At 38.5% G+C, this 114,423-nt stretch overlaps 2 protein-coding genes and 1 pseudogene across 2 annotated transcripts; 2 read left to right on the forward strand and 1 right to left on the reverse strand.

The window, feature by feature from the left end:
* Positions 1-1,023: 1,023 nt before the first annotated feature.
* On the forward strand, positions 1,024-56,875 carry LOC139730835 (uncharacterized). The gene is made up of 8 exons (XM_071641708.1): positions 1,024-1,253; positions 26,406-26,467; positions 34,268-34,498; positions 46,702-46,919; positions 47,321-47,474; positions 54,180-54,294; positions 55,052-55,122; positions 55,830-56,875. The coding sequence occupies exons 1-8, from the start codon at positions 1,024-1,026 to the stop codon at positions 56,873-56,875; spliced, it is 2,127 nt and encodes a 708-aa protein (XP_071497809.1).
* Positions 56,876-70,064: 13,189 nt separating this feature from the next.
* On the forward strand, positions 70,065-71,144 carry LOC139730836 (uncharacterized; annotated as a pseudogene).
* Positions 71,145-76,919: 5,775 nt separating this feature from the next.
* LOC139730837 (uncharacterized) lies at positions 76,920-81,218 on the reverse strand. The gene is made up of 3 exons (XM_071641709.1): positions 81,161-81,218; positions 77,644-77,925; positions 76,920-76,936 (listed from the first exon to the last, which is right to left on the reverse strand). Exons 1-3 carry the CDS (start codon positions 81,216-81,218, stop codon positions 76,920-76,922), a joined length of 357 nt encoding a protein of 118 aa, XP_071497810.1.
* Between the last annotated feature and the right edge of the window lie 33,205 nt (positions 81,219-114,423).

Raw genomic sequence — 114,423 nt, forward strand, 5'->3', positions numbered from 1 at the left:
TAAAACCACTTTAAGAAGTGCATCGTCATTTTAAACTCTGGAGAGGGATGACCCTTAAAGTCATAGAAAGTAATAATCATGTATCAACTCGTGTTTTTTATCTGTATACTCTAGAGGCTGACTTCTGTTAAGGGAAAAATCATCTAAAGAAACAAATTTGTTAAGTCCCAGCTGGATTATTGATTCAGGAGAAAATATTTTCATCTCTAACTTTTCTCAACCAGTGAAATACACACTCTCCAAGATCAGCCTTGAGGAATTTAGAGCATTAATTCTGACCTTTTCATCTTGATCGCCCGATAAATCGTCCGTCAGAGTATCGATCCATTTTTGTAACAGTCGGTGATTTGTATTCCCCCAATGCGGGCGCAAAACGAAAAAGTGTGTGACGCGCTCATCCAGCAGAGACGGAAGTTGACATGCGATGACTCAGGATCACTCAACCAGCTTGTACGCGTTCGAATGCAGCAACGATGACTAGCCAGTTGGGGACAGCGAATTGAGCCCTTCGTTTACTGCAAGAGAATATTCGGAATAGACCTAAACCGCGGATCGCTCCAAACACCAGCAAGTTTCCACAGGAAAGTACCTTAATGACCGTCGTGCTACTCAGTTGATCTTGGAACGGACAGCCAGAATCTTACATACGATTGTCTGTGATAGAAATAAGAATTTCCGAGCAAGATGTCATGTCTTCAGTCTTGCGAAGCTTTCTCCAGGGCCCATAAATGTTTCGTGGAATGGATAGGATAGCCATAAAGTACCAGGGTAAAGATTCAACACGCGCGCTTCAAACAAAGAGAGGTACATCGGTACGCACCTGTCGTCTGCTTCAACAACATATTACTTGCAACCATTGCCGAAACGGAGGTATTACTACAAAGGAAACAAAGGGGTTGTTTACAGCTTTTTACGGATTTCGTATCCTTAGTTCTTATCACATAATGTGATGATACTATAGCCAAGAGGAATATATCGAAATTCTTCCAAGCCCTCAACATTTGTTCTCTTGATTTCGTTGCCATGGCGAGAACTCGCAACCAAAGCTTTGCTAATCCGGAGTGGTCGGTGAGGTGGCTATTTCTCCTGTGGATTTATACGTGCTATCTCCTGCAGGAAGCTGTGTTTGCTACCCGGTCAACTTCCCCGTTTCGCCAGCGAGGCAGAGGAAAGGTCTACGACAGGCAGCTGACTGTAGGGGGATCAGCCAGGGATTGCACAAAGCCACAGGTCGTTCCAAGCCGTACTCCCAGGTGAGTCCACAACAGCACCTCGTCATTGGATGTTCCAAATCACCCGTTACAGAAGCAAAAATTAATTCAGATAAGACATCGCATACCAACAATAGAAACAGCAATAAGAAAAAAAATTACACGAAAGGCCACTCATCATAATATACAGAGAAATAATCAAGGGACCTAGCTAATTACATCGTCTTGAAAGTTGATGAGGACGGTCAGTCCCTCTGTGTATTATAGTCTGACTTGACACTAACCAAAGGTTGCCGCTGTGGTGAGAAACCCGGGGGAGTTCTGTTCATTTTGTAGATTGGTCTAGACATGTAGGCAGAATCCCCCTGTGACATTTTCGAGGTTGCAACCTAACCTAGGACCGTCGATATCCCACAAGCGGATAACGAAGGGCTAATGATTTCAACGTGTCTATTTGTCACTGATGCTAAGATTACTCACTAATGAGAAAAATTAAGGCCCAAACGAGATGAAACAGTCTACACCAGGCCTTAAATTAGACGTTGCTTTGCATCAGACAGTTTTTTGTAACATTTTCCAACGAAATTATTTGCGTCATTTGTAGCTGTTTTAATTAATGATATCGAAAACATCACAATATTGTGATACAGGTTGTGTGTACATGTACAGTGTTGTTATGATGAGCTTGAAATTTCCATGGGTAAACAAAGTGTGGAAAATTTGAGAAGTTTGGAAGATTTTGAAATGACCTCTTTAAATTACCCGTAATCACAGGTTAAAAAGATTATTCAGTATTCTAGTTGTTTTTACTCCTCATTCTGTTGTTTTTAAGCTTCTGGAGAAATGATTGCAGACAAACATAGAAAGGAATTCCCTGGGTTATTGACGCGCGATACACTTGCTTACTTACACAATGATGATAATAATACAGTATAACCAATTTCTAAAAGCTCACGCCTTAATACTTTTGTTACGGGTGAACATACGTTACATTTTGAAAGAAGAGAAACATGACCAATAACCTTTTTTTTATGACTGTACCGTTAGTATAGTATTGAGCACTTATATCGTTCAGGTTCAAGTTGATTTATTTCATTTCCAACAAACAAATAATAAGGAATACAATGAAATGTTCGTATATACAGATGTCAGGAAATCAGTACAACAATGCGATGAACATAATAACATGTAATAAAGACACAGGAAAATTATCCACAAAGATACAAATAAATGTTATATCATTATGGTAAAGGCAGAAACAAAATATGCTGGTAATGTCGTAAAGCAAGGCAGCGATTTCTGCCATTGACACTGAGTTCTTTGATATGTATTTATGAAAAGAAACAAACAGACTTGTAATTGTGAAAGGTTCTGCCACATTATTTTGTGAGTTGTCTGTTAAAGGTGTGTACATATCAATATACATTGTAGGTCTTGTTGTACTATAGAAAATACAATAGTTACTTTTCACCCACGACACCTATGGAATCTGCTACTTTGGATTTGATGATTATTGCCTTCTCCAGACAGTTGTCTTTATTTCATGACATATGTCTAGATTTATGACATTCCTTTTCTCGGAACCTCAATTTTTCGTCTTATGTTTAGCAGCCTTTACATAGCAGAGCCTATTTTCACCATGCACTTTCCCCTCTTAGGAAAGAGCGGGTAGTAATAATAATCATTGACAATGTCATGCACGGTAATCTTCTAGAAACTAACAACCAATCAATCTAGTTCAGTTTGTTCCAGGGAATTTGAAAATATACCAGAAATTATTTGTAAAAATGTGAACATTCTTGATAGAGTATCCAAAATAAGTGTGATTAGATATGTTAAGGTTACGAGAAGGCCAACGCACGCTCCAAACCAGCTCGAGAGATCTACCGCGGAGAAAGAGGGGGACGGGGGAGAGAGAGAGGGAGGGAGTTAAGTCTGTCGGTTATAAGTGGCACCGCTTTGCTCTCGTTCTAATTATATCGGGCATAATGATCTTCGTGTGCATCAGAGGGGCGAGAATAACCTTCAACTCTTTCGGGAATAATGGTCTCCCGTGGTTCCTTCCGTCTGCAATAAACGCACTGCAATGGCGCACGCCTGCACGAAGGTTACGTTAAGGAGTGGTACCTTCGACCATGGAGCTCTTCCCCCCCCCCCCCCTCCCTCACTTTCCCTCTCTCCATTCCATCTCTAATTTTCTCTCTACCTCTCTCGTAGTGTTACACCACTACACCTGATAGTATAGTGTAGCTCTATTTTCGGCTCAGACCATGTCATCGACACGCTGGGCGCCATGTTTTTCTCTTCCCTACCTAGTCTCTAGCACAAAACCCTGATCATCTAGTCAACCATTCACACTGTGATTCTCACACTCTACATCAATCTTAGACACTAATATCATAAGAGCTGGTATACCACGGGTCAGGAACCTGCAGTCCCTATCCACACTTTCCCACTTTGCCTATTAGGCATGTCATCTATACAAGTTCGTCAGACCTGGAGAATCGAGGAGAAAGCCATAACTTCTATACGTAATCAATAACTGATGACCACCCTGCATTCAAATTTGGAATATATTTTGAGGTGATCATTGTTGCCATCATTCCAATCCACGCATTCCCATTAACCAAAACCATCTTAAAATCTTTTGAATGTCTTGCATTTATCATCACAGCTAATTATTCTCTTTTCTTCATTAGACTGACATGGAATTGATCACTGACAACTGCAATTTTCGTTGATAAAAACGTCATTCAGTTTCATTTGGCGAAGAAAGCGTTCTTTGCTAGTGGTGTTATAGATTTTCTTGGTTTTCATGGACTGAACTTTCTTTCAACTCTTACTTCCTCTCCGTCTCTATAGATTTATTTCTCTACATTGGCTATAAGGCTGTGTCATTTTTTTTTTGTCTTGTGCGAAGCCTACTCAAGGGTTTCCATCCCAAGTGTCCTGCTAAGTTTATGAAAAATCTAGTCACATCTAATCACCATTTCGCCGTCTTGCAGTTTTAAGAGTGTATGTGTGAGTTGCTGAGCCGATGACGCATAACGTTCAAAAGGGCAACGAGGATTTTTGTTCTTTCTTCTCAAGATCCTATATGCTGCCACTCCGCTTACATGCCTTAAGTGATGCCAGTCAAAATAAATCAGGTTTGTAGTCTCAAACTACCTGTTGCTTTCCTGCCCCTTCCCCCTTTCACTTCCCCCTTCTGAGTTTCGAAGCCTGCACCAGGTTAAAATTGGGGGCAGACTTTCTCACTTTCTAAAACGAGATGAATGCATTGCCTTGTACACTAGGGCCATTATCAAAGTATATTTCATGCTACCAATTGTCCTCGTATGTTGTCATATTGTGTTATACTTGGTTCGCAATTATGCGTTGATAAACAAATTAAGAATCAATCCTTAAAAAAATGATAATAAATCTGTTGCAAAAAATGATTTAAACAGTGTATGTTTGTGTGTGTGTGTGTGTGTGTGTGTGTGTGTGAGGAGCAGTGAAGAAAGAACTGGATTTCTGTCAAGATATAAATATATTAGGACTGAACGAAAATGTACAGATATATTGAAAACTATGAATGTGTAGTATGAAATCAACTCCCATAGGGTATTATCAAAGAATTCTCTATTTTTGGGCAGTGTCACGACAACGTGCTCCTTCAACGTGTTAAAGTTTAACACGAAACGACATGTGTTTTTTCCAGTTTTTTCATGACACCCCTTTTCAACCGCGTGCGAATATATACACTATCGGATATACTTTTGATAGCTTCCCCACTTCCCTTCTAAGTTACAACACTTTTTACTTTAGGACAGTTAAGTAACTTTCTTAATTGTTTAAGACACCACTTGGACAGATTCTTACGGTGTGAAATTTGGAAGCGGCACTTGGCTCTTTAACTTAACAGTTGTTCCTTGGTAGCTCCCCGTGTCATTTGCCACCCCACCTGTTGAACAAACTATCAGGTGATACATGCGGGTACACCACGTGACTGTTCAATTCTCTGTGCCAAAGTTCTATCACGTCGTGGCAGATCTAAAGGAATTCTTTGTTTATGTTGAGTATTAGATGTCTTCTTATGATTATAGTTGACAGATGCGTCATAAAAACGTAAGGTTCAATAGTGCACTTTGCATTATGACGTCACTTGTATCCATTGTTCATGTATATTACAGCTACGTTCCATGCAAGACATGCATATCAAGAGCAGCAATCTTCAATGCAGGCATTATTTTAGTTCACACATGTTGCGTGAGCAACTCATTGAGTGCCCTAGTCATCGTGGTATGCATGTGATCACTTGAAGTTGATACATCCAAGCAAACTGTTGCTTTCCTCACAAAGTGTCTAATCGTCCCGGCCCTTAAACAAATATTGACTGTTGTGTCATGCAGGTAAGACTTCAATGCCTTCACTTATTAGGGGGCCTACACAGTATTTTCTCTTATTACAATGCTGTAATGATTTTGCGTAATTATGTATATCTAAAGGTCTTACTGCCGTTGTATTTTTGTTTCTTGAAAATGAAATAAATGGAATGAAAAATCAAAATCGTCAAGCCACAGTATCGTTGTACAAGCATGCTGACAAATTAGCAATGATCACTACATATACTTGTGAGAATCTGCTCTCGTCAACGATTATCGCTCTCAGCCTAATTACAGCAGACGATATTTCTGTAATGGTTTGTCCTGTCTCTGATGTTAATTGTCTCGCTTTACATCCTGCATATAGAGCTATAGATCCATCAACTCGAAAAGGCTCTTCCTCATATCGGCAACGCAATTGCCTAATACTTTCAGGCAGTGATAGGTGAAAAACCACCTGTTTGGCGGATTCTCAAGAGATGCGCTCACGTATATAATTATGAGAATTAAGATATATGCAGTCTTGGATGTTTTACCTGACAACTCCACCCAGACGCTTTGTTTCCATTGGTCGCATGCAGCGTTTGTTTGTTTGTTTGTTTGTTTGTTTGTTTGTGCTCTTGTTTTCCCTCTTTATCCCTTGACGCCACTGTGTACTTGCTTGATCTATGCCGGACATAGTGGAGGGTTGTCAAAGATACCACCTCTTGAAATTGTGGGTAATATTTGCACAATATTATGTAATTTATCTATAATCATATTCTGATTCTACAACGTTCAAATATTATTCATCTACCGGAAGCGTGTGAATCCATTCCGATGTTGCAGGTACATCAGCTATTTGCTATAATTCTCCTCGCGATAACTGGGGTTGAATCACCTGTTCTAAAAGTGATACAGGAGGTTAAATACAAGTTAATGAACCAGCTGTCGTGACACTCTGTGAAAAGGAAACAAAAAACAAACACACGATTATTTCAGGTTCATAAATAATTGAATGTTTCCGGGTGCAAGTTACTTTTTCTTACGTAACGAGGTATTTCGTATCATACATCACAAAGCACGCGAAAGCTATCTGTGGTAGATCGGAAATGATTACGTAGCAAAAGATGATAATAGCGAGCTGTAGATCTGCGACGTAAGTGCTATTAAAGACGACGCAGCCTCCCCGGGTCGAACAATGGAAACAGCTGTCTCACGCATGTACAGAACACTATTATTTGCCTAATTAGCGTCGTCTTAGCGTTCACCTCGCAGATGTAAAGCTCATTGACACGCGGGTTCACTTGAGCTGTTTCGAAAAGGTGAACAACGATGTATACTTCCCTTTAGCTTCACATGTCATTGCCGATTTTTGCTCTACAAAAGATACATATGCACATATGCATGAAATGTTTAAACCACGGCTGTGACAACACGATTTCACTTGGGTAACGACAAAAATAAGAAATATTAGCCAAAATGGTACGCCGACAGTAATACAATCTGAGATATCTTAGGTAATGTTTCATAATCGATTATCGGTAATCGACAAATCGGGCCATAGCAGCATCTATCGATAACACATGGAAGAGTAAATCATATGCAGCTCGTTGGAAAATATGACGACTGGGGGGCATGTACAATCATGATTTTTATGTCATACCTACCCACTACTGAAGGGGGATCGCTCTTCAGGTATAAAAGTCAATCGACATTATTTCAAAGTTTATCTCAAAATGTTCCAGATCAACTCGATGTCCTGGCAAATCACGTCAGGGGGAAAAGTTTACGGTAGACCCTTTCGATGCGCGGTGCAAGCAAGTTCCAAATATGGAAGATAAATACTAAGCCATTCTGAGAACTGTGTTTTGAGAACTGTGTTATAGCTACGTTTTGAATCGACTCGTATTTTATAGAAGTATTACTGCGTGTTCAACATTTTTGGCAGCAGTCTTGTCCTAGTCTTTGTTATCAACCTTTCACTCACGGTCAGATGTCACTTCAAACTTAGTTTCTATTGATGAAAAATGACATGCCTAAAGCCCCATTGACGTAAGCAATGTTTGTTATTTTCTTACGACGAATTAGATTTTTTCCATCAGCGCACGAAAGAAACTGAGAATTCATCGAGCATGTAAGAGAGGGTAGTTAGCTGCCGTAACACGCCGCACAGGTGGTCTCACCTAACACTAAGCCCTGGATAAGACATGCATCCTTCCACGCAATATAAGTTCTTCGCCAATTCGACGTTGACAGGGTGCATTAAGTGCGCCAAAGGCTAGAAGTGGAGTGGTAAGCAATCCCAATCCCGTACAAAGTTTCTAACATGCACCAATGCATTTAAGAGACAAGGATCGTTACGAGTTGAAAGGTTACCAGTCTGTTAAATTCAGTTGGGTGGGAAGAGCCAAGGGCGAAGCGGACTATTGCTAATACATGCCAAAAAAAAAGTCAGTACAGTAGCATGGGCATATCACGCGTTATTGCTCTTGGATGTACGTTACATTCCTTGGGTAAAATGATCAAAAATTTCGCCTGGAGTCTGTATGCTACTAAACTCGACAACGCGCACCGCTGTTGACGTTATCCAAAAATCGATCGCAGAATCTTTATTCACTGCGGGTTGACGCCATATTTCCCTAGCGGCAGGGGTGGGGCGTAATCCTTCACCTCTCAGGGTCCTCATAACTGAAACAAAAAGTAATAATAGCTGAATTTTTATACAGTGGGATACATAAATCGTTAGTTTTCATTCGTCTTCATGTACCATCAAATGTAAGTGATGATGGTAGTTTCCATGAACCGAAACGATAAAACGGAAGTAGTGAATGACACGATGTTGAACAGCATAAATTATTGCTTGGCCCTGAGCCGACGAGATACACAAACCAAGGTTTACGTTAAAATGATACTGTAACGCACAGGACTGTTAACTAGGAATACAAACGCCGTTGAACGCTTGTTCATGTGTGTGTGTGGGGGGGGGGGGGATGGGGAGGGATGAACGGGGAGAGCTCAGAGACGGCTTTACTGCTCCTAGTTGGGTCAAGGAGCAACGACGGGGGGGGGGGGGGATCTGATATGGGCAGAACCCCTCCCCCCCCCCCCCCCCCCCCATCCTGAGTTTCAATTGGTTTGGAAAATACTTTTCTCCCTCTTATCAAATAATATTTTTCTTTCTTTGAGTCATAATTTGGGTGCGTGTGCGTGTTTGTGTGTTTGTGCGTGTGTGTGTGTGTGGAGGGAGGGGTACGGGTGGGGGGGGGGGCAGCCCATGGCCAATACCAGATGACATGAGAAGTATACATAGGCCTATATATATATATATATATATATATATATATATATATACATATGTATATATATATAAATGAAGAAATAAACTGGTAATGCATTTTTGGCCAATAAAGAATGAGTTTATTCGACTCGAATTTTCAGCGGCCTCCGCCTTCTTCAGGAGTCTTGACAACATGGACTCGATTGTCAAGACTCCTGAAAAAGGCGGAGGCCGCTGAAAATTCTAGTCGAATAAACTCATTCTTTATTGGCAAAAAAATGCATTACCAGTTTGTTTCTTCATTTCTTCGTGGAGCCAATACGTGAATTCTCAACATGTTTATATATATATATATATATATATATATATATAGAGAGAGAGAGAGAGAGAGAGAGAGAGAGAGAGAAAGAGAGGGAGAGAGAGCGAGCGAGTAAGTAGCCCACTTGTTGGTGCCATAACATCAAAAATAGAACAGAATTCAAGTTCATGCTCTCAATATACCAACAGTTTATTTTGACACAAATTTTCGGGTGACTCGCCCTTTCTCAAGTGTTTACACTTGAGAAAGGGCGAGTCGCCCGAAAATCGCCTGAAATATGTGAGTCAAAATAAACAGTTGATATTAACAGCATTAACTTGAGTTTTGTTCAATATATAATAATGTATAAATGTATGTGTGTTTTTTTTTCTTATACATGGTATCAGTATGATTTGCAAAAAAAAAAGCACACTCACAAAATATATTGTACTGTATGTAAAAAAAAAAATGATTTAGCAGTACAAGAGAGAAGAATACAGCCGCTTATTTTTGTTCATATTAATTTCATTGTTAACATGGACTTGATATTGAATGAAATTCAAATAAAGGATATCATAAAACAAAGTGTGTGTGTGTGTGTGTGTGTTAATGATCTCAGCTCATTTTTGTAGCCCTACTTATATAATTGTATCACACTTCGTAGTGTGTCTTCAAACACAGCTGTCGTGTGATTTTTTAGGTATTCTACAAAACAATCTAAAGAATAATCCGAATCCCATACTAGTGATTACTTATGGTCGTTTTGATCTCTCTATATACACAGAAAGGTGTTGTTCGATGCCCGTGCACATTAGATACCATTATAATATGGAAGTAGCATGTAAGCGCCTGTGCTTATAAGGATCTAATTAAAGATGGTGATAACTTTTAATCTATTTCTGTTAAAGATCCCACACTGATATGCAAATGAAGGCGGTTATCTTTCCCCTTTTGCCGTGTTGTTGATCGTTGACATTGGCAGCTATAGTTAAAAACATGGCCTTCAAAATGTGACTAATCGCACAAACAATCAAGAGGCGCGATGGCACTCAGAACATAGCGTGTGTTACCGCCTCCAACTTTCACACCATCATTCATGGCGATTGAACAGTTATTTTTAAGTTGGAACTCCATTACTGAAACCTTCTTTGAACTTTATACGAAAACTATGGCTTAAAGGTAGGAATTATGTTATAATGCTAATCAGTTATTAATGTTTGTGTAGTTGTACACTATACCCCGCATGTAGAAGGAGCTTTACGGTATACAACCAGGAAAAGAAATTATCATTGCCATATGAATTTCGAAAGAAAGTAATATTCTATATACTTCGAAGTATTTCCTGACTTCTCCTCCCTTGTCTAGGACTTGCATAGAGATAAAAAGACAGAGAATCATGAAGGATCTAACGATATTCCTGTTTTATGTGACCAAACACACACACACACACACACACACACACACACACACACACACACACACACACACTCTCACACACACACACACACCAAACCACATACACTTCAGCTTTTCAAGTACGATAATAATGCCCATTATATAGATCATGTATTAAATTACAACGGTCAGGCACGCATTGCTAGAAGCCCGAGAAGTTTGCGTCTCGTTGTCAGCAGATGTTTAATGATTGCCAACGTACAAGGCTAATTAGTAGCCACTATCATGATTAGAATATCCGCTTTATACACAGCCAATTATTACGGGCACTCTCTCCGAAGGTGTTTCGTGTCTGTTATAATATGTTTCAGTTTGGATCGAAACACCTGTAAACGCTCCCCATCTCTCCGGGCTGTTAATCCTATGACGCCACAGAGATCAAGTGCCCTTTCCGGTCAATGCGCCGCACTATCCGCTCTTGGTCATCAGAGCAGAGTGGACAACAGCCGGTACACTCTAGCCTCTGGTCATTCTGCAGAAGAAATCAACTTTTCTCCATCTCTATCTCTATGATATCGATCAATCTGTCATTTAAGTTCTCTTCCTCCCTTACTGGAGCTATTCACCCACCGCTCTCTTGTTATCATAGCTCATGCCAATAATAATAATAATAATAATAATAATAATAATAATGATAATAATAATAATAATAATAATAATAATAATAATAATGATAATAATAATAATAATAATAATAATAATAATAATAATGATAAAAATGGGATTGATTGATGACATTCGTAGTCATCATAACCAAAACATGACATTACTCATGACGTTTAATAAAAAAAAAAACCACCTGTCAGATTTGACGTTCGTAAGTAAAAATAGTTTTCAGCCCAGACTTGATTGCTTTAGTCCTCTTTTCAGCTGCAATCGTCGGCACAAACCATAAATGTTCTCCCTTCTCATTGTTTATTTCTTGTCAGTGAATATAATTAAACCATTTACATTATCTGGGCCTACAGTGCGAGCATGTATAGGCCTTACGATGTAAGCAGCTCACTAAAACTGTCTAGATAACGATAGGAGTTGAACTTTCGTCGAATGAACTCTATACCTTGTAACCACGCACATCAACAAGTAAAACTTCATGCAACTCGTCACTTTGGTGGTTATCACGGCGACAATTCAAATAGTGTTTGTGTATGAAAATAAATCGTCATTGAATTCAATGAAATTGTCGGAATATATATAATAAGCGATCTATCAAAGCCATAAGGTGTATGACATAATATAAGTAAAACACCTTTTGAGTGGTACCCAGTGAAAGCAAATATTCCTGCACAAACTCCGTCCCTGTACATGACACTTCAGCCTAATTCATCTAAACTACTATTTGTTGAGAATGTAGTCGTGAAATAAATGTTGAGTTCTTGCCAGCGGCAGCTCCATTACCTCTAATCTACACAGACTATTATACATTCGTGAGAGCAAGCTGTAATCATGCCTAAAGCTCATTCCTTGTCACGTGCAGACCTTTAAAAACAAGTAAACTGCCAAAAAAAAATATTCATGTCGCAAACCTTATTGCGTTATATTCCTATAGTGTCACCGGAGTCTCCTCTATCAACCACTTTCTTCTTCAAGCAAATTAACCTGACGCATCTAAACTAAGATGGCAGACCAGTGCGACCACACATAAACGGGATCAACGTATTTATATACTGGAGTAATATACACTTGCCACAATTTCCGAATGACAGCACCCTTTTAATTCCCTCCTTTTCTCAAGCCTATACTGCATGTCTTATCTCTCTGTCCTTATTGTTTGACTACGTTTGATCATGGAGCTGTAGCTCCATGGTTTGACTACATGCTCCGTCATTTGATCTCTACTTTTGACTCTCTTGTGCAATATGTGATTATTCAACATGCCATGTGAAGCATCTATCTTATGAATTACAAAATAAAACTAATTAGAATATTTTTTATGCGTCAAAATATTTATAATAGCAACACGTATCGCGATGACCACGCAAATAGACGAATAATGATGATAATGATTTTACTCTACTACTGCTACTTCTATACTCTACTACTACTACTATACTATAACAATAATGATGATGATAATAATAATAATAATAATAATAATGATAATAATAATAATAATAATGATGATAATAATAATAATAATGATAATAATAATAATAATAATAATGATAATAATGATAATAATAATAATAATAATAATGATAATAATAATAATAATAATGATAATAATAATAATAATGATAATAATGATAATAATAATGATAATAATGATAATAATAATAATAATAATAATGATAATAATAATAATAATAATGATAATAATAATAATAATAATGATAATAATAATAATAATAATGATAAAGATAATAATAATAATAATAATGATAATAATAATGATAATAATGATAATAATAATAATAATAATAATGATAATAATAATAATAATAATGATAATAATAATAATAATAATGATAATAATAATAATAATAATGATAATAATAATAATAATAATGATAATAATGATAATAATAATAATAATAATAATGATAATAATAATGATAATAATAATAATAATAATAATGATAATAATAATAATGATAATAATAATGATAATAATAATAATAATAATAATGATAATAACCTATCAATCTATAAAGTGAAAAATCACAAATATACTCGTATTCTTCTGCGCTGCAAGAACTCCTAATATGCTTGACAATGGAAATGATAAGATGTGTCTTATTCTAAATAATGCTTCCCAGTTGGGGATTTCCTGATTTCTACAATTTGGGCGCTGTTGCACAAGCAAGCAAAATATTAATACTAGTAAACCTAATTTAGACTGACTTCCTGTTTTCACAAGCTGTTGATTCATTTCATTCTGGTTCCTATGCATAAATTATTGCTCTTGATTTCATTAATAGAAGTGAGAAATAGACTAAGGAGAACCAAAGGTCGATGTTGATGTCAATTTCATTTCATTTTAATTCATTTCACTTCACTTCATTTCAGTTCAGTTCACTTTATTTCATTTTATTTCATTTATTCATTTCCAACAAAGTATACAGCATAATATTTGCCAACACACAGCTATACAAAATCTAATAAGATGCTCGTCTATTATGATAAGGGAATAATGTCTCGGTCTCAATCGTCATCGTCATTCTATCTGTTATCTTGATTGCATTCTTCTCGAGTTTTTGATTTTTGATTTTTGATTTTGTTTTATTTTATTTTATTTTTGAATTTCTTTTTTCATACATAAATGAAATACAAACTCAATTGAAAGAACTAACTGAGCACGGTGTATTTTGAATCTGACAGTTAAAACAGATAAATGATTAATTCAAATATCCAACTTTCTTTTCTAACACTATTCAAAATGAAAACAAACGGGCATTATTTTATGCATATATTTATGCAAACATAGGATCCCTTATATCAGTCTTTCAAAGACAAATTAAACAACTCTTTATGTAACAGAAATACTGGAGACCATCATCATAAGCAAACGCTTGACGAGGACAATGGCCTCAAAAATAATTGTCTAAACAATGCGACATAGTATAAGAATATAATATTCAAGTCACCACTCACTGAGTGGCGACAAAGAGAGAGAGAGGGGGGGGGGGAGAATGAGGGGGAAAAAGAAGAAAAAAAGTGCAGCGGTGCATTGTGCAAAATGTGAAGTGTTTGCGTGGAAATGAGTTGTGAATATGCAGCTATGTGTCAATGTTCATGTTTGTTGTGTACGTTCAGTTCGGAGCCCTTTCCACAGAAAAGTGACATAAACAACATATAAATAGCAACATGCTCTAATATTCGGGCACATATTGAGTTAACATTATATCTTTAAACTGTCTTTTAAATGAATGAATAGATCTACATTGTTTAAGATTATCGGGTAAAAAGAAATCCAAGTATCAGGACCATGATGTTTTAAGGATTTTTGTGCTAAAACAATTCTTGGGTTTTCAAGATGATAATCAGATGAAAGGGCGAGTTGGGTAAGAATGTAAGTGTATATTTTGAAGAAATATAACGACTCATTTTGATCGTTCGGATCGCAAAAATAATTTAGGCCTCCGATGGAAACTATTATAGTCTTGGCGTTACGTAAGTCTAGTCTTGGCGATAAGAAGAAAATCTTGCTTTAGAGATAGTAACGATGATTGGCACTCCTCGATGTGATTTGCTCAGGAAGGTGACAAGTTTGAATCATGTTATCTTTCCATCCCAATTTCCGACTGCCGAGTGGAGTTCTGGAACTTAATACGACGCGGTACCTACTGCCGATTCATAGGGGAAATGATTAAAGCGTCGGCGTTTATGTGTATGAGTGTCTGTTATGTTTATGTGTCTCTTTCTGTCTCGTCCGTGGCGGAGTTTATAAGTCTGTGAGTGTATATCTTTGTGTCTATATGTCAATATCAATGTCTATGCGTGCATCCATGTCAGTGAGTGTGTGTTTGTGCTTGTGTGTGTGTGTCTGTGTGTATGTGTGTCCGTATCAGTGTCTGTGTTTGTGTTTGTGCTTGAGTTGATAATAGTACTTTCAGCATCTTTGCGTTGGTGTCTCTGTGCATGTGTGTGTGATTATGTCAGTGTATGTTCATATACATGAGTTTGCATTACGGAGGTGCTGCACAAGGAGATCTTCATCTGCGTGTGGGATTTTAGTGTAAAAGAAAGACAGATTTTATCCACGACTATACTCAACGCAACCCTTAAGACATTGAAGTCAATACGCTCACTCAAGGCATAATCATCATTATATTCCTAATTTGCAAACAAACTCGGGGAATGCTAGAGATCACGAATGACAGCACTACTTTGACAGCTTGAGCAGTCACAATACTGGGAGAACCACTTTACGGAAATGGTCCCAATTTTCACTAACATTCTTACTTTGATATGACGTCATTTTCAAAATATCTGTCGGTTTGGTCAAACAAAAGAGAAACAAAATTCCCTTGATTTAACCATTAATCTACTTTCCATGATACTGACGTTATGTATGTTAGTAAAGACGGTATTTAAGAACATGAAAAAGAACCGAATGTCATTAAGAGTTTCATGGGAGCCTGAGTATATATAATGATAATAGTAATGATAATGATAATAATGAATAGAAAATTATAATACGGAGGTTTTGTAGCCTTAACAACGCCATTGATTGCGTCTCTATGCACTTTAGAGACGAAAAATAAAAAGACAGAAAGACGCTGTTAATTGCAAATTTTTGACATAAAAATATTGCTTCCATTACGGTTTTAAACTTCGTGGATGGCAGAATCCAAAGAAAAGGGAAAGTGTGAGCAAAAGAACACACTCTCTCTCTCTCTCTCAAAAAAAAAAACTTGCTTTGAATAACAGAATGAATCAAAATATCTTTCTGAGCCGATCTCAGCTTGAGAGCGGGTACATACTTCACTTAAAGACTCACTGAGATATTCTGGAGCCATTGAATGGGGACAGTGCATACATGGTAAGTCAGAAGTAGTACTTTGAACATTATGCTCACAGGTGAGAGATCGGTGTTGACATCGATTGCCGCCACTCCCATCCCATCTCCTCCTTCTCGTCAAAAGTAGACCGTGCTGATACATAAGTGGATCGGAAGTAAAGTGCGGATGATACCCTAAATCTCAGACGACTGAAACTCCGGATTTCTTGCGCAAGTATCCGACAGAAAAATTATATCATATTTGAAACATCCATGTCTCCCTTTATTTCCTGCTGTAACTTGATCGATGCAAGAATCATGTGAGACTATTTTTTTTTCTTCCAGCATAAATTTGAGATGACCCATTTCTCTCTCACGTTAAACGTTCAGATTCGCAGGATATAACGGATCTTTTATAGATTCCCTCCACTCAGTGTTGAAGCATATTACACCACCGAACTCTTGCGCTAAATGTTTTCGTGTATGTCATTGTCGAAAAGGTGTATCAGAAGAGATTTAGACTTGGTACAACCTAATTTCAAGAAATACATCTTCCATATAGCGATGAACTAATATATTTCATATATAGGTCTGTGGATCGTTCATTAATTGATTATAAATGTTTAATGTTATTAAAAAAAAAATGTTACATCGTGACCAACAGTTGAATGTTGTGAAATGTTCGCCATTTGTGGATACTTGTAAGCCTCATTATTTTTCGGGGCATGAACTTTTGTCTCTAAAAGGACATTTTTTTATGTAAAAATAAGGCGTAAACAGATATCAACAGTAGATTTGGGTCATGTTGAATATACATTGTCACCTGCGGTGTATGAGCAATTAGAAAATAAACGCCTTGTCATAATGAAATGCAATGAGAACATTAATGATTTTTCGGTGCTAATGTGCTGAAAAAGAGCCCCCCCCCCCTCAAAAAAAAAAGAAAAGAAAAGAAAAGAAAGAAAGGTACACGGACGGTGTAATACATAACAGTAACGAAGTAATGGAAAAATGTTAATTCTCATTGACAACATAAAAAGCGCTTAAATAGGTAAAATAATTATGACTTATTTTTCAAAATAAAGTGTCTCACAATCACATTGCAGATCATATTCGGCGAAAATTCAGCGTGAAGATTAGACTTAGAATCATATACAGAAAGTAATGATGGTTACAGCCTTTAAATACACCGGGAGGAAAAATCCATCATGTTGCTCCGAAATGGGACAGGTTCAAGGGCAGAATCTTTAAGGTTTGATAAATTTAGAGGCTTCTTCCCCAATTGATGATAAACAAGGTTACAGTTTTGGCCACGTGGATTGTCTTCTACAGTATATAGCGTTATTTTGTACGCGCTGATGCTACAGACATCGGCACAGTGTGTTTGCGTGGGATTTGAATACGAGCGGACAGGTGTATATTGTGCTGCGTCTGTGTTCGTCTTCAGTAGAAAAACACTTTATTGAAGATGAGTGATAGACTGAAAAAACGGTTACGGATTTTGCACATTCTTTACGTGAGATCCATAAGTGCGATAATTTTGTACTCACGTGAACATCAGGTGCCTGTCAATCTGCTAGTTGTATGTAACGAGAAGTGATGTATCGGCATTCTGATGTAGTGATAATGATTATAAATTCTTATGTACGTGGTATTTTCATTAAATCAGATATTAAGTGGTCAATCAAACCATACACTCATTGACACTACTGTTTAGTTGTTCAATCAACAGACCTCTTTGACAGTTGAACAGCTTGTCTACATAGACAACTCGTTGTATGATTGGAATGAAATGTGATACTTCAAGGGACAAACGTAAGTAAAACAGTTTTAACTCGCTTGTCGAAAAACAAAGAAAAACAATCATCAGTTACTAAAGATGTTCTCGCTTTAAGTCAGAGTGATGTCGAGAAGAGCAAGAGTTCATCAGTTCACCCCGCTTTGTGCGCCTTGCCTGTGTTGTTGGACGCCAGGTTTTCTCTTTCGGCGATGGGGAGTAGGTGCTGACAGCGGTCAGGAAGAGGGAAATCTGCCGAGTACGCTGGCGGGATTAGTCATACCGCTAAAAAGTGACCATAAGAATCAACGTATTAAATATATGCCGCCATCTTAATGTCTTTCCGTGTGTATACATACTATGATGAGTTCTCCTTTATTTCTGTTTTTCCAACTCTTTCCCCTTAATCTCTTCTCTCTCATTCTCTCTATAATCTCTCCATCTCTTTGCATGTATAGTTTAATTCAATTCAAATTTTATTTCATTTTTCGAAAAGAACATGGACATTTCACTTTCCTTGGTAACAGAGAATAAGGTTGCATAAGCAAAACAAAGTAAAGTGAGAAGAATATAAATGTGGAACCTTGTAATAATAATACGTTGTCATGAGAACTGAAGTGATAGAGACGAAGTAACAATACGCAAATGTCGATAAACGGAGGGACCTATTAAAAAGACAAAGCTTGTCTTCTTCTATAATTATCTCTCCCAACTTCTTTTTTCCACATCTATATTACCAAGGCTCAAACGTGTACCTGTCTTATATCTCGTTCCTAAGATAATTTTGTCTCGTTTCTGATCTGTTGCACGTCCTCCTCCTGTTCCCCTAATTCTTCCATAGTCCCACACATTCACACTCTGTCCTATGTGCTTTCTGTTCTGTCATTTGAGTCAATATATATATATATATATATATATATATATATATATATATATATATAGTAGTACAATATATATTCGCACTGTCATCTCTGACGAAGGGGGAGGACCCCCGAAAATTCAGATTTTTAATTAAGATCAATATTGGCATTTAATGCATTCCTCTATTGTGACATTATTATTGCTTTATATATATATATATATATATATATATATATATACGTATATATATATATATATATATATATACATATGTATATATATACGTATCATAATTATATTATTTCATCATATTCTCTCTTTATTCGTTTTTTCCGTTATTTTTTTTTCTACTCTGCTAACTTTAGCACATACTCACATAAACACACACACACCGTCATAGACACGCAATTCATCATGGTGTCATGCTTTCATAACTTGTCATGTTGGAAATGACAATAAAAGACAATTTCAGGTAATTCACATTTCAGAAAGAAGAAGAAGAATGACGAATTCCACTAACCCTTAAAAACTTGACCTTTAGGCTCCAAACCTCCTCGGGATAATGTGTGTGCTCTTCTTTATCTTCTCGTGACATCCGTTCTCCATACACTAATCTCATACAGAGATCAGTCCTGTGCCAATTATGGTTCGACGAGTCACACAGGAATGTTACTCTCTGTATGCATACAATGTGATTCAACGAGTTTACCTATGTGTGGAGGGGGGTACTCATTAGTTAGGTCGGAGCCTCCTTACAGGGAATTACATTTCCGGTTAAACTAACAGCTCGTTATTCCGAAGATTCGTTATTCCGAAGGTTCGTTATTCCGAATTTCATTTTCGGATTAACAAATCTTCAGAATAACGAAACCTCCGAATAACGCCACAAATGTTCGGATTAACGAACCCTTTTTCATTTTTGGATTAACGAACCTCTAGGTATAGGAAATTTGTGTGTTTCGGATTAACGAACCTTCGGAATAACGAACCTTCGGAATAACGAACAGCACCCACATTTCCGTCACATTCTCGCACAGACATTAACAAAAGCAGTGAAAGCCAGGTGGGTGCATGGAGAACAGTATTTTTTTTTCCTTGTTTAAGAATTTAAGTCACCGTCATAAAACAAACTTTTATGTACAGGACCAACAAGATGACTACTAGTAAACGGGATGTGAAACTGTTCGAATCTCGTGAAGACGGTAGCAATATTAAAGGTGCTGTTTACTATTGGGAGCAGTGATTTAAAAATGTCTGAGTTATCACATTTGATGCATATGTAGGTCAGTTGTATCACAGAACGACCTACCATATAAAAATTTCGCAATAAAGCCTACAATAAAAGGAGATATCATTATTTTTTCTCAATAAAACATAACTCTAGACGATTTAGTCTAGAAATAATTTCATTATAACTATTGTTCACATTTTAATTTTTGTATATCTACGATACTTAACATTGATTATGCTGATATGAATTTTTATATCGGATGTTTCTATCCCTAACTCACATTTAACAACTATTTTGAAGCACTAAAGCTGGGTTTTTGTTTCATCTGCAAATGATAGGTAATACCTTTAAGTTTTCAGTATTACAAACAAATGCACTGTGCATTTCACATTAAATTGAGGAGAACTTCGTTCAACATATAGACCCATGCTGTGCCTGAGTTTCTCGCATTTTTTTTTCATAGATAGGCAAATTGGCAGGTGTTGCAATGGTGTGTATCTTTTTTTTACATGATTTTATATTTTGTTTGTAAAAACTTTACAAAGTTTGGCACCATGGAAACGTATGAGGAATATATTCACTATGCTCCTCTTACCTGATGACGATGTGACTGGTGATCTCGTGCGTGAATAGAGTGGTGTATCGGTCAGTCGTGTTGATGGATTAAGTCATATTTTTCAGTCTAAACGTGCATTTGCATTGTTGCGAGTATTGAAGGATAGGTAGTCGAAATTCTTGTAATTCAATTACTGAACTCTTCCCGGCGTTTGCAGAAATTCCATGCAGAATATGGATTCCATAGTGACAAACTATTTTGATGATCAAAAATAGAACTAATCAGTCACAACTTATTAGTTCGGAGGGGATTCTTTGTCGTAATTCAGTCATCGGAATACCTGGGTTGGAATTAAGGGGAAGGTCGGTCTGCTTAATACAAGATACACTGTTCGGTGCAATATTGAAAACATCCGCTTTCTGCGCGGAAGATAAACCATTTCTTTACGAGCATGTCTGCGTATTATACCATGCAGCTTTATGTTAGTGCAATGTTTATGGTTGTCATAGCGCTTCGAGATGGCCTTGCCTCTGAGAGTAATATAGGTTAGATTATTATTACGTAACGACCGGCGTCTGTTGGTTTAGGTACGAATGACATTTTTAAGAATCCTGTTTCATGTTCCATATATGTTTTGATAGGTTTTAATCGTTCTGTAATTCTAAAAACGTTTTTTTTTTTTCGTGTGGTTTCGTTAACGATACAGTAGTATTTATAGAGTTTGATCTATTAATACTTTTCATGAAAAGTCATAATTTCATTTATAGAATCTGTTCCATCACTGCGTCTTTCTTAATAAAAGCTTCAAATCTCGGGAATTAAATCTTCAAAGATATATCATCGGGCACTTTTTTATGATTTATCACGTCAACTCCCAGTCAATAAAACACACACACAAACACACACACAGAAAAAATGAAAATAAGTCCTGTTTTCACCATGAGGTGTATATAGTCAGAAATAAAAGATCATGGATTTGGCTGTTTATCGGTCGGAAACACATCACAAGCCTGTGGTCAACAACTTGATTATGTGTCACTTTTTTGTTATTTTTTATGGGATGATAAACTGATTATGTAAGTTAAACGAAAACAAAACGCTTGGATATGAGGAAGCGGATTACAAAAAATAAAAAATAAAAGAGGAAAAATTACGGGGAATTTATCCAAAGAAATCAGTTTTATTAGCAAGATAAGATGAGAGCTCTTCAGGTTCCTAATTCCCGCTAATATCAAAGAACGTGTTTGCGAAAGGGAAAAGTGGCATTGATGATAAATCAAAAGTATCGTGATGCAGGATGGAGCAGAGAATGTTAATTCCGCTGTTTTCGTACAGGGAAGGAAAAGAGGATTGGAGAAATTGACTAAGTGCAAAGATGATGTCGCTTTCTTGGAAAGAAGTAAGGATGTCAAGAATAAGATGACGACGAACAAAGAAGAAGAACGCGAAAAAAATAAGAATAAAAGAACAAGAATTTGAAGAAGAGTATGAGGAACAAAACAAAATGCACATTTGTTGAATAACATCTTCAATGAATGAGATAAGAATTTTATATGTATCATATTCACATATTAGTTCGTATTTAAGGGCCGCTTTACCTCTATTTGATGATTCCTCCAGGCCAAGAATCTGCTATGCTACAAAAAAAAAAGTATAAGGAAAGCTAAAGGAAAGGAAAAAGAGAGGACAAATAGGACGAATGGAGAAGAAGGAGGAAAAAAGGATTAAAAGGAGCAATGATGAAAGTTAAGAAGAAGAAGAAGTTGGAGGAGGAGGAAAGGATAACACAGTGACAGAGAAGTAACAAAAAGAAAAGGGATAGAAGGAAAGAAAACCCCAAAACAATGATAAAGAAGATTTACAGGGAGAAGATGATGATAATGACGATTAAGGTGATGATGACAGCGAAAAGGAAAAGATGAGAAAAGAAGAGGGAGAGACGTCTTTGGGGATGTATCACCTGTGATTTTAATTCGATCATCTTCCCAGGCAGACGGATAGGGTATCGAATAACTGGCCACGGGCGAATAGGTTTGAGGCCGTAGTGACCCCTAGGGAAAGAGGGGGAAAGTGGGAAAATTTGACCTTAACCTTCCCTTCACCATTCCATGTACTTGCATTAGAATTTGCTGATGGATGCCACCATAGTCCTACAACACCATAGTATATATTATCTACAATGAAAAAAAAAATGGTTGACCATTCCGAAGCTCTTCATTTTTTTTTTCTGATTTCTATGGGAAGCACTTCAACCTTGGTAGACAAGTGAGGACTGTAAAGCGATGGTCATAGTGGTCATATATTTTGAATCACAATCCAAATTTGTACCTCGACGGCATCTACAGCAGATGTGGAATTGGGATTAAAACGTTTTTGTTTGGTTAATTACAATTGAATCAGTCTCTAGCGAAGAATTTTGGTGTTGATGCTTGTAAAATGTCACAGTGGTTAAAAAAAAGGTCATTAAAGAGTGTACATATACTGGTTATGGCGATAGCATCTTCACCCTTTTCAAAAGGAAACATTGGTTAATCGTTAATTCATGAAAGTGGAATTGTCATATTCGATTTATTGATAGAGAGGAGTCATTCAGGGTCTTTCTTGTACCGATTTAATCAGATATCTATGAAGATCTTGGCAACCTCTCAGACAGTATTTTTAAAGGAAAAATGTTATCCATAGAGCGATCTTTAAAAGATTACACATGAAAAATAAAGCCAGACTTTTGGAGACGATATGTGAAATCCTTTGCAAAATTAACTGAATGCTGAATTAGAAGTCTACTGATTTTAAAAAAATTTCCCAAAACATTCATGGCCTTTAAGGACGTGAAAATAAGCAAGAACTGTTCATAAAAAGCTTTCAAGTTTAGGGAACAGACAAAGTAATGGAGAGAGAGAAGGCCTTTAAGGATGAGGAAGACAAAGGAATAGGGAGGGGCGGTTAGTGACGAAAGAAAGCTCGATCAGATAAGTGGCCTCTGTCCAACATAATGCTGTCGGAGGACGTTTGCTAACACACCTCTTGTTCCAAGTCAACTCGTCCACATGAAGAAAAACGAATGGCAGAATTCCAAGTTTCAGTTTCGATGAAGAAATTCCGTCGGAAGGCGTGAGCAATTTCATCGCAAAGAAAGGAATCTTCTCACAATCAGCAGGGCATAGCGGTACACAAAGCTTTCAATTCCTCCTTGGAAGTCTTTAATGTGGGCCAAAATATCCAAGGGCATCTAGATTCAGACTTCAGCATAATTTAACTTTTAAACAAAAACAATGTTGATACAACATTCCTTCTCCTGATAAAGAAACTCATTATTTCGATAGAGGACACGTATATACCTTGAACCTTTTTTGTTTACATCATTTCATCACCGTCGAAGCGAACTAGATTTTGGAGTAGAATTTCATGTAAAGGGGCATTCCTGACGATTTGTTTTCACATAATGTATCCTGAATCGATAGTGCCATGTATACTAGAGTTATGGAATTCATTGTGGTCCTTGAGCAGATAAACTAATATTCTTAAGAACCCAAAACGTAATACACTGAACAAGGATGAAGGCATGGGAGGCTCACAATATTCCAGTAATGAAGCAATGTCATTCCATTACAATACCACTTGCTTAACAAGTTCATCTGTGTAGAATTCATGCATCCTTTCTTTGTTGTTGTTGTTGTTGTTCTGCTTCCCTGATCACCTCATCATGCATTCTTTTGTGAAGCTGCTACGTCATCATCCTCGTTCAATGTGCTTTGTTATGAATTTTGAAAACATTCTTATTCCTCATCACGATCACTGTAAATTCTTAAACTCTGTTCCGGTACCCAGGGAGGTGGGAATAATAACCAATTTAGAGGTCTAAAAATTTAGAAATCTACAAGGTTAGTCATCTTATGAGGTCTCCTTTAAAAGCAATGCTCTTGGTGCATCGTGTAATTTCCATCTGACTGTTGTCTGACAACGCATTTCTCCACGTCTCATGAAAATTAATTCTTACCGGTATCTTTTTTTTTTCTCTTTTTTTTTCTTTCTTTTCTTTCTTTAATTTGACAGCCGCTGAAACTTGACTCGCATAGGTTGTGGGTAATTAACGGAGGGGGTTACCGTACCGTGATGGCAAAGGGAAGCGTTGTAAATTGAGAGGATATCCGAATCGCCTGTAATTCGGATTACAGAAATCCGGTCTCAATTAGACTTTGTTTATGTATAGGGGAAAGGCTGGGGTGTTTCATTCATAGCGTTGTTTTGTCATGCTCGTTTCATTTCTTTTGTGTGTGTACATGTTTTTTTTTTTCTTTTCTGTATTTCCAGTTTCCGAAATGAGATTAATGCATTAGTTTAAAATAGGAGCATAAAGACATAGTTTAAACAGCTTAATCATCCTAGGATATAATTATGAAAATTAACCTATATATTGATGACTAATATTGCTGAAATTATATTGCCTATCAAGGTGCCAAGTGATAAACACTGCAAAAAAAATGAGCTTGATTCTTACCACAAAAAAACAAAAAAAAAAATCTGGGGAATGTATACAATATATGATGTTTTTGTACACAAAACAAACTTTAAAGTAGGCCTTATTGACCGTGGTAATCATCATTACAATGTATTTTAAACATATCTGCTACCAATTATACTTCCATTTCTACCAGTGAATCAGTTACATTCTAACCTGCTACACTGTTACGCCAAGCTTTATAAATTTCTACAACGTTTGACCATTTTGACCATGTTGTTTCTTCTTATTCTTCTAAATCTCATATTAGTGTTTCCGCAGTTGTTTGAACTCCCTTACTACTGCTATTACTAATATCAATATTACTCTATATAGGCCTACCTTTATCGCGCTGCTGCTGCTAAGACAACTTTCATTCCCTTCGTTAGTGCTTGAAATCGATTTGTGTTCATAACCGTCCGTAAATAACTCAAGCTCTATTAATTGCACACAATCGAAGCGGTTATGTCAATATTGTTAATCATGATAATTCATTAATGTCCCGGCACCATCTATGCTGTTTAGCATGCAGATGCATGGCGTGTATTATAAGTGCATTATTAGTTATCTGTTGTTTGTTATTTTTCACTCTAAATTTGTTATTCTCACTATAAATTCCCTTTTTATTTCAATCTGATATATGCACTGAGTGGTATTTTTCCGCGATCACTTGCCTCAATAGCCTCTGCATCCAACCACATGAACCGCCACGCAAAATATAATGTCCATACTGTCATATTATGAACAGATTTTGAACCGTTCACTGTGCTACTATATGTTATAAATATGGATGACTCCTTAGATCTTTTGTCATATTTGTTGTCCTTACTGTTGTTTGTTTGTCGCTGTTCTGTTGTTTGAGACTTACTTGTGAGAGCTCAGTGTGGTATCTGGTGCGGTTATTTGACCCAATAGCCTGCGTGTCCAACCACAGAAACCACCGGTCAAATGTTGAAACACCTGTTATGATTATCGTCAACTGATTTTGAAATGTGCTGAAATCTTTTGCTGACATCATGATTAAACACTCATCGTATGCTGTAGTCATCTGTCCTTCGAATAAGTGGCGAAAAGTATAGCCACACACTTTTACTTCTCTAAAGTGAACATTTATTTTGTGTGTTATCTTGCGTAATTATATCGTGGGTCACATTATTTCCGTTTGGGAAATACCGTCAGATTTATCATTTCCCCTACGCGTATTGATGATATTTCAAAACATTTCTCTTTTATTAGAAATAGATCAATAAAGACAAGCGACAAATGATTATGATGATATTTGATGTTAACAATCACTATGATACAAAGATTCATTTGCAATGACTCGTATATTGAGGGATCAGATTTAAACTGTCTCGGTTTGAAGAAAGTATGTATACGAAGGAGAAATGTATGCTAGCTTATTCAGCAAATATTGACATGATGAACCACTTTCTTCTTCCTCTGCAGTCGGGAAGGCATGTACACTTGCTGCGAGGGATGGAAACTGGACAAAAACGCCTGCACCCCTGGTAAGTTGACATTTAGCCTAACGTCTTTTATATTTGCGAAAGAGCTTCGCATCTTCCCCAATCTGTTTCAAATTTGAATTGTTTTGTCGCAGTTTTTTTTTTTCTTCTTCTGCAGACTATCCTGTAGGGTATATCACTCACCAATCATATTACGAGACTCAAATGACGTGAAGTCGACTTGCATTGTGTGAAAAGGCCGTGCTGATTTTGTATACACTATATTTTTCCCAGCCATCTAAACCTGGTATGACCTCTACCTAATCGACGATTCAAATTCGATTCAACTAACATGGATAAGGAGTTGGCTAAGCGTTACTCGGCAGTTCATAATAGAGGTATACAGCTTCACAATTGCAGACCACCTATATAGAAGAGGGCGTCGAATCGCAAACGATGCGACGCGCTTAAAACGCATTGTACGTCTTGATACGGAAGAGGCCCTCACCGACAGATTCAGAGGAACGGCACCTTTGGGATGATGTTCGGGATTCCGAAGTGATATTCGTTATTTCGAAACACACAAACTTTGTAAACATAGATGTTCGTTAATCAGAAAATGAGGTTCGTCGATCCGGACGTTAGCAGTGGCGTTATTCCAAAGGCTCGTAAGTCCGAAACTGAAATCAGGTGCGTTATTCCAAAGGTTTGCTAATCTGAAAAAGAAAAAGGATGCGTAATAACGAATCTTATTTCGTTTTCTGACTAACGAATCTTCAGAATAACGACACGTTTTTTATTTAACGAATTAACGAACTTTCAGAATTACGAGTGTAATTTTTTTTTTCGGAATAACAAACCTGAATTACGAACCTTCGGAATAATAAACCTTCGGAATAACAAACCTGCGGAATTACGAACCTTCGGAATAACGAACCTTCGGAATTAGAACCATCGGATTTAGAACCATCGGAATAACGAACTATAATTCACCTCTGCACAAATCCAGGAAGAACACTCCGAACACGTCAGGATCTCTTATGTGTACTGGGCATTTAGAATTCTCTTTGGTAGGAGCATTCATTCAAACCCGTCAACTCCTGAGAAATTTTCCTGAAGAAACTTTGTCGTCACTAAATTGATGCCACCTCTTAATTTTTACTGCATACCATGTAGTGGAAAAAACTTAGATGGAACTGACTGAATTCATTAAGTGTTCACAGAATCAGAAAAGGAATTTACACAAATTTCCAACTTTTGAGAGAATGAAAACAGAACTTTAAATTTCCAAATTGTGTTACCAAGTTAAAGAATCAGCTCTTGATTAACGCAGTTAAGAAGCTTCTTGAGGTTCCTCAACGACACAAACAATATTACCGATAAACAACAAAAGCTCGAGCGAATGATAATTCTTTTTCTTAAACTTATGAAACGCTAACAATGCATAATGACAATCAGAAAAAAAAAAAGTACTAGTGCAGCACAAAACTACTGAAATGAGGTTTCTAGGTTTTGGTGTGTATAGTAGTAAGAGTATAATTGTCCATGCATACAGAGCTAAGACTCGCTCGTTCATATTCCACTGCTTTTTAATTCACAAAAGAGACCACAAAATCACTATAGATTTCGCCCAGGGTAATACAGAAGGAGTTAGAAGAGGGTAAAACTGGGAAAAAAAGGAAGACAGTGAAGAGAAATAGAAATTAAGAAACGAAGGAATGTGATGAAATCAATGATGATGATGATGGTGGTGGTGGTGGTGGTAATGATGATGATGATGATGATGATGATTATGATGCTGATGATGATAATGAAGAAAATGGAATATAGAAGAACGAGATCAGGAAGCAGATAAGCTGTTTTCGTTTGATATCACTCCCGTGCAGAGCTGCTTCTCATCATGTGTATACCGTGACAAAGAAGTTATTTTCATAGCTAGCAAAGCTGAGTGACTCCGTAGAGTTGCCACCTTAAATCGATGGGATTTGAGAACGAAAAACAGTTCAGAAAAAAAGTCAAAATCATCATAGTCACTGCTGAAGGTCACTGACAAGTGACCTTGTAATCTTTCCAGTAGTGACTCAATCAGAGATTAACAACTGCTGGTGAGGATCTTTCCTGTGTCATAAGTAAAGTCTATTCGATATGTTTACCAACTCGTTTATCCCCTCGATTTTTTCCCCCGAACCCGCTAATGCTTGCCTCTGAAAATCAGTGCTTCTCGAGATAACTGAAGAAGATACTGCGTCTGGTGCGTGGAGGAATTGCATTCCGCTGACGAGTGACTGCCCCGAGAGCTTAAGGGAGCAGTGACGCAGCGCTTCGGGTGAAACGCGAGTGGAACGCCGCACAATTTGGGGAGAAAAACAGTTACTGGGCTTCGTACTCGTTAATCAGCACTTTGGAAGTTTTCTGGAGTTTTATCAGTAGAGGTTTGTCAAGATGCGACAGCACCATCTTCAGACTGAACATGAGAAACATTAAATTCTCCCTGCTCTCCAATCTCTGTAAAGCGAAAGGAGAGATGCTGTTAGGGAAGTTAGGAAGAAAGAGTGCAAAGGGAAGAGAAAGAGGCGAAAAGGAGAAGGGAGAGAGTAGGTATACGGTGTCGGGCTGTAGCAGAACTCGGGAGAAATGCAAGGTGTCGGATTGAATTTGGGGGCTCACAGATCAGTAGCGATAGCCATCAAGGGCCTGTAATGCATTTAGATATATCAAGTGCAGGGGGACTCCGCCGCAGGGGTTATGCCTCGTTGCATCACTTCACGCTGAGTGACGATAACTCCCCAAGTGTTGAACTTTCTCACATGGAAAGCTCAAGAGAACGTATATCACTTACAACCATACATCGGTTATGGCGGTGGTCAGTGAACATCACATCACAACGGTTGATGAAAAGTAGGGCAGATTCCACTTTGAATGACAAGATTTCATGCAGTCATTAAAGCCGTGATATGCACGATTAAAAAAAAAGTACCAAGAAGCATGATATAAATCGCAAATAGTATTGAAAGCATGTATAATGCCAAAATGAAGGGTTAAATTCTCCATAAAGCAGAGCTTCATGCTAGCACTTTTATTGCACTTAATCTGTTTCTTACAGTCCAAACAGACATCGCTTAGATATTTTATTACGTAATCCACTGAAAGAGAATTGAAATTTAAAATGCAGAAAGAGTACATCACGAGATGAAGTTATTTGTTTCACGACGCAAACTTTTCGTGCCTGTGTCCCTTTATGAAACTATGATCTGCGATCTTTGTCTGAAATTAGAATTCAGGCTAGTCCAACTAACAAAATATATGTATATTTCGGCACTAAATGGCCTTCATACGAGAAGTTAGAATTAACGGGGAATAGTGTACCTCATACAGAACCAATGTAATCGGTATGTAGAAGAAGAAAAGTCCATGAATCTTATTTTGAAGGGACCGACAATGTTTTAGAGTCATGTTATTGCTCTGAGATTATTTGCCACAAGGCCTCGTAAGTTTTGGCAAATTTGTATTCATCAGAGCGATACTGAGAGTGAGAGTATCAGAGCGAGCTGCTGCAAACGCATGAATTGTCACAGCTTTCAGTGATGATAAATTGACGATAATTCTTCATTCGTTTAATCATCTAAGGTGTCAAAACCAACGCCTGATCTCGAATGGTGACGCCATGTGACAAAGCACACCCGTGATGTTTCAATGGGGCTTGGCGCTCTTGTTAAAACCTTCGTCATCTTTCTTATCTAGCCTGCAGGGCTAGACGTGCATTCTCTTTGCAATATCAACCACGTTGCTCCGTTGAAGAGAAGTCTCAACTTCGTTGTCCTCGATCTCTTACCCTTCTCCGTTCTCGCAGGGCTCCTAAATCTGGGATAAGCGCAAAAGGATGCTTGCTGTCAAGGGTTCACATAGCACTGCTCGGTAGCACGGGAACCCTCCTACACTTAAAGCAACATGACTCACCCGTCTCAGCGGCACACACGAAATAAAAACAAAACAAAACAAGACAGAAAACAAAAACAGCACGAAAACGTTCATAGGCGGACCCTTTCCCCACGCTTGCTCCCGGTGCGTCCGATTTCGTGTGTGGATAAGTGACGTTTTGGTTGCTTGGCAGAAAAGAGGCGTCTCCATGGCAACCGACGATGCACCTGTTTCATGAGGAAACAAGAGAAGAAGAAAAAAAGAAGCGGTGATTGGTCTGAGGAATTACAGAGGGATTAATAGACATAACTGTGGTAATATTCGTGTTAGCTGTTGTGTTTGACAGAGTCAGGACTATTATAGAGTACGAACAAGAAGCATGGAAAAATGAGCTCGCAAAAATGTGATTAAACTTTGACACCATTATTGTATTTTAAGTAAAAGCTGTTTATTTTAAAGTAACAAAGAGAGTAAAGGCGTACTTCTCAATCTTTTATTTTAATCATAATCAAGGGCCTGATGTGCCGTGACACGATATGGCTTCTGACATCAGACAAATGAAAACGTACCAAAAGATTCTGCCCCTCGACCACGAAACTGAGTAATATTTTCTTGCATACAGATGTGTGAAGTGAAAGAAATCCTGCATGCCTACGAAACGCACATATTCATCAAGGTACTAATCACTTTTGATATCTTAGCAGGTGGTACCTGTTTCGTTTTATAATCGGAGCGGATTGATCTTTCCAGCATTTGCTTTGATCATTGCTGAAGGATTATTCACAGGCTTTACTCACCTATTTTACCCTCCCAACGTGCGCGGTTTTTGATCAGATGACGTGATGCTCTGACCACAAAGATGTGTGGACGTGATCTCAGAGTCAAACAAAGATAGTCAGAGGGAAGGCAAATGCAGTTGTTATGCTTTTTTTATTATCGTATAGATTTGCTTAGATGTATAAAGGGAAAGATAGACATGAAAAGGCAAGGATACAGCAGAAACAACAAGTCTGTAGAAGTAGCATGTCATTTTTTATTCTTTCCAGCAACAAAGAGTGAGGAATGTGTACACGACATGATCTTTCATAAACTAAAGAAAAAATGTAAACCTGCGCATAGTATTACTTCATCGCTAAAAAAGAGAGTACCATTTTGTTTAGATACTATATTATCTATATATAGTAAACATAGCATACTATATTATATATGTATATATGTATATATAATATATATATATGTATATATATATTTATATATATATCGTATATCGTAGATATTTGCTTACAATATATATACATATATATATATATATATATATATATATATATATATATATATGTATACATGTAATATTGTGATGCTTCGAGCCTCTGTCAAGTGACAGATGACATTACCCCTTTGACACGTTTGCCGACTGTAGAATAAGACAAAATGAAATATATTGTTCTTGCTGCGAAAGACAAACACTGAATCGTAGACATCCGTTTTAACCCATTGACTTTGCGTGAAGTTTATCGCTTATCGAGATGTGTGATAATTCTCAGACGAGAAAAATAGCGTTGAAACTATTTTTAGTAAAATTGAATACACGCACACGCATATATGTATATAAATATATATATATACATATATATATATATATATATATATATATATATATATATATATATATAAACTGATAAATCAAGCTGAGGAAAATCAATCTCCCTCCATTTCTGTCATTCTTCCTTTCTTACGTGTATTTAGTCATGACATTTTTTTGCGATAAGGACCATGTGTATGATACACATCCATTGTGGTCAATATCTGTGCGAGAAAAATTAGCATTGTGTTAGCCGTGTCATTGAGAAGCGACAAACTATTAAACATCGTTTTAAAATAGCAATGAGTCCCATGCACCTGCAGATGTTTGATTTCAAATTGAAAGTGTATGTGGTTAAAAACGTGACTCTGTTGTTATTTTAGGGTTCCTTCCATTCATCTCTGCAGTTTTTGTCTGACTGTTTTGTTGATAGTCGTCAGAAGCCAAGAGCTTTTTAAGTAGTCAATAACTCTTTTATGTTCAACAAGCGAAGTCCCTTTTCATGTTTCGCTTAGATATCATTCTTACTGTTAACGATTACAAAGATTGTCATAGAAAAGGAGATCAATATCAGCCCCCAAACACACACACACACACACACACACACACACACACACACACACGCACACACACATACACACACACATCCTCACACGCACATACACACACACACATCCTCACACACACACATACACACATACACACAAGCAAACCTTCGACCATGGATCGTTAAAAAAAAAGAAAGACATAAGGATAATTCACTTCAATTACTGGACGAAAAGCAAGAGATGAATGTCATCCCACAACATTAGCATATCAATCAGAGCAATTATATAGAAGTAACATGCACAGTGTAGGCCTAACTATAGCAATGAAAAAGTCATTGCTGCCGATAGCAAAAGACACACGATAGTGTTTTCATGATGTAAAATGAATATAAAATCGCCATATGATATACTTAGGTATAGCGTATAGCTGTCTTTAACGGCGTCCCCTTTCAAATAAATATCAATGCGTGGTGAGCAAGAGTTTCAATCGAGTAGGATTATATTCGAGAGACAATGTATTTATACAGAAGGACACAGACAGACAGACAGACAGACAGACAGACAGACAGACAGAAACAGACAGACAGACAGACAGACAGGGGGCGGACCATGAGATTATTTGGGCAATCGGGGGATGGGCAGACAGTCGTGTGCCAAGGGGGAAGCGGCATAGGCACTCTCCAAGATAAAAGATGTCGGTGTCGGTGCCGCTGGCGGAGAATCTGCATGAAACCATAACGATCTGATTAACGCGGGAAATGCACGATTTAACGCCGCAGTTGTTGCAGTTGTAGATCCGAGATGCGCTTTGCTGTCAATCACCGGGGACTCGGAACAGGCAGCTCTTTCTTTCTCTCTCTCTCTCTCTCTCTTTAAACACAGCATCTGTGAGTACAACGTACCGCAACGTGTGTGAGCAAGTTTTGAAAAAGCAGATTGATTTTGTGATGTCACTTTTGTACCTTTATACCCTCGAGATGACATCCGCCGTAGCCGTGTTGTCACGTTGAATTCACAGGGCATGGATTGATCAATGTGACATAAACATGCATGCAGACGACATCCAGTGTAACCAGAACTGCACGCAGTGCGTGGCTTTTTTTGTGTGTGTCAAAGCCGCTACACGATCGTCGTGACGTGACATGACGTCATAATTCCCACCTTAAGACCGATGACAACCTTGGATCTGCATCCGTTCAATGCATTTGATTTGGGGGATTTTTAATTTCAGAATCAGCGTAAAAGAAAATAGAAAAATGTATGATCGGTGGTCAAGGTTGAAGCTTTATGCAGGTTTACTCATTCATGACATTAAATAGCCAGAGTTTCAAAATAATATAATCTCAAAGGATGAAGAACGAAAAATACGATCCCAGGGTTACATCAGTAGGAATTACGATTAATATTTCATTTTTTTTTTCATTTATTCATTTTCATTTTAACAAAGAATGTATTAAGTGTGTAAATAGCATATCATGTCAAGAAAGCAATTTACGTATTATATCAAAATTATAAACAAATGTGATGCTTAAAAGCATGATTTACCATTTGCAGATGAAACAAAAACCCAGCATTAGTGCTTTAAAATAGTTCTAATATGTGAGTTAGGGATAAAAACAGCCACTGTAAAAATTTGAATCCGTATAGTCGATGTTAAGTATTGTTAAATACACAAAATGTGAACAATAGTTAATTTGGATGATGGTGCCAAAAGTTATTGAGGATTTCAGCCGGGTATTTGAAATAAACTTGTACAATTATAATGTTCATCTTTAAATCTATAATTGGGACCGTATTCCATCCATCCTTCTCTAGATCCTGAATGCTTCACGCATACTCTTGGGAAAGACTACCAGGGTTTTGCCAATAAGACCACCGGCGGTAGGAGCTGCGTGTCGTGGAGCAGCCCCGCCCTTATCCCTTACCTCAACGATTCCATGTCCGTCGGTCCGGCGATTCGTCACACCCTAAACACTGGTGGTCGCAACTGCCGCAATCCGTGGTTGGATCGTGACGTAGGCAAGCCGCGAAAGTCATGCAACATTGGTAAGTCATATTCATGATTCAACATCCAACCTCTTCAAATCCTCCCTGTATTTCTGAGTTTTCCAATATCAACAAAATTACAAATAATTTGAGGCTGGTAAAATATATGTGCAGTACTAAATCCTACAGCAAATAATCCACCAATTCGCCGTGGAGGAATGAAAATGGTTGCGCGATATTCGCTCTTTATTCTTTTATGATATAATTTCTATCTTCCGAAGACACAATAGTCATCGTCAAGTAAGCAAACATGAGAGTTAAGTCGAATGATGTGAAATGTTCATTTGATCGCAAGGCGTCAAACGCCCTATACAGCTTCTTCCATTGATCAATAAAGTAATGCAATATTAAGAAAAAACCCACACATACACAAACAGCCCAATCACTGCCAATGTACATACAAATGAACACAAAATGACAAAGACAATTTGCTTCCCATGTTGGCCATTATAGAACAAGTCATAAGTCAATAATTCAACTATCAGAGAGATTGTGTTACTGGTTATAAAGTAATTTACGCAGTTTTCAACATGATTAGAAGTGTGAAAGTGAACTATGGTGCCTATCCTTCTTGGAGAGAAATCCTTAAAGCTTTTATCAAAAACAAAAACAAAAACAGAATGAGTCTTCAGGATTCATAACTCGAAGCCAATTTTTCAGTCTTCAATCTTTAACTCTCTTTTTCTTTCTCTTTCTCATGCAATGTGATCAAATTTCTGTTCGACTGCAAGTCAAGAAAAGAGGAAGACTTATTTGACACTTGAAAAGACATCTGATGAGATAACAAATGTAAATGTCAGGGTAAGATTCTATTCTGATTAAAGCCAAATGAATTTGATAATTATCAACAGGAAACTGGAAGGTGCAATAAGAATTCATAAAAGAAGAAGAAATAATAGAAAAACTTGTGTGCCATAAAGAATCTCTACAATCAGCCTATAGACATTTTTACACTGCACTAGTAAACCCGTCGATAAATTACAACAAAATGTATTTTCAAAAAAGCTTGGTGACATTTCGTAGATTGGCAAAAGAGCCACAATCTGTATATTAAAGTCAATACACAGTGTTCCCTTGCACGATACACATTGCCTTCGAATCAAGGCTCCCATTGATGTTGTCGGCGATTGATTGACAAGGTTGTGATTTCTTGGCATCGTCAATGGTTTTTACGTCAGATTTGGCCTAGATTCATCGGATCGAATAAATCAGATTCTTGGAAAACACTATCGCAGTGATCCACCCCGCTTGAAAGTTCCAGCCGGAACGAGATTTTGACGTCACAGAATATTGTGACGTCATCTGCAACTGTCAAGTGCATTCAGCGTTGTGGGTTTGCGAAGCAGTGGGTTGTGGTAAGTTTCATCATGGCGATAACCGCTACGTAGTATGTGGGAGCCCCTACTAGTGAATCGACTCATATGTAAGTTGAAGAGGGGGCAGTAGAGGTATAGACTCACCGTTATTTCAGATCACAACACATGTGGCAGCAATGACGTAGATCTTGAGGTCAATTTGCTTTAAAAAAATGAAATTAGAATTCAAAATCTACTTTTTCCAGGATCATTCATCGCTGCTTTAGCGGCCGATATTTGAAATTTAGAAATTAACACTGTCTAGAAGAAAATTTGAAAGACATATGAAAGGTTGCAATTGGACGGGTTTGGAAACGATTGACATTAAAATTTTGGAAGAGGGTGAAAAAAAATATCTGTACTTCGAGGGTCTCTTTAAGTAATTTATAGTGATATAAACTCAAGACTGATGCAAGGCGAGATTAACCAGGACATAACAATCGGCAACCAATATGTACACAATGACTAAACTTTTTTTGAGGTTGTGGACCAACAAGATGATTATGGAAAAGGGGTGTTGTCTTGATGTCAAAAGTCGAAAAGATACCACATGCATTAATGCCAGTGCCATACAGATTAGTCTTACATCGGCACGTTTCAAGCCATCACGTTTTGGTAGGCGAAGTGCAGTCACAATGTAGATAGTCGTATTGTATATTTTTCCCCGAAAATTATTGCCATGTCGCACTCAGATTATGATAAGAAAAATGAAAGAGAAGAGTTAAGTGTCATAATTTCTTGCGTTGAGAAACGTACTTTAATTACATACGAAATTACGGCTATAAGTGACGGATGGATTAGTCGCATTATAGGGGATATGAATTTGCTGACGTGGCACACAATGTGCATGTTGCCATAAAGTTCACTTGCAGTATCCAGTGTTGATGATGACTTTATCAAAATAGTGCAATTAGTCATGGTATGATGAAACCGCAAGACTTCCGAATTCATAGTGCGACATAATCGAATCCTATGATTAGCGGTGATTATGACCGGAATTATCATCCCTATTTTGAGAGAGTTAACAGTATGGCACTGTGTTGTTACAGGGCCAGTTACCTTAAAATAACTGCGCCTGTGGTCGAGGGAGGTAAACACGACGGAAACAGTGTTCCCTTCTCAAACTCCATCACAACTCATCCCACCACTGGAGACTTAAAGATGACATTTCCGATTTTATGTTCTGTCCGTCGTTCTATAAAAGTCCACGAGCTTTGAAAGTCTGAACATTAAAAAAAAAAAAATCGGTCAGCCCTGCGTATATAATATGCCCAGCATGCATTATTTTGAATCCATCCAGCACCACTCGAAAATGTTTCCCCAGACTTGTCCTTCCTGTTTGGCGGACTTTTCCAATTAGCTAGACAGAGGCGATCCCATGAGATTTTCATGGACATGCACGATTGTGGCGATGAATGCCGAAATATCCTTAAGCTGCGTCATCCTTTCACGACCCGATATATATATATATATATTTCTATTTTCTAGGTCTAACCCATCTTTAAAACTCCATCACTCCCCATCCCAGCCTCCACTTACCCCTTACCACTCCACTCCACCCCTCCTCCACCTCCCTGAAAATGGAAAAAAAATCTTCCTTGAACTTCCCGTCAGGAAATCATTCTCAAAATGTGGTGAATTAATCATAATTCGCCGTACCAAAAATAGACGGGTGGCATCCACACATGTGCGCCATACTGAGAGAGGAAGGATAAAGAACCAGGAGGGGAAGATGTTTCCTCAGAAGAAAGACCTTCGGTGAGACCCACTTTATTGAGTGACTATACCTCCCATGGGTGTTCCCTTTCTTTCATGTTTTTTTTTTTCTACCTGCGAATATGGCTGCATCATATCAATATCGCATAATCGACGCGCGGGCGAGGAATGACGCAGAGTTACATAATGCGGAAGCTGAGCTCAGCGGGCGCGCGTTCGACCACCGGTTCACGTGGTCAGACGCGCTGACAAATGATGTCTTGTCCAGGAAGTTTGAATATCATCGCACCGTATTAAGTGACAGTTTTTCCTTCCCTATATTTAGAACCACTCCTCCTGTTCCTTCTTCCATTGCTATTTCTGTTATATTTTTCTTCATCATCTCTCCATTCGTTATCCTCGTCACCGTCTTCGTCTACAACTATATGTCGTCATCTACTGTTGCTTCTTTCCCTCTGCTCCTCCATGGTTTCTTCTTCCTTCAGGCTCCTTCTCCCTCTCTCTCTCTCTCTTGCATTTCTTGTATCATTATGATATTATACTTCTTGGCCCTATTTCTGTTTGATCTGCATTTCTATTTCATTCGTTTTGATTTCATTTCCCTTGTCGTTTAGAGTTTCGTCATCTATCAAGTTAGTTTGTAATGTAAAATATATGTTTTCTTTTCCAACATGATTAGTTTGGACGTTGAATTCCATTGGTAATAAGGCAAACTCGTCTTCTCTTATCAAAAAAACACAAACAAGCACGCGATGTATTTGTATTCATGAAAACATATCACTATGTCTATTTCTATCTATCTATCTGCCTATTTCTATTTCTATCTTTCTATTTATCTCTTTCTCTGTCCATTCATCCATCTATCTTTATCTATCTATCAATCAATCTATCTATCTGTTTATCAATCTATCTATCTGTCTGTCTCTCTATCTATCTATACTATCTATCTATACCCATAGATATTAATACATAGACACATATGTTATGTGGTCGCCACATCACATCTTGTCGTCGCCTGAAACACAAAGCTCCCAGTCTTTGTCTTCTCGATCTGGAGACATGTTCACATGCACGTGCTTTGAGAAAGTGGACTGTATAACACGTATAACGCTGTCGACCGCAACAGCTGACAGAAAAACAAGTCTGAGATTGAGCTCCTACTGGTCCATTTGTTTGTAATAACCATAACAGCAAAGACTACGTATTGTCATATGTTTGCTAACCACAACACAAGCTGTAAATAACTCTCTCCTTTTGTTGTTTTCTATTTAGTCCCTTCTACAAAATATGTATACAATGAAATCAATATCGCTCACAATCATCACTTTCAGATAACACACTAAAATGCATAAGTGCTTATACCAGCTCTACCACTTCCTATTCTATCAAAACGTTGTCGACCTTTGCGAAAGACACATCAAGAAATGCGTTAACTGAAGAAAGTAAATACGACGGTTTTAAAAGGAACTATAGAAGACACCACTGTTCACACTTGACAGCGCATGTCGTCTTCGAAGGTGTATGAACATGTCGTCGGTCTCGAAGTTGTCTCAAACACTCAGGCTCGAATTCACAAATGAAACCATGGTTTGAACCATGGACAAAAACCATGGAGCGCCAAGTGTCGCATGGAATATTTCGTTATGAAATCAGTCATTTCGTCGATGAGATGATTATTTTGTAACGAAATGACAACATTTTGTAACTAAATGAACATTTCGTCCACGAAATGATAATTTCGTTAACGAAACGGTCATTATTTTTGTCGACGAAATGACCAATTTCGTAACGAAATGTTCCGTGCGACACTTTGCGCTCCATGGTTTTTGTCCATGGTTCAAACCATGGTTTCATTTGTGAATTCGGGCCTAAGTGTTTGAGACAATTTCGAGACCGACGACATGTTCATACACCTTCAAAGACGACATGCGCTGTCAAGTGTGAACAGTAGTGTCTTCTATAGTTCTATATAGTTCCATAGTTCTATGGCTTAAGTGGCAAGTTAACGCCTTTATCATTCTCACCCAACGAGGTGTCCCTTAAAACATAAGGATTGGAAGCAAATCTTCACACACAGACAAAGACACACGCATTCACACACACATGCTCACACACCCACACATACACAGACACAAATTCACTCTTCTGTCTTGCTGTTTTCGTGATGATGGAGATTCCAGGTATTTTCACTTCCTTTTTTATAACATAAAGAGATTAAACGAAAGAAACCATAGTTGGTCAGGATTGCAATACTGTTCACCTGACTGCGTGTAAAATTGTTGCATGTGTTAGAATCCCACTCTGAACGTTGGCTTACATTCTCTACCTTTTGTTTGAATTCTTCGTAGTTGTTGAGTTTTTAGTGTTATGGTGTCAATTTCGGGTACTAAGGACTGAACTGTTTCCCGTGAATATAATGTTTTATTGAATAATGTTTACATATCTTATGACGATGACTCAAATTATCAATTGCAGGTTGAATATGCAAGAATGAGGAAACCATATACTTGGTTCAATCACATCAAGTGGTTGTCCAGCACTGTGAAATTAAAATAGCTGTATGGAAAGCGAAAGGAACTCTCCAACGGATCTCGGATAGTAAGACCAGAACGCTACCAGAATCTCGTTCCGTTTGGAAATGTCGTTACTATTCCCGATACTGCTAGTTCTTGATTGTATTAAGGGTTTGTAAGGTGTTGTCATGTGGCTTAGCAGTCAAATTATCATCTAATTAACTTCATCAAGTGAGAATACATCAAATGATATCAAAAATTGAGAAAAGGAGGACTGGTCACGAAATGATCAATGGCGCTCTTTCCGTGGACTGTTGCTTCCTTTCTCTTGACATACGATAGTGAGATTATCATCTGTCACTGATAAGAGATACGAGTATGCACCAATGAATAACAGTATGACCGCTGTAAACTGAGCCACCTTCCTTCCTTGACAGCTATACACAGTCTCACCAAGAGTTCAACTTAGTGAAAAAAGGCTTGTCGTCTAACCCCGAGGTTAGGCCTTAGGGCTTGTCGTCTGAACGTAACTGTCTTCTTCGTGCAGTCACTTGTTTCGTTTGCCGATATGAGATAAACAAAATGGGAGGATAGATTTGGAGAGATAGTATATAAGATGCAGTGTACGTGATATCCAGGGATTTCAAAAGCTGGCAAGCGAAAATACGTTAGCTCGTTCTGGCCTCGGTGTGATGAACTTCTTTCAAGCAGTCTTAAGACATTTTCTCCTTCCTTTCATTCAAGTCTCATATTCGTCACGAAATGAGACTCATTAAATGCCTATGAACTCTTTCTTCGTTTCTTCCTTCTTTGCAACAACTTCAGCCACACCTTAGCTCCTTCCGTTCTTTCTTCACACAAGGTATACCAGCCAGCTTTACTGTAGCTGACATCAATGGTATACCACTATGCATAAACAACAACTTGATGGCATTGTCATATAGCATGAACATTATTAACACCGTCATTATCATAGTTATTGTAATAAGCATTGCCATGCTACGGTCATCTGTATTGTTGTGCCTCAAAAATATCTTTGTCATCGTGAGGATTACTCTCTTTATAAGTCAGTCGTAATCACGACCAGCATCCGTACACCTGTTGGATAAACTTTCTCAATCTTTCTTCAGTAATGCCGATCTCCGAAGACCTTTCGGCTGACAATGATCGTTTCTCGTTTACTGTTCATGCTATCGGAAGAAAAAAGCCCGTTATACTTCGCTGATCATAGGGTGCTCGGGCATCGTTGGGTGTGTTCGGCTCCCGAAGGTAGATTCAGACCGTGACGCGGGATTCACACTATAAAACACTCTTACCCACATAGCAATGTTGGAGCCACGCATGCTTGCGTTTATCGAGTGTTGTAATGTTTAAGTCGAATGTAACATCGGGCGGATTCAGTGTAATATACCAGTCTGCAGGGAGATAGATGGGAGACTGCGAATGATTTCCATCAAAATTGTAATTTCGACTGAAGCCCTTAATACGCGAATTTCCCCTGATATTCAGACAACTTTATTGGACTCCATGAAGCAAGTCGTTAAAATGTCACATTTCATGTTATGTGCCTCGTTTTTGTGTTTTGTATCTCAAAATGTGCGATTGTGATCTTCCAAATTGGGAGTGTTATAGGAAAGAACGTGACTACTATATTACAATAATGCTTTGTCAGACTCAAGGGAATGGAGATTAGCAACGCGGCGTTGCTATAGTTACAGGAAGAAAAGAGAAAAGAAAAGACTCTGAAAATCAAGGAAGTCACATAAAGGTAGAACTAAATTAAGATTTTCTTTCGTGAGCTATGACACCCACGTTCTTATTTAGTGCAGGAAACTAAAGACATTTCATCCCCTTGGTTTACGCTAGGGCAAAGGAAGTGTCTGAATTCTCTCGTAGCAATCCAACCAGTTTACTTCCGAGGTCACGCGTTCAATCGATAACAATTCCCCCGGTCTTGTTTCTTTAACCCCCAGCTTCAATCCCCGTGTTAATGAATATTATGGTCAGCGAGTCATGCCAATAACTTTTCCTGTGTCACAGTGATGATATCCCGTCCGGACATACCCCCATACTTAGTTTTATGTTATAGTGTCATAGTTTTATGTTATATTAAACGGGTGGGGCTGAGAGTAAGGAAAAGACCGAGGACACCATAGTTTCCCCCACCTCATGCACGTATACGCCCACGCACGCGCGAGGAACTGGCGCGCGCACGGTTCGCACGAAATATAGACTCTTTTATACCAGAGAGTTCTCGTATTGATATATTTTTAGCGTTTTTATGTGTCTGAATGGCTGTACTTATAATTGATATGTCGTATATATATCTCGTTAATGATTTGTGCATGGAAAAACGATGGTTTAAGCAGCGTTTCGATATACGACGTATATTCATACCACGATTCATACGACGTATACTTACTATTCGTGTCTGAATGCTCTAATATCCATACGTCGTATATCAGTATAATTCGCACTAGGATTATCGCAAACTATTATTATACCAAAATGAATCCAACGCTGTGAAAACACGCAATGCGCAAAGCCCGCTCAAAGTTCGTCCTGCGCAAGTGAGAGACTCATACCTATTCATGAGCTTCTCATAAAACACGACAGGTCTGATGCTGCCATACTGTAGTACATTGGATCGTTGTGTCTGAATGATCTCCGACCAATACGTCGTATATCCATACGTCTTATGAATATACGATAACTCAGTGTGTCTGCATGAAAACGCTATTGAGGTGTCCCAAACACTCAAAAGACTGGTACAGGTATGAACGTCTGAATTCAAATCTCTGTCATAACGTCATATACATCACTCATAGGACGTCAATAATTCTATCGATGGTCTTGCTAATTTACCGGCTAATCTAACTAACCTTTTCTGTCCGTGTGTGGTGGTTGAGGAATGAAATGTCGAAATCTCGAATTAAGCAAGAGTCTTGCAACTATAGGTCTCAGTTAAGACTATACCATGTGATACCATTTTCGATGTAGGCTGTAGCCAATCAGTTACAGACCAAATGCAATATAGGAGCCTATACGTCCAACCATATACACAATATAAGAGAATTAAGAACAACGATAATCAGCACGTTGTCTTCTCCTTCTGCCTGTAAGATGGCCGATTGCGCAAGAAAAAAGACAGAATCAAATCTGTACTCTCAATTTCATTCAAAAATCCTTATACCAGCAAAACTATCGTGCCCTGATGATAAAAATGACGTTTGAGATAGGGGTGATTGGCCACAGATATTTAGAAAAATCTTGATCTAAAGGACTTTATGGAACGAGGCATAACTCGCATTTGTTAACGTTAGTTTTGAAGCAGCGTCATTGAGAACAGGATATTATGCTCTATTACTTTCGATCAGACATTTTCGATATTTAGCATGTTGGGTTGTAGCAAATATCAAAATGAATAACAAAATAAGATGAATAGAACGAACGTCGGAAAAATCTCAACATTGTTTAAATGTACATGCATATTAGACTTTTCATTGACAGCAATGTACACAGCAGGGCATAATATTATGTATAAGGACCATCATGTAATATCATTCGTACCATATACATTGCACTACATCGCAGATTAATTTGATTATGTCTATCATTAATAGGATATGTCACACATTATCAATTGAGAATCATAATGTTGCCTTGTAATACTGCCGTACTTTTGTGGTGTTGTATGCTCAATTTACACATGTATAAGCGCATGAATGAACGTAATTCCCAGCTTTTTTTTTGTGAAGATCCGTCTCACACTGCTCACCAGCTCGCTTGACGATCGAGGGTAGCATTAATATTCTTTAATGAATACCATGCTCGCATAGCGTTTATGACACTGAACAAGTTAAACCCTGGATCGATTATGTTAAGACTCCCTAGACAACCGCGCGAGGGCTATAAATAGAAAGCAATAGTGAGGGCACGAAGTGACGTGACTATGTACTCCAGGACATAGTAGAGAGAATCATGAATTAAAGCAACATTTAAAAAAAAATGAAAGAAGAAAATTGCCCAAACATAATTACTGAAGAACTACAAGCCACCAGGTAAGATTGTTTTGGTATTTGTCAACAACAGCAACCAAAGCAATACAAACAAAAACAATAACAACAACAAAACAGAGGCAAGACATCCTGTAAAAGCGTATTTACTTCAACTTAGATCCTTTCTCTATTCCACCCCCTCTCTCCATCTCAGAGCCTTAACCGTTTTTTTCGCTCTTTCTCTGATCATCTGACCTCTTTCGATTACTATTCTTTTTCTCTCCACTTTTCCTTTTTCTTTTACTCCATCTCTCTCCCCCCCCCCCCCCCCCACTCTCTCTCTCTGTCTTCCTCTGTGACTTTACCAGGGTTCACAAAATACGTTTCCTCTATCTCCGTGCATATCGGCGGTCTACGGGGTGGGAGTGTTTGTAGTAAAGCATTAGATCAGAGTCTGCACTTGTGGCGTTTGGTGCAATGAGTCATCAAGCCGTCAAACTTGAGTTTTCGAGAGTCCTCCTGATGGAGATCCAGGGGAGGGAGAGAGAGAGAGGGGGGGGGGGAGGGCGTGAATTAAGGATACACTGTGAGAAGGGGGGAAGTCCTATAGCATCTTGGCTTGATTGTTGTTGGGGTTTTTTTTTTTTTCATTTATTTTTATTCTTCTTTTTCCAACAAAACACAACACAAAGTAAACCAGGAATTACATTATAAACATAAACATTCGACTTTGCAAAAGATAAGTGATACAGATAAACATAAGAATGCATGCTGGCAAAAAAAAAATGCAAAGTTATGCTTCAGTTGAGTAAAAGAGAATTGAGAGGTCCACTAAAAAGCAAGCTTGTATATTGTGAACCACTCAAAAAAAAAGACATGAATTACTTATTTACAAACACTTTAATCTAATCGTCTGTACAAAGATTGATTATAAAATTTTGTTTGTACAAAGAACAAATATATAGTTCAGGGAATCTCGGCCAAAATGTGAGATCATTAAAAGACTACCTATGTGCACCTGTACACTCGTACATTGCAGGGAGATAATCAAATCTCTCAAATAGATGTCTGCCATCTCGACCGTCCAGCAGATTAGATCAATATTCATCAACGCATTATATCAGAAACTTATAGCATATATGTGTTGCAAACATATATGTATGTACATATATATATATATATATATATATATATATATATATATATATATATATATATATATATAAACTCTCTATATCAGAAGTTATTTCTTATCTTATGCACCATTCAACGTATTTTCTTTTTTCTAATACAGAAAGCTGGCATATAGATGGTATAGTACGCAACATTGCTCCTGACATCATCAGATCATACTTGAATTAATGATGTAACTCTTCCCGTGATGTTTATCCAGATCGATGTGTTGCTTTACTTGTATTTCTCTTTCCTGTCATCTATCCGTCCATTCATCTATTCATCCATCAATAAATCAATCCATCCATCCATCTATCTATCCATCCATCCATCCATCCATCCATCCATCCATCCATCCATCTATCTCGCCCGGTCTGAGCTCCTCCCAGTGACGGTGCACAAACTTCTCTCTCCTCCGTAAAGTCGGCGGTCTCTTGGGGCGAGCGGTCGCCGGGTTCAGGGCGTAGCGCGAACCCTCCGCTGCTGCAAGGGGCGGATGCGGCGGGAACATGATGTGAGATTGCTATGGCAACCCTCCAAAAACGTTTCCATGCCTACATTAAGTCTTCGCCGTGTTTGTGTATCTCCGGACAATGTTCATGATAGGCCATAGACGTCCCAGAAGTGTGCCTCATCCATCATCGATGGAGTCTAGATTCAACACGCACTCAGCATAATGCGCGAGGAAGATTGAAAGATAGCATGTCCAATAGAAACACAACGAAAACAAAATCAAATAAAAACAATAGGAGACAAAGCAAGACATCTACATCATTTACTGTCATCAGAGCATCATCACTAATTCGTCTGGAGACAGTTGACCAAAAGATGCCCTCTTATTCATAGACATTTATTGTCTTCCTTGGAGATCGTGAAGTATATCGTATGTGCACTAATTTGATGTTACACGCGTTCAGTTACTCAGCACATATTAATAGATGCTGAGAGAAACATGACAATCCTTCAATATACTTTTGAGAAGCTCGTCTTCGTTAGAGGTCTCAGAAACCGAAGGAAGCATTTCAAGAACTGAGATAGCAAAAATTAAAGTTTGGAAACATAAATTCCATGATAATATCAATATTTGCATATTGTCTTAAACAAATGCAAGGTCTGATGGCGTTTAGGTTTCAAACTGCTGTAATGTCATATTCATACTCCGGTGGGAAAAAACAAACAAACAAAAAATTCATTATCATTATCTCTTAAACCAATTATACATGGTGTGAGAGAAATTAATTGTCCTATGTAAGATTGCGCCTCAAGCGTTATTTAGCGATCGTTGAGTGGTAAAAAAACTTGGCATGTTAAACGAATGACAAGACCAGCCATAACCAGTGAATAAAATCTGCACCACTTTTACTATATTTTGCGGGAGATCTAAAGAAGATGTAAACTGTCTGACATTTGACCTCTCGAACTTTTTCGTTTTACTTCCGCCCTCGCAGCGAGGAACTACCGGGTCAAGTGCGGCAGCCTCACTTGTAACCAAGGTCAAGTTTGTCTCGGTTCGGGCAACACCTGCGGGTGCCCACCGGGCTACTACGGGGCGCGATGCGAGAGTCAGTGTGAAGAAGGATGGTACGGGGAAGACTGTCGACAGCGATGTGAATGCAGTGGTCACGAGGTCTGTCATCATGTGATCGGAACATGCAATTCTTCAGAAGTAAGTATTTTTTTTCATTAAAGTTTTTAGACCTTGAAAAGATGATCTGTATTATATCATTGTTTGCATGACAACCGTGTGTGTCCCTTTCTGTTCTGCCGAAAGTTGCAACAAATTGAAGCCCAAAATACCCATTGTTACATTGCTACGATATTACTTTGAGGTTAAAAATTTGTGCAGTGTATATGAAATATACAAAGCATATAATTCAGGGGGAGAGAGATGATATGTGGATACCTGTAGACATCAATCTGTAGACGGAGACAGTGGACAGTAACATTGCGACTTTCTTCCCTAACATACAGGGAAAAAAAAATCCACCTGTCGTAAGGACAGGGCAAAGTCAAGTGATTGTAATGCCCTCTCAATCATCTCCCCCCCCCCCCCCCCCTCCTGTAAAGGACGAATCGGATGCTGACGAGGTGATCAACCCTTTGGATCCGTCCGACCGGTTACCTCCAGGCAACGGTACGGCGATGTGTCGGTCATCGTGCGGCGTCCTCGCCAAGATCGGCTGCACCTGTAGGCCCGATGGGGGAGCATGCAGATGTCCGAGTAAGTTGACAAGAGCTCTCTATCTCAGCGTGTTTCGATATCTTATTATTTTGCCATGCGGCACTCATCTTCTGATTTTCTTCTCCGTCCCTGTATATCCGTATATATATATATAATTTTGTCTTCCTCGTTTCATGTGTCCCTTTCAAACGTTCATATTTTTTAAAGTCACCAGTATGGGGGGGGGGGGGGCAACTTTAAGGATACGTGCGAGGACCAGAGCGACCGAGCCCGGGGGGGGGGGGGGATGTGGGAGGGGGTTTCCCCCATCCCATACGAGGGAAATTTTGAATTTCAGAACTGAAATTCAGATGAAATTTCTCTATCAAAAAAAGTATGAAAAAGAAATATGAAAATGACTAAATTGCGGTTTCTGCCTCCTCTTGTTTGGCGTGTGCGTCATCACAGTGTACTAAGTCTATGGAGGTGACTGGGGGCGTGGAGTGTGGGATGTTGGAGGAGGATACCCCCTCCAACACGATGGAGCTGTTGCATCCTTAATATTGAAATAAAAAAGAAGTGATGCACACTTTCTTGAGGAATATTTGGAAATTTGTCAATTCCCAAAGTGTGTTATTCCGTATATTATCATTCTAAGTCTATGTGGAGGGGGACCGATCAAGGGAGATTGGTGGGAGGATGGGTATTCCCCTCCCACACGAGGGAGCTTTTGCATTTTTATGATAGCAATTCGACAGTCTGGTGCACACTTTTGGCGTAATATTTGGAAAATTGCCACTCACAAAGGTGTAACCATAGTTTATGCATCGAGGGAAGCCGAGCAGGGGGAGGGTGTGGGAGGGGATATTCCCTCAACCCCTAGCCTAGAGCTCCCATACGAGAGAGCTTTTACACTTTTAGAAGTGAAATTGAATGATGTCATGTTATCAAAAAAATATAGAATATTTGGGAAATCGTCAATTTGAAGAAAAAAAAATACTACATCTATGAGGGCGAACCGAGCGGGGGGAGGGTTTGATTGGAAGGGGTTATTCCCCTCCCACGTGAGGGAACTTCAGCACTTTTGGGGGATTGACATAACAGACCTGGTGCACACCTTTGATGGTATAGTGGGGGAATTTGTCTATCTCAGAAGTGTACTAAATCTAACGGAAAAGGACTGAGTGGGATATAGGGTTAGTGGGAGGGGGTATTCCCCTCCAACGCAAGGGAAATTTCTGCATTTTCAGAATTCAAAATCAACGATCTAATGCACATTTTGGGTGAAATAATTGGATTTTCAATTTTCAATTTAAAAAAGTAAGAAAGAAAATGTTTCACACCTCGGAAATTGGGGGAGGGGTTGGGGTAGCATAATGATGTGTTTAACCCCCCTCCCAAACATTTTCACTCGGGGGGGGGGGGGGGGGGTTGATAGGATCGACGCCCTTTGGCTCACCACTCTTTGTCTGAAAATGTCTGACTTTGATATTTCTATGTCCCTCTTCATCACCAAGTCATAACCCATGCAGACTGAATACAGTGATAAGTGTAAGATACGATCAGTTAGCTAAATATTGAACTTTTGTATCATACTGCAATATCATGTTCAGCGCGTTGGATTATTTAAGATGAACAGTTGGATGTCGATAAGATACATTTCTCCTTATGTAGTTTACATCTCAGCGGCCCCGATTTAGGAGCTGTCGAGGAGAACTCGGGGATTACTTAGTAGGTTCTGAACTCGGTGAGGAAAATCAGTCTGCAATTTCCCTCGGATTCGTAGAAAAAGGAGATTAGCTGTATCCCATGCTAAGTCACCTGCTCTTCTTTATGCTCTTTGAATATCATTGTACATATTATTTGATCGTTTTTCTTCTGTTTTTCTTTACATAAAGAGGAAGAAATTCTGTAATGTAGGAATGGTAAAAAAAAATAATGTTCCGGTTGATATAGATATTTCTTAAAGGACTGATAATCATCTTTAGCAAATACTGTTCTTCACGTGCAGCAAAGTTTCTCTTCAGTCCATAAGCTAATAACAAATGTTCGAAAACAAATTTAATACATCACTTCTCTATTATCATCCCTCCATCCCCCTCCCCGCTTCCTTTCTTTGTCTATCTCTAGAGTCGTCAAAAAAAAGGGGGAGGAGGGGGCATTCACGAAATTTGCTTAGCAGAAATTAATCTCGTATGTGTTGATGCAATACGTCTGGAAATTATTCATCAGCGTTGTCAGGCAGTCAGTGCAGTACCAGGTAGATCAGAATAGAAGCCGGATTACTTGCTCTGACAACATCGGAATCACTGCAAGGTTTACAACTTTAATGAATCATATTGATCACAATGAGTCCGGGTTTACTTGCTATAAATACAAGTCCTGATCTCGGATTTCTGAACTGAACCGAAAAAAAAAAGAAGGCAGATGGATAGAAGCAGTATAGAGTACGTAAAGGAAAAAAAATATAATTTTTAAAACCACAAACGCTGAGGAAGGGTTTGGTTGTTGGTACTGATGACACCAAAGTAGACACAGTATGTGTCATAGTAACTAGACTCAGGAAGAACGTCAAATTATGCGGCTTGCTCGGGACAAATGAGCTACCCTGAGAAATTCCCTTCAGGCAGAGCCGGGTATGGACTCAACAAGAACTTTGAAAAGAGACACCGAGAATAGAAGAGTGAAAGAAGAAGGGAGAGAAAGAGAATAGGAAATAGAGAGCGAGAGAGAGAGAGAGAGAGAGAGAGAGAGAGAGAGAGAGGGAGAGAGATAGAAATATAGGAGAGATGGAGAGAGCAACGCGAGACATTATGGAGAGTGATGCACACGAATAGACGGTAGAATGGTGACTGTATGTGAGCGGCTGAGGAGAGGAAGAGGACAAATTTGAAGTAAAAACAGAGCCAGAGACAGACGAAATGAGACAGACATTTGCTGCAATGACAGGATAGGGACACTATTATAACACAAAGATAGAGCGCAGTACGAGAAAGCTAATCGCAATAGACATTGTGTAAACAATAATTATGTGATGCCTTGACATTATTCGTTTTAGGTCGTGTGGGAGAGATACAAGAGATAACGGGTAACATTTTAACCCTCATTTATTTGTCGATGCACATCAAGGAACATGGATATAAATAACACCTGGAAAAATATACATAGTTTCTTGCGTATTATTGTCACTTATGACGGTTTTTATTATTCTTATTGCAGTTGGTTGTAATTTGGTCCTAATAGCAAAATCATACTCTAATCAGTTGTCTTGCTGATTTGAAAGAGAGATGTCAAAAGTTAATATCGGTTGTCACATATGTGAAAGCCTAAAGCAGTACATTAATGTGTTAAAATTAATATATATATGTATATATATATACATATATATATACATATATATATACATATATATATATATACATATATGTATATATATATATATATAAATATATATATATATATATATATATATATATATATACATATATATATATACATATATATAGAGATACAGATATATAATATATATATGCATACATACATACGTTATCCTGGTAAAAATCAAGCGAGTGTGCAATAATACACGAGCGACTTTCCTTTGTTGTTAATTGACTTTACAAGACATGACGATTAGTCATCTAGTCAATACTTAAAAAGAAAGTCTTCGTCCTTGGTCGTTTAAAAGCGGAGCAGCAAACTTCCCTTCCCGGCTAATGAGCCATTCATCTGTAACACTGTCCGTGAGTAAGAAGCACGGTATATACAGCTCGCCGTCAGCATTATTGAAGCTTCGTATAGGCTTTTTCGTCTTTGCTGACGTCACAAAGCTACCTGGTTTGTATGTTATTACTGTTTATGTCTGTGTGTATACCTCAAAATGTCAGATATGGATACTTTCCTTTCGTTTTATTTCATTCCATCTATTCGTACTCATTTTCGAAAAAAATGCAAATGTACAAAACATGTCATGCTAAAAAAAAAAATTATGCAATTTCTAATAAGGTAAAAAATGTAGTATAGTCACAATATATCAGGTTGTAAAGCAGAGATGTATGATATTTACTAGTAATGTTTAAAATGGATGCAAAAATATAAAGCAAGGTTTAATTGTAATGTGCATTCCCCTGAAAGCAATAATTGTTAATAAGTAACACAAAAAATGTCGGCTACAGAGAGACGTATTTTAAACAGTTTTAACATCGGACAACGACAACAAAATCAGAGCCCCAAGGTCGCCTTCTTACCACGTGGAATGGGAGGGGGGGGGGGGGGTCATAGGAAGGAATCTTAAGTTGAGTTTAAAACGGACTGTAGAGAAAATTGCTGGTGAATAGAAACACTTTGGTCACTTTTCCCAACTGATGGACCGAATGCATTGTATTTAAGAGATAGTTACGCTAATTGATTGTATAGTTTTTCCCCTTTAATCATAATAGGGTACACCGTTCTCGTCATTATTTGTTTGTCTGTTTATTCTCCACTTCACATTGAAAGATACACAAAACAATACATAAATCATACATAAATCAAAGAAAGACTACAAAATGGATGGAGTGCCCATTTCAGATTCATTATCATAATGCTTCTGTTCTTCCATGAGGTCCAATACATAATATATAACTGCTGAAAATCATAGTATAAATAACAAGTGGCTACAGCAACGAAAGGATAAACTCATGAAAGCACAAGGACAAAAAAAAAACAATTACATTAAGACAAGTCAATAATCTCTTTGATGTCGAAGTGAAGGATCAGCGTTAAACCAGTGGAGTGGTAAAGAAGAAAAAAGCAATATGAAATAAAGCGTGTATGGCAAGGATGTGCAAGAAATAAGAGTACTATAGAGACAAAAATAACTAAAGAAAAAGAAACGCTCTGAGTTCAAGAATGTAGGCATGCCGTCAGCAATATGCAATGTCATCGCAACTTTCGACCCTTTTTATAGTGAGATATTGCAAGCTTTATCACAAGATGAAAGTCAAGCGTCATTTTCAGAGATCACTGACCCGATATACACCGAGTTTTCCCTCGCTTTCTATGCGTCAAAGGTCAATGGGAAAGAAGCTCGTCCGGCGTCGCTTATTAATCATCATGGTTGCTGAATATATACTCATCTTTCTTCTTCTTTTTTATATTTTTTTAACAAGCCAATCAAGGAAGAATGGGTTTAATTAGCAGGGGGACCTCCTCTGGAAGGGTAGACGATTATTATACGAATATGTGAAGAAGCACGTTCTTTTTACGGGACTATACACCCCCTTAATAAAGATCGGGGCCCCTCTTTCTCCTTACAGCGGCTTTGACGAGACGCGTGCATCAACCTCGTGCCACCTGTTACTTTAAGTATCTTTATCAGACCCCCTTTCAGCACTACAGCACGCATGATGGTACAAAACATGATTTCAGATGTAGATTTGTATGCCATTAAGAATACTGATGGTAGTTTGCTTTGCTTTGCTTTGATTCTTTGTTGACGAAGATACTTCATTGTGAGTTCAATAGAAAGACGTTAGGAGGGAATTGACTGTGGTATCATTTCATGTAGGTTGTTTTTTTGTGTGTGTGTGTCTCCTCAAACATGTCCGTCTGTGTCAAGAGACTATATCCTTAAATCTACCAATTAAGCATTCAGTATAAATTAAGGCTCAAAATGTGTAACTTGGAATGCCCTTATGCAAGAAATATAACATGAAGACAGACGATAGAACTCTGAATTCAAAATATTCAGGCGGGAAAGATCAGAACACAAATGCAACTAAAATCACTTTAAATTGTCATATCTAGGGAAAAAAAGAACGACCATCAAAACATACGCCATTGTTTACATGGCACAGAGGGAAGAGACACTCTGCGATACACGCCCTGGTAACTGACAGTCAGAAAGACTAATTCATCGCAAAATCCCCCTGCAAATCAAATTGTCTTTGCTAAGTAGCTATAGAACCAGTGATCATGCCACACCCTGAACAATATCGCAGATTGTCAGTCCGTAATCTCTTTAAAAAAGGACGGAAAGGAGAATACATCCAACAGAGCTGTACGGTAGCTCTCAATTACCTCTGATTGACGCGTAACGGAAAAGGACGCAAAGTCGTGATTAATCACCCAACAATTATGCCGAGAAGAAAGAGAAAAATATGTACAGGGGGCAGCATGACAGTGACCGCCCTGTGTCTTGTTTTCGGTCATTCCAAAACTATAGGGGCCCTCTTACGGTGTTTTCGCAAAATGATGCTATCTATAGACTATTCAGGCGCTTTATACGTAAGGAGAATATGAAACAGAAAACGATGACAGTTAACGTTGACGTTTTATCATAACTTTGTGGCACTTTCTTTCATCTATTTATTCTTCTGACAACAACAACAACAACAATAGCTACTGCTACTTCTACTACTACTGACAATTTGTTTATGTTGTATTCTAAGGCCTTGTTGACATTTTGTTTTTAGTCTAGTACTCAAAATCTATAAAAGTCTACATCTTCTTCATCCATAACTTTACGCTTCTGTTCCGAATGGCTTCTGATATTCGAATATATGTTTATCCGTACTTCTTTTCTCTCGTTTAACCGTTTCATACTTTTTCTATCCACATAAATTTGTAATTCATGATTCACAGCACTGAACAGCAAACGAGTGACATTTGCTCGTCTTGCACAGTTCACGCGATGAAAAATTAATGCTGCATCAATAAAGGAGAAATACGGGTGTTTTGAGAATTAAACGTCTCTTTCTCTTTGTTTTACAACACGTCTCTTTGCAGGTTACGTCATTGCATTATTTGTGGTTTCCATAACGACGTGGATCACCCTAGGGGGCGTCTGTGTGGTTTGCACCATCCGCAGGCGGCGCTACAGGAGCAAGATCGAATACAAGCGGTGAGTCACTGTATATGATGTCACGCGCCACGGGTTGATGGGGGAACGAACACCGGTGCGTTGAAACTACGACAACGCAGTCATCGCCATGCCCGCTTTTAAAGTTAACATAACGCGCTAATTCATAGACCGCAGCTTTCCCATTTCCATCCATTCCCATCTCGATTTAGATGCTGATGATTTATCTCTGAAACGCGCTGCTTCTAATGCATACAAAACATAGCAACGCTATTTATATAAAGGGAGCCGTTAGAACGGTTAGAGTACTTTTACTCATCCCACTCCACGAGCGTGCAACTTTATCCTGAAATGTTAGGAATTTACTTAAATCATAGAGCGCCGCGATCAACAATAATGGGACTTTGTATATCTAACACGTAAGGACAAAGTTTGTGAAGTTTTATGACTATCTCAAAACAAATTGTTGTGACCAAACCTTGGGATAAAGTATCATTCCTCATTTAATGAATTTATGTTTTTTTTACTTTTGTTTTGTCGCGTTTTTTTTGGCTGTTACTGTATTTGTTTGTTTGTTTGTTGTTTGTTTGTTCGGGATGGGTACCGGGGTGTTGAAGTTATTTTGTAATTTGTTCCCAGTGTGTGTTTCATTTCGTCAAATTCACCAATACCTTTACAAACTGGTGATTTGATGAGTTTAGGGTAGAACATCTGGGATGATTTATAAAGAACACTTTCTCGTCGTCTCCTACATTTTTTTTCTTCAGTTACCCTTTCCTTTTCTTCTCTTTCATTACAGAGACTCGGACTATTGCGAGGAGTTGGAATCTGATGACGACACCGAGTTAGGGATATCACAGCCTACGACAGGTGAGTGCACTGTGTAGTAGGGATCGAATCAATTAACACTTTTGTGACGTCACGCTCAGAGATGTTAGATCTCTTTAGAAATCAATCTAAAAATTGTATTTAAAACGTGTTAAAAATGAAGGCAAATCGGCTCGTTTGATTTTCGTTCTTGAAAGCGGTTAGTTTTAATAGTACCAGTAATAAATCATTGGCAAAATCAAAGTTGTCTACGACAGGATAAAAGTGGCACCATGTCATTATGACGTGAAAATAGTGAGGAAAATTTTGAGATGATGGCTATTTCTTTAAAGAACAATCCGGACATCAGCAGCTCACTCATTTGCATATCAATATTGACTGCTCAAGATCTTTTTTGAGATAATTAGCCGAATTTTACACTTTCATAACTTTCTTCAGTTCTATCCGATTTTGATCAATTTTTAACATGTAACCCTTTCTTTTCAGACTGTTTTTGACTGCTTCGAAATTGTCCGTTAATTCAACCACATCTTCACAAGTTTGCTTAAAGAAACGAAACACAGACTATCTAAGTGATTCATAATATCTAAGTAATTCCGAATAATTTGAATGCCACATAGGAGCCAATACGATGTTGAATGGAATACGATGTTGATGGAAAAATGAATGAATGAATGAATGAATGAAAGGACACTTCTAGATCTGACAACTCAGTGATGGAGCTTTGTCTTTCAAACTTTTCCTTCTAGTGACGACAGCATCGGAGATTAACACGTCACAATTACCGACCACGCCTCTTAACGAGTCACTGGGTCTCCAACCTCTTCCACCCCTCCCGCCAACATCGCCGCCATCGAACTTCTTGTCGTCATCGTCCCCGAAGCCACCGGACGCCTCCGCCCACCACGTTCGCTTCGCCGGCAGCTCCTCGCCGAATCTGCGCTCCGACCCTTCCAAGGATCCGCCTGTCCCCGAGCCGGCGGACTCGCGCAGTCTCGAGTCGTCGTGCAGCGATGACTCGCACGTCTACCTGAACGTCGATCGCGAGGAGTCCGTTTACAGCATCGACTACTCGCACCCGTATGAATACCTCACCCAGGACGAGAACGGGATGCCGTGCGTGGGGGAAGACCCGCTCGAGATGTCCCCCGAGTGCATACTTCTACAGTACATGGTCCAGCAACACATGCGAGCGCTCAACAACGCTCCACACGGCTACGTGAACGATTCCGTCGCTAAATGGCAGGACCGTAAGATTTCCAAACGCCTCTTCCCCTTCGGACAAACGCCGTTCCCAATCAACGGCAACACGCCGACGGCGATGGTCGTCGGTACCGCGGCGGCTCGCGGCCGGCAGGAAACGCGCGAGATCCTGCAAGTGGCGCTACGGCGCGGCAAGCCAACCATCAAACCCAAACCAGACGTACTCAAACTTCTCGCCAATGGCAAAAAGGGCGGACCACACCAAAGACTGCTAGAGAAATCAGACAGCCTCGATTCCGAGTGCGAACATTCGCCGGTGCACGGCTGCATCAACCAAAACAATAACCCGAACTCGAGAATAGACTCGAACAGTAACTCCACCACCACGCCCTGCCAGCAGCTGAGGCCGATCATACAGAAGAGAGCGGCCACGGTGCCCAGTCCATCCAAAGTGAAAGAACTCAACGAGGAGGGGTTGGAAATGACCATGTTCCCTTTTTCCGATGATCACATCTACGAAAACTCGAAAATAGTGAAGCCGTGTCACAGATTCGCGAAGTCGCGGAGTACAGACCTTTTTAACCCACTTTGATAGTGACAAAGTGTCTTGATACTCACGGGAAGATCGTGGAAACATCTCATGTACTTTGGCCTATGTTGTTGAGATGTTAAATTTAGATGATGTGTCGTCCATGCCTAATTTCATCTCACTCGTGGGAGGCTTGTGGACGTGGACAATTGTGGAGAACCGTTTAGCTGCCTTGCTGAAAGAATTTCAGCGAAACTGTGTGTACATCATTTTTAAAGATTTGCCTTACACATTTTTTCCTAGGGAAAAAGAATATTGCTTTACGTGCTTTTTGCCACTCAAATCAAATGAGCTTTGTGAAAATAATGGTACTGTAGAAATTGATTATTACCTCTGGACGGCAAGTTGTTGGAATGCACTGGCGTAAGTGGCGCTCTTTAGAATGAACAATAGGCTAGTTCAGTAAATTTTCTTGATTACCACTGCTCTTCGCTGTCAGTTTTCTTCTCCACAACGCACAATATCGTAGGCTTTTTTGGATGATACCTAAAACGACAATTTGATTTCTGCAAACTCTTGACGAAACAAATTTTAAGGTAAATGTTTTGTATGGTTGAACACCGCAATCTATGGAGTTCTGTCATTATTGATGTAAAATGCGTTATAATTATACGTCTTATACTCGCAAACTCTTGTGAAAATAATAACTACAGAAAAAACAAAAACAAAACAAAACACAACTCCGTAGCCTAAAATACTAGTAATTCTGATTTCCATATTATTATCAATCAGCTTCAATTAATACAAAGCACAAACGTTTGTTGGCAGATAATGAATTTATTTTGTTTTTGATCACATACAACGGGTCCAAGCTGTGCTAGGCGGTTGTTCTTAATATCAAATAATAAAAATTGTTTTGTTTTAGTTGTTACTTATGCCGTCCAGAAGCAAAATGCAAACTCATTCTTCCCCGTACGCTTTAAGAATTTGTATGTTTCGCGTGTTTTTGTCAACGTTTTGTACGTTTTCTACCTTTAGAATATTATAAGACGACTTTATCTCGATATAATTATACTGGATCAATCAAATTTAAATCCTTTTTTTTTCTCACTTCAAGATTTCGACGGGTTGCCAATTTGACAACATTCAAATCTCTTTTTTTCTCTCTCTCATTTAGTTTAAACAAAAATCTTGAATAAAATGTAACTCCTGAAGTGAATAATGGTCTTTTTGACTATTTCCAGTTGCAACACATCAATATGTATACATTTTGATGCGACCCAGGACTTCGAAGCTGATGGAGAAAGTGTGATTTCTTCACATCATTTCGGACATTCGTCGGACTGTTTTTAGTGTCAGCGATTTTAGTGGGACACAAGTTTCGGCGCTCGTTCCAAGACACACGGTTCAATAATACTGGAATGAACAACCTTTAGGTATTGTCTAAGTCATTCTCCTGCTGATTCATACATCAATAAAGGTGATATGAAATTGAGTTAAAAAAAGAAAGCTATTGTAAGCGCGAGTTAAAATCTTATGAAACAACGTTACGAATTAAATGGGCTGTATGCAAATTAGTTTATACCGTATACCATCTCAACTTAAAGGGATGGTATAGTTTTGGTTGAGATGGGGCTTCAGGTTTAAAATTCTTTTTGTGAGATAATGAGAAATCTCTTATGGAAAGTGACAAAGCATAGAAGTGTGAGAGAAATTCATAGTTTCTTTGATTAAAAAAATGGTTTTGAAATGGCTGATATATCCAAAACAAGGTGATCCTAATAAAATGTGGGACCCTCCTTTTAATAGGACCGATTTGTTTCACTTGGTTTTTTGGATATCTGAACCATTTAAAAACCTATTTTCATGAATTAAACTTTGAATTCCTTTTAGAATTGAGTGATCTTTAACGTTTCATAGGAGGCTTCTAAGCATCTCACAAAATGTTAGAAGCTGAATCCTCATCTCAACCAAGCATCCCTTTAAGTCAGTGTGTTGTTTATCACAGTGTATCTTAAGTGCTGTCTGGGGCAAATTATTTGTATAGGGCCCCATTTTCTCTCTCTCTCCTTTCGTTCTTTAAAACAACAACAATGTATCTTTGGCAGTTTGGTAAAAGTCTCTAATATCACAAGTTTGAATCATACTTGTTTCTCCATATCCTCATGAGTCGTAACCCAGGTCTATTGTATAAAAGTTTGAAGAATATATCTTTGTTGTCCATATTCAAGTTAAGATTGAGCCGCAAGTTGCGATCAGTATCATGAACCTGCTGATTTACGTACATCCCTAGGAATTTCTATGGATGTTACGTAAAACTACGTAAAGTTTGTAATATGTGTTTAGTTATGTTTGGTTTCATCAAACATCACTGCTTATTATTCCACTTTGCTGATTTAAGTTAACTTGAAACGACTTTAACTGTCCTTTGAAGACATGTGCAAAGTTCGGGCACATTGGCTCAAACAATTACAGACAATTTTCCTGGAGTGAAGTCCTTACCTCTGTCCAACGTCCATACACGTTAGTTTTTGTCCTTGCGTATACAATACAGGCATGTACGTTTTTGTGGCATTAAACGGTGATGTGCAAAAATGTGAGAATTTTTATAGTGCAAAAAAAAAGTACCTGTACAGTTTAAGTGATGGTGAATGTTGAAATATTTATGTGAATTGTACCGAGTGATAACGTGTAATAAATCCAATCGCCGCAAATGGAGTCGGTACGTCTGATGCGTGCGTTGTCTTCGTGATCTACTCACTCCTCCCCTTCCTGTTCATTTTCCTAATTACACGCCAGAGACGCACATACACATTTTTGATGAAAAAAAAATCACTCCTACCCACCAACGCGCGTGCACACACACACACACACACACACACACACACACACACACACACACACAAGCGTCACAATCACGATTATCTCTTTTTTCCTCGGGACTGTATACGAAAATTAAATGTCAACGTGGCTATATAAATATAGAATAAAAGAATTTCATGAATAATTTATTACCATACGACTAAGGAATCATTAATCTTCTCTTATACGTGAATACTCGCAAGTTCATGGAAATACATTTCCAAAAAAAAAAGAAAAAGAACTGCACACTTTCCGAATTCTCATTCGTTGCCAAGGCATCCAATTGAATTAATGAGGAGGTGCACTTACACAGATGAAATGAATCAACTCTGCATTTCATACAGAAATTAGAACTTTCTATGCCACACTACGTCTCTACCCTAGATCTGAATTCAATCGCCATTAATATTGCCTGCCTTGGGCTCTACGATTTAATCATGAGCGATTCTCAACTGTACAAATTCATGCACACAGACGTCGAAAATAATCATGATCATTCGAACATTTTGACAGCAGCTCATTCATAAATTCATTACTTTGCGATGGATTCTCCGATTTTCTAAAAAATTCATTGATTCGTTTTAGTAATAGTTTTACATTTCAATCCTCGTTGATTATGTGTTTGAGGCGAACTCCCCCTTTAGGAAATGGAAATCCAAGCGCGTTTTTTTTTTTTTTTTTTTTTGCTTGTATGAATTTCATACATATTAGATTATGAACACCGTCAGTGACAAATGCAATAGGCAAATGCAATATACAATAACATATACAATATTATCTACTTAGATATAGTCATATCAGTTGTATGTGTGAGTTTGTTTGCGTGTGTGTCAGTCCTCACCGTTTCAAATACTCGTATTCATCGTAATTATGTACTCAAAACGTTTTCATTCATCATTCTGACAATATTTTATGTAATTCTTATCAATATCTCTGACAATCAAGTAACCTGCTTAACCATCGGTTAAGTACAGTATTAGGCGAATGTGTGCACTGATGGTATGATGACCAGTATCACACTGAATACAGAAAATGAAAATGTACCGGTATCATCAATATCATGACAGATTATATATATATTTGTATATTTAAGGCATAATCATCAACGCAATATGTATACACGTTTCGTATCTAATCAGACAGAAAGAGAGAAAGACAAATATGGAAAAGTATGCTACTGTAGTATTTGCATGTTGAATACAGAAATTGGATATGATTGTAATTATCCTAATAATATTTCATTCATTTTATTTCATTTCCGGCCAAAGCATACATGGCAATTTTATATAGACAAATTAAGTACAATGTAACTTTTGCATATCCAAATGAAATTTAAATACACGTCATTTGTTTACATGAAACAATAAACATACTTTAGTTGAAGAAATACATGGACAAAATGTGACTGAATCATAACAAAGAAAAGGTCGGAAATGGAGGGGACTGCTAAAAAGCCAAGGTTGTAGAATGCAGTCCCCTCGTGAGTAGTGAAAATTGTAGTAATAATGAAACGAGACCATTAGACACATATACTAGATACAGCATTTGATTTTGTGACTTATTCTGAAGCGCAGAAGGACATAACTAGAGCGAGTTCATATTATGGCATGTGAATGAGATATTATCATGAAAATTGATAAATATACAAATGAAAACGAGAAAGGAGTGATGAATATGCATGTACATTGTACATAGTAATTATGTACAAATATGTATACAATATGAACAAGTCTTAGAATATTCATCTAATTAAAACCCCAGGAAAACGGCATAGAAATAACAGATAGGTAAATTGGAGATAAAATCGCAGTCTCACAGGTTGCATCCTGACATGTCTGAGATATTTGTTTGCAGATTATCTCTCGAAAGAAAAAAAAAGCATTGTCAAAACGTGTCTAAAAATCGAAATTTTCTATCATTAGATCCAAACTCTCACCTCAATGAACAGACGTCAATGTCAGCAATAAATTCGAGCAGCTATATTAATGAAAAGTAGCAGCTACAATTCGTCATTTTGATACACAGGCTCGTAATAGCTACATCCTGGGTCAACCTCGAAATTTCCAGGGCCATCGTCTTTTGTGCCGCTGTTCAGCTCGCATACATCCGCTTTATAGTTGAAAGATGAACATTCGTAATTCTTTAAGCATTCTCCGGCGCACTGAATCCTGCTCTTCACAGTTATGGTCGCCACTACGCTTCCTCGTAAGCATTTATCCTTTACTGGTACACCAGACTTGTCCTTCACCAACGAATATAGACTGGATCTCATCCGGGCTGGGGGTATTGGTTCAACTGTGGAAGCTATAAAAATTAGGCAAAGAAATATTTTGTTTAATTCAATCTTGTGCATCAAAATTAAACATTTAGAACATGGTTATTTCACTTTAATCACAGGATGTTAAGTGATAATTATCTTTTCTTTTAACAAGCAATTTTTTCGCTTTTCTGTACCCTATGTTTTCCACAAGAGCATCGATGACAAGCCGTGCAATCACTGATACATGATGGAAGTTTCAAATGAAGTTTCAGAGTCCCCTCGCTTTAACTAACATGATTCTTTTTTCTTTTTTTTTCTTTTTTTAGAAGACCGATGCAGACTTTTCTCTCAGTCGGTTAGGGGCACTTCACTCGTTTTCAGAGCGACATAATTTTATGTATGCATAAGCTCTACGTAACAAATGGGATTCATCAATCCTGTTCAAACAAAGAATAGATTTGCGTAGACCACATGACCTGAATGATCCGTCAATTCACACTTGGGAAAGCATCCATTTCATTATTTTGCATCGAATGTAAAACAATCTCTTTCTATTGATAATGCCAAATACCACTTTTGCTGTCAGGTGGATGTGCTGGCAAGCAGCAATCACAGGGATTACAGGAATAATAGTTAGATCATCGACGCTTGTCCCAGTAAATTTAAAAACCAACATGTCTGTGGATACAAATGACCATTTTTTTTTTCTGCTCATGCGCAAAATGGAACTGCGAACTGGCTTATATGGAACTAACTATATGATAAGTCGCTTCAGAGCCGGAAGTGACGTTACTGTCAGAGCAAAGGTGTTGGAGGACTGACATGTACACTTCCTTTTACGTGATCACGGTAATGTCTGTGGCTTATATACGTTTTTTGTGTTTGTTTTTGTTTTACAACCACTCTTGAACATTCTGTAAGGATCTCTAGCGTCTAGAGTCCAGAACCTTCCACACACCCTGACTTATTGTCTATTTGTTGGGTTTGTTTGTTTGTTTGTTTATCTGTTTGTTTGTTTGTTTATTTGTTTGTTTGATCATTTTCATCGGAGAAGATGGCTGGATAGCCCATATTCAGCTACGCTGTGGGGTCCAGTTGGATGTGAGGTGGGACCACTTCACCGGGTTAAACACCCTGCTCTTTGCCATGAATGAATGAAGCGGGATCTTTCATGTGCATGAGTTGTGACTCTCTCATACACGGGATCTCCATTTTATGTCCTATCCGTGGGACAGAGTATTAATTTTGCCTCTTGCTAGAGGGGACGGTATGATTACACACAAAATTGCCCAGTCCATAAGCTGTACTCGGGTTCGAACCAGGGTCCTTAGGATCGTGAGGCAGACGCGCTTCCCACTGAGCCAACTCACCGCCCATATACAAAATGTATTGTTTGTAATGTCTCTGTGCATGACCTCATTTCTAAGAACTTTCAACAAAGAACACTTGGCCACAAAATTATGACAATTAATCTGTGCTTTACCATATATGTATCAACTTCATTTCATTTCATTATCTATCTTTTTTTCATTTTAACACAAAATATAAGTGTAGGCCCTATAAATCATATTATTTAAAAAAGCAACATAAATATTCTACACATCGAAATTTTAAAATATTAACATAGTAAATTCAGATGTCTAGATATCAGATATTTACCATGCACATAACGTTGAAAATGTTGAAAATGTTGGAAATGGGGGGGGGGGGGCGTAGCTAGAAAGCAGAGCTTGAGATATGCATTCCCCTCTAACCATTATCAATAAGGTACACACCAAAAAGTGTTACCATGTACGGGCAGAAATATACGTATGGTATAAAGTGACAGTAACATATCGGAAATTGAAGACAAATTTAAAAACCCTACAAAGTCATTTTGATACACACTTCCAGTGTGTTTTAAAAACATACATAATACAAAGGAAGTATCATACACACAAATGAGTCATAGACACATACATGTGTGACGGGAACCCCCCCCCCCCCCACATCAATGCATGTTGTATAAAGAATGTGTTGTAGTGTTAGGATTCATGAGAAAGGTGTGATTTTATTTGCAAGGTATTTTTTTTTGTGTCCTACACTGACTAATGAAGGTCATCGATCAGTTCTGCACTTACCTTCACAGAATGCGTAGGTGTACATAGGCGTACACTCAGTGTTAGTTGGAGCTAGCGAAGTGAAAAAGGCAGACCTGGCAACACAGTTTAGACTTGTGTCTTGGCTCCATCCTCCATTCCAGTCAGCTGTCAATGAGAGAATTAAGATTAAACATGGATTATCATACTGAAATCACCGCTGGTATAGACAGCACAGGGCACATGCATACATCAGAGCATACACACAGACACATACACACACACACACACACATACGCACACACACACACACACACACACACACACTTTTTTATTTGTCTTAATAACGCTGTAATGTGTTTACTACCAGTCCTTCTCACGCTTATACCTGTTACATTTCATAATATTGATTTGAATTGTTTTTTTTCAGTTCTCTTTATCTTTTTTTTTTTTAAACAAAATGTTCCGTTGTTTAGGAAACCTCTGCCTACATCTGTATAATGCTATTATATGTTGTTACAATATAAATGAGCCATTATGGTGGGATATTGGCAAACACGTGATTGGCCCTCGCACCCCATACCCCGAAGTTTACAGGAGGTACGTACGTATCACGGAGCGCACCTTCGATCGGAAATTATTGCCGTGTTCTTTTGTGTGTGTGTGTGTGTGTGTGTGTGTGTGTGTGTGTGTGTGTGGTTGTTTTTTTTTTTTTCCAGCGGAAGCATCGCCTTGTGCAGAATTTACCTACGTGGGGAATTCAAAAGACGGATGAAAAGGGTGTAGATTCATTGCAGACTTTGCACAGTACAGTATGTTCCAAAAAGATTACAATCGAATTTTTGCATTGAGAACACCCAATATTATCAAACCGTCTAAATGCTACTTCAGGGTGTTAAAGTATAACATTTTACCTCCTTTTTATCTTTTTTTTTTTTTGCAGAAAATCCCATTCAATTTGGTTAAGCAGTCACAGAGTAATGTGGAATGTTGTAAAACATGTCATGAGTCTGATTCTTCCAAGTTTAAGTTTAGCACTTGGATGCTCTTGGAACTGAACATTAATGTGTAAACACAATAGACAGAACTTGGAGGGAAGGGATCCCTGACATGCTCTACAAAGATCCTCATTTCTCCTTGACCACTGAAGCAAATTGAATGGGGTTTTCTGTAAGATGTGGGCAATGAGTTACAGTTTCATACCCTGAAATTGTGTTTAGATTGATTCACTATTTTTAAAGTTATCGTTGCGGAGGGCACCAATATATATATATATATATATATATATATATATATATATATACATATATACATGTATATATATTTTTTTTGGGGTGGGGGACATATGTACGGTAATTCTACTACGCGTATATACATTTCGCTTATTTATTTATTTTTTTTGGGGGGAGGGGACATATGTACGGTAATTGTACTACGCGTATATACATTTCGCTTATTCATTTATTTAGTATATACAGAATGCAGCAGGGGCGTCGATGGAGGAGGGCAATGAAAATACTAAGTGGGCAAACATACTGTTTTGCTCCCCCCCCCCCACAACAATTACCTAGATGTGGAATTTTTTCTCCCTCCCCCTTTTTTTTGATAGAAAACTGTCCAAATATTTCTTCTATAACAGTCTGCGTTCGCACGACGTCAGAGGATACGTGAATAACGCTGCACGAGTCCTGAAAGGTGTAGAAATATAATTATTATGATCACAATCGCTCCTATTCTAAAGGAACTCTAATAGCTCCCTGTGTCAAGAAGAATCGAATACAAGATCCTGACGCTGGACCATGAAGCTCTTCATAATGCAGCACCTTACGTATATCAGGGACTTTCTTGTGATGAGGTAGAACAAGTATCAATCACGATCATCGTCATCAACTCGCTGTGTTTTCCCCCTCGAAACCGAACAACCCATTATGGAGGACATGCTTTTACCTATATACCACCAAACATGCGGAACAGACTACCTGGTAGTATGGGGAACATCGAGTTGGAACATACATTACCTCAAGACTTTTTAGTCAACCTGATGTTTACAAAGGAGTACGGGACATCCTCATTTACATTGTAGCCTACATGTGTGGTTCTGCTACTTTTCTTAGTTTATTTAACTTACTTATTTTTTTAAATTATGTTTTGATCTAATGTCGTTGAGCAATCATCGTAGCGCCTTGTGAAAAATTGTCAGAAAGTGCGCATATAGAAATATTGCAACTGATTGACAAATTGCCCTATATCGACGTAAAGTTGCAATGAAAACGTCTCGACGGTAGAATTTTATGAATTTGAATTAGAAATGTTTATTATCATTATCACCCAAAGAGTGCACGACTCTGTCACGTCATTTCTAAAAATGCAAATTTTCTCTCACGTTGGAGGGTGATATACCCTTTCAGTCAACCATTTTCTCGCTTGGTTCCCTTCCACATAAAGATTTGATACACTTTGGGCAATCTGTTGGGGATTGACAATTACCCACATTCCATTAAAAATGTGTTTACGAGATTTTTCATTTCAACTTTAAAATGCTAAAGCTCTCTCGTATGCAGGAGCGTCGATCCTGGAGGGCAAGGGGCAAACATTACCATATTTCTCCCAAATATATTTCCTGAGATTAGGAAAATTTTCTTGCATTTTCTTCTTTTTTTGATAAACAACTGTCCAAATATTGTACGTGTAGAGAGCATCAGAGATTTTCAATTTTAAAAATGCGAAATGTCCTTGGCGTGGGAGGGGATACTAGCTCTCACGTACACCTTCCGCACTGTAAAAACATCGGTGTTAGATTTAACACCATGGGTGTTAAATCTAACACCGATCAAGCTTCAATAGAGGACCACACCCACAGGTGTAGAAAATGTATTGTGACGGTCTTAAAAAGTATTCACCTGGCACTTCGTGGTGTTAATTTGACACTGTGGCTGGTGATATTTTTGACACTGCGCTAGAGTTAATTCATTAATGACACCGCATGGTGTTGATTTGATATTGGTGGTGTTAATTTCAATGATATAACACCCGTCCAGCTTCAATAGGAGACCACACGAACTGGTGTTACTGTGGTGTAAATGTGTTTACACATTTTTTCAAAAATCAAGTACTTTATCGGAAAATTCTTCATCGTCTTGTTGAGAATTAACAAGAAATTCAGTCCCTAAGAAACTACTAGTATTTTAAATTTTATATTTTGAAATGACACCCGGAGGTTTTAATATAACACCATGAATGAGCACCGGAAATTTAACACCAGCTCGGTGTTTCATATTTAACACCGGACTTTTTGCAGTGCGTTATGTCCCCTTCCATATACTTATTATAGGACATGTGGATTGAGTGAATGCAACAATATCAGTAGAATACATTGGTGAAAATTTGAGGAAAATTGGACAATCTGTTCAAAAGGTACGAATTTTCAAAGTTTCTGTACAGTCACTGCTGGATCGGAAGACTACTGCAATTTATGCTGTCACATGCGGAGAACGATATAGGGAAAATATACAGAGGATTCTATTTTTTGTAAGTACACATTTCCTCGACTTGTTACGGACGCATGTTAAGGTTGATATTATTTTCTCTGCTTCTAAAAAGCCCAAGTCTTAAATACGATGAGGAAAGGGGAAATATGTTGAATTTTCTGTATAGATATCATTTTCTCTATATCATTCTAAACATGTGAAATCACAAGCTATGTAGTAGTCTTCTCATGCAGCGATGCCGGTACCGAAACTTTAAAAATTCATAGCTTATGAAAAGATCGTCCTTTTTTTCCTCAAACTTTCACTTAAATATGTGTTTTACTGACATTGCTGCAATTTCAATCTTCGTGTACAAGGTGAACTAGTCCTTTGAACTTTGGTAATTGACAAATATCCGAATATTTCATTGAAAAGTGCGCACCAGATCTTCTCATGTGGGTGGGAATATCTTCTTTTCCAGATCCATAGATTTATGGTACACTTCTTTCAGTTGACAATGTAACAATTAATATCCAATCCTTCATTATGTATGCAAAGTACATTCAATTCAATCCTCAAAATGCAAAAGCTCCCTCGTATGGGAGGGGTTGGGGACGTCCCCTCCACACCCCATGCTATAATATTGGCCTTCCCTATAATAGGCCTATGCATTGATTATGGCTACACTGCATCACATATTCCAGGTGCACCATGCAGATTGTTGAATTGCATCTATGAAGAAGTATACGCTAGCTCTCTCGTTTGGGAGGGGGATAGGGGGATGCCTCCTCCCGTATCGTTCCCCCTCTTGGTCTTCCTTCATTGATGAAAGACTTACTACACTTTTCTGACATGTCTGACAAAAATTGCCAGATATTCCACCAAAACTGCAATTCTCCCCGCTCCCTCGCACAGATCTTCCAATCCAAGATTTGCACCCTCCACCCCCCCCCCCCCTCATCGTGAAAACGGGTCGACGCCCTTTGAATGAACATCGGCTGAAATTTGCATTGGTGAATGCTGTCGGCTAAACTACCAATGGTGGTGACAAGTCATTTGATTTCAATTCATCAATTCAATTCATTTTATTTTCATACTTCTCATTTATGAACATTACAACAGAAACCAGACAAGTTCTTTTACCTTGTGAACAATGTGCAGAAAACAAACAATATACATGGTGATAACACAGTAATTACATGTAATGATAACTGGTCAAAATCGAAATCGAAATGGGGTTGATCAAAGAGAAGTATGACGGGACCTACATGAAAGCTAGCTTGTTTGGCTGTAAGCCCCGAGTAATCAGTGTTTGTGAAAAAGAAACGGAGAACGGATAGAAGACCAGAATGATGATGTAAGGTTGCCAAATTTTATGTAATAAAAAAGAAGAAGAAAAAGAAGTAGAAGAAAAACAAACAAACTATACATTAATATGAACTTACTGTGACCGAGCCATCATTATTATACAGCCTACTTTGGTGTATATACTATAAACTATTGTTGCATTAAAACTTTCACCAGGATATAATCTGGTACTTTTCTCTTCAGTTCCGTGCCTTTATCTCTGAGCTTGTCTCATTTCCCTTTATCATTTCTCTTCACTCACTTTTCTGCTTAGCACAGGTTGGCCTAGCTGTACATTGACCGACTGTACTTACCCTTTTCCCTTTGATTTATCCGCCTTACAGGTCAATCTTGCTCCCCTTTTTGAATTTCCCTCAATTCTGACAGGCTATGTATTTCTCCTTCCCTTGTTTGGCTATCATTGTTCTTCTCTGTCCCATGCTTACCATGGCTAACCATCTATCTCTTTTTCATCAACTGAGGAAAACCAAGCTCAAGGCCCTCAGATTCTCATTTCACCAGGATAATTACAGATTCTACTCCCTCAACCGCATGATACCCACAGGTCTCCAACTCCACTGCACTCCAGCTCTTGGAACACTCTCGCCTGAACTACGGAAACGCTGGAACCAGACTCTACATGGAGCTTCCATCCGTTTGATTAACATTCTCTCCGAACAGTGTGCTGCCTCTCTCACTTCCTTTTCAGCTGACATCGACAGACTGGAGACTGAACTTCGCTCTTGCTGCACCGACACCCAGTGGCTCAAATACAATGATGAAATTGAATCTTGTCTCTCAAAACATATGTCTGACCTCACTGCTCGCAGGAACAAGAAAATAGGCAACTTCACGAAGAAACGTCAAAGGTCCAACAGATTCAGGCGACACACCACATCCACTGATGCATCCTCCACTTCTGTCGTTAACCTTTCTTCTTCTCCCCTATCTCAAGCAGAAACGTCTCTTCTCTCAAAAGGTCTCAAGTTTTGCCCCACTCCACCCAAGGTCGATCAGATAGCACTCAGCCAAGACCTCTCTACTTTCTACCGCAGGTTACGCCTCAAAGAGTTTTTTCTCGATGAACCCCCTTCTGCTCCTGAGCCCTTTCATCCTAAAAGCTCATGGATTCCCCCCAAGAACAGAGTTCCCTCCCTTGAAACGTACATCGAAGCTGTCTCATCTCAAGTCCACTCCGCAGATACGCTCGACATTGCATCACATGACAATCTCCCAAAGGAAGAACGCCAGGCTCTCTCATCTCTCAAAAACAGGCCTGACATCATCATCAAGCCCGCAGACAAAGGATCAGCTGTTGTAGTAATGGACCGCCAGCAGTACATCGATGAAGCCATGAAACATCTCCGCAATCCTTCCCACTACACACTTCTTGACTTTGATCCCACCGATAATTTCTCCCAACAGATCCAGTCGACACTCGATGACATGAAGGAACATGAACACCTCACCAAGAAGGCTCACAAATTTCTCTCCCCCGTTAATGCCAAACCTGCCCGATTCTATCTCCTCCCCAAGATCCACAAACCTGGCAATCCCGGTCGTCCCATCCTCTCTGGAAATGGTTCCCCAACAGAGAACATCTCCCTCTTTGTTGATCACCACATTAAACCTCTTGTCTCACTCGCACCCTCCTACATTCATGACACACCAGACTTTCTCAGGAAACTCGATGACATCAAGGACCAGATACCCGAGACAGCAATCATCGGTACTTTCGACGTCTCCTCTCTCTACACCAATATTCCCCACGATGAAGGTATTCTAGCCTCCTGTGAGGCTTTGACTTGCAGCGGCCATTCCAACCCCCCCATATCTGACATCAAATCCCTCATGTCACATGTACTGACGAAAAACAACTTCACATTCATGGACAAGCACTACTTACAGGTATCTGGCACAGCTATGGGTACCAGGATGGCTCCCTCCTTCGCCTGTCTCTTCATGACCAAGCTAGAGCAGCAGATGTTAGATTCAGCCCCCTGTCGTCCATGGATCTGGTGGCGCTACATCGATGACATTTTCTTCATCTGGACCAGGGAGGAAGAAAGCCTCCATACTTTCATTGACCACATCAATTCTTTCCACAGAACCATCAAATTCACTTCTGATTTCTCCCAAGAAAAGACCAACTTCCTCGATGTCACCGTTAGGAAGGAGTCTAACCATGTCACCACCACTCTCTACACTAAACCCACAGACACCCATCAGTACCTCCACTCAGCCAGCTGCCACCCCCGCCACTGCAAAACCAGTATCCCTTACAGTCAAGCCCTCAGACTTCGCCGTATCTGCTCTGAGGATTCTGAGTTTTCTTTCCATGCCAGGAACCTGAAGAGACATCTCGCAGCCAGGGGCTATGGTACCAGGAGAATTCAACAAGCCATCAACAAAGTTCGTTCTCTCCCCAGATCTGAAGTTCTCAAACCGAAAACCAACAAGCAGGACATCACTGACAGAATACCCCTTGTGACCACTTTCCATCCCAATCTACCCTCTCTCCACAATATCCTTCGTGATAATCACCATATCCTTCACACCTCTGATCGTCTCTTACAGGCCGTCCCAGATACTCCCATCCTGGCATACCGACGCCCCCACAACCTTAAGGATCTCATCGTCCGTGCTGAAGTACCCTCCCTCACTGACAATTCTTCTCCTTTACAGCATGGCACATTCAAATGTTCAGCCAGTAGGTGCATCATTTGTAGCATACACATCCATGAGAGTGACTCTTTCACCAGCAACTCTACCGGCCTCTCACACCACACAAAGGGAAACATCACTTGTACTACCACTAATGTTGTGTATCTCATCACTTGCAGAGTTTGTAGAATCCAGTATGTTGGGGAAACCAAGACTACACTCAAAAGACGCTTCTATGGACACAGATCTACTGTCAACACAGCCAAGCTCGACACTCCAGTGGGCCACCATTTCAATCTACCCGATCATTCCATCACTGATATGACTCTACAGGGCATTGAATCTTTAGGCACTCGTCCAGACACAGTCAGAACCAGCAGAGAGAAGCTCTGGATGAGACGACTTCACACCATCCAACCCCATGGCCTCAACATCCAGGAGGGAAATGACTAACCACCTTTATTTTTTCATTATTATTACCACCATTATTATTTTTCTCTTTTTCATTTTTTAATTTCATTTTGTTCTTTCTTTGCGCTTTTTTCATTTGCAGATCCTTTTTTCCCCAATTTATTCCTTCCTATAGCCCGAGTCTTTTTTATACAGCCTTTTCCGCCTACACATACACACACCAGGTTTGTTTGTTTATACATACTTGTGCTTATTTTGCCCTGCCTGCTTATCTACATACATGTATACAATTTTCTCTCCCCTAGTTTTCACATGTGCTTTATTTTATTTCTTTTATCTATCTATTTGTATATATATATATATATATATTAATTATTTTTTTCATTACTGTTATTCCATTGTCACTTTTGCCATTACTATATGTGTATATACTTTGATATGTTTGATTACTTCCTTTTGTTGCCTCCTCCTGGTACACCTTTAGGGCTCCCTGTTTGTTCAGCCCCCCCCCCCCCCCCCTTCCCTTGCTGTTGCTTTTTTCACTCTTTCCCTTTCCATATCCTTCTGGTGTTCCTTATCTTCTTTGATGTTGCCTCCCTATTCATCCTTTCCTTCAATGGTTGCCTCCTTGATCCTCATGATCATTACTGACCCTCCTCCGCCTTTTGTCTGTCCGCTCTCCTCTGCCTTTTGTCTGTCCACCCTCCTGCTCGCTCTAATCCCCCTCCCTTTACCTGTTGGGCTCCTTGCCCATGACTTCCCACCCTCTCCTTTGTTTTCTTTGTTTTGTGTACCCAGCCTGTCCCTGTCTGTTCTTGTTGTGTGAAGTCCTTATATGTGATTGCTTTCCCTGCCTGTTTGTCATTTTGCCTCTGACGAAGATTCTGCTAGGATCGAAAGCTCAGGCCCCTTTTGACTCCATTTTACTTCATTGGCTCGCCTTCATTGGATAAGCAGTTTTCAGCAGCTTTTTTTGCTACAGGATATAATCAGTAAGACACAAAAAGTAACATGTACAACTATTAAGCCATTTGGTGCCTGCCGTCAAGCTCTGCATAGAAGGTTAGAGAGGGGCAGAGGGAAAGAGGAAGAGAGGGAAACGAAGTAGAGTGTGGAATTGCTAATGATGAATTCAGAGAGCCCCATGGCAAGACCCTAAATGGAATCTGTAATGTGTTGACAAAATGTTTGATTGGACAATAACATACCACAGTATTACATAAGACATTACGACTGTTCAGTGTCTGCAAAATATGCACTCAATAAAAACTCTTTTAATTTACGTTTAAAGGAATATAAAGACGAGCAGCTTGTTATTTCGGGGGAGAGGTCATTCCAGTATCTAGGGCCCGTATACATTATCGTTTTTTTAGCGAAAATTGTTCGAGTACGTGGAAGGTGAAATGCGTCACTTTGGCGGGTAGGATAATTATGAATCAAATAGTTTTTTCTGAACATGCTAGTAAAAACATCCGGTAACTCGTTGGCAGAAAATTTGTACATAAATATGCCGACGTTGTAACTGAACAGATCTGATATTTTCAGTATTTTATTTTTCAAAAATAAATCATTCGTGTGGGACAAATATCCGACATGGTTGATATTTCTGATGGCACGTTTTTGAATACGGAACAGTATATCAAGAAGATTTCTAGTTGCATTCCCCCACACAAGAATACCATAATTAAGGTACGGAGTAATCAAAGTAGAATAAAGATTAAGCAGAATTTGACTTGGAAAAACACTCTTAAGTTTATTAAGAACACCCGTATTTTTAGAAAGAATGTTACTTAAATAACTAACGTGGGATTTCCAAGATAAATCACTATCAATAAAAAGCCCTAAAAATTTTATACTACTGACTTGATCTAATTCAGTTTCCTTAAACTTAATATGAAAAGGAAGGGTTTTAAGACTATTGCTAAAAAGCATACAATGAGTTTTATCAATATTAAGTGACAATTTGTTGGCGTATATCCAAGATTGCACAGATTTAAGTTCTTTATTCACTGTGTTAACAAGAGTATAAGGATCTCTGCGTGTAAAAAACAGATTGGAGTCGTCAGCAAAACATATAAAGGAAAGAATTGGCGAGGAACTAGGAAGATCGTTAATGTACAAAATGAACAATAGTGGGCCTAGTAAGGAGCCCTGTGGAACACCACATGAAATTAACTTTAACTGAGAATCACGGCCATTTATACTCACAAATTGTTTTCTGTTTGATAAATAATCTGGAAACCAGTCCAAAGCCTTCCCACGTATACCATAATGTCGTAGCTTGTAAATCAAAATATCGTGGTCAATTGTGTCGAAGGCCTTCGAAAAATCAAGAAAAACTCCAATAGTGTGGGAGACATCATCTATAGCATGAGCAACTTTATGGATAAAAGTGAGTAAGGCATGGGTCGTACTGTGGTTTTTCCTAAAACCAAACTGGGAGTTACAAAAAACTTCACACTTTTCGAGAAATTTGTGTGTGCGCGTATATACCAACCTTTCAAGAAGTTTTGAAAATGAAGTTAACAAAGATATAGGGCGATAATTTGTCACAGATTCTTTTTGTCCTTTTTTAAAAATTGGTACTACTTTAGCTATTTTCATTTTTTGTGGAACTATGCCAGTAGATAACGATAAATTAAAAATGTGTGTTAATGGTATAACTATTTCATTAATGATGTTTTTAAGGAGAAAATTGGTGATTCCATCACATCCAGAGCTTTTCTTAGTGTTCAAGTTTTGCACGATATCTTTGATTTCTTCTTCAATGACAGGTAAAAAAAAAGAGACTGCTGATTCTGGTCTTTTAGAAAGTAATAAAAATCAGTATTTGAATGCGGAATACTGCTGGCAAGATTAGGTCCTATGCTTACAAAGTATTCATTGAATACTTCTGCCACATCAGCTTCATCTTCAATATACTTATCATTATTAATAATATGCCTAGGTGGTTCGATGTTATTTTTAGTGTTCAGCGCTTCATTTATCACCTTCCACGTACTCTTGATGTCATTTTTATGCTTGATAAATTGCTTTGAAAAATGCATTCGTTTGGCTAAACGTATGAATGATGTAAGAACGTTGCGATAGTGCACATACCGAGACCGAGTTCGACTGTTAGGATCACTTCGGTATTTGTAGAAAAGAGCATTTTTACGGTTAATAGACCTCAGGAGAGATTTCGTAATCCATGGTTTCTTTGGAACCTTTTTACGGTTTAAACGAGTAAATGGCTTAACGGGTATAATGGAATTGAATGCGGATGATAATATTTGTGAAAAGTGTTCAAAAGCTAAATTTGCATCACTTTGGTTATTAACAATGACCAATTAACGGATCCTAGTCTCTCCCTAAGTCTATTAAGATTAGTTTCTGACATTTCTCGAAAACCAGAATTGGGCGAATAAAAAGAGGCATTACTTATGTTAACATTGGGCAGAACAGCGAAAATCGGAAAATGATCGGATACATCAGACACTATTACACCAAACGTGATATTGGAAAGAGAACTATTAACAAAAATGTTGTCAATTAGAGTTGCTGTGACATCTGAAATTCGAGTGGGCTTCTTTATAAGAGGTGAAAAGGACTCGGATAACATCACATTGAGGAAATCTTGGCATGCGGAGTTGGTATGACAGTCTAAAAGGTTGAAATTGAAGTCACCCATGATGAAACAACTTTTATTCTCCAAATATTTATCAGCTAAAAGTACGGATAAAGATTCAATAAATTCAGTGGGGCTTGTATTTGGAGGTCTGTATATTTCACCGACAACAATACTTTTTCTATTTGGAACCCTAATTTCAATGAAAATACTCTCAATAACTTCAGACATTAAACTGAATTCGTCTAAGAGTTCATAATTCAAATTCTGAGTGACGTAAAGCCCAACTCCGCCGCCTTTTTTACCTGCCCTGTTTTTTTGTCAAAAGTGTGAAGCCATCAATGGTAAATAGCGAAGAAGGTGATGTTTCATTTAACCAGGTTTCACTGATTCCGATAACCTGACTATCAAATTTAACTTGATTCACGAACATATTGAATTGATCAAAGTTTTTGTTTATACTCCTTATGTTAAAGTGCGAAATAAAAAATTGGTTTGGATTAGAATGAGATAATGAAATTATGTCGTCTTCAATGTGGTATTCTGTAGGTGGTGTTTGACGACTGGTGTCGTTTACATCAGAATCAAGTATCAGTTCGTGAGCTTGTGAGTTCAAAAAAACTAATTATATCAGGGTTCTTACCCTCTTCGCTATTTGTGGCATGTACGGGTACATCCTCTTTGTCTTGTGCATAAGCAGACATAACAACGATTCCATTATTCATATCATTCACACTATTTGACTCAGCCATTGTGAAAAAGTTTCAGAACAGTGGGTATTACATAAACTTGTTGACACAAAACTCTGCTTTTGAACTTGTTTGCTGCTTGCTGTTTAGGGAGAAGACGACATTCACCTGTCTGAGTTATATAAGATGCTTGAGTAGCTGGCAAAGGAATGTCTTTAAACAAAACATGAGCAAGCATTATGCGTAAACCAAGCTTGAAGTGCGAGTACGATTTTTGTCTTGAGGTAGGGATTTCACGGGATGATTTACAAAGAAAAATACCTGTGTTTGTCAGTACAAGCAGCAAGAAAACTGTATAAAAAGCAGGGAGAGACACTGGAATGACTATTTTCCCCTTTGAAGAAATGTGACACATTTGAGTAGCTACGTACGTACAGATATTGACAGCAAAAATGTCGGTTTGTCGATTTGATGTTGATGTTGATGTCGATTTGATGTTGATGGCGAAATTATTGCCTGACAAGAACATCTTATAGGGGAAAATTAGGTAGTTTAATTACTCGAGAGTTTACCCTTTTTTATCATATAGAAAAGCGTTGCAAAAGAATTCAATTTTTAACACGGCATCACATTATCCTGAATGGGTGAATGGGTCATCGTAAAAGTAGCGCGGCTCTGCCATAGTTACTGAACGCATTTTTTACTGCTGGGCGCGGGTTAATTTAGTGCGGCCCAGCAGCTGGCCAAAAAAGCACGAGAAACATGGATTGGTAAATTATGCAGAAGTCTAAAACAATAAGCACTAACAACGTCTGATGGCAAAGTATAGCCAAAAAACGGCCTGAACGTTGTGTACGTTCAAACATTTCCATCAATGATAAAACGTTGACAATAAGGTAAGTTTAGCCTATTAAAAGTCAAATAGAACATTTTAAAGTTCACCTAAACTATTTATATATGTACATTCCCAGTATAGAATGAAAACTCATTATTTCCGCTGTCACAGTACATGCTTTTCATGAACAAAATGCGATTGATTTTCCGCTGTAAGAAGACAGTAAAAGAAAATACACTTTGTTTGTGTTAATACATACTCACATCGATCATATGAAACCTTTCTCCTAAAATTACAAATAAATTTACTCCATTTATGATGATACTATAAGCTCGCAAATGTGAATTCAAGCTTTAATTTCACTTTAAGCTTGCTTGACGTCATCTCGCAGATATATTGACACATGAGTATGCAATACAGGCTTCAAATCAAATCTTCCATATACTTAACTAATTGTTATTGCAATTACTGTCAATCAGGTCTGGTGATTAACACACACTGGAATGAAACTGTATAACATTCTTCTTCTTCTTTTTTTCAAATATAAAAATGTCACATGCTTATACAACGAAGTATACCCAAATCCTACAGATACTCTTTTTATTTCTTACCGTCAGCACCTTGATATTGCGATCCATCCTCACACTTGAAGGTTCCTTCCACCTCTCTGTCTGTACAGCCAATCCAGATGGATTCCCAGGCCTGCTTACCGGCTGTAACGTAATCTGACGCTCCTACTTCAAACCACTCATCATTGTTGTTCACCCACGGGTAACCCCCTATGGCACTACAGGCTGTCACAGCTGCGTCATAATCCACGTAGGAACTGGAAGCATACTTGTAGCATCCAGTGCCTATGCTTTCCCATCCATCAGGACACGCACCACCTGCGTCTATAAAATAAGCCAAAATTGAAATTAATGTCACCAGTTACTCAGGAAGAACTGTTCATGTGGACACACCAGTACTCTGATACAATGCTGCTCAAACACTATAAAACAATCCACTGCGGCAAATTGAAATATGCACGTCTAACATTACAGTGAACGTACCAGACTCTATCAACCCATACACACACACACACACACACACACACACACACACACACACGCACACACACACACACACACACATCGTCACACACACACACACACACACACACACAAAACAGATGAAGAAAAGAACAGACACTGGAATATCATTTGTCTTTGGACTGAACAACTGTTAGGACAGTCGATCGCCGGCATTAAGGGCAGCGATTAATTTTATTAATATTTATCTTTGGGAGCAGTGATTTTAAAAAAAATCAAGATATCACATTTGATGCATATGTGTAGGTTTGTTGTATCACAAAACATCCTACCGTATAATTTTTTTTTTTTTGCAATAAAGCCTAAAATATAAGGAGATATCAGAATTTCTTCTCAATAAACCATAACTGTTGACGGACTAGTCTGAATTATTTATTATACCTATTTTTCACATTTTGTGTATTTAATAATACTAAACATCGATTATGTATACAGATTCAAATTTTCACTGTGGTTGGTTCTATCCCTAACTCTCTTTTTAGAACTATTTTAGAGCACTAATGCTGGGTTTTTGTTCCATCTGCAAATGGTAAATAATGCCTTTAACTGGTCACATGACCTTACACGACGATTAATAATTATGATCACTACAGAATGCAACTTTACCTCCTGTACAGAATTGTTTTAAGGGTTTTCTTTTTTGTTTTTTACCATCAATTGTTCTACCATCATCTTGTTCCATTTTCTAGCATTCATTGAATGCTTTATATTGCACCATCCTCTCCTATTATTCTATCATTTTTACAGAGAAAAAAAAACACGATATAACACAGTGCGTATTAAAAAAAAAGTTAATCCAACTTTGGATGGCTACTATTTTATAATTGTCAGCTATAGAGAGAGCAATATTGGTTGAAAGGAAAGGGGAACTCTTCCTCTCTCCTTTGAATTCTAATTATGTTATCCATTATTCATGCATTCGATATAAAATAGACAGGCAGGCTGTCTTATTTGGCCACTTTCAATGACAGATCTCATCCATTCCATGCATGCAGTGAGACATTCATTGTTCCTTCACAATAATAAGCAAACTTGGAAAAAGTGCAGTTTGTTATCGTTGTGTTTAGAGTTCATGTGCTAAGTCATGCATGACATTTGTCAGCATAATTAGATACCAATGGGAAGACGAAGAGTTCTTCTCTCCTCACAACCAACATTGAGCTCTCCATAGCTGACTATTATGAAATAGTAGCCCTCCAAAGTTGGATTACTTTTTTTAATACGCACTGTAGAAGAGAATTCAAGAGAAGGGGCGTGTATACTGGAGATGAAAAACTGTAAATAGTCCATATTTCTTTTTTTGGGGGGGATGGGGGGTTGGGGGTTGGGTCTGCTCTTGATTTTTTTTCGGGGGGGGGGGCTGGTGGTAGCACTCCGCGGAAGATGTTGTTGTGCATATTTGGAAAACAGGGATTCTAAGAAACGTAAAACATACATATCCATATTGATTGATTGCGACTAAAAGTATAATAAAAACGAACAAAGAAACAAACAGACAAACAAATAAACTCACAAACAAAACCAAACAAACTCAAAACAAAACAGAACAAAACAAACTAAGAAAGCAGAATCGTTTCATGGGCACTATAAACGCAGAAAATAAAAGGGCGACGCGAGGCCTGAGCGCGTCGGACAGCTCGAACTACCAGGAACTCATTAGCACACGCTTCGGGATCATCACTGATAGCCGACCTGCCCCCAGGACAGTATTTTTGCGAGACTTTCAGCATGAGAGCCGAGCATTACAAAAAAAAAATGCCGTCGAATCTTTTTTCTAAAGCCTTTTTTTATGTTTGACTGGTCTTCTACCCAGGCCTACGTCAACATTTCGAGAGCAAAACAAAGGTAACACGATGGGCACTGCATATTTTGGTTATGTAAAACAAAGGCATTTCATTACCTTCAAAAAGTCTCGAGAAAACAGACAAATTTTGCTAAAATGTCGCGAGAGATAAGTACTGAAAAAAGTTCATTCTCTCATTTCAAAGAAACGCTAACGGACATTGCTATGTGTTACGAACTGAAGTCCAATGTTTTCTTAAGCGAGCTCGTCATCTCTGACTTACCAACAAGTCTTACGTAATTTTCTGTGTTTCGAAATAGATGAACAAAAATCACAGATATATCGGTCGTATCACAGGCAAGCGCAACGTTTCGTATAAACTTGTCCAAGGGTATAAGACATGAGTGTGTAAGCAGTGATCAAAAATTCGTTCGAATCCAAAATGAACTTCAGTGATATGGTCAAAATTTCAAAGATAGATACTTAAAAACCTAGTATCATTTTAATTGAGATACAGCTATAGCTTCATATTTAGCTTTGCATGTCATTTGATCGAATAGGGATGATCGAAATAATATTTAACCAACAACATGTTCAGCACCAGCAAAACTTACCGTGCATAAAGATCAATAAGAAATGATGAAAACAATCATCCGACAGAAATAAAGAAAAACATGGGATGATTTTCTGAAAATGAAGGCATAGGAATCTGGTTGCTCATTTTTTTTTAATTCAAAACTAATTACCTGTTTTATTAAAAGTCTCCATTGCTCATGTAAAATTCAAGGAAACATCTTTCATGGAAATGTAGACACTTTAGCTTCAAAATACTACTCAAAACTTATCTGTTTATCTTTAGCTATATGAGTTGAAAACCCATCGGCTTATTTTTCGTGCATTAAGTCGACATACAGTAGCTGATAATGGCAGAAATGCGATGTTGCATAGTGCCATTTTCTGTGTATGGAAGATCTTGGCACCGCAAGACATTATTACCAAATATCATCATATCCTCTGATGACAAGAAGTCACATGATAATATACAATTATTGTAAGACCTCAAAGGGATCGAGTGTGACACCTCACCGTTGCAGTAACTCCTCATTACACAAAATGCAACACACACACACACACACACAAACGAAATCGAAAATCAGAAATTGGACACGAAAAGCAACCAAAAGCAAAAGGATGAAAAAACTCACTTTGACAGTATGACAAGGAAAAGAATGACAAAATCAAATAGCAGCCTACCTGCGTGCTTTAGCAGGTACATCAGCAGAAGCATGTTGAAAAGTAGTTCCTTAGACATGATCTGCGTCAACTCCAACAATCGTTTTTATAGTCAAAAGTTTGATCCTGTGTTTATGAAATAGTTGCGTGAAGACACGGAGGAGGTACATGTGTCTCTTCTCCACATAAGAAAGCTCTCTCGCTTCGACGAAGTTACACAAGTTGAGTAGTCCACTGAAATGAGGCAGGGCTGGAAATCATTCACGACTACATGTCACTGGGCGCAGCGATATTGAAATGTGTATCATATTATATATACCACCAGATTATGACATCATCATGTTAGATACGTTTCAGATGACAATGGATAACGCTCGCGTCTGATATGACAGTAATATCGCACACGCTCAGAATGATGTGGCGCACTTCCCTTTGATATCGGCTATAGGTTAATTTTCTCTCTCTTCTTTGTATTTCGATTTTTTTCGATTTCGATTTATTTTTTCATATTTCTCGATGAAAAAATACATCAAATATAACAAAATTAAATGAAGTACATGATTTATTATGATTAATATTTGTCGACTTTGTATTTGTATTTGTATTTGTATTTGTATTTGTGAGGGCATAACCAGTAGAATGCAATGAAATGAGTTACCAGCAGAACATTTTCACTTGTCTCGAAGTATCTCATCATTTCTTCTTGTATATGATAAAGATGTCATACAGGTTTCTCTTGTTTCTATAGTTAGGATTACATTGCATGATTCAATACCACGGCAAACATGATAGGGACAACAAAGTGGGTGTACGTGCGAAAATGACACAGTTGTCAAATTTAGCATCTACTTCAAGTAGACTCTGTGTTTGACTGCTTTTCTGTGTATTCGTTCATTTAGACTCGGTTCATTTACTTTCTTCTTTTGGTCTCATCTATTGTTGTTTGTTTACAGCGAACAAAAGAGACATTTTCTCTTTCTATTGACAGTCCAAGCAACTACCCTGTGAGGGATAACGCTGAAATACCCTATAGAGGATAAAACGGGAGAACCGAGCGAGCTCGCCGAACTTGGCTCAGTGCCAAGAGAATCGCCTTCACGTGTAAAGTCTATGGGAACCGACAAAACCGCTTCGACATGCGTGTGTTTAAACACACACCGTGTATTTTGCTCCCCGCGGATTGCGCTCGTTTTCCCTTAGAGAGAAGATTATTAGTCTTTCTTTTCATAGACCCTTTTTAAGGATAATCCGCGGGGAGCAAAATTCACACGCTCTCTGTCATAGCACAACATGTTCGAAAATTTTGTCCCCTTAGCCTCATTCAATCCGGCCTGAATTTTTCAGGCTATCGCTACTGAAACAGAAAAACGCGCACACACCGCGTTCCTCCGTGCAGTTAGCCCACGTGGAATGGTGATCGTATTGCTCTCTGGCTCGCCTTGCTTGCTTGGTTGCCACTTTCGTGGGCTTACGTTGGCTGCTGTACGAAGGAAGCTCGCTCATCTCACATTCGATATAATGTACATGTAATCACAACTGTAAATTTTGGAAACACATTATGTAGGATGAAATCAATGCTTACATCTTTATAGTATGATCTTCAGGGGACATTAAAAGATGGTATCAACGCAGTTTATCAGAAAAATCAAATGTGCATTGATTACGTCCCTGCGTCGATCTTGAGAAAGTGCTGTGACATTGCACTCTCGCTCGGCAGTGTCTGCTGTGGAAAATCACTGTGAAACACATACCTCCCTGCATACACATACCATCCAGGCCCTAATCAACCGGTGGGGGTGGGGGAGTAATGTTGTTTTTGTGTTTTTATCTTAATTCCTTAGTCGGGTTTCCTCGATACCAGTCAGCTAGCTGCCACTGAGACCATACACGGTTCAGTTTATCCCTGTGCACTAACTAGGCAGAATTATTCAAATCTCTTTCCACCTCCCTGATGGTATGGAATATACGCTGTCATGACTGCATCGATAACATTTTTTGAAGACTAAGATGGCGTTTTGTGTTATATCTACTTGGGACTGTGATAGTGTCATAACTGAAAATACAGCTGTAGTTCCAGTTGAGGAGATGTGTGATACCATCGCGTCTTTACAGTTCGGCGAGTGTACCGGCCACGGGCAGGTAGGAGAACGAAATCCATTCAGTTGCCAAAACTGGGTTTTGAAATTGCGTTTGATCGTCTATAGAAGATGTTCTTACTCTTATATTATAGATGCGTATATATTAATATGTCCACACTGCAGATGGCTGTTTTCTCAGTCACAGAGCGGTACGTTTTGATACTGGATGTGACTATTAAATACAGATTTAATAATTGATACATCATGAACATGATTTGAAAAGAAAAAAAATGGTTATACGTTATTCTCAAGATACAAGTCACAACTGTATCTTGAAACTCGAAATCAACACGTTCTGAATGATGCCAGTTTTCGTTTTGTTTTTGCTTTTGATGTTGTTGACACCCTTGTTGTTTTTGCCGTGGGTGCTTGTGCTTGTATGCGTACGTGAGTGTGGGGGGGGGGGACTGTGTATTTTGCTTATTTTTCGTGGTATCATCATGCAACGACTATGTGCACTTAGTGTGGTTTAACGATTTGTGCAAATTGTTGAAACCATCTTAGCGCGGGTTACTACAATACTTGGTGGATGTGAAGACTGTGTGTGGTATCTCCCCGGCTGGTATGTGACGCTGCGACTTGTCCGGCCTGCATGTGGGTGTACAAGGCCACCCAGCTCACTGCAAGCGTGCAGCGCTCGCACGAGCCAGCAAAATCCGCAGAATTTCCAGTCATAAATCGGAACGACCGGCAATGAGAATAGAGATAACGATCGCAACGCTTCGTTGAGCCGCTGAATAGCCCTGAGAGGGTATTTCAGGTTTATCCCTCACAGGGTACTTGCTTGGACTGATTGAACCTTTAGCAGCGTGTTCAACTATACATATTTATTTTTTGTTGGGGGGAGAAGGGTTGTCTGATCTTTTTTACTGTATGCATTTCAAACTCTCACGTATAACTATATAAAAACCACAGTACTCTAAATATTTCACTTGCTCTCAAAGTTTTTCTATTCAGTACGACATGGTCCAGTTTTGAAATAAGATCACTGGCATTTCGTTAATCAGGCTATAGGATGCAACACGCCATGTTATATTGCAGGTGTTCAGTTTCCGTATAACTCTCTGATAAAAGTATGTCCTGAACTCCTGATAGTTCAACTGCACCGCATGATGTAAGAACAGAGTAAAGCCTCATTTTGCGATGTGCAGTACGTGATCATTATTATTATTATACGTTAAAATAACTTTTCTTTCTTGCCGCTCTACTGGATTATCAAAGTGTAACATGGTAAACAACTGCGAGGTATTTTGTTGTTCAGTGAAAACTTCAATTTATTTAAGATAAATTGGCTATGTTTTGTCACAAATGTTTGACAAGACACACCTCTCCATATTCTTTGTCATTTCTTTTCATTTAATTCCATTCAACAAGTTTTCCTCAAATGAACATTTTTCATTTCATCAATACTCTCGTGACACCACGGAAAAACAGCAGTTTCCATGCTGACACAGCTAAATGGGCAATCCCTCTGCATTCAAGATTCAAGATTCAAGTCATTTATTATCATGCACTAAGGCATAAAAATCTTCTCAACAGTCTCCATTTCAAAATTCCACATGTAAAGACAAATAAATATATATGTATACATAACTGAAAGACAAGAAACATAACGCTAAACAAATTACATCAAGTACGCGTATTCTAATAATCAAAATATTGCACTTGGTCCCTGCACATGTACATGTGTCTTGTTCCAAGAGTTTCTGGTTTCAGCAATTTATCTCAGTAAACTCAGTTAATGAAACTGTATCCATGTATACCTGATCTCTGTATGTGGTATATCTTAAGATTTGCTTGTTTGTTTTCACTCTGCTCTTTGTGATACTCTGGATTTTTTTTAATTCTGAAATACGGAAATAAATCAATACGAATATAAACAAAATACAACATTATTAACATACAATTACACATTAGACATAAATATAATACACAATAATATGACGTAGATGTGATAACTTTGCTTACAGAGGTTAAATTTACATGATAATTTAAGTTGCTGGAATGATCTTTAAATTATGTACTTTCTTGTTGTCTTCTCAATATTATTTTCTCCTTCATTTACTCCCTTGCTTTCCTGCTACAGCTACTGTATTTCATTTTAGAGCCTCGGACTATTGCGAGGAGTTGGAATCTGATGACGACACCGAGTTGGGGATATCACAGCCCACGACAAGTGAGTATGAAGTGCAGTGGACTGCCATTATAGCGAAGTTCTCGGGACCGGCAGTTTTCTTTCGTTATATCGAAAATGCGTTCTAACCGAACAAAGGTATATAATCAGTATTAAAAAAAAAAAAAACATGTACAGGGGATAATGTTTCGGCCTGAATTTTCACTTCGTTGTAATCGGCATTTCGTTATAACCGTGTCCGTCATAACGGGAGGGCACTGTACTAGGATCGCATCAATAAATACCTTTGTGACATCACGCTCAGAGATGCCGTAAATCTATTTAAACTCGATTAAAAAAAAAAAAATCTGTCTAAGGAAATACTCATGGTAGCTAAATATAGCCTGTGCTACTTTCGGCTTAAAATGGAGAAAGTGTTTAACAATGAAGGTAAATAGCTCGGATTTTTCCTCCTTCGTGAAAGCGGTTAAATCATAATATTGATGTTGGCGAATATGGTTTTCCTTTCATGCATTCATAAATTACGAGCTTGAGATTCTGAATCAAAGTTATCCACGACAGGAAATAAATGGTATGATATCACTATGAAATGAAAATAGTGAGGAAAATTTTGTGATGAAGTCTATTTCTTTGAAGAACAACCGGGACATCAACAACTCACTCATTTGCATATTAACATTGGCTACTCGAGAACCACTTTGTGAAAATTAGCAAAATCTTACACTTTCATAACTTTTCTCAATTCTATCTTCTATTTGATGATTTGTTTTTGTGTAACTCTTTCATTCAGACTGTTTTGACTGCTTCGAAATTGTCCTTTAATTCAACACAATTACTGTCCTTGGATCACTACAATGTATGATACTTTCTTGAGAAACAAAGATAGTAACTTCATTTTCACATGTTTGCTTAAAGAAACTACACACAGATTCTCTAAGTAAAGACGTAATTCGTGATAATTCGAATACCATATTAAAGCCAATACGATGTTGAAAGTAGATTTGTAGATATGACAACTCAGTCACCGTCAGTGATGGAGCACTGTCTTTCAAACTTCTCCTTCTAGTGACGACATCATCGGAGATTAACACGTCACAATTACCGACCACGCCTCTCAACGAGTCCCTGGGTCTTCAACCTCTTCCACCCCTCCCGCCGACATCGCCGCCATCGAACTTCTTGTCGTCATCGGCCCCGAAGCCACCGGACGCCTCCGCCCACCACGTTCGCTTCGTCTGTAGATCGTCGCCGAACCTGCGCTCCGACCCTTCCAAGGATCCTCCCGTCCCCGAGCCGGCGGACTCGCGCAGTCTCGAGTTGTCGTGCAGGAGGAGTCCGTGTACAGCATCGACTACTCGCACCCGTACGAGTACCTCACCCAGGACGAGAACGGGATGCCGTGCGTCGGGGAGGATGCGCTCGAGATGTTCCCTGAGTGCATACTTCTACAGTACATGGTCCAGCAACACATGCGAGGGCTCAACAACGCTCCACACGGCTACGTGAACGATTCCGTGGCTAAATGGCAGGACCGGAAGATTTCCAAACGCCTCTTCCCATTCGGACAAACGCCGTTCCCAATCAGCGGCAACACGCCGGCCGCGATGGTCGTCGTACCGCGGCGGCTCGCGGCAGGCAGGAAACACGCGAGATCCTGCAAGCGGCGTTGCGGCGCGGCAAGCCAACCATCAAACCCAAACCAGACGTACTCAAACTTCTCGCCAATGGCAAAAAGGGCGGACCACACCAAAGACTGCTAGAGAAATCAGACAGCCTCGATTCCGAGTGCGATAATTCGCCGGTGCACGGCTGCATCCACCGAAACAATAACCCGAACTCGAGAATAGACTCGAACAGTAACTCCACCACCACGCCCTGCCGGCAGCTGAGGCCAATCATACAGAAGAGAGCGGCCACGGTGCCCAGTCAATCCAAAGTGAAAGAACTCAACGAGGAGGGGGTGGATATGACCATGTTCCCTTTTTCCGATGATCACATCTACGAAAACTCGAAAATCGTGAAGCCGTGTCATAGATTCGCGAAGTCGCGGAGTACAGACCTTTTTAGCCCACTTTGATAGTGACAAAGTGTCTTGAAACTCACGAGAAGATCTCATGTACTTTGGCCTATGTTGATGAGATGTTGTGTCGTCCATGCCTATATTCATCTCACTCGAGGCTTGTGGACGTAGACAATGGTGGAGAACCGTTTAGCTGCCTTGCTGACAGAATTTCAGTGAACCTATGTGTACATCATTTTTAAAGATTTGCCTGATTCATTTTTTCCTAGGGAAAAAGAATATTGCTTTACGTGCTTTTTGCCACTCAAATCAAATGAGCCTTGTGAAAATAATGGTCCTGTAAAGATTAATTATTACCTCTGGACGGCAAAGTTGCTTGAAGGCATTGGCGTAAGTGGCGCTCTTTAGAATGAACAGTAGGATAGATCAGTAAATTCTCTTGATTACATTACTCTTCGCAGTCAGTTTTCTTCTCCAAAACGCTAAATATCGTGGGCTTTTTTGGATGATACCTAAATCGACAATTTAATTTCTGCAAACTCTTGACAAACCAAATTTTAAGGTAAATACTTTGTATGGTTGAACACTGCAATCTATATATGGAGTTTTGTCATCATTGATGTAAAATGCGTCATAATATATGTCTTATACTCGCAAACTCTTGTGAAAATAATAACTACAGAAACAAAACAAAAACAAAAACAAAAACACAACTCAGTAGCTTACAATACTAGTAATTCTGATTTCCATATCATTATCAACCAGCTTCAATTAATACAAAGTACATACGGTTGTTGGCAGATAATGAATTTATTTTGTTTTTGATCGCATACAGCAGGTCCAAGATGTGCTAGGCGGTTGTTCTTATTATTAAAAATATATATATATATATTTTTTGTTTTAGTTGTCACTTATACCGTCCAGAAGCAAAATACAAACTTATTCTACGCCGTATGCTTTAACAATATGTGTGTTTCGCGTGTTTTTTATCAACGTTTTGTCTGTTTTCTAACTGTAGAATATTGTAATAGGCAACTTTATCTCAATATACTGGATCAGTCAAATTTAAACCCCTTTTTTTCTCACTTCAAGATTTCAACGGGTTACTTTGGCCTATGTTGATGAGATGCTGTGTCGTCCATGCCTATTTTCATCTCACTCGTGGGAGGCTTGTGGACGTGGACAATGGTGGAGAAACGATTAGCTGCCCTGCTGAAAGAATTTCAGTGAAATTGTGTGTACACCATTTTCAAAGATTTGCCTGACACATTTTTTCCTAGGGAAAAATATTGCTTTACGTGCTTTTTGCCACCCAAATCACATGAGCTTTGTGAAAATAATGGTACTGTACAAATTAATTATTACCTCTGGACGGCAAGTTGCTTGAAGGCATTGGCGTAAGTGGCGCTCTTTAGAATGAACAGTAGGATAGATCAGTAAATTCTCTTAATTACATTACTCTTCGCAGTCAGTTTTCTTCTCCAAAACGCTAAATATCGTGGGCTTTTTTGGATGATACCTAAATCGACAATTTAATTTCTGCAAACTCTTGACAAACCAAATTTTAAGGTAAATGCTTTGTATGGTTGAACACCGCAATCTACGGAGTTCTGTCATCATTGATGTAAAATGCGTCATAATATACGTCTTATACTCGCAAACTCTTGTGAAAATAATAACTACAGAAACAACAAAAACAACACACAAACACAACTTAGCACACAATACTAGTAATTCTGATTTCCATATCATTATTTACCAGCTTCAATTAATACAAAGCACATGCGGTTGTTGGCAGATAATGAATTTATTTTGTTTTTGAGCGCATACAGCAGATCCAAGATGTGCTAGGCGGTTGTTCTTATTATTAAAAATATATATATATTTTTTTGTTTTAGTTGTCACTTATACCGTCCAGAAGCAAAATACAAACGTATTCTACGCCGTACGCTTTAACAGTATGTGTGTTTCGCGTGTTTTTTCATCAACGTTTTGTCTGTTTTCTAACTGTAGAATATTGTAATAGGCAACTTTATCTCAATATACTGGATCAGTCAAATTTAAACCCCTTTTTTTCTCACTTCAAGATTTCAACGGGTTAAAGATTGGGCAATATTCAAATCTCTTTTTCTTCTCTCAATTGGTTTAAACAAAATTTTGAATAAAATGTTGTAACTCACGAAGTTAATAATGGTCTTTCTGACTATTATTATTTCTTTCTGACTATTAAATAAAAACTTAACTGAACTGAACTGAACTATTCCCAGTTGCAATACGTCAATTTCTGACTCGTATCCAATGATGGGCATCATGTAGGTGCGCTCAGTTTTACTTTTGAATAGCTCGTAATATTTCCGTAAAAATCCGCCGATTTTGATCATCAAAACCAGATATTTCTGGGTCTGTCGAGATATATGTATACAGTTTGATGCGACCCAGGACTTCGAAGCTAGTGGAGAAAGTGTCATTTCATCACATCATTTCGGTCATTCGTCGGACTGTTTTAGTGTCAGCAATTTTAGTGGGACACGAGTTTTGACACTCGTTCCAAGACACACGGTTCAATAATACTTGAATGAACAACCTTTAGGTATTGTCTAAGCCATTATCCTGCTGATTCATACACCAATAAAGGTGATACGAAATTGAGTTAAAGTTAAAATCTAATGACACAACGTTACGAATTAAATGGGTTGTATGCAAATTAGTTTATACCGTATACCATCTCAATGGGATGGTATAGTTTTGGTTGAGATGGTGCTTCAGGTTTCCAACTCTTTTTGTGAGATAATGAGAAATCTCTTATGGAATTTGACAGAGCATAGAATTCTGAGAGAAATTCATTTTTTTTTTTTGATAAAAATTGGTTTTGAAATGGCTGATATATCCAAAACAAAGTAATCCTAATAAAATGTGGGACCCACCTTTAATTAGGATCGATTTGTTTTACTCAACCATTTAAAAACCAATTTTCATGAATTAAACTTTTAATTCCTTTTAGAATTGAGTGATCTTTAACGTTTCATAAGTGGCTTCTAAGCATCTCACAAAAAAGTTAGAAGCTGAATAGTCATCTCAACCAAGCATCCCTTTAAGTCAGTGTGTTGTTTATCACAGTGTTTTATTGGCAGTTTGGTAAAAAAAAAATCTCTTATTTGTATGTCACAAGAAGTTTGAATCATTCTTGTTTCTCCATATCCACAGGACTCTTAACCCAGATCTATTGTATAAAAGTTTGTTGTAAGAATATATCTTTGTCGTCAAATTCAAGTTAAGATTGAGCCGCAAGTTGCGATCAATATCATGAACCTGCTGATTTACGTACATTCCAAGGAATTTCTGTGGCTGTTACGTAAAACTTTGCGAAACATGACAAGTTTGTAACATGTGCTTAGTCGTGTTTGGTTTCATCAAACATCACAGCTTGTTATTCCATTTTGCTGATTTAAGTCAACTTGAAACGACTTTAACTTTGCCCTTTGAAGACATGTGCATAGTTTTGGCACATTGGCTCAAACAATTACAGAAAATTTTCCTGGAGTTCTGAAGTCCTTCTTACCTCTGTCCAACGTCCATACGCGTTAGTTTTTGTCCTTGCGTATACAGGCATGTACGTTTTTGTGGCATTAAACGGTGATGTGCAAAAATATGAGTATTTTTATAGTGCAAAAAAAGTACCTGTACAGTTTAAGTGATGGTGAATGTTGAAATATTTATGTGAATTGTACCGAGTGATAACGTGCAATAAATCCACTCGCCGCAAACGGAGTCGGTACGTCTGATGCGTGCGTTATCTTCGTGATCTGATCATTCCTCCCCTTCCTGTTAATTTTCCGAATTACACGTATACACGCACATACACTTTTTTAATGAAAAAATAGTCACTCCTACCCAACGCGCGTGCGCTCACACACACACACACACACGCACACACAAACGCACACACACGCACACACACACACGCAAACACACACGCACACACACACACACACACAAGCGTCACAATCACGATTTTCTCTTTTGACCTCGGGACTGTATACGAAAATTAGCTGTCAACGTTACTAGATATACATTAAATGAATTTCATGAATAATTTATTACCATACGACAAAAGAATCAGTAATCTTCTCTTAGGGCGGACTCACACTGTGCGATTTTTGCTGCGATACGCTGCGCTGCGACAATGTGCGATATCGCTGCCTGTTGCACTCTGTCGCAGGTGCTGCGATGCATACCCACACACTATGCGATTTGTGGCCTACGATTTACATCGTGCGCATGCGTACAACGTACGTTATGGCAAGAACGGTAACCATGAATGAAGTTACTCGTGACAGGCTTGCTTTTTTTTTTAATTGTAAAGTAACTATTCAGAAATTACTAGATATGAATCGAATAAAACTGTATATTCTAAGAAATAAAGTTAATAATGATAGAAAAAAGAAATACATGTATGCAATATTTTGGTATTGATTTGGATCACTGCCTGGATCAAAGCCCCCTCCCCCCTTTTTTTTTTGGGGGGGGGGGGGGAGGGGGTGGTTATAAAGGATTCTTGATCATTGGGAAATAAAGTCATTTCCAGCATAATCATGCATATATGTAACTATAACAATCGGTAGAAATCGCAGTAAGGGTGAAAATGTGTCTGTATTCTGTGATTGCTTTTCAATGGCTATGATAGTGGAATTCTGACATTGTGGTTTCTCAAACACATAAAATATTGTGCTGACCTATTTTGCAGGTTCGCCCTTGAAAAATTCACTCTTGTTTTGTGTATCTATTTACCATCCGGATGTAAGAGAATCACACTTATTTACAAAATTGATTCAAAAATATTAATAAAGAACGTGACAAGAATAAAGAAAATTATATATTCAAGTCATTAAATTTAATATACAACGTAGATTCATTGATCACTCTTGCTGTACACCAATTCAATTCAGTTAAATTCAATTCAATAGTTTATTTATTTCCATCATCAAAAACAGTAGAAAAAAAAAGAAAAAGAGATGATACAAAGCGGTACAAGCTGTCGATTTTTCTTTCAAATACATGTCTATGCTTAAATTAGTTCAATACAATTGTACTGCCAAAACAAAGCACAAAAAAATGCAAAACTAGTACTTTAACAAAGCAATATCATAATTGTGGTGTACAATTCACATACACTAAAGTATGGATGTCATAATTCATAAAAATAGCACACAAAGTGACAAAAGTCATCATCTTCCATTTCTCTTCCACATAAAAATAAATAAAGTCAGTCCACTTGAACATCTACAAGAAGTTCAGCTATATGAGTGACCATTACAATTTGCACGAGACAACTACCTATGCCACCACAATTTCCCAAATCATGTTGCAAAAAACAAACAAACAAACAAACAGCACATAGCAAATTGCTGCAATCTAACATACTCTACAAGCAATGTTTACATTTAGTGCTTATATGTACAAAGGTACATAAACACTAACTGTAAACATACAGTGAATTTTGAAACATGCCAAAATGAAATGATCATACCAGCATCCTAAGGGGTGCTTGGAGATGCACTAAATGTGCTACTGGTCTTAATCCAGATTAATCAGAAACTGCATACACTGCAAAATACTGTGGCCAAGCAGCCATTTGAATTGAAAATCCAACTCTGTGTGAAAGTTGTCAATTGTATACCTCATTACAAATAATATCATTACAGGAGGTCTCATCTTCAACATTGTCCATTTTCTGTTCATCCCAGATTATGTTGGTGCCTACCGTAGGCGTTCTTTACAAGAAGATGTGCTGATAAAATGTGTGAAAGGAAAAAAAAAAAAAAACGTTGAAGGCTAGTGTACATGTATTTTGGTCACACATTTTACTTTCCAGAAATGACTTAAGCAAAAAATATACAATCGTGTTATCAATAAATCAGGCAGATACCAATAAATGGACATTGAGTTGCTTTGAATGGGAAGGGTAAGTGCTAACATTGTAGCCCACAATGTAGCCAAAAAAAAAAACTATGACAATTTGCTGACTCAAACCCTCCAATGTTGAGTCCATTAATAAATGATATCCATTTATACAGATATTGATACATAAAGAGATATAATAAAAAACAAGTAAACAAACAAACATAATTTTGTGCAGAGGGGGGAGATCAGCAGTTAAAATCAGAAGACTTTTTTAATATTTCTGAATAAAATACCAAGAACCTAAACGGTAGCAGAATATGACTGCATAAGGAAAATAGCTATCTCAAGAGTGCTGACTGCTGCAATCACATTGCTCTAAATTCAGAATTGCACAGTAACAAGATTTCTTGTTTGCAGTTACAGTACAATTTATTGCAATGATACATGGGCCATTCTCCATTTTTCTAGCTCACACATTTCCGGCAATACATGTATCATTGTCAGACTCACATTTCAATACGCTAAGACGAGGGCAATGAAAAGACACTGTGCAATTCATTCATCATTGATCAATGATTAAGACCTTGTTGATGTAGACTGGCATTATTAAGGTGATTAATAAGTTTAAAAAAAAGCTAAGTTGTTCCATGGTCAAGTTTAATTAATATTAAAAAACTTGAAATAAGCTCACACTTCCTCAGGCTATATAGGTCTAAGGTGTTTTTACCCTGCACAGTCTTGTGAGTGACAAAGAAATATGATGTCATGTCTACCATTTTGCGAGAGCACAAGTCATACAACAACTTCGGGGTAAAACATCTCATGAACTTCTTCTCAAGTTTTCCATCGTTTCAAAAGAAGTTTGGCTTACATGTTCAGTTCAATGCAATGTATGTTGCCATGGTAACAGCACTTATTGCCCTCAAAATTACGTAAAGACTTTGGGAACAGCTTTCTTCCCCAGTTTTCAAGCCACTGAAATAATGTTTGGCACACATGTTGAGTTTAACTTATAAAGTTGCGCAAAATATACATTTCTAAACAGTAGCGGAAAGAGTGTTGCTACTGTCACAAGACATTGTAATGGCCCAAATCGAATCAGGCAAAAGCTTTTTGATTTTTTTCCCTCCAGTTTTGCAGTGATTCAAACAAAATTTGGTACACTTGTTGTACTTGATTTAAAGTTGCAGGATAAATTTTAAAGAGAAAGTAAATGTGCATTGCTGGAGTAACAGCGCATAATCGCCTTAAAATCATGACAAAACCTTGCACATTGAAATTATTCAGCTGTTTGTAGGTATTTCAAATAAGATATGGCACATGGTGATTGCAGTGTAAATTTGAGCATGACAAGTTTTTCGAGAGTAGCTGTGGTTGTAGTTGGTGGGAAAACAGAAATCAAACCATTAGTTAATATTAAATGCACGTAAAGTTCATGTAAACTTGCACTGGTCAAACATACCCGGTAAATGAAAGAAACAAGTCAATATGTCAGTTTCTTCAAGTTCCATCTTCAGGACTGCCTCCTGCATTTCTTTTTGCGAGAGTAGCTGCCACTTTCTTGATTTGAAAAAAAAATCACATTTTGTTTCCAGTAAGTCCCAGACAGACAGCAATGTCATCCTACACCAATCCTGCAGTTACAGGTGTATTTAGTGTTAAGGTGAACTGCATGGGAAGGCTAAACAAACAAGAAAAAGAGAGCAAAATGGAAAAAAGAGGGGAAATATTAAGAGTTACAAAAATGCATAAGGTTCCCTGCGTAGCAAATGATTGTAGATTAGGATGCCTCCAACTTTCCGCCTAATTTCTTACAGTGTTTACAGCACTTGAACTACATACACTAGCAACTTACAACCATGGTTGAGTTACTGAGTTGAGTGTTTATGACGTTCATCGACCATGAAATTGAATGTGGAATTTGAGTTTTCTTGAAAAAGTAAAGGAACAATGTGGCATGTTTCTTTTTTATACTTAGTGAACTTACGCCTGAAAAGTCCTTGTTGATGTGATAACTTAAAATCAGCAAATTTAGCCAGTGATCTTAGATTCTGAACCCCCTGACAAAAAGAAGTATCCCTGGATCATAATTCTTTGAATAAAGCCTACTCAACAACGTTCTTTGAAGTATGTAAATCAAATTTGGGATTTAATACAGACTGTACACCCCAAATACGTAAATATGTTGCATTTGTTTGTAGAGAAAAAAAATCAGCAAGCATGTTTTTTCTTTCTTTCTTTCTCTATTTTAGGGACAAAGCAAACATTTCCCAAGAGTGCATGAGTAGGGTACCTACTGCTGATAAAATGCTGGTTTCCTCTGCTTCTTGACTCCTCCTTATCTTCTTTAGGTATTGCTTTGACAGTTCCTGCATCTCCTTCTCCTGCTCCTTCTCCATCCTCTTATGTGTAGCATTTCAGCCTATGACGCCTTGCTGGCAGAGTCTTCATCATCTTGTAATTCCTTAATAGGAGAAAAAGGAAAAAACAAACGAACAAACAAACATGAATACATATTGTATTCAATCAGAATGAAGAGGGATGCATTTGCCACATGTCTTACAATGGATTCATTCTTTCAGAGAAATAATGTTTTCATTAATTTCTAGGAATTGCTTATGATGAACTGTATTGAAGTTTTATGAATAATCTATTCATCACTTTTAGGCTAGCATGAATGGAATTTTTTATTTTCTTGCAAAATAATGTAAAAGACAATTAAATTACACTGTTTGAATTAATATTTTTCTTGCTCTTAACTTCATAATTTTTTTTATTGTGAAGCCACCATAAGAAAAAAAAAAAAGAATCTGATGTTTTAACACATGCAGTCACATTAAAATTTGGAAGTATGAGGAAGTGTTTATTTTATCTTCTAACATATACCTCAGTCTCCAAATTGGTAAGTGATCCTCTTGGCATGTGTGTCCTCAGGAATTGCAGGTAAGAGAGAATTCATTTATTTCTGCAAGACAACCAGTTGCCAGCTGCTCCTTTTCCACTCTTTCTTTTCAACATTGTGAGAAGCCTCCTGTATGAAGTCCTTGGAGATTTCATCTTTACTCAGACCTGTTTAGGGTGACAAAAAGGAAGAATTTTTGTTTTAGGTTTTTATGACAATCAGAGTAGACTCTAAATTCACCATTTGGGTAAAAAGTACAACATTTGGGAGTGAATAGCTTTATAGTTAACAAACACATAAAGTGATAAACAAATGTATTCAACTATTCACCATTGTTAATCATTGGACATATCAGAAGCACAGTTGCATGTAACCCAGAATAATATTCTATAGGCCTAATACAGTTATGTGCTTCATAAATTCATATATCATAATTGTAATGATTTCAATCAATTACTAAAGACTTAGGGCCCAAAAGCTAAACCAAATTACACTACGCATAACATACATTAAACACAACTATGTTAATAAATATACATGTGCAACACATGACGCACACAGCATTTGTTTTCTTCAGTCTGCAATTTGGGGTAATTCATGAATTCCATTGAATGATAAGCATGTTTTATATTCAGCAATCAAACTGCAAGTACAATTTGTACACCCACAGATTGGGGCAGGATCCTTTGATTTGATTCCTATGATTTCAGACTGAGAGTTCATTTGATTAGAAATGCAATTACAGAGCAATTAATTTTAACTGCGAGTATGGCATGTATACATCTAGCCTGACCAAGTGCTGTGCACAGCACGGTGTCCTACTGTGCGCAGTACATTTGTGACTTGCCGAGGTAGCAACGACAGGGCTGTGTTTATTATTCACACAGATCAACAAATGAAACGCTACCAGATAATCAAATACATGTAGTACTAACGGTTAGTCTGCAGACCTGAGCATGAATATAGGTTACAGCCTCATACAGCAACTTACAGTTTGCAGTGGATGGTCATCATATAAAAACTCAAACCACGCAGTGAAACATACACACTGTATTGATAAAAGGTAATCACATAGTGACCAGAATCAAATTGGAGTACAGCAGTGTATAGGCAGCTGGAATTGAGAGGAGGGTGAGTAATGGAACCAGTGAAGCTCATCGCTATTGTGTTTATTGTTAACCTGTCCGACTGGGCTGTGGGGAATGTCGCAGGCCCAAGTGCACATATTCAGGTACTACCACAACCACCAAGTAGACCCTATGTACTTTTCAGTAGCGATTTGAGAGAGTGCAGATTTTTGGGAGCAAGGATATCATATCATGCCAACACTACTGCAACATTTCAACTACGACTCCTCGTGTCCGGGGATGTGAAGCCAAACCCAGGACCAACCAGAAACGGCAATCATGTATATGCACTTGATGACAAATTACCTAGTGGAAACACTAAGCGAATCAGGTATGAGCGATCCTCCCTGCTCACATGCAACCCGCTTTGGAATCATTGCGAAAGAGGAAATATTCCAGAACAGGTACGGAAACACATCACAGCACTCGGCATCAGCCCATCACACTCTATTCGTACAAGGAGAGGAAAGAGATGTGGAAGGAGAAAACAGAGAAAGATAGCAGTTGTAACAACAGCATCGGTAAGCAGAGAAAGGGCAACTCCAGGACAGAATGGGGTCAACCTGAATAACCTCCGTCCTCTAACAGGCACACCAACAAGACAATCAGAGGTGAGAGAAAGTACACTACGAGCAACGGAAAACTGTTCAGGAATAAACGTCGTAATAAATTACTGTCGCCGATACCGACACAAGAAAATAATGAAACGGTATGAAAACCTTGTGCAGATAAAGACGACAAAACCATGGGCGTCACCAGGGGGGGTGCGTTGGGTGCGAACGCACCCCCTTCAGATCCTTAAAAAAAAAAAAAAAAAAAAAAAAAAAAAAAAAAAAAAAAAAAAATCAGTCTGCGAGCGACCTCAACGCCGGACGCTAAATAATTATTCTTTTCTATTTTTTTTTTTATATTTTGCACCAGGGACACACACACACACACACACACACACACACACACACACACAAATTGCACCCCTGGTTCTGGCAGCACTGATTTTATACATATCTATTAGTATTCTACAGTGTTTACTATTTATCGACCGTACTGTACATCCGTACCATACGGAGCACTTATACACGTTTGCATACATGTACGTGTGCTACTTACAAGTACGTGAATGTAGGGTCTATGTACGTTACTTCTGACCAATCCATATTGCCAGCCCAAGAGCGAGCCTTTGTCATAGCCTCATTAAAAAAAAAAAAAAATGAAGGGGCAAGCATATTTTAGTTATGCCCCCCCCATAATTAATAATTCCCGAAATTAGAAGATTTTCTTGCTTTTGAAAGAAAACAAAAATGTTGCCCCCTTAAAAACATTGGAAGGCAAGCGCACTATTTGCCCCACCCCACATAATCATAATTTCCCGCGATGAAAAGATTTTCTTGCATTTTTGTTAGAATTCAAGATATCTGTCCAATTATTTCACCCAAAAGTAGTGGCGTAACTACGGAGGGGGGGGGGGGGTGCGCCCCCCTCCCAATCCGCTGGTTTAAAAAAAAAAAAAATTACCGAAATAGTAGTTCAAGTGTTAGTAAACTGCTTTTGAATGAAAGGGTGATCCAGAAATAAGATATTTTTCTATGATTTCTTTTAACCATAACTAAATAGGTATATAGTGTGAAACATTGTTCAAAAAGCCTGGCCCCCTGGCCGACAAAAGATTGTGATTCCTGGTTGGCATTCTGCATATAAGCAGAATGTGCGTAGTGTACTCAGTACATCCGAACGAAGAGTCGCTACAATGTTGCGCAATGTGACGTAGAATGTACACTTTTGTACCTTACGCTTCGTTATATCAAAGCTAGATCATTGATTTTGCAGTGTTGCTTTACATACTAGTCTAGGCTATATAAAAATGTCTTGCATTGCCAATAAAATGACTTGACCTGGGCTAATTCCTAACTTTTCCATGTATATAATACACACACACAAACAAACACGCACAATTAGTTTAGGGGATGCTCTAAAGTGCAGATTTTGGACATCCTTTCCCCGCTTGGTCACTTCGACGCCACCTCGCTGGTCATACCTCCCCCGGTCATGAACATAAACCCACACCCTTGACTACCAGTGGCGGATCCAGGGGAGGGGCGCACCGGGCGTCCCCCCCCCCCTCCCCCTTTAATTTCCAAAGCGAAAAAAAAAAATAGCTGCAAACGGCAGTTTTTGGACAGTAAAATGTCAAAATTTTCAAGCTCGCTCGGCTCTCTCCCTCGCATTTAGTCGTAATGCCATTCTCCTGAAGTTGCTGCCAGTTGGTGCGCCCCCCCCCCCCCCTTAATTTCCAAAGCGAAAAAATATAGCTACAAACGGCAGTTTGGGGTCTGTAAAATGTCAAAATTTTCAAGCTCGCTCGCTCCGTTTGCTCGCATTTAATCTTTATGCCATTCTTCTGATGTTGCTGCCAGTAATTGCCTGCAGTTGCGCCCGGTGCGCCCCCCCCCCCCTTAATTTCCAAAGCGAAAAAAATATGGCTAAGAACGGCAGTTTTGGGACTGTAAAATGTAAAATTTTCAAGCTCGCTCTCTTCGCTCGCTCGCATTTAATTGTTATGCAATTCACCTAATGTTGCTGCCAGTAATTGCCAGCAGTTCCGCCCGGTGCCCCTCCCCCTTTAATTTCCAAAGCGAAAAAATATGGCTAAGAACGGCAGTTTTTGGACTGTAAAATGTAAAATTTTCAAGCTCGCTCGCTCGCTCGCTCGCATTTAATTGTTATGCAATTCTCCTGATGTTGCTGCCAGTAATTACTGGCAGTTGCGCCCGTTGCGCCCCCACCCCTCCTTTATTTCCAAAGCAAAAAATATGGCTCAAAATGGCAGTTTTGGGACTGTAAAATGCCAGTAATTGCCGGCAGTTGCGCCCGGTGCGCCCCCCCCCCCTTAATTTCCAAAGCAAAGAAAAAATATGGCTACAAATGACAGTTTTGGGACTGTAAAATGTCAAAATTTTCAAGCTCGCTCGCTCGCTCTCTCGCTCGCATTTAATTGTTATGCAATTCTCCTGACGCTGCTGCCAGTAATTACTGGCAGTTTCGCCCGTTGCGCCCCCCACCCCTCCTTTATTTCCAAAGCGAAAAAATATGGCTCCAAATGGCAGTTTTTGGACTGTAAAATGTCAAAATTTTCAAGCTCGCTCTCTTCGCTCGCTCGCATTTAATTGCTATGCCATTCACCTGATGTTGCTGCCAGTAATTGCCAGCAGTTCCGCCCGGTGCCCCTCCCCCTTTAATTTCCAAAGCGAAAAAATATGGCTAAGAACGGCAGTTTTTGGACTGTAAAACGTAAAATTTTCAAGCTCGCTCGCTCGCTCGCTCGCATTTAATTGTTATGCAATTCTCCTGATGTTGCTGCCAGTAATTACTGGCAGTTGCGCCCGTTGCGCCCCCACCCCTCCTTTATTTCCAAAGCAAAAAATATGGCTCAAAATGGCAGTTTTGGGACTGTAAAATGTCAAAATTTTCAAGCTCGCTCTCTTCGCTCGCTCGCATTTAATTGCTATGCCATTCACCTGATGTTGCTGCCAGTAATTGCCGGCAGTTGCGCCCGGTGCGCCCCCCCCCCCCCTTAATTTCCAAAGCAAAAAAAAATTTGGCTACAAATGGCAGTTTTGGGACTGTAAAATGTCAAAATTTTCAAGCTCGCTCGCATTTAATTGTTATGCAATTCTCCTGACGTTGCTGCCAGTAATTACCGGCAGTTTCGCCCGTTGCGCCCCCACCCCTCCTTTATTTCCAAAGCGAAAAAATATGGCTCCAAATGGCAGTTTTTGGACAGTAAAATGTCAAAATTTTCAAGCTCGCTCTCTTCGCTCGCTCGCATTTAATTGCTATGCCATTCACCTGATGTTGCTGCCAGTACTTGCCAGCAGTTGCGCCCGGTGCGCCCCCCTTAATTTCCAAAGCAAATAAATATGGCTACAAACGGCAGTTTTGGGACTGTAAAATGTCAAAATTTCCAAGCTCGCTCTCTTTGCTCGCACGCATTTAATATTATGCCATTCACCTGATGTTGCTGCCAGTAACTGCCAGCAGTTGCGCCCCCTCCCTTGATTTACAAAGCAAAGAAATATGGCTACAAACGGCAGTTTTTGGACTGTAAAATGTCAAAATTTTCAAGCTCGCTCCCCTCGCTCGCATGTAGTCGTTATGCCATTCTCCTGATACCGCTGCCAGGAATTTGTCGTTTCACACCGTCATTTCATAGTCCATTTATAGGAGGTGCAACCCCCTCCGGCACTTCCACACCCTCCCCCCACCCTTGCTCGCTCCCTCGCATACTACCCCCCCCCCCCCCCCAAGATGAAATCCTAGCTACGCCGGTGCCCTTTCCCCGCTTGGTTTCCCTCAAAAAACAGTAAAAGTCTAGGGATTGAGAGCTTCCTATATTCCAAATGTCTGTCCAAAAAATCACGTAAACATTTAGTGTCAAAACGCACCCCCCTTGAAAAAAAGCTGGTGACGCCCCTGAAAACGCTGCCATAACTCTGTAACATCTCATCAAAAAAGACATTTGAATCTCCCATCTTTTCTTCTATGCAACGCGAGGTCACTCAATAACAAATTAGATGAAATGGAAATAGTTCTAAGAGAAAACAAAACCGCTATAGCAGCGGTAACGGAAACATGGTTCAAATCCAATATGCCAACGCACGTCGCAGAAATAGCTAATTACAACTTGTTCACAAAGTCGCGACAGCATAGACAAGGTGGTGGTGTTGCGCTTTATGTGCTGGAAACATGTAACCCAAAACAAATGAAAATTGAAGTGCCCACAGAACTGGAGGTTCTTTGGGTGAAAATGCGACCTCAACGGCTTCCGCGAGCAATTTCGCAACTGATCGTAGCAGTAGTATACCACCCGCCAGACAGTGTACTGACAGACAGACTCATCGATCACTTACAGGATACCATGGACCAGATCTTAAGCCAACATCCAGATACTGGCATAGCGATTATGGGAGATTTCAACCAGCTTGACTTAACTACGTTGCTTGCTAACGCAAACTTCACACAAGTTGTCAAGACGCCAACGAGAGATAGTAGGATCTTGGACAAGATAGTGACAAACTTCCCTAACTTCTATGAACAGCCACTCGTCTGTTGTCCATTAGGAGCTAGTGATCACAACATGGTGGTATGGTCACCGAGTACCCCTCCTCATTATCAAAACTCTACCTCAAAACGAATAACAAGACCACTTAGAGATTCAGACTTGAGGCGATTCGGGTCCTGGATCACAAGCTATGATTGGAGTTCTGTGATAGACAGCATCTCATCAGACGAGCAGACGGAATCTTTTTATGCCACTCTTAACTCCCAGATTGACCGATTTCTGCCAACAAAAATGACCAGAATACACTGTCGTGACAAGCAATGGGTTACTCCTGTCATCAAATCTATGATTAAGGAAAGACAAGCTGCTTTCAATAGTGGTGACAAGAAACTTGCCAGGAAACTTGCTAATCGTGTTCAAAAAGAGATACGTAAAGCCAAGCACAGTTATTACAACGACCGAGTGAAGAAACATAAAAAGGCCAATCCTGCAGAATGGTATAAACAAATAAAAATCATGACCAACATGAGAAATGTCAACTCACACATAACTATTCCTGGAGTTAACAGAGATGACACCGCCGTCATAGCGAATATGATCAATGCCTTCTTCACCTCGGTCGCTGAAGATGTACCTGCTATGGACACTAAAGACTTACCTGCATACTTACCTGATCCTTCTCCTCCTCCCCGCGTTGAACCATGGGACGTCTATCTGCAACTTAGGAAGGTGAAGATTGGGAAAGCGGTTGGTCCTGACATGATACCTTGCCGAATCATTAGAGAATTTGCATTTGAACTTAGTGTCCCATTGGCCCATATCTACAGTACTTCACTTGCTGAAGGTGCCGTCCCGACGATGTGGAAGAGAGCTGTAGTTGTCCCTGTCCCTAAAACCACTCCTGCGAGAATTGATAAACTCCGTCCAATCTCTCTGACTGATACTTTCGCCAAAGTCTTTGAGGGTTTCGTCTCGAAGTGGCTGATGAAGTCCATTGGATCGCAGCTTGACAACAAACAGTTTGGTAATGTGAAAGGATTGTCCACTACGCATTACCTAGTTGACTTATTGCATCACCTTTATCAGCACGCAGAGACCAGTAAAGCTGTATCTACACTTGTCATGACCGATTTCCACAAGGCTTTCGATCGAATCAACCACACTGTTGCCGTCCAAAAGATGATCTCTCTGGGAGTGAAACCTACGCTGATTCGCTGGATAGCACACTTCCTTACGGACAGGAGCCAATGCGTGCGCTACCGTGATGCCACATCCAAGTGGGCGACTCTAAAGGCCGGAGTACCTCAGGGGACCAAACTTGGACCAATTGTGTTTTTAATCGTCATCAACGATGCGCTACGTGATAGTGATATAGCATATTGGAAGTATGTCGATGACCTTTCCATTGCTGACTCAAGATTCGCCGGAGAGCAAGCCCTTTTATTGGAAGCGACTCTCAAGCGTTTAGCCGAATGGTCTACGTCCAATGGAATGTCTATTAACCCCGCTAAATGTGAGAGTATGCAAGTCTGTTTCATGAAAAATCCCCCAAACCCATGGCCACTGCAAATTGACCAAGAACCCCTCATACAATCCACGTCTGTGAAATTGCTGGGAGTCCACATTCGTCATGATCTAAAGTGGAATGATCATGTTGATTTTATGATTAAGCGAGCTAACGCACGGATATATCTCATTAGGATTTTGAAAGGATACGGATTGTCAATTGAGGATCTCTGCACCATATACATTGGCTTCATTAGACCCCTTGTGGAGTATGCCTGCCCTGTTTGGAATGGTGGCTTAACTAAAGAACAAGTATACTGTTTAGAAAGGGTGCAGAAAAGAAGTCTGAAAATAATCTTAGGCACGAATTATTCATCATACGAGACAGCTCTGACTCTCCTGAACTTGTCATCCTTGGCTGACAGAAGGAAACAATTATGTCTGACTTTTGCTGAGAAAATGGTCTCAAATGATAAGGTCTCCTACCTCATACCCCCTTGTAAGAACATTAGAAATCTACGCAAATCAAATGTCAGAGAACAATTAAGATGCAAAACAAAGAGATTCCGTAACAGTTCAGTACCGTATTTCATCGATTTGTTGAATTCATGTTAATCAGGCTGATGATTATATATTGTAAAACTAAGTTGCATATTGGTTGTATGTTACATAATTCATATTTTATTGTTCGGTTGCACTATCCACGAGGCATTATCTCTTTAGACCTTTATACCTATCTCGCTCTCTCCTCTCCCTCTCGTTCTCGCTTCTCTCTTCCCATCTCTCTCTCTCTCTCTCTCTCCCCTATTCAAACTACTTTTTTTGTGACAGTGCAAAGTTTTGTAATTACCATACAAATATGGTTCTCATTGGTGTTCAGAGTACATTCAGAGTACATTGGTTATCATTTGAGATTTGAGAAGTTGTTTTCAAATGATAAGATTCCCTGCCTCATACCCCTATGTAAGAACATTAGAGATTTACGCAAATCAAATGTCAGAGAACAATTAAGATGCAAGACCCAGTGATTCCGCAACAGATCAGTACCGTATCCCATTGATTTGTTGAATTCTTTTTAATCAGATTGGTAATGATATATTATTTGTATGGTATTTTGTACAAACTAAGTTGCAGATTGTTTGTATGTTACATAATTTATATTTTATTGTTCGGTTGCACTATCTATGAGGCATTATGGCAATGGGCTTTTATACCTATCTCGCTCTCTTCTATCTCTCTCCCTCTCTCTTGCCCTCTCTTCTTTCTTCCTATCTCTCTCTCTATCTCTCTCTGTCCCTCTCTTCAAATTACTTTTACGCGAAATAGCGCAACGTTGTAAAAATCGCCATCTAAATAATGGTTCTCAGGGGTGTACAGAGTTTATTGGTTGTCTTTAGAGATCTTTCTGCAATATTCATACCTCTACATCAAAAGAGTATACCAAGCAATATGACAATGTCCGTTTGATACGGTTTCATGGGGCGCCCTCCCCGTCCATCAGTGGTCATAATGATAATCATGTGATTGAAATTTAATAAGCCACATTTCTACAATATTTCTGTTGTGCAATGATTATTCCTGAATGTTATGATATTGTAATATTTTCTGTGAGTTTTTGGAATGTTTTTTTTTTTTCTGATCCATATTTTGTGTGTATTTCACATCTGCATTCATAAGATTAATATTTTATATCTATTATACGATTTATATGGATAAGGTATTTTGGTTTTTATCTAATTTTGATCAATAATGATGTACAGTATTGTTAAAAAGATAGCAAAGTTAAGAGATTATATGGACTGAAATGATGATTTTGATAGAAATATGATGAAAACAAATATATTTGATATTTTATATCTTTTTGCATATCTCTTCCCTAGTATTCTCTTCTGTCTCTTTCTATCTTTCTTGCTATCTCCTTTTTACAAGTACCCCTTCTGTGTTTCTCTCTCTCCGTCTCCATACACAAGTGTTTGATATCTCTTGTTATCACAGCCCCCTTAAATTATTTTTCAGCACATGTATAAACAAAATATAAAAGTTGTTGCAGAAGTATAATGATTTGTGTGTTTATATATATATATATATCTCCGTTTCCATACACGAGTGTTTGACATCTCTTATATGTTATCACTGCCGGCCTAATTTTTTTTTTTTTTCAGCACATGTATTTGATGTAAACAAAATTTGAAAGTTGTCGGAGAAGTGTAATGATTTGTGTATTTTTGATATATTTTAGTCTATACGTTTGTGTATGTATATGATGATGATATGAAGATTATGTATAATTTTCCTGGCAGATTTCTCAATGTGTGTGTATAAGTGTATTTGATTAATTCTGCTATTTTGGTTATCAGGTGGCTTTCTATATGTATGTATATAATTGTGTAGTTTTATCTTTTAATCGTAGACTGATTGTATGATTATGTATGTTACCATAAAATGAAATATTACACTGTACAAAATTCTGCAATTCAGCCATGTTCATGGTTGCAAATGAATTTTTTTTTTTAAAAATAAACCATTACCATCACCATCATCCATCACATAGAGAGGGTCACTTCACTGCAATGTTGTTTTTTTTTTCCCTTCGGGGGGGGGGGGGGTTCAGACTCAATCAGTAAATGAACATCATGTAGTACATCACACAAAATCAGATGCTCTTTGCATATATCATAATGTAGCTGCGCAAGCTGTTAGTAGGTGTTACTACAGTACGGCACAAACCCACACCAGATTAGACTGTTATAATCTCACATTTGGTCAACTTGTCTTTTGGACTCAACCTCCACATCTGGCCATTCTGGGCATTAGGTGTTCTACAGCCTGCCCAAGATCTAGAAAAGGTTCCTGTACTAGCTGTAGCTCTGAATCTCGAATAGGTCCAACAGTTAAAGTTCCAAATTCTCTAGGCCTAGGTCTATGCCTACAGACTTACAGTCTAAAGAGCTCTAAACCACCAAGGTCAATCCCCAGGGCAGGTTAGGCAAGCACAGTTGATAATCTACTAATCTAGATCCACGATTAATCTATGCAGTGTGACAGGTCTCTATGCTGTAGCCATGTTCTGCTGTTGTAACTGCGAGTAGTGCTAGAGTACGCCGCCTAAAGCGTGTTACGGCTAGGTCTCTACCAGTAACTATAGACTAGGGTTAGGACTAACAACTACGTTAGTGTGAGACTAGCTGCTAGTGCTAGACTACTTTGACTAGTGGTGCTAAGAATCAAGATGCTTACGTTAGAGTATAGATTTCTAGAGATATAACACTAACAGTAACGGGCTAGACTTTCAATATCAACATCTTATCAACGTGTAAAAAATTATCAGGACCTCTGGAAACCTATTCAACGTTAGACAGAGAACCTAGACTCCTACTAGACCTAGTCTAGAGCTGGACGCGATCACTACTTCGATTTTCGAGTCCAGTGGCAGTGCAGTACATGAATCATGAGTAGGGCCTAGACTTAGATCTAAATCTAGTACAGCTGTAGGCCCTAATGTTTAGAGCTAGATTTAGTAGCTATGTCGATAAAAATCGACTAGCCTAGGTAGATCACTCTAGACTAGACTATTCGTACTAAGTTTACTCTGTCTAGGCCTAGAACCACTGCACTGTACTAAGCCCATACATTATATGTATGTAGCTAGATATGGGTCTTAAACGTTACAGTATGACTATTAGGTCTAACAACAGGTGTGTTTTTTGTTTGTTTGTTTGTTTGTTTGGTTTTTGTTTTTGTTTTTTGTTTTTTTTGGGGGGGAGGGGTTAAGGCCTAGGCTTTGCATCAAGGCCTAACCCTAGGCCTAAAGCTATCTTTTCTAGATATGTTCGACAAAATTGGGGTTACCGGTTCCCCACCCCACAGTCTGTTTAATCTGCCCTCGGTCAAACTCTATACATGGGACTATGTATGGACCAAACAGCTGCGATGGACGCGACAAGCCCATATTCATGGTAGAATTACTCACGATTGCATTCTAAGTCGTTGTAGAACTCCCTCCTAATTTCATCTTCGTCATCATGTTGAGGCATATCGGTGAACAAATGTGGAATGAAGGAAGCATATCCAGCCAAATCTTGATTAGTACTTCTTCTACCACCTTGCTTCACTGAAAGTTTTCGATCATCGTCGCAAGCGATTGTCGCGGAATTTTGAACGTGTTCAAAGTTCTGCGATGGGGCTGCGATCCTTGCGATAGCTCAAAAATCGCTGGTTGTCGTATCGCAGACATCCTCACACTGTGCGATTGATTTTTACTGCGATGCGCTGCGCTGCGACAATGTGCGATATCGCAGCCTGTTGCACTCTGTCGCAGGTGCTGCGATGTATACCGCACACTGTGCGATTTGTGGCCTACGATTTACACCGTGCGCATGCGTACATCGTACATTATGGCACCTGTTCATCATAAAGAACGGTCACCATGAATGAAGTCACTCGTGACTGTTTTTTTTTTTTTTTTTTTTTTTTTGGCGACGTTGGTTTGAAAAGTACATGTATGTTCAAGCTTGCTTTTTTTTAAAATTCTAAAGTAACTACAGAAATTGCTAGATATGAATCGAATAACACTGTATATTCTAAGAAATAAAGTTAATAATGATAGAAAAAAGAAATGCCATATTTTGGTATTAATTTGGATCACTGCCTGGATCAAAGTCCCCCCCCCCCTTTTTTTTGGGAGGAGGAGGGGGGGGGGGGTTACGTGGTTGTAGGATTCTTGATCATTGGAAATAGTCATTTACTGCATATTACGCATATTTATGTAATTATTACAATGGGTAGAAATCACAGTAAGGGTGAAAAAGTACTGCTTGGTGGAGGTCTGTATTCTCTGAGTGCTTTTCTAAGGCTTTGATAGTGGAATTCTAACATTGTGGTTTCTCAAACACATAAAATATTGTGCTGACATATTTTTCTGGTTGGCCCTTGAAAAATTCACTCTTGTTTTGTGTACGGTATGTAATTACCATCCAGATGTAAGGGAATCACACTTATTTACAATATATATTGATTCACAAATAAAAACGTGACAAGAATAAAGATAATGATATACACTGTATTCAAGTCATCAAATTAAATCTAAAATATAGACACATTGATCACAATTTAAGTCAATTCAATAGTTTATTTATTTCCATCATCAAAAAAGAAAAAGATAAGATGGTACAAAGCGGTTCAAGTTGTCGATTTGTCTTTCTATATCATGACTACAGCTGTATGCTTCAATTAGTTCAATACAATTGTACTGTCAAAAAAATGCAAAAAAAAAAGCAAAACTAGTAGGAAAAGCAATATCATAATTGTGCTGTACAATTCATATATACATACTGCAGTATGGATGTCATAGTTCTTAAAAGTATCACACAAAGTGACAAAAAACACCAACTTCCATTTCTTTTCCACATAAACAATGAATAAATTCAGTCAACTTGAACATATACAAGAAGTTCAGCTCAACGAGTTACCATTACAATTTGCATGAGACAACTACCTATGCAACTACAATTTCCCAAATACATGTAATGTTGCAAAAACAAACAAACAAACCTCAGAGAGGAAATTGCTGCAATCTAACATACTCTACAAGCAATGTTTACAGTTAGAGTTTGTGTACAAAGGTACATAAACACTTACTGTAAACATACAGTGCATTTTGAAAAATGCCAAATTGAAATGATCATACCAGCATCCGAAGGGGTGCTTTGAAATGCACTAAATGTGCTACTGGTCCTAATCCAGATTAATCAGACACTGCATACACTGCAAAATACTGCGGTAAAAGCAGTCATTTGAATTGAAAATTCCAACTGTGTGTGAACCTTGTCAATTGTATACCTTAAAAATGTAATATCATTACAGGAGATCTCATCTTCAACATTGTCCATTTTCTGTCCATCCCAGATTATGTTGGTGCCTACCTTAGGTATTCTTTACAATAAGAAGATGTGCTGGTTAAAATGTGCGGAAGAAAAAAAAAAAAGGTTCAAGGCTAGAGTACATGTAATTTTGGTTACACATTTTACTTTCCAGAATTGACTTATAAGCAAGAAATATAAAATTGTGTTACCAATAAATCAGGAAGATACAAATGAATGAACATTGAATTGCTTTGACTGATAAGGGCAAGTGGCAAATTGTAGCCTACAATGTAGCAAATACAACTATAACAATTTGCTGACTCAAACTCTCAGATGTTGAGTCCAGTAATAAATGTTATCCATCGATACAGATAGAGGTATGATAAAAAACAAGCAAACAAACATAATTTTGTGCAGAGGGGGGAGATCAGCAGTTAAAATATGTATGATTAAAATACCATGCAGCACTTATACGGTAGCATATATATGACTGCATAGGAAAAAATAGCTATCTCAGAACGCTGACTGCTGCATTCACATTGCCCTAAATTCAGAATTGCACAGTAACATGATTTCTTGTTTGCAGCTATAGTACAACTTATTGCAATGATACATGTGCCATTCTCCATTTTTCTAGCTCAAACATTTCTGGCAATACATGTATCATTGTCAGACTCACATTTCAATTCGCTTAGACAAGGGCGATGAAAACACACTGTGCAATTCCATCATTGTGCAATGATTATTAAAAGCCTTGTTGATGTAGACTGGCATTATTAGGGTGATTACTAAGTTTACAAAACTAAGTTGTTCAATGGTCAAGTTAAACTAATATTAGACAACTTGCAATAAGCTCTCACTTTCACAAAGGCCTAAGGTGTTTTTACTCTGTGCAGTCCTGTGAGTGACGAAGAAATATGATGTCATGTCACTACCACTTTTGCAACAGTGCAAGTCATATACAACAACTTCAAGGTAAAACATTTCTTGAACTTCTGAAGTTTTCCATCGATTCAAAAGAAGTTTTGCTTACATGTTCAGCTCACTGCAAAGTGTGTTACCGTGGTAACAGCACTAATTGCCCTCAAAGTTATGTAACGGCTTTAAGAACAGCTTTCTTCCCCAGTTTTCAAGCCATTAAAACAATGTTTGGCCCACATGTTGAGTTTAATGTAAAGTTGCACAAAACATACATTTCTAAACAGTAGTGGAAAGAGTGTTGCTATTGTCTCTGAACATTGTAATGGCCCTCACAAACCAAACAAAAGCTTGTGGAATTTTTCCCTCTCCAGTTTTTCAGTGATACAAACAAAACATGGTACATTTGTTGTACATGATTTAAAGTTGCAGGATACATTTTAAAGAGAAGGGGAAAGTGCATTGTCGGAGTAACAGTGCATAATCGCCTTAAAATCATGACAAAACCTTGCACATTGAAATTCTTCAGCTGTTTGATGGTATTTCAGAAAAAAAAAGATGACTCACGGTGATTGCATGTAAATTTGAGTTTTTCAAGAGTAGCTGTGTTTGTAGTTGGTGGGAAAACAGAAATCAAACCATTGTAAGTTAACATCAAATGCATGTAAAGTTCATGGAAACTTGCACTGGTCCAACATAAATGAGAGAAACAAGTCAATATGTCAGTTTCTTCAAGTTCCACCTTCACGACTGCCTGCTGTAGTAGCTACCACTTTCCTGCTTTGAAAAGTCACATTTTGTTTCCAGTAAGTCCCAGAGAGACAGCAATGTCATCCCACACCCATCTTGCAGTTACAGGTGTAAGTGTTGAGGTGAACTACATGACAAGGGCTAAACAAAAAAAAAAAAGAGAGAGCAAAAGGGAGAAAATAGGGGAAATATTAATTGTTACAAAAATGCATAAGGTTCCCTGTGAAGCAAATGTTTGTAGTTTAGGATGCCTCCAACTTTCCGCCCATTTGCTTACAGTGTTTACAGCACTTGAACTACACACATTAGCAACTGACAACCACAGTTGAGTTATCGAGTTGAGTTTTTATGAAGTTCCTCGACCATGGAATTGACTGTGGAATTTTATTTTCTTGAAAAAGTAAAAGAACAATGTGGCATGTTTTTATTTTATACTTAGAGAACTTACGCATGAATAATCCTTTCGACAGTGATCATAGATCTGAACGCCCTGACAAAAAGAAGTATCCCTGGATGATAATTCTTTGAATAAATTCTACTCAACAATGTTCTTTGAAGTATGTAAATCAAATTTGGGATTTTCAGGTACACCCCAAATACATAAATATGTTGCACTTGTCTGTAGAGAGAAAAAAACAACAACAAGAAGCATGTTTTTGTTTTTCTTTCTCTCTCCATTTTAGAGGTAAAGCAAACATTTTCCATTAGTGCATCAGCAGGGTACCTACTGCTGATAAAATATTGTTTCCTTTGCTTCTTGACTCCTCCTTATCGTCTTAGGTTTAGCTTTGACAGGTCCTGCTTCTCCTTCTCCTGCTCCTTATGTGTAGCATTTCAGCCTTTGACGCCTTGCTGGTAGAGTCTTTATCATCTTGTAATTCCTAGTAAATAGGAGGAAAAAGAAAAAGAAAAAAACACACAAACATGATTACATATTGTATTGAATTAGAATGATGAAGAGGGATGCATTCCCCCTATGTCTTACAATGGATTCATTCTTTCAAAGAAATGATGTTTTCATTTATTTCTAGAAATTGCTTACAATGACTGTATTTGAAGTTCTACGAATAAACTATTCATCACTTTTAGGCTAGCATGAATAAAATTTTTATTTTCTTCAAAATACTGTAAAAGACAATTAAATTACACTTTTTGAAATAATTTCTTTCTTGCTCTCAACTTAATGGTTTTTTTTTAATTGTCAAGCCACCATAAAAAGAAAAAGAAACTGATGTATTCACACATGCAGTCACATAAACATTTTGGAAAGTATGAAAAAGTGTTTATTTTATCTTCTAACTGTATACTGTACCTCAGTCTCCAAAATTGGTTAGGTATCCTCTTGGCATGTTTGTCCTCAGAAATTGCAGGTAAGAGAGGGATTCATGTACTTCTGCAGGACAACCAGTTGCCAGCTGCTCCTTTTCTGCTCTTCCTTTTCAACATCGAGACAAGCCTCCATATGAATTCCTTAGAGATTTCATTTTTATGCAGACCTGTTTAGGGTGACACAAAGGGACAACTATCTTTAGGCATTTACGATAATTACAGTAGACTCTAAATTTACCATTTGGGTAAAAAGGACAACATTTGGGAATGAATCTAGAGTTAACAAACACATACAGTGATAAACAAATCTATTCAACTATTCACCATTGTTGATCATTGGACAGGCCTGTACATAAGTGCTTCATAAATTCATATATCATAATCATAATTATTTCAGTCATTTACTAAGGTCTAAGGGCTCGAAAGCTTAATTAAATTACACTATGCATTACATATAGTGTACGTTTAGTACAAGTACACTGTATGTCAATATTCATACATGTGTAACACATGACGCACTCAGCATTGTTTCCTACAGTCTGCAATTTTGGATAATTCATGATTGCCCTTGAATGATGTTTTACATTCTGCAATCAAACTGCAAGTACAGTTTGTACACCCTACAGATTGGGGCAGGGTCTTTGATGATTTCAGACTGAGAGTTCATTTTGATATACTTTGTTATGAAATTAAAGGGCAATTAAAGTTATCAGAGAGTATGACATGTACACCGGTACTGTACTGTATACTATATAGCCTTACCAAGGGCTGTGCACAGCACGTTTGTGACTTGCTGAGGCAGCAACGACAAGGCTGTGTTTATTATCGACACAGATTATCAAATGATGCACTGCCGGATAATCAAATACTTTGTAGCACTAGTCTGCAGACCTGAGCATGAACATGTTACAGCCTCATACAGTAACAACTTTCAGTTTGGAGTGCATGATCGATCATCACATGAAAACTCAGACAAACATGGATAAAATGTACCACCTAGTAACCTACATGTAGAGAGGGTCACTTCACTGCATTGCATTTGTTTTGTGTGTGTGTGTTTCTAGACTACAATTTCTGTACAAATCTCCAAGAACAACTGATCAATCTAAGTTACCTCAGCTCCACTTAGGCCTTATTGTTCAAAATCTAGAGTGCTATACTCCTGGCTTAGTTAGGAAATTTCCATGAGACTAGACACTACGTCTACTCTAAAAAAAAGTTTGGGAACAGTTTTTTTATTTTTTTTGTCTAGGATCTGGATTCGTACTGCTTGTAACTATAGCAATGGATCTCAATTACAGTGTAGGTCTAACGCCAACGGTTAGAGTTCTAAATCCTCTAACGTTTAATACAAAATAGGTCTAAGCCTACGGTTCTATAGCGTTAGACCACAGCCAAGGGCAGGAAAGGCTAGCACAGCTACTGACAATATAGATCCAGTAGGTGCCTAGGCCTAAATAATAATTGACACTGTATTTCTGTAGGCATCACTAGCTTAACCAGAGTAGGCCTACCGTATGATTTTGAAATCCATGAGCACATTTTGGCAAAAAAAAAAAATGTAGACCCATCTAATGTAGTACCCTTACGTTAGATCACCGTAAGGGACTAACATTACTATCGTTTAATGTTGTAGAACGGG

This window comes from Diadema antillarum, unplaced genomic scaffold, assembly GCF_040938485.1.
Source record: "Diadema antillarum isolate AM-2024a unplaced genomic scaffold, OU_Dant_1.0 seq00000338_RagTag, whole genome shotgun sequence".
Taxonomy (NCBI): domain Eukaryota; kingdom Metazoa; phylum Echinodermata; class Echinoidea; order Diadematoida; family Diadematidae; genus Diadema; species Diadema antillarum.

Excerpts from the sequence above, each read along its gene's own strand:
- LOC139730835 (XM_071641708.1), top strand. The coding sequence starts at position 1,024 with ATGGCGAGAACTCGCAACCAAAGCTTTGCTAATCCGGAGTGGTCGGTG. Across the intron at positions 34,499-46,701 it reads GCGAAAGTCATGCAACATTG|CGAGGAACTACCGGGTCAAG; the intron begins GTAAGTCATATT and ends CCGCCCTCGCAG. Across the intron at positions 47,475-54,179 it reads GGGAGCATGCAGATGTCCGA|GTTACGTCATTGCATTATTT; the intron begins GTAAGTTGACAA and ends GTCTCTTTGCAG.
- LOC139730837 (XM_071641709.1), bottom strand. The coding sequence starts at position 81,218 with ATGTCTAAGGAACTACTTTTCAACATGCTTCTGCTGATGTACCTGCTA. Across the intron at positions 77,926-81,160 it reads GTACCTGCTAAAGCACGCAG|ACGCAGGTGGTGCGTGTCCT; the intron begins GTAGGCTGCTAT and ends CTTATTTTATAG.